This window comes from Tachysurus fulvidraco, chromosome 2 (genome assembly GCF_022655615.1).
Source record: "Tachysurus fulvidraco isolate hzauxx_2018 chromosome 2, HZAU_PFXX_2.0, whole genome shotgun sequence".
Taxonomy (NCBI): Eukaryota; Metazoa; Chordata; class Actinopteri; order Siluriformes; family Bagridae; genus Tachysurus; species Tachysurus fulvidraco.
Window position 1 is genome coordinate 24,288,080 of NC_062519.1, and position 123,228 is coordinate 24,411,307.

The 123,228-nt window shown below is 38.5% G+C and overlaps 9 protein-coding genes and 2 long non-coding RNA genes across 25 annotated transcripts in view; 7 read left to right on the forward strand and 4 right to left on the reverse strand.

Moving 5' to 3' along the window:
* Positions 1-4,806, forward strand: part of zfyve9b (zinc finger, FYVE domain containing 9b) — a 19,223-nt gene extending 14,417 nt beyond the window's left edge. For all 3 annotated transcript variants that reach the window (XM_047804374.1, XM_027169925.2, XM_027169926.2), the window contains exons 13-16: positions 407-569; positions 705-810; positions 904-1,080; positions 2,510-4,806. In XM_047804374.1, coding sequence (XP_047660330.1) covers positions 407-569; positions 705-810; positions 904-1,080; positions 2,510-2,671 — 608 coding nt within the window. In that variant the 3' untranslated portion in view covers positions 2,672-4,806. The remainder of the gene's footprint in view (positions 1-406; positions 570-704; positions 811-903; positions 1,081-2,509) is intronic.
* elovl1b (ELOVL fatty acid elongase 1b) lies at positions 4,445-18,865 on the reverse strand. 2 transcript variants are annotated; one of them, XM_027169931.2, is made up of 9 exons: positions 18,616-18,752; positions 13,152-13,257; positions 9,921-10,014; positions 9,176-9,366; positions 7,575-7,655; positions 7,399-7,455; positions 7,203-7,308; positions 6,956-7,092; positions 4,445-5,352 (listed from the first exon to the last, which is right to left on the reverse strand). In XM_027169931.2, the coding sequence occupies exons 3-9, from the start codon at positions 9,979-9,981 to the stop codon at positions 4,987-4,989; spliced, it is 999 nt and encodes a 332-aa protein (XP_027025732.1). In that variant the 5' UTR covers positions 9,982-10,014; positions 13,152-13,257; positions 18,616-18,752; the 3' UTR covers positions 4,445-4,986. The 2 variants fall into 2 exon arrangements, with proteins under 2 accessions (XP_027025732.1, XP_027025733.1); XM_027169932.2 differs by lacking the exon at positions 13,152-13,257 and having other exon boundaries at positions 18,616-18,865.
* Positions 18,787-21,222, forward strand: LOC125139664. The gene is made up of 3 exons (XR_007138729.1): positions 18,787-18,920; positions 19,682-19,872; positions 20,337-21,222. It is a non-coding gene; the product is annotated as an uncharacterized LOC125139664 (long non-coding RNA).
* Positions 21,223-22,043: 821 nt separating this feature from the next.
* Positions 22,044-28,727, forward strand: mob3c (MOB kinase activator 3C). Of its 2 annotated transcripts, none has more exons than XM_027169929.2 (4): positions 22,044-22,333; positions 25,744-26,254; positions 27,325-27,527; positions 27,662-28,727. In XM_027169929.2, exons 2-4 carry the CDS (start codon positions 25,837-25,839, stop codon positions 27,689-27,691), a joined length of 651 nt encoding a protein of 216 aa, XP_027025730.1. In that variant the 5' UTR covers positions 22,044-22,333; positions 25,744-25,836; the 3' UTR covers positions 27,692-28,727. The 2 variants fall into 2 exon arrangements, with proteins under 2 accessions (XP_027025730.1, XP_027025729.2); XM_027169928.2 differs by having other exon boundaries at positions 22,046-22,382.
* An 841-nt stretch (positions 28,728-29,568) lies between these two features.
* On the reverse strand, positions 29,569-30,824 carry LOC125139806. The gene is made up of 2 exons (XR_007138920.1): positions 30,764-30,824; positions 29,569-29,753 (listed from the first exon to the last, which is right to left on the reverse strand). It is a non-coding gene; the product is annotated as an uncharacterized LOC125139806 (long non-coding RNA).
* A 586-nt stretch (positions 30,825-31,410) lies between these two features.
* mknk1 (MAPK interacting serine/threonine kinase 1) lies at positions 31,411-43,264 on the forward strand. Of its 3 annotated transcripts, none has more exons than XM_027169961.2 (14): positions 31,411-31,545; positions 33,801-33,863; positions 35,254-35,341; positions 35,438-35,536; positions 37,148-37,245; positions 37,627-37,706; positions 37,820-37,893; positions 38,001-38,105; positions 38,663-38,718; positions 39,288-39,383; positions 39,514-39,708; positions 41,600-41,764; positions 41,896-41,939; positions 42,270-43,264. In XM_027169961.2, the coding sequence occupies exons 2-14, from the start codon at positions 33,810-33,812 to the stop codon at positions 42,487-42,489; spliced, it is 1,374 nt and encodes a 457-aa protein (XP_027025762.2). In that variant the 5' UTR covers positions 31,411-31,545; positions 33,801-33,809; the 3' UTR covers positions 42,490-43,264. The 3 variants fall into 3 exon arrangements, with proteins under 3 accessions (XP_027025762.2, XP_047665968.1, XP_047665969.1); XM_047810012.1 differs by having other exon boundaries at positions 31,413-31,545; positions 33,778-33,863; XM_047810013.1 differs by having other exon boundaries at positions 31,413-31,545; positions 33,778-33,863; positions 42,273-43,264.
* Positions 43,265-46,470: 3,206 nt separating this feature from the next.
* Positions 46,471-47,025, forward strand: LOC125140091 (transmembrane protein 275-like). Its single transcript, XM_047807474.1, has one exon. The coding sequence runs from the start codon at positions 46,471-46,473 to the stop codon at positions 47,023-47,025; it is 555 nt and encodes a 184-aa protein (XP_047663430.1).
* A 5,179-nt stretch (positions 47,026-52,204) lies between these two features.
* On the forward strand, positions 52,205-55,895 carry atp5f1b (ATP synthase F1 subunit beta). The gene is made up of 10 exons (XM_027170061.2): positions 52,205-52,363; positions 52,991-53,164; positions 53,754-53,928; positions 54,016-54,137; positions 54,283-54,467; positions 54,565-54,723; positions 54,800-54,922; positions 55,008-55,220; positions 55,350-55,551; positions 55,642-55,895. Exons 1-10 carry the CDS (start codon positions 52,258-52,260, stop codon positions 55,737-55,739), a joined length of 1,557 nt encoding a protein of 518 aa, XP_027025862.1. The 5' UTR covers positions 52,205-52,257; the 3' UTR covers positions 55,740-55,895.
* A 2,872-nt stretch (positions 55,896-58,767) lies between these two features.
* On the reverse strand, positions 58,768-63,921 carry LOC113657761 (retinol dehydrogenase 7-like). The gene is made up of 5 exons (XM_027169789.2): positions 63,771-63,921; positions 61,794-62,108; positions 59,987-60,245; positions 59,723-59,886; positions 58,768-59,618 (listed from the first exon to the last, which is right to left on the reverse strand). Exons 2-5 carry the CDS (start codon positions 62,104-62,106, stop codon positions 59,395-59,397), a joined length of 960 nt encoding a protein of 319 aa, XP_027025590.1. The 5' UTR covers positions 62,107-62,108; positions 63,771-63,921; the 3' UTR covers positions 58,768-59,394.
* Positions 63,922-70,135: 6,214 nt separating this feature from the next.
* Positions 70,136-86,512, forward strand: abcb11b (ATP-binding cassette, sub-family B (MDR/TAP), member 11b). Its single transcript, XM_027169989.2, has 28 exons — positions 70,136-70,345; positions 70,450-70,468; positions 70,945-70,974; positions 71,491-71,548; positions 72,830-73,074; positions 73,178-73,265; positions 74,418-74,551; positions 74,633-74,804; positions 75,595-75,719; positions 76,202-76,376; positions 76,648-76,761; positions 76,998-77,108; positions 78,261-78,386; positions 78,604-78,807; positions 79,547-79,717; positions 79,822-80,023; positions 80,130-80,208; positions 81,176-81,305; positions 81,558-81,728; positions 81,841-81,945; positions 82,175-82,336; positions 82,425-82,628; positions 82,930-83,171; positions 83,336-83,492; positions 83,601-83,798; positions 83,912-84,118; positions 85,815-85,961; positions 86,061-86,512. The coding sequence occupies exons 1-28, from the start codon at positions 70,270-70,272 to the stop codon at positions 86,259-86,261; spliced, it is 4,053 nt and encodes a 1,350-aa protein (XP_027025790.2). The 5' UTR covers positions 70,136-70,269; the 3' UTR covers positions 86,262-86,512.
* A 6,191-nt stretch (positions 86,513-92,703) lies between these two features.
* Positions 92,704-118,490, reverse strand: mast3b (microtubule associated serine/threonine kinase 3b). Of its 9 annotated transcripts, none has more exons than XM_027169823.2 (28): positions 118,246-118,490; positions 112,536-112,622; positions 109,495-109,574; positions 106,988-107,060; positions 106,812-106,832; positions 106,361-106,439; positions 105,901-106,058; positions 105,485-105,560; positions 105,088-105,297; positions 103,310-103,411; positions 103,082-103,214; positions 102,930-102,997; positions 102,755-102,843; positions 102,317-102,525; positions 101,849-101,987; positions 101,623-101,755; positions 101,191-101,356; positions 100,991-101,092; positions 100,614-100,736; positions 100,120-100,232; positions 99,782-99,963; positions 99,407-99,528; positions 97,999-98,199; positions 97,611-97,837; positions 97,094-97,216; positions 96,609-96,745; positions 96,131-96,309; positions 92,704-95,936 (listed from the first exon to the last, which is right to left on the reverse strand). In XM_027169823.2, exons 1-28 carry the CDS (start codon positions 118,287-118,289, stop codon positions 94,942-94,944), a joined length of 4,371 nt encoding a protein of 1,456 aa, XP_027025624.2. In that variant the 5' UTR covers positions 118,290-118,490; the 3' UTR covers positions 92,704-94,941. The 9 variants fall into 9 exon arrangements, with proteins under 9 accessions (XP_027025624.2, XP_027025626.2, XP_047665517.1 ...); XM_027169825.2 differs by having other exon boundaries at positions 96,131-96,312; positions 118,246-118,487; XM_047809561.1 differs by lacking the exon at positions 106,812-106,832 and having other exon boundaries at positions 96,131-96,312; positions 118,246-118,487.
* Positions 118,491-123,228: the final 4,738 nt, after the last annotated feature.

Genomic DNA, 123,228 nt, shown 5'->3' on the forward strand with positions numbered 1-123,228 from the left:
ATGCATGTGAATTCAATAGGTCTTTGGCTGAATGCATGTTGTAGAGATGTGACGTGGCATGTTTCAGCTCAATCACCAAAATCTTTGGTTTTATTTAGAAATTCTAGTAATTCATGTCGTGTATTTGTTTTGCACAAAGTTTGGTAAGTATTGTCTTCTTCTAGAAAACAGAGCCTAGTCATTAGTAAAGAAGGAAAAAGATTTAGCTTTTGATGTGGTCTTGTATTTACTTGGCCCCCTATTGACTCAGTCTTTACTCTATCTTTCTAACACTAACTCATAGTGATTATTTAACTTCATATCAGTTCGGCTGAGCTGCAGGTCCACTGTCCAGATATTTACAGCAGTAAGTGTAAACAGTATGAGTTCTTCTTGCCAGTCAATGACTGACTCTTTATCTTTTCAGATGGATTGTTAGTCCAAGTGACCATGGAAACCATGCTGGACCTACGGCGAGCTCTTCGAGACATGAGAGACTTCACTTTGACCTGTGGAAAACTCCACCAATCCGAACGACAGGAATACGTACACATTCGGTGGCAGGATGAAGAGCCACATTTCAATAAGGGGTGAGACACAGGATTTGTTTAACTGGATAGTTGTTAGTTGTGTATCTTTATTACGATGAAGGTTTCAACTGATAAATAACTAAATGACCACAGCGGTGTTTACTTCTAAACACTCTTTATCTGTCTGACTCACAGCATAATCAGTCCTATTGATGGCAAATCTATGGAATCCATCACTTGTATAAAAGCGCACCAGAGATTAGAGTATCGAGCGAGTGGGAAGGTCATACGGTGGACAGAGGTACACACAGACACTATTGTTACCATTCAAATACTTTTCTTTTTGACTCATTGGTTTTACAGTGTGGTGGATTGACCATTTTTGACTCCACAGGTATTCTTCCTTCAGAGGGAGGAGCCGTATAACGGCCCCAACAGTTACGCCCATCATAACCGTCTGACGGAGCGACTGGCACGAGCGTTCTGCTTGGCACTGTGCAATTCTCTGAGCCTGTTAAAAGAGGATGGTATGACCAAATTAGCACTGCGGGTCACCCTGGATGGACAGAAGGTGAGATAAGTGCTAAAATAAATGACACAGCCATCCTGTGCAAAAATCAATGTATTTAATGGATATTATGTAGAGAATAAAACACGACGCTTGAGTTATAGCAACCGAGGCAATGAATGTGTGGTACGATGCGGTAGGATGTGGTGCGACACAAAACGTACATCCCAGTGTAAAACCTGACTGTAAAGCCCACAATGCAAAAAAAGTTTTCTTCTACATTTAAATCTCTGATACTGGAAACTCATTTAACACATACTACATAAACATCTCACTGAAATCTTCTTCAGGTCAACAATTAGACATGTTTATATGGAGCATCTGTCAATCACTGTATAGATCATCATACTGGCCCTCAGTTATCAGCAAAGTTGCGTGTAAATATTTGGCTTTATTAATGCATTTGTAAATGATTTTTATAAAAAAAAGAAATAATAATAATTATCACGTTTCATGTTTAAATATGGCAATGAATGTGTACAACACAGCTGATTTGTGTTTAATTGCAGCTACCAAACTATAAAGGGGCAGAGAGTTGAAAAAACAAAATGGGAAAAAAATGTGTTTTGATTCATGTCTTAAAGAAAAGTGATTAAAAAGTTCAGCAGCGTATCCAGCTGAGTTCAAAATACCGAGATGAAATCTGTATGATCCATCCAGTGCTCTGCTACTAGAGAAGACCAAACTATGACCAGATGCCATAGCAAAAAGAAGCTGGTCTCTAGATATCTGTTAGCTGCTAAGTCCATCATGAGCTCTTCCACTAATATCAGTTCTCCCTTTTGCACTGAATTAACAAATGAAAAAACTGAATCAGATGACAGTTCCGAATCTCTGATATTTACATCTAGATATGTTAAAAGATTTGCCACATTTTGGCACAAGATCACTTATTTTTTCAGTAAGCAAATGCGTTGTATTGAAACAGATAAAGATTATAGAATAATTCAGTGACCCAGTAAATAAGATCTCAAGCGGAACAATTTTTTGTGTGTATCGTACAAACACAAACATATTAGTACTAGTGAATTATTTATCAACCTGCCATCTATCTTGTTATAGAAAATTAATCCATCCTGTCTGACATTTCTATGTATTTGTTGTTTTATAGATTTGATTTAATAGAATATATTTTAGGAAAGAAATATTAATGTGAAAACAAGAATAAAAGACAATGTACTGAAAACAACTACAGTAGATTATTTTTAACTCTTTAATTAAGCCTCATTGACGTTCAAAATGTTTAATTCTACTATATATACACACTGTATATTAGCTAAAGATTAGCTGTCTATCATAAAATAGAGAAAAAAAAATCGACTAAGTTTTGATACATATATTTCACATCCACGCTACACTTTCAATCTCAAGAGAGCTGGATGTTTTTCGTCTGTTTGGTTGATGTCTTTCTGTTTTTGTTTGTTTGTTTCAGATGGAGTTCCTGGCAGGCAGTAACGGTCAGCCGCTGCCACCGCATTACCAGGACAGTCTGAACCAGTCCCTAAGTGCAGTTGTCCAAAGTGTGTGCCAGCGTCACGGACACACAGCCCTCCAGCTAGAGCTCATTTTTTACATCCTGGAGGACATCGCGTAGACGTCATCTTCTAAAACCCAGATCATAAAGCAACATGCTGCTCCTGGGTGTCACGGACCCAGTCTAACCCGCCTTTCACGTACATTTTCAAAGACTGGAAAGAATAAATGACAATGCGTATATGACCTGTGTTTGTAGAAAATAACCCAGATTCCTCTGATTCAGCTCTTTGTAACGGTTCCATAGACCCGAGCAGATAGATTCGGTCCTGACTGAGCCACGTTGAAAATTTCCGCTGGTCGCTGTGCAGCTGCTTTGTAGAAAAATGGTGTTGTTGAGCATGCGATTCAGCCTACGCCAAACCCACCCTACAGTCCACTAGTCAGAAATCAGGACTGTAGGGTGGGTTTGGTGTAGGATGGGTCCATGATCAGAGGAAACAACCACTTTTACTGAATGGATAGAATTCATTCGCATGACTTCCTTTTGCTTTCAGTCTTCCTTAGATCAAAGTACAATAGAAGTATTTTACTATATATCTCTTTTGGTGATCCAGATGCTAATTTGCAGATATACAGATTCCTTCCTTCAGTACGTCACAGTATAAATTCCATTATCTCCCGCAGCTATACAAACAACAGGTTTTACTTCCTCCCAAGTGGTGACCTTTGTTCTACATTGTCTTGCACTGGAACACTGATCGTACAAAGAGCCATGGAGGAACTCTTTTACAGCCATTCTGTAGACTTTTCTCTTCCACTGAATGTACCGTCAACTGTTTCCTTCTTTTTCTCTCTCTCAATCTTACTATCGAACTCTGTCTATCCCAAAAACATTCTCTCTCTGTCACAGACACACTCACACTCTCGCTCACACACACTATCCCTCATACAGTACACCTTCTCTGTCACATACACACTCACTGTATCTACACTCTCATACACACACTTTCCTTATCTCTCGCTCACACACACTGTCCCTCATACACCCTGTCTGTCTCACACACTCACTTTCTCCACTGTCTCATACACACACTCTCTCTTTCCTTCTCTCTCGCTCACACACCCTCGCTCTGTCACCTCCACTCTCTCACACAATCACACACACTCACTCTCTCTACTCTGTCTCATACGCATTCTCTCTCACACACACACTCACACTATACATCTCATACACCCTCTATTACCTCCACTCACTCTCATATACACACACACACTGTTTCCTTCTCTCTCAATCACACACACTATCAACTCTCTTTACTCGCCGTTTCACACACACACACACACACACACTCTCTCCATACTCTGTCTCACACACACTATCGATCTCATCCTCTCTCTCATACTCTATACACTCCATACTCTTTACACACACACTCACTAATCTCATACACGCACACACTTACTCTCTAACTCGTACTCCGTCTCACACACATTCTCACTTTCTCACACACGCACAGACCCGCCTGCTGAAATATCAGCCACGCGCCCGAGTCTCCGCTAATCCTTTCAGTGAATGAGAAGAGAATGGAGATCTTGTTGTCATCCTACATGTTTAGCATAACTGAGATTACTGAAGCATCTGAAAGCATGTGGTGGTGACACTCTGAAACAATGAGATGTTTCTCAACCAACTAATTTGAAAGCACCAGCCATTATACCATACCAGCTCGGTCTGCTCTTAACAAGTGCAACTAACGCTACCCTTCAACACCGTGTCAAATTAATTGTGAAAATATGTACATAATGTTTGAGGACATGTAAAGAAAGTCTTGTAAGATGTTATGCAAAATAATAATAATAATAATAATAATAATAAAGAAGAATCCTGAAACACCATTTTAAAATGGAATTTATTTTCTTGTTTTCAAGTCATTATACTTCAGTAACAAAAATTTAGCGCCCTATCAATCTCATTAGTACTGACAGTAAATCTAAAATATTTACATCTGGAACTCAAGTTGTCTTAAGAGAAATGTACAGTGCTGTTGGTCACTGGAGAGTCTGAGAAAAGAAGGGAGGAAGGGAAAGGAATGGAAGGGAAGAGAGGAATGGAGTGAAGGAGGAGTGCATTCACTCATGACAAGGTGAGCACCATCAGTGAAGAACACAGCCAGTCATTAAATTATCTCTTCTCTTCATATAATGTGCTCATTATTTATTCTCTATAGATTAACAATTAAAATTAATAACAAACAAACAAAAAAAAATACAAACAGGGATCCCAGACTCAATCATCTCCCCATGTATTTGTGCATCTTAAAACTACAAAATATCAGGCTGAGGGGGAAAACTGTCCCAAAACACTCTTTGGAATCCATGGCATCTTATGCAGGCACTCGTGGTCATACGTTTTGGACGTTCTTCTCTCGGCTGTTAGGCTTTCTTCATCTTTCCGTTGTGAGTGCTTCCGTTCTCGTAGTGCTTCTTCCCGTTGGCCAGGCCGTTCTTATGATGTACGCCATTGCTATTCGCCACAAGAGCGGCTCCGTTAGTGACGGTCGTGGCTCCGTTGGACAGAGATGCAGAAGAAGTGCCGGCTTTGCCTTTCTTAATCGGCTGTTCAGTGCTCTTGGGCAGCCTCTTGCCCTTGACGTAGGCCTGGTACCAGAAGTTGGAGAAGAGGATGAAGAAGAAGGTGCCATACACCCAGATAAGGTGGATGACCACAGGCACTTGGTAATCACAGCTAGACATGAAGTAATACTGTGTAGCATGAAGGGACACCAGCACAAACTGAACCTGGAAAAAGACAGAACGTGGTCAAAACAAATTAAAGGTGACGAACGGAGACACTAATGACAAAATGTCCTCTCAATAAATTACTCGTCAGTTACCTTTCTACAAACCCAAACATATCAAATATGTAAATTTTTAAAATTTTAGTAAATGCGTTAGTTTAATCACACAGGCTTCAGTCAGGGTAATTTTTTTTTTTATATCATTAAACGTTTACAAGTCGAAAGACTCAAATGAACCATATACAGTCTATCAAATAAAAAATAAAAAAATCTCAATCATTTGAGAACCACAACGACGATCACCACCTATTTGTAGACAAAAGTTCTTCCACCATTTTCGGGTCTACGAAGCTTCGGAATACAGGACATAATTTCCAGTAAGGGAACTCATTGAGCATGGAAAATGGACAACTTTCCCAATCTGTGCCCTGCTTATTGACCTAGGGAGCTGATTAAGATGCATAATTCAAGGCTCTTGACTTAAGAGTATTTTTTACACAAAATCAAACCTTTGCATCATCTTGGAACAAAGTGAAGAACATGTACAGTATATAAAGACATACATCTGGTGTGTTACACCGAGCACATGTTTCTTCAACATTAATTAACAAAAAGTAAAACAAGGTACTTAGCAAGAAGTGCCTTCTACTTGGTGTCCTCCAAGTTGTAATTCTTGGTCAGAACAGATTGCATTTTATTGGTAGATTAAGCAACATATTTAGAACTAAACTACACTAGATACAATTTAAACTGGAATGAGATTCTTAATATCCAGAGGTTTATTCAGTTTGGCAAGTCAACCTCCAGTAGACAGGCGGTGGTGAGTGCCATTAGCATGATGACAACTGAATCCTGGACGTCATACATTGTAAAAAAAAATAAAATAAAAAATAAATCACAGAAGCTCGTTGTAAGCCATCGGACCAAACTGGATCGTGTGAAATATGTGTGTGTTGTTTATTTGTAAGATTGTATGGAGTCAAACGTGTATGTAAATGTGTAGCTTTATGATACGTTGAATCTGACACATACTGTATGCTTGATTCCAAAGTGTCATTTTGGTAAATACAGCCAGCTAGCAGTGTTCTTTTATAATAGTCACATTTTTCATGAGAGCACAAAACCATCTATATTGTTAAATACAAAAAAAATCCTTGTGTACACACACACATGCGACAATGTTGAGAAAATTATATTGTTAAATACAAAAAAACGCTTGTACACACACACACACGCGAGATCATTCCAGAGATCATTCATTTTCAACAAGTCCTTTGTGAACTTTGTGAGCAACTGTGAACACGGGCATATCCAGAGATGCGACAATGTTGAGAAAATTTTATGCAAATACGGAGCGACCAATAGGGGTGAAGTGAGTAGAGCACACGCTGCTGAATTTTATACACAAATGCCTGACTTGGAATGCTAGTTGCTTTACCCACTGATAAACGTTATTACCATGGCAACCAGAAGTAGAATAGAAACGTCTACTGATGTCTTTTTAGTACAGCAAGCTGTAGATTTGTATATAAAGTCACCATATATGTGAACGTTACTTTCTTAAACTTCGTATGTGAAAGCTGAGCCTTAAAGAATAAATTTACCAGCTGGATGGCGGTCATGTATTTCTTCCACCAGAGGTATTTCTGGAAGCGAGGTCCTGCAGCAGAGAGGCCATAGTAGAAGTACATGATCACATGGACCACCGAGTTGACCATGGCATGAAATGAGCCCATTCCACCTGCACGGATATTCAGAAGGTGGTCACTGGTACGGTTACTGAGTTTAAGATAAAAATAAAGATTAAATATCATAATAAATAGCTAAACTGTACAGTGCTGAAGGACTCACCAGGAGCGAAGCTAACGCCCCACCACCAGGTCCAGGGCATGAAAGAATGGTGGAAGATGTGGAGGAAAGTAATCTGACTGTGTTTCTTACGTAATACAAAAAACACCTAGACAAATGACAGTAGAGTGAATTAAAAATCAAACTGTATTGAAATACTGGATGTATTTAAAGTGCAAGTGGAAAACAGAGAGCCTACCGTATCTAACAGTTCAATGAACTTTGAGAAGAGGAACAGCCAGGCCACTCGGACCATCTACGGATTAAAAAAAAAAAAAACTTTCTTAATACAATACATTATATAAACAAGATCCTTGTTGGATCTTCTATTTCTGGGGAAAAATACCAGATTTGATTACAGACACCAGATCTTACCCTAAGTCCTTGGGGGCTGTCGGAGTAATCACACAGGTCACATCTCCACGTATATCCTGTAGCCCATCCTGACATTAAGAACTGGAAGAAGAAAAACAGGAGAAGAATGAATTAAAGAACAAAAAATTAAAAATAATTTAGCAGGATTCTTTTGTGTTTGAAAAAGGCTGTAAGCAGAGCTGCAGGGTTTATCTCAGTGGCCTCTAAAATGCAAATAAGCATTTTATCCAATCACAAATATTTGTTTCTTTTCTCTTCTTTTTTTTTTACATTGTGTCATGTGAGCATTCTGACCAGGTAGGATGTTCCAGATGTTTATAGGTGTAATGATCAGTGCTTAGAAAAAAAAACAAAGATTACAAAAAATTTAACAACAAACCTAAATAATAATAATAATTATTCATCCTACTCAGAAAATTTGACTAAGAAATACGAAAAAAAAAAAATTTGCAAATGTATGCTAATGCTTTGTAGGTGAAAGAGAATGTTACTGTACTGCTGAATTGTTTGGTAACATTAACAACCAAAACAGTGCCAGTATAGTTGAGTTGAGGAGGAGGAGGAGAAGAAGAAGAAGGAGGAGAAAAAAAAACCAGCCAGAGTCGACCGTGGCAAAGAAAAACTCCCCGGGACGATGTTAGAGTCTTGCTCGTGTGTTACTTCTGATCAGAAACCCAAACCCTTAGTAACCTTAGCTGTAAAATTCCATCACCACCGAGCTCCAGACCCTTAACCCTCTCTGCTCCAGGGGCATCACATCATCTGTGCTGACCCCAACTTTCTCTCAGTTCATGAAGAAAGAACAGTGTGCTATAAAGTATATGTGACACATAAAAGGCTTATTCCGTTTCAACTATTCTGGCATTCAGTTGTTGTGATAAAATACTTCACCCCATGTGGGGGAAATAAATGCTTTTTGTCATATCTTGTCCTGACTATGATACAAGCTAACATATCTGAAAGGCGCAGAAATTAACTTTTAATTATAAACAGTTTCATCCTGCCTCCTAAAAACATGGCACAGGTGCCTTTGGTTAAAATAAAACGCCCCTAGATTTGTATGAGTATATATACACGGACTGGTGTCCCATCTAGACTGTATTCCCATCTTGGGCCCAGTGTTACAGGATCCACTGCGATGTTGCCCAGGATAAAGCAATTACTGAAAATGAGGGAGAGTGAGAGTGAGAGGAAGTAAACGTATGGTCATTTCAGCTACTTCAGTGCTATTTGGTTAGCCATTGCACAACAAAGGAAAAGGGGAAAGCTTTAGTAAGCTTATCACAGCAATGTGCAGTAGTAACGCTTCATTTGAAAAGGAAACTAAAACCTAGTAAACATCTCGCATTTGCATTTTGATGACGCAAAGCCCTGGGTAAACATCACGCAACACAAACGGAAATCTTTTAGACTGCATTGATAAAAACAAATTCTAACCCTTATGGTATAAAACAGTAAAATATGACTAGTTCGATTTTCTTAAGAAAGCTAAAACCGAGTTTGTTGTGTCAAACTATTCAGCCACTTATTTAGTGGTTGACTGCAGTAGGATTAAAAAGAGTATCAGCTTGTGGATGCAGTGGTCAAGCTCTTGGTCTCACCTCATATACAATGAAGATAGACAGAAAAACCAAACAAAAGTTGTAGAAAATCATCGGGCCTTTCAGATCGAAGGGTTTGCGATTGGCCATTAACCGAGGGCCTGCGTACAGTACAAAGAAGAGATAGCCGAGCAGAATCGCAGTCATGTTGACCGGACTCTCCATCAGCGGGTATCCACTCAGTCGTGGGTCTGAATGGGAAACACAAACCAACCAGAGAAGACATTTAGACTTTGTTCACATAACACAGCAAATCTTATTTGGCTCTTAAATTTAGCCCGAGTGCCAACGTTGCAAATTTCAAGCAACAAAATCAGATTTCTTTGTTCGGCCCCGTAATCGGATTTGCTTGGGTATGGGTTAGGTGCCAAGATTACCAACAACATGGAGATTGTTGTCCAACATGGTGGAGTGTGCTTTGCAGTCAGAAACTGAGCAGTGAAGCATATGGCACGTTTTAACATTTTGCTTTAATCATGAAGTTTCCCAAAATTTACAATAAAATACAAAATATTTTCAGTAGACGTTTACATGTACAGCATTTGGCAGACGCCCTCGTCTTACATTTAATCACATGTACATGAAAATCCAACTGAGCAACTGAGGGTTAAGGGCCTTGCTCAGCAGTGGCTTGGCGGACGTGGGATTTGATCTCACAACTTTCCGATCAGTAGTCCAACACTGTAACCACCAAGCTACCACATAATTTAATATTTGAGGGTGTAATCCGTAATTGCGCACGTACCTCTCCCCGCTACGAGTTTGTCGTACACCTCCAGCATTCTGGTTCTGACCGTCTCCAGCATTTTCCCCAACTTCTAAAGTAGCTAGTACAGAATCTGCGGAAATAAACAAACATAAAAACACAAACGTTCAGTCCATCTTACAAGTTTGTTTCGACTGCATTACGACAACGCTTTTATCCCAAGAACACATTATATAGTAACACACACTAAATTTACCCGGTAATGAAGAGTAAATGATGATCATAATGACTTGCATGTTACAGACCTGTGACATGACCTATGTGGAAAAACAAATGTGCAAGAGGTTTAACTAGTGCCTCTCTTATGATCTCGCACATATCCCTCCTCTGTGTAAACATCCCTTTCTTCCTTCCTCTCGGCAGACATGGTCTGATGACGGCGGGGAGGAGCTACAGATAGGGAAGGAGGAGGGAGGTGCACAGCTTGCGTGTTGAGAATTGAGGACAAATATGGCAAGCCTTTCATGCGCACACAAAAGAAAGTCAGGCATGATCTTACAGGAGGCAGTACGCTCTATTTTCTTTTTCAATATCTGAAAATACACAAAGAAGTTAAGGCTGTATAAAAGGTTGTCCTTATCACACTGGCTGAGTCACTATGGCTGTGTTTAAGGTAAACAGAGGAGGGAAGCAGGTGTGGCTTTAAGGAAAGTCCAACATGGAGTGATGGGTGGAAAAAAATGCGTGTTCCAAAATATGTAGTGCAACAAACAGCCGATGCCAGCAGATGTGTGCTACAGAGTCCACCCTTGCAAAGCCACATACCACAAACTCCTACACCAGCACTAGCTCCCGACTAGCCAACCATTACTCCTTTCTGCATCCAACTCGTAATGTTTAGAGCCAGTCTCCATCTGCTTCCATTTTTGAGTCATTCATTCAGTGTTTTCCGTCGACTTGTAGGACTTAAGGTCCGCCTTCGTTACACAAAAACGTGTGTTCGATTGCAAGACCGAACACATGATAGTGCTTCTTCTGAATGTTAAAGTCCTGTATGTTAGCCATTAGCTGATCCCATAAAAGTCAAGCTCAAGGTGCATTCATGTCATTTTCATTCAATCTTTATGGTTCTTAATTTTATGACCTTGAGCAGAAACGAGGTCAGGTGAATGCAGGGAAAATTTTGGACACAGAGTGGCTTGTGCTGCGATTTCAGAAACGTAATACGATAATCCTGTATCATCTGTTGTGTGGTAATAATAGTGATTACATAGTAACTCTGTGATTTTTGAAAAATAACCTGAAGTCAGTTGGGATAATGTTTTTTTTTTTCTTTTTTTTAACTGAGCTCACAGCGGTTTCATGGATAGTTTCACTGGATTGTCATCCGGATTGATGCTGGAATCTCTGACACAGGCCCACATCTGTGTTATCACACCTTTACCTGTATGTCTAACTAGCTCGAGATGTAAATCTACAGTGTTCAGGTGTTCCTATTTAAAATATACTCTTTAAACCTTGTCTATGAATTCAAGAACAGTGGCATTCCTCTATGTTATGAGTAACTTAGTGTCCTGGTTTCACAAGAGGACCATATTGACTTTACAAACCCCAGGACAAGATTAAATTTATAACATCAGGCAAACAAAAGAAATCTAAATGATATCGGGGTGTGAGTGCTTATTAGCTCTTGTTGAGCAATATTTAGCAGCTTTATGACTTAGCCAAATTTCAGGAGAACTGAGTGGAGTCTTAAAGATATAAGGCTCAGGGTTCAACTTCCAACACCGCCAAGATGTCTCTGTAGTAAGGCCCTTAACCCTAACTGCTGAACTTAAACATATCTAGCTGGAATATGTGAAGAAAAGTATTTCCTCGTGCTTTAAAGTAACGCGTACGTGCATCAAGCGGCCTGATCTCACACACATTGAACACGATCAGATATGAAACGCATCATGGTGTCATCTTGTTCTGAAAGAAATGATCACAGAAAGATTTTAAAGTCACGCAGGAACACAAGAGGCACAAACCTGGGGACAATTCACACTCTCACCACATCAGTTGTGTAACGTACACACATGACGTCTCGGACGAGATAAAAATCGTTATTACGTTTGTTATATTATCCAAATCTGCTTGAGCAAATGTTCTGACAAGACCTTAATCGAAGGTTTTATGAGGCCAAAGTGATCTACATTTTTAAGAAACAAAGATTCTTGTGATACTCTTCAAACGATTCAAAGCATCGAGCAGGCATTGAAGCCACTGTAGTAAACTAATGGATGTAAAGCTTTTGAGATGAGTGGTTGCCACAATTTCCGACGAAATCACACCCAGCATCTACAGCCACAAAAAAAGGCTTGATTGCAGCTTTAACATCTGGTGAACTGATCCACACTAAAGCTCTAGGTAGCTGCTGGAACATTTCTAAAACCACAGTGTTTACAGAATGACTCAGAAGTAAAGTCTCTCATATAACATGCACTTAATTTACCGCTTTAACAGAATGGCAGACATGGTGACTTTAGTTCCATTCAAAGTTTTACCAGATGACTGGATGGTTTCAGTAAACATAATGTCCCAACACCAGCTAATACGCAGTACGTATACTTGTAACTTCTTGCTTGGCCCTTTTAATTGAGGCTGTTTGAGTTCACCAGCAGGCGTGAAATGACAGTGCTAGTGACAGAAGAGCCTCCCTCGCTCGCATGCACGTCATGTGATTACAGTCCATTAGGGCACAGCACAAACAGAATCCTAAAACGAATCAGCAGTTCCCTAAATCAGACAAGTCTGATCATAAAAAAATTCAGTGAAGTATTTCCTTAAGACCAATTCAAGTACAAACCAAAGCCTTTAAGTGTGATTGCTACAGCCAAAGCCCAAAATAAGGGGCGAGGCTGAGAGTAAGTTGCCGTAACAAGCATCCTGTCAATGAATCATACGGTGGAAAAAAGAAAAAGAAAAAAAAATGGCAGATGGTTTGGAGTTAATGATGAACAGAGGGAGGGGGTGGATATCCCAGAGAGCCGAGGAACGAAAGCAAACACACACACCGGCATCTGTTAATGGGGCGTGCCGGTGTTAAAACAGTGTGATCGTCTTTCTAGAGAAACACGGCATCGGCGATAAAAGTAGCCAGCTAAAATCGAGCGGGACTGTTCAGAATACCGTTCTCCGTAAAGTTTGGCTGAGATCTGAAGATCAGGGAATGTTATAAGCTTCTCGCAGGTCTGCAACATGTTTCTTAACGTAAAAAGTTCTACTCACCTTAAACTTGAAACTTCTTTCTAAGAGGCTGCTGATGAGTGTCGACAGGCCAAAACACCGTTTCCTGTCAAGTTATTGCGTTCCCGTTTCAGACAGAAAACACGGCCTGGACAGTAACAGAGTGTTTGAAGAGAGAGAGAGAGAGACAGACAGAAAGGGTGAGCGAGAGAAAAAGGAGAAGTTGAGAGAGAGAGACGGAGATGGGGGGGGAGAGAGAGAGAAAAAAAGTGAGATTCAGCAGGGTGACTGGTACTGCTGGCCTCTGAGACTCCTCCCACCCTGACTCACCCAGTGAATGAATAACTGGCTTAGAGTGTAAGAGAGAGAGAGAGCGAGCGAGAGAGAGAGAGCGAGAGAGAGAGAGAGAGAGAGAGAGAGAAGCAGCTCTGTGTGCACATGCGCAAGAGTAAATAAGGAGCAAAAAAAATCACCATACTTTGGCAGAGGAGGCTTCATTTTTACAAAATAGAGAGAACTTCTTGGCCTAAATAGACATTCCCTACTGCCCTAAACCGCCCACCTTGGTATCCTTCCTCTCTTCAGTAAGCTGAGGACTGTGGCCTGACCTGCCGCATTCACCCCAGCCTGTGTCCATAGGCTTATTCGCCAGCGCAGGGCAAGAAATCAGTAGCCACTCTGTTATCATGAAGGGGCCTATTGTTCTGCACCGGCAGCAACAGGCAATGCAGAAACACACCCTCAAACACAAAGCAACATCCAGAGCCACACACAGCTCTCGAAATACACAAAGCCGCCCTCAAAACATGACACTGTTCAAGCGTTGGTTAGTTAGTAGCGATTAACCAGTCACACACTAGACCGGCATTCATCAAAGCATGAGAAACTTCATAGAAATCAACAAAGGCTAAATTAGAAAAAAAAAAAAAAAAAAAAGACACACAAGACAATCCTAACAATGTAATAATGCACCAGAGTGGGCAGGACACTATGGTGACTTCAGCAAACGCAATGTGTACACACCGACTTTCCCAAAATAACCATTTAAAAACGGAAGTCACCAGCTGACAGTTACTCAGAAACAGCAGAGGAAACACATGTACACCGTTCAGGGACAATCACGCACAGAGACGACTGAATTTAATCACACGTTTACAAATTTGCCAGAATTACACCCTTAACATCAATCATTTTATTCTCTCATTCATTCAACAAAGGAAAAAGGTTCCATAGAAAGCAGAAACATGACTAACAACTCGTAGGCTATCAGAAGGGGTGAGTAGTAGCTCCGAATAAATGTTTAGCAATAAAATTTTAATGTAAATTAAGCTATTGTTGGACAAGCCTGGTCCAAATCTTACTTAGAAAGCAGTAGGAAATGTCAGAGTTCAAGAGGCTTAAACGGATGAAGAACGAGATGAAGGTTGATGCTTCACTTCTCATCTGACGGACAATCGGTTCTCCTCTACAATTATAACAAGTCCCGTCGTCTTTTGAATTCAAAACAGCCCATCCCTCAGCACCGAGGGTATCGAGTGTTCCGTTTCCACCGAGAAACTTTTACCTTTATAATAAAAACAGCTCGGTTTCTCATATAGCCAGAGCCTGTTGGACCAGTCTCTCTACCCCTAGTGGATAAACAAGTCTTAGACAGATAGAGAATAAAAAAGCAAGACAGCTGCTCCCTTCTCTCAAATCTCCAACTTGGCCACAAGAAAATCGAGCAGGCCTTGGCAGAAAACTAATTTTCTCTGCCCCTTTATAAAAAATATGAACCCCTTTAGCATTGATGAAGGAAAAAAAAACCTCAGTGTCACAAATCAGATCCTGAAATATTCTGTTTTTTTCATCTCACCTTGACAGCTAACGTGCCTTTGAACGAGGCTCTCAGTTGTGGTGAAACATGAGATAACAGCAAGATTAACAAGCTTCGTATTACGCCAAAAACAATAGTACTTCCACTGTAGACAAATGGAATAACAGTTGAGAATCAGCAAAGTGGACAATTTGGTATTTAGTTCGCACAGGTCTACATTACACCGAGCAATAAATATTGGCTAGAGTGTGCATGGGAAGGGATTTCAATGTGCTTCCCAGATTTTTAATACAGTAGCAAAAAAGTTAAAATTGCCATGTGATAATTTTAGTTATCACATGGCAATTTGTGCATTTATCTAATCAGGTTAGTTGGTTGATTAGTGTTCACATCAAATATCAGAATGAACAAACAAAAAAATGGCTGCTTTGAGTACTACGGAAAATTCTGATTCGGGAATTTCATGCACAACAGTCTCTGAGGTTTACACAGAAAAACATCTCCGAACACATGAAATGTGACATAATGAAGCCTATATGCTACAAGGTTCACTCCTTCCAGCCATGAGCAGGAATCTGAGGTGATGTTGGAATGTGCTGCAGACGTCAACCTCAAGGTTACACATTTTGAGACGCTTTGATGCACAACAGTTGTACTGGGTGATTATCTGACATCATTTACCTTACTCTGCGCATTCTCCCATCATCAGGAAGGTCTTTCTGCTAGATGTTTTATGCATTTTTACCAACTTTAGAGACATGTAAAAAAAATCCCAGATCCCTGGAATCGAAGCAGCCATGGTCCAAGTCACCCTGAACACATTATCTGAAGCTCTTGACCAGTACCTGCCAGTACCTTATGAACCATGATTGGTTGATTGGATATTTGCATGAATATTCAGGGGTACCTATGAAAGGGGTATGTATGAACATGTATACATCAAAAGGTAATTTGAATATCTGCAAATTTATTCATACAAAGCGATATTAAACATCTGTACATGACCGTATACAGTATGCTCATGTGGAGCTCAACAACATTTTAATAATAGTTTGTGTTTTACGATACTCAACATATAATGTACGAGTCATGCCAAGTAGCTGTTACCATAGTGCTAGCATATTGTAAGCTTAACAATATGCAAACCACAATTATTGAACTCGCTCTATAAGCTTCCTCTGCATCTCAAACTTTTTTTTTTGAATGTTACACTGAACTGGAATGAATAGGGGAACATATTTTGGCTAATTGAATAGTGTGTAACATAAATGTTATTATTCATTTATGGTGTCGATTATTTTAGCTAATATCATACAGTCCCACATTATCGCACAACTGTCGACTGGGATATCAACGTTCCTTCCAGGGTACCAGAAATATATGAAACCCTGCCTTTAAATCTCCAACCAGTCAAGTTCCACATGGCAGATTTTTGTTATCCTATCTCTTTAATATGCTGTAAAAGGCATTACATAAGTCAACTTTCTACATTGCAGCGGGTGAAGAAAAACTTGCTTGACCGAGAGCTGTCGCTCAACACACCGATCAAGATCTTGGGTTCAGAAAATACAATTATACTGTACTATTGAGGGTTTAAACATTGATGGTATTTTCCCTTAAGCTACCGTGCCATTCATGTTTATGCATAAAAGAGGAGGTAAAAAATATGACTTTCCGGAAGTTTCATTTGATTCGTCACAGTTCACTGTGAATGGGAAAAAAATTTATGATCTTCTTACATAATTTTTTACATTTTGTGTTATCTGATCTTCGGATAACAAAAACAGGGAAGCAAAAATATGTTACTGATTAAGTTTTGAAAGATAAATGAATAGGCAGAGAGTTGCCAGTGATACACAGTATTAATCTAGCTGCCTAGCTACCGCTTTGCAGCTCCTTACTCTGATTAGATTGTACAGCTTACTGTATATCTAGTATTTTTTTCCTATATGAAACACTATTCTGAACTAGAAACAGGTTGGACACACATACCTAATGTGACCTTGGTCTACCTTCTAGGATTTCAAATAAAGCACCTTTGTGTGCTGAAAAGAATCTTCTCACTCTTTTTTTGAACACATGGTAAAGATATGCATGTTTAACAGAACAGGAAATAAATGATAGTCAATATGTCTATGTAAAGTTAGCAAAAACCTTTGGAATTTCTCCATTTCTGTCTTGGGTAAAAAAGGCATAAAGTCACCTATGCTGACATCATTTGTAGTAAATGCATGCACATCATTCTTGCAGTTCATTTTCTACATTTTTCTAATCCAGTGTATGAGGTGCAAGGCATCATCTGTCCAATGTCTTGAAAATGATGATCCCTAAAAAGTACAGTCGCTAAAAATTGAGTACTAAAGGTGTGCGAGAATGCAGGGGAACAAAGTGCGTCTCCATGGCACCCTTGTTTAGGGAAGGATCGGCTTCTCCAATCTGATAAAAACGATACTCCTGTGTAATTTAAAAACAAAACAAAAACAGAAGTCGTAACAAGATCATGGCCTCGACACAACTTGCGGATAGTCTTAGTCATTCTTTAGATATTTGCTGAACGTGTCTGGATGAGTCAGGATACTATTAGTCTGTGGTATGATTGGAATTGACTACAAGAATATTATAAATAAATAAACAAGATTTATGGACTGAAACAAACTGATGATCGGTTATACTCAGAGACATGAGTGCTGATGACCCGAGAGTGGACAAAGCATCAGAGATGGTCAGAAAGTGTGTGGCTGAATTGTAAAAATCAATCCAAAGCATGAATATCATAAGGATCAAAGTAGGCTGAATAAAGACGTTGTTAAACCAGCATTGAGTTGCCTTATATCGTTCTAATGTCAGAGGAAACAAATCATTAACCTTTACCCTAGATAGAAAGATTTGGTGCAGTATGTATTTGCTTATTCTGGGAGAAATTTGAATATCCTGGATTCTCTTATCACTACACTCAATTTAGTTAGTAATTATAAGGACAGGAAAAACTAACCACTCATAATATTAAAAATAACAAAACAACAACCTTGTCTTCATCCATGAAACATATTCATTGAAAACTCAATGAATGTTAAAGCTTACAAAAATGTATCTCAATATCGTTTAAAAGAGCGTAAGCAAAGCACACTTCCAACCACAAGAATATGATTTTCTTATTCACAAATCTACAGTTCATATGTATATGCATATGAATACGTGTAATCCTGAAACGCTTAACCGTTATGGGGTTAGTTAACCATCATCTTCATCCCAACACCAAAAGACACTATATTGCTTATCTCGGTGAAGAAACAAATTGCCAGAGGTCAGAAGAAGATCAGAATGAAGTCCTGATGTCTGTACGGTTGTTTAGATGTCATCTCCCCAAAAAGACGTAAGATTCAAGAGTAATATGAAGACCTGTATTTCTGGAGGTCATAGAGTTGGAGCTCAGGTGCTACAGTATGTAAAGCATTACACCCACCTCTGTATCATCATCCACTACTAAGCTTAACCATAAGAAGTCTCTAGTTCTTTAGTCCACTTTAATGACAATTTAAAGTAAAATGAAGGTTCATATAAAAACTACAGTGATATACGTTCAATGTATTGTATTATATTGTATTGTTTCAAACAATAGAAATAAAATACCAATGTCCCTCCGTATTTAGAAAACAAAAACATGATATTAAGCCGGCCATATTGACTCACCTATACCTGTCCCACTTCTCAGGTGTGTACAGACACCAAACACCAGCTGAACGAGTCAAGCGAAGAGTGACGACGAAAGTCGAAAAGTCACGATGCTAAGTGACGACCCCGAGCAGCCAATCGGCGCTCTTCAGAGGCGTGGTCAAGGAAACGCTCGGCTTGATTCAATGTCACGGTTTTCGCGTCAAAGTCAAACGTGATGCAACGACTTTAAGACCAACGCTGGTGAAACTGCTCAACCTAGACGACTTTACGTACAGGAAATAGTAGGGCATTGTGTCTCTATCCGCAGACTACACCACAAAGTAATATATATTTATAAATACATACAAGTACCACGTTGTCTCTGTAAAATATCATACAATTCAAAAATCTAGTATTCAGTGTATTCGATGTATTAAATAACAATTTTACTGTTTTGTCCTTTAAGAATGACCAAATAAGGAATAACATAAAAGCCGACAAGCCAATCAGGTTGCAGCAAGGTTGCTACGTCATTTATTTGGCAACTGTAATATAATCTGCAAGGAAACACTAGATGGGAACACCTATTTTGTTTTGTCTTAGTTTGTATTGAAGAATTTATTTTTGGCAGGGTCTCCTGTGACCACTTTTCACACAATTGTTTCAGAAACAATTGTCACGTTTTATTTGAAAACGAATCTTAAAATTATAAAAGTAAGAATGTTAATAATGTACTATTATGTAATGTAATAATCAGATTCAGAATCAGAATCAGGTATATTGGGCAAGTGTGTTGATGTTCACACACACACACACACACACACACACACACACACACACACACACACACACACACAAGGAATTTGGTTTTGGTTTGTGACTCTCAAAAGCACAGACATAAATAACATTAATAAAGGTGTATGGTAAGATTCTCTCAAACATCACTGTTTTGTGTCATTTATATTGTAGCACCGTGTTAATGCACAGGATACAAACTGGGATATTATTAAAGACTTCTCATTAAAGAATGTGATCCAGGAATTCTTGTCCATCCCAAGATGTTGTTTATTTATGTATCCTTTCATCTACCCATTTTCTGTAGTATGTATCCTACATAGGGGTGCAGGGAGCCTGGAGGCTCGAGGTAGGACGAGGTGCCAATCTATCTCAGACACACTCAGACATTATGGACAATTTAGAGATGCCAATCAGCCAGACGTCTTTGGACTCCAGGAGGAAACCCCTGACTCCACACACAGGGTGAAATCAAACCCCCAACCCTGGAGTTCCAAAGTAAATTGAATAATTTATTTGTATGATTGTTTATATATTGGGGGGCACGGTGGCTTAGTGGGTAGCACGTTCGCCTCACACCTCCAGGGTCGGGGTTCGATTCCCGCCTCCGCCTTGTGTGTGCGGAGTTTGCATGTTCTCCCCGTGCCTCGGGGGTTTCTTCCGGGTACTCCGGTTTCCTCCCCTGGTCCAAAGACATGCATGGTAGGTTGATTGGCATCTCTGGAAAATTGTCCGTAGCGTGTGAGTGAATGAGAGTGTGTGTGTGTGCCCTGCGATGGGTTGGCACTCCGTCCAGGGTGTATCCTGCCTTGATGCCCAATGACGCCTGAGATAGGCACAGGCTCCCCGTGACCCGAGAAGTTCGGATAAAGCGGTAGAGAATGAATGAATGTTTATATATTTGCTAATGCAAGAAAAAAAATTGTCATTCATTTCATTTGCATGCATTGGGAATTTCTCAGCAAATTAAAACTGGATTTCAAAAACCAGTTTTGAGGGACTATTAATCATCCACCTACATCCCATCTCTGGTTTCTGGCAGTGCTTCAGGAGAAACACTAAACAGTACACACAAGCAGAGAATAAAGGTTTGTATATCTGCTTATTTAAAAATTTGCATTACAAAATGCACTCATTTGGCTTATGCTTTTATGCAAAGCAACTACCAGCTTAGTCAGTGGTTAGTGGAGGTTTATAGAGCTAAAAATTAATTAGGAATTTGATACAATACATTCCATAACAATGTTTTGGCAGATGTGATTACTCTCTATACAGGTTTTCTCACTTAACTTACCAATATTCAGTTCATTTGCTAAGTAGGTTTAAGGTCAAATGAAAAAGTTACATGACGCAACATGTTAAATTTAGGGTTTGGCTTCCTGTGATGCAATAAAATGGTAAGCTCTGCTGTTTGTAGCCCTAACAAAACAAGTTACGTAGATTTGAGTGAATCTATTCAAGTCTTTGTAGGTTATCTGCTTTCTTTTTTCGTTTCTTTTCAATTAATTCTGTAGTTTTTGCCATTTTCTATTTTCTTTGTTGAACAAAATGCCTGCGTGAAGCTCAGTTAATTGTAATAGGCAATTTTTGTGTTCACTTTTATGAAATGTCTCCATCTGTTGTATACAAGTGGTACATTTCATTTACAGAAAAAAATACCACAATGCAAGCTAATAAAGTAAATTACAACACTTTGACACTTTGTAAATTAATCAGTTTGCTATTTTCCTGGATTTAGATTCAAATGTGAATTGTTTAGTACCAGGACACTTAAACCGGACGGTCTAAGACTTTTTATTGAGTGTGTGTGTGTGTGTGTGTGTGTGTGTGTGTGTGTGTGTGTGTGCATGTGTGTGGGTGTATATGCATGTACGTACGCGTGCAAGCATGTGTGGGGGTGCATATGTGTGTGTCTCAGTGTGCATATGTATGTGTGCATGTGTGTGTGCCTCATTGTGCATACACGTGTGTGTGTGTGTGCGTGTGTGTGGGTGTATATGCATGTACGTACACGTGCAAGCATGTGTGGGGGTGCATATGTATGTGTGCATGTGTGTGTGCCTCATTGTGCATACGTGTATGTATGTGCACATGTGTTTGTGTACATGTTTTGCAACAAATCAAGTAAAAGTGACAAGAAATGTCAATTTTTCACTAAAATGTTTGTTTAGTTTAAGTTTAGTTTTTACATTTATTGTTTTGCAAAAGAAATGTACATTTATACATAAAAAAATAGAATGATGTGTTCAGTAAAAAAAAAGGATACAACTGACTCATACTTGTAGTGTATCACACACTTGCTTTACGTCAGATATTTTCTTAAGACAGTCAGATGTCTGTGTGTGTGTGTGTGTGTGTGTGTGTGTGTGTGTGTGTGTGTGTGTGTGTGTGTGTGTGTGTGTGTGAGAGAGAGAGAGAGAGAGAGAGAGCGAGAGAGATTCACATGACATGCCTGACTGAACCCAAGTGGGCAGTTTCACATAGGGAGTAGTGGTTGTAGGCTGTGCTGAGGACAGAAGAGGAGGGAATAAAATTGTAGAACTAGCTGCTCCTCCTACAGCCAACAAGATCCTCCTTTAGCACCAAGCTGCTTCACACACACTCACACACACTCACACACACACACACACACACACACACACACACACACACACACACACACACACACACACACACACACACACACACACACACACACATCTATACACACAAAGTTAGACAGTAGGGGCTGGCTGACAAAATCAGGATATGACATCATGCCCAGGAAGAAAAGCCAAACAACTTTTCTCTCTGCTTTTTGGGTCTTATTTGTTTTTTAGCTCAGTCAGGTTTTTTGATCCATTCCTGAGACAAAACTCTTTAGACAACAGTGTAATCCAAGTACTGCTAACTAGAGCTGTCCTGAGCTTTCCCATAGATCCCACAGCATTCCAAGCATTCAAGACGGGACTTAAGCCAGGTATTGTGGGAAAGATCAGTTTTTTCTTTTTGTCCTACATATTCTCTCTGTAAGTATTCTTTTCCCTTTTTTGAACTTTGAGATGTCTTTGCAGTTTGTTTTCTTGCATTTAAAAGCCTGTTTTCCATTAGACTCTATAAGACTATAAGATTGCTGGAATATGGAAAGATATACGAGTTCCTGAGAATGAGTTCAATACGGTTCACTCCTCCACATCTACACATTAGACAAACTACAGATGTGAATGTAAAAGCTTTAAATCTCTTTATTAGTGCTTTGACATTGACATCACAGACTCATCTATATCTTCCTTGTGTGATTGTGTACCGAAATACGAGTAAGACACTGTATACAGTAAGATAAGAAACTCTGCAGTAGTTATATGGTTCAGATTACACTAGGCTTGTTGATGATGTAACAGTTTTCCACAGCAATACTTAAGGAAAAGTGAGTGCTCTGATTTTTTTTTAAATAATGTTTCACCCTATAATCAAGTAAAACCAAATCATAAAGTTCCTCAAGGACTGTTTATGACTTTTGAACTGATTTGTTGTAAGAGTTAGAGAGAAAGATTTTCAGTTGTGGTAGATTCTTTCAATTGATTATTTAGTTTGTAGTTATTTAGATGTGGGATCAAAAACAGAGCCACATAGTGTAGGTGTGGTTACGACATAAATCTCTCATTGTAAGTCATCGGCTCGTTTTGATGTGAAGCCTGCTCACTATTCTGCCAAATAGGAAGGTTAATTTCAGGTCTTAACTGAATGAATACAGCTGATACCGCCAGCCAGGACCACAGAGAGTCAGGAGTCAATAAGACAGGAAAAGAGAGGCTGTGAATTGATAGGATAAGCCTGAGAGAGGCACAATGCTCGATCTTTTATGTTATCATATACGGTCAGACTGCATAGAAACTGTTGTAGCGGAAGTGTTGGGGGAAAACATTGTGATCATACTGTTACATAGGCTCAAAATGATTACCACATCAATAAATAAAATTAAAATGTGATGGCAGCAGGTACAGATGGAAAAAAATCATATGACTAAAAGGATCATACCATGTATGATCTTGTTTAACATATATTTTCTGTTATGCTCTGTTTATTTTCTGTCTTTCCAATATCAGATGTTAATTTGACTGTTGTAACCTTTATTAGGTCACAAAACTACTACTAGAGGCTTAGTGGCTTAGAGTCATACTGAGAACACCTGATCTTGTCTGGAAGCTAAGTAGAGTTGGGCCTGGTTTGTACTTGGACACGAGACTGCCTGGGAATACCAGGAGCTGTAAGCTACTTAAAAAAAACAACAACTGCAGGCCAGTGGTGGCTTGACCACTGGGTTGTTGATAGGTGGATTGGGATTCAAGCCCCAAGCCACCACTGTTGGGCTCTTGAGCAAGGCTCTTATCCATCACCGACCCAGGGGCGCTGTATCATCACTGACCCTGAGTTTTGACCCCAAATTCCAGTTGTGATATCCGAAGAAGGAATGCTGTAATATATATGTGACAGAATAAAGGCTGCTTCTTCTAGTGGTTGGAACATTTGCCTCGTAGTTCCAGGGTTTGGGGTTTGATTTGAGCCTCCACCCTTTGTGTATGTGGAGTACGCATGTTCTCCATGTGATTCGGGGGTTTCCTCTGAGTACTCCAGTTTCCTCCTTTAGCACAATGACATGCACTCTAGGCTGATTGAAATCTCTAAATCATCCATAGTGTGTGAATGTATGTGAGATTATGTCATGTGATGGGGTTGCACCTCGTCCAGTGTGTCCTCCACCTTGTGCCCAAAGCCCTCTAGGATAGTTTCCCTTTGACCCTGTTAGGTCATGGTACATGGCTATAATTATTCCCCAGTTCATGGTAGCTTGCAACTTGTTCTGATCCCTATTCTTGTCAATCATTTGTTTATTTACTTTCATTTTCTGTAATAAACCCGTAATAAAAATTCAGTCAGTGTTGCTTCAGAGGCATCAGGACAAAAAAAAAAAAAGCCAGCTCAGATACGATAAATATCATAATGCACCTAACTTTAGACACAAAAGAAGTTTGGTTTCAAAGTGACAGCCAAAAGAAGGCAGCCTGTCACATGAGAGACAATGCTAGACAGCATGAGAGAGTAAATCAACCATATCAGGGTCACAGAGGAAAATGTTTTTTTTCTGGCTGAACATATATTTGTTCTATAATCTTATGCTTATTTGTCTTGCTGACAGAGGAGCCACTTGATTATGTAATTTGATGATGATTACTCAGCTGTGACTTTGTTTTTGCTAGAGAATTTACTTGTCGTAGCTTGCCAGTGACCAGTAGGAGGTGTTTTTGTTTAGTTTATTACTTGTTTATTTTGTTTATTACTATAAGCTTAGTAATATTAGGTGGGGATCAGTCATCTAATGTGTCTGTTCACTCCAGTGTGAATACTTATTGTTCTGTTTTATTGTTGTATCAAAAAAAAAAACCTGGAAGTGACCAAATTTGATCGTTTTGACCTCTACACTGTATTTTAGCTAGTTTGAGTTAGCAGGAGATACAGTTTGTGACACTGATGTGCACAAGAAAGATTTTATTCCTGTCATGCTTAATCTGTCAGCAAATAATCATAACTATAGAGTTCTTAAGCTCAGTAGCAGAGTTAATGCTACAACATGACAGTACACCAGTTGTATCAATACCACACAAAGACACATACCACAGATCAGATTTCTCTCTCATTGTTTGTTAACTTGGCACTCACAGCTATGAAATAAATCATCAGTAGTGTAGCGAAGAAGGCCTATTGGTTAGGGTTAGCAGTACCAGTCTACTGTTTTTCTGTCAGAAATCTGAAAGCTGCTACTTTTATTTTGTCAGATGTCACTTAAAACCCTTTTGTGGGGTTCGGGTCAAATTGATCCGTTTTATAATTTTACTGAAAGCATTTGTTTGTGTTTGTTGTTAATCAGCCGTGTTTGCAGATTACTTTAGAGAGCTGTAATTCATAGCCAGTGACCACAATAATCTTTTGTTTCTTGTGTTTTTATTGTTGTTCATCACCTGCAACCAATACATCGGTTCAAAATAATAAACATTAATTTAATTTCAATTTTATTCTTGATTTATGTCACCAAGGTCTTTATTATAGTCTATTATGTTACACGAATTTGAACTTTTTTGCAAAAATGAACATTTTTCATTGTTAAAATTCTGATTGTAATTGCAAACATTAATTTCAAATGTTATCTATATTGTTTGGGATTGAGATAAAGATAGTATTTATTTTTAGTAGTTTTTAAAAGTACAATAATGCCCCAGGTCAATTTGACTCGAACAGTACCGAAGGATCAAAAGAGTGAACATAACATAAACACAAGGGAAAAATTGTAAACATTTAAGACTTACTTTTTTTTAATATTATTATTTTCAAAAGCATAATTTCATCAGTTGATGAAACAGGAGACTTCATCTCATCCATCCTGACATTTCTGCTGGAGATTCTACTACTAACTCAAGCTTTGGAAGCATGGCTCTGTGCCTTGGCCAAGTGTTCAGCAAAGACAAGACATTCAGGCCTCGGAAGCGCTTCGAGCCTGGAACGCAGAGGTTTGAGCTGTATAAGAGAGCTCAGGCATCACTAAAATCAGGGCTGGACCTCAGGAAGGTTGTCCAGCTACCTGAGGGAGAAAACATTAATGACTGGATTGCTGTGCATGTTGTAGATTTCTTTAACCGCATCAACCTTATCTATGGAACAGTCAGTGAATTTTGCACAGAGAGAACCTGCCCGGTCATGTCCGGAGGCCCTCGCTATGAGTACAGATGGCAAGATGGAGACCATTACAAGAAACCCACAAAACTCCCAGCCCTTCAGTATATGAACCTGATGATGGACTGGATTGAGTCGCTCATCAACAATGAGAACATCTTCCCTACACGCATAGGTGTGTCCGCAATCATCTTTTGCATGATCTCTTAAATACTTTGTATACAACAACGATATTCAGCATTGCTCCTAACTACAATGATGTGCAGCTGAAAAGCTGTTTTATTATAGTGGGTCATTTATAATTCTCTCAATGCTCTGTTAGTAATAAAGTGAGGACCTACAACCATTGGTGACTCCTCTATACACACAGTCCCTCCAGGATTTTTTATGATTGTTGCAGTCACAAAGGAGAGTATTTTGCAGTTTATTGTAAAATTTGCAATACAACTAGCTGTGTTTTTGTGGGGTTTTATTTTGAAGAAAACTGCTTGAATTGGAAAAGCACAGATTTTTTCTTTTAAACTCCTACCAGTGAAGACACATAATGAAATCACTTTCTATTATAGCTCTACTCATGTTCATGTTTGTCCTGAGCAGAATCCTCCAGACTGCTTATACAGAGTATATCTTCTGCATATTTCACCCCTTTCCAACAGCAGCGATATGATGTTCAGATCAACCTTTTCACACTGAGGATGTCCAAGGGACAGTTGAACATCCTGTCTATAAGGGCTGTTAATGTCTTGTGTTACCTTCTTGAGCATCAGAGGTTGCAGAGTCCTTTAGAAGATGCTGGAAAAGTGCAGTGTGTAATGTGCAGGAGCTGGAGGTTTCATTCTGCTCAGGAAAAACGAAGGACTCAACTACGGTATTATTATTACAAAGTATCAACACAGTCGCAGATCATACGAGTAACAACATCCAGGATTAGTAATCAATCAGTAAATTCTAATTTTATTGTATTTTGTGGACTAAATGTGATCATCTCTTATGTGATATAGATTATTCATTGCAAAAACAATGCTATTTTTCCAATCAATTTTATTATATTTTTTAATATTATTACCATTTTGCAAATTCTGCAAAGCGTATGTAAACATCTGACCTAAACTGCAGGTCTGCCATTCTGTTAATATCTGACGAATCATTGGAACATTGTATATGCTTCATATCCTTGGACCGTCCCTAATACACATTTAATTAAGAACTTGGCACAAGGTTTTAAAGATTGTTCTCCTTTTTCAGGGGTTCCTTTTCCAAAGAACTTCCAGCAGGTCTGCAAAAAGATCCTAAGTCGGCTTTTCCGTGTGTTCGTGCATGTTTACATCCATCACTTTGACAGCATTTGCAACATGGGAGCTGAGGCTCATGTCAACACCTGCTACAAACACTACTACTTCTTCATCTCTGAGTTTAGTCTCATCGAACACTCTGAGCTGGAGCCACTGGTGAGAAAGATATGTTTATAAAAACTTTTGTATGGTCAGTGGAGCTGTTTGACATCAATTGAATATCAGACTAAATTCCAAATGCAAACAAAATTCCATACACACAAAATTCACGTTATTTTATTTTCCCACAGAGACCCATGACAGAACGGATCTGTAACTGAAGCAAGAGGACACTGATGTACTGTCCGTTACTGTACGTTCATCATTCAATGATGCAAGCTTGTCATATTTTTAATATATTTACTATGAGGTTTTCCTTAGTAGGATGTCATCCTACTCATTGAGCCTAAGTGTAGAGCTGTGTAGCTGACTCGATATTCCAAAACTGTGTTTTATTTTAATGGTTAAAATATGCTATATGAGCCAATATCAGTATATTTCTGTTCTGTTTTCTTTCTGTTCATTTTTCTGATCATAACACTTGCCTTTTTTTTCAATTTGATTGCTTTGTATTGCTTTTTATGTGAAAGGTTTTTATGCAGCATTTGGATGTGCTTTAAAAATCTGACTCAAAATGTGTAGAATTTTTTTCCCTTGAGGTGAAAACTGATTTGTCCTTTGTGTTTTCTGGAACCATGCAGAGATATGTTAAACACCTGGGTACTCAGCTTGAAACACCACATTCTTGTTAGTGCAAAAACCACTGCCAAAGAGCCGACTGGGGCATTTATTTCTCTTGCATGTGTCATTGATATTATGTGAATGCATACTGTTTTTGTATTTTATTTATACATTGTTTCAGAACCATATATAAATTAAATCATTATCCTAAGAATTTATTTTTAAAAACACCTGAACAACTAAGCAAACTGTTTTACTTAATCTTTCTGCTCTTAGTGTTAAAAAGAGCTTTACTGTAGCACAACCAAGTCTTACCACTCTTTTATATCATAATTTATTGTCTGCCTATTAGATTTGTAAACTTTGCTGTAAATATAAAAAGACTATGTGAGTGTCAAATAGATAGAATTAGCCATGTAAAAGAAAGACAGGCGATAATTTGTTGCCTCACGTGTACTCTAGTCTTTGGCCCCCTGGTTTCCAAAGCTGAAATTGGAGCTGTTGTATCTTTACTGTGTACATAGAGCTTTTCAAGCTCTTGCATGAATTCATTTTTATTTGTGCTTTTTGACAATTTTTGTATTATACTTTTTTATGTTCAATATATGTTCAATAAAGAGAAAGATTTGATCATCATTCATTCATTCATTCATTCATTCATCTTTAACTAACATTTGATCAGTCTGAGGAACACTGACTACAATGAAAACATTTGTAGAAATAAAATTATTTAACCACACTCTACCATATTATTTAACTTCAACCTACCAGATGAGGATGTGTTTCCTTTCAAATCTGGTTTCTCTCAATGCTTCTTCCTCGTTTCAGGGAGACTTTTCTCAAAGCCTCAAATCACATCTGGCTTGTTCATTAAGGATAAATATACATTTAAATTTTCTCACTCACTCATTTTCTACCGCTTTTATCCGAACTACCTCGGGTCGCCTGTGCCTATCTCGCCTGTGCCTGCCCCCCCCCCCCCATTTAAATTTTAAACTTTGTAATTTTTATATTCCTATAAAACTGCTTTGGGACAGTGTCCCTTGTTAAAAGCACTGTACAAGATAAAATTTAATACATTAACATTTAGCAGATGCCCTTACCCAGAGCAACTTACACATTGTCTCATTTTTATACAAAAAAAATTATAATTGATTGTTAAGTGCCTTGTTTAGGGGCCCAGCAGTGGCAGCTTGGACTCGTGGGAATCGAACTCACAACCTTCTGCTTGGTAGCCCAGCAACTAATCACTAAGCTACCACATCCCCCTGAATATCCAATGAGTCCACCACAAGGTATCATGAATACACATTCATACACTCAGGGAAGCATCTAGTCATGTCTGAATTGAAAGTTTGTATGTGGCCTTGTGAAGTTCCTTTATCTGACCAAATTTCTGAAGACAGCAGGTATCTTTCACTGTATTTCATATCCCAGTTCACTTTGCTTTAAAATTGCAAAGGATTACAAAAGAAGAGAGGATTCAAAACAGAATTTATTTATGTTCTTGTTAAAACACATAGATATCTATACATAGATGTCGCCTTGGGGTCCTAAAAATGCGCCAAAACCGCCGGCATCTTTGTACAGGGGTTTTGTACTTCAAATGCATGCACGATGCCGGACTTCTGTGCTGTGTTTAGATGTTGAAACGAAATAAATCTAAAAAACAAACAAAAAGGGATTACATTTCACAAGTGAGAATGTGTTTTATGATATTGAATGTTAGGAAATTATATTTCTGGTTACGTTGGTTTGTTTCAGTCCTTGGTTAACGGCCGCAGCTAATCCATGCTACAGTAGTTACCCATTAGTTTTTAACGAAAACCAACAATGTTTGTAAATTTCGAAGCTCTTAATAAGTACATTAAAATTGCCAAATGCTTTTTTCCTTAAAGGTGAAAAGACCCTTCTTTATGTTTTGCAAGATTCCCTGACCTCAAACATATTTTATTAGATTGTCCTGGACTTAACACAGGCAGAATGCTCTTTGATCAACTTCACTTAAGGACATATTTAATCAGATTATGCCTGAAAAGGAATTGGATTTTTTTTAATTGTATGATGAATGAGAGAGTGTGTGTGCCCTGCGATGGGTTGGCACTCCGTCCAGGGTGTATCCTGCCTTGATGCCCGATGACGCCTGAGATAGGCACAGGCTCCCCGTCACCCGAGAAGTTCGGATAAAGCGGTAGAAAGTGAGTGAGTGAGTGAGTGAGTGAGTGGTCTTCGTGATCACATTGTTGAGACTCAAGATGGTATAGACAACCATCACTTTAGCTTAATTTCACTGGTTGTCTGTACCTTTCTTAAGTTGAGACAACACCATGTCACAAAGATTCATACACTGGTTAACAAATGGTTAACTCAGGTTATTCCTGTTTTTTTTTGTTTATGTGACTTTAGTACATACTTATTTAATGTGGCAAAGTATTGCGGGACAGGAGTAAAGACAAGATTGAACGGTCTTTGGCATCTCAACTATCTAACATTCACATTATTCATTCATTCATTTTCTACCGCCTGTCCGAACTACCTCGGGTCACGGGGAGCCTGTGCCTATCTCAGGCGTCATCGGGCATCAAGGCAGGATACACCCTGGACGGAGTGCCAACGCAGGGCGCACACACACACACACACACACAATTTTCCAGAGATGCCAATCAACCTACCATGCATGTCTTTGGACCGGGGGAGAAAACCGGAGTACCCGGATGAAACCCCCGAGGCACGGAACACACAAGGCGGAGGCGGGAATCGAATCCCCAACCCTGGAGGTGTGAGGCGAACGTGCTAACCACTAAGCCATCGTGCCCCCCTATTTAGAAAACCAATACAATTTAAATGTTTAAATTAACATGTATAGTCAAACCATTGTAGCAGTGTTGCATGCAGTAGGCTAAGGTAAGTAGTGATTGTTCATTTGAAGTTTACTCAAGTGGAAGAATGTAAATAATAAACTTATCTACTAGCACTATGCATTATATTTAAAAAAAAGTAGATTATCTTGATATCAAAACCTTAGATTTTCTCTGGACTCAATGATAAACACATGTCTGACCTTTGGAACGAACCAAAAAAAAAATAGAAAATCGCATTCATGGCGATTTTATTTCTTTGCCTACATTGACGCTGATGCATTAAGAGGAGGGGGTCCCCTGTACCAAGATGGCGGCTCTATTGACGCATTCGGTCCAATGTACTGCCGTAGCCAAGGCGACATCTAGTGTATATATCTATGGTTAAAACAGAACTGAGTCACTGAGTGAAACCTCCGTTTGTTTACGTCATCACGCTCCTGCCGCGATAGACCAATAAAAATAGCCTACATGTATGATGGGCGGGGCCCCATGTGTGCTGTGTTTCCTCCTAGTTTATCTTTCTCTCGCGCGCTTACAGGACACAGACGGTGGCAGCGAAGACGCAAATAGAGCGATTTGGGTGCAGTTTCCAGGTTTGGATGATGTTCTGTTTAATAGTTTTTGGTTGTGGTACGCGGTATTAACTCGTTACTACGGTATGATGTGCAGTATCCTGAAGTGAAGCTGTAATGTCAGCTGATTTGTAACTAAAGGCACTTTTAAAGTCTGCTGTGTTGATATAATTGCAACGCTGATGTGTTTATTTAGGAGACTACATAACCGTATTCACTAGCTTGTGGTTTTAGTGTGTTTATAATGAATGCGTTTATAGTCTCACTGATAAACCGGCTTTATTTTCAAAAAATTAGACGTGTAAACCGGCCCCTATTTCGTTTACGACGTCAAATATTAACCACCTGTGATGTCGTGGCGAGAGTTTCCCTGAATGACATTAACCCAAAGCCTCTTTCTGAAATGTCCAAACATGTTAGCTATGTAGCTAACGCTTCTGTTAACTGTCGGCTCACGTGACCAATCTGCCCACGAGCGCTTTATTAAACTGCCAATCGTCACGCTTAAGTCAAGAAGATGGAGGTAATCACAAACCTATCGGAACGTTGAACTCCAGAAATAATGACTAAAATATCCGCTCTTTAGGTTTCCTAACTTCGCCCCTTTTGATAGGAATAGAGATGTACAAAAATATCAGTGCATTGGCACAATGAAAACAATCAGACCTCATAGACAAATGTGTTCTTTATTAAAAATGGGTTTCTAATTGAGTTATAAGTTTTAGTTATGTTTACAGACTGGTTAAGCTTTATTTGTTTTGCCTAGGAAATCCATAATTTCTTCCTGCAAGCCAGCAGACTCCTCAACAACTGTCCTGAACACACACACACACACACACACACACACACACACACACACACACACACACACACACACACACACACACAGAGCTGTGTGAACTGCACCTAATCAGAAAAACACAAGATGTATATACATATACATGTCTACAGCACCTCCAATATTAAAGTGTTTTGCACACCACATTTTAATACCTCATCTATCTGCTGCTATTATATAAGTGTAGATATGTCTACCAGAACTCTCTTATTCAGATTTCTATATTTTTGTACTGCGTTAGCTATATATGGTTGAAATGACAGTAAAAGCTTCCTGACTCGACTTGAATTTAACCTAGGACTAAGCCGCTACGTCCGCTCAAAAAAAATATGAGAAACGATTTCCCTTCAATAAATGACACGGATGTGGAGTGAGTGACCGCTGTGCATTGAGACAACAAACGCTATCAGTGTACACTATATGGACAGTAGTACATGGACACCCGAACATCACACCTGTATGATCTTGTCGGACATCCCATTCCGAAATTATGGTCATAAATATGGTTTCTCTTCAGTAATGTAGGGTGTCCACATACTTTTTTTCCATATAGTGTTAGGCTTTAATGTCTTCATTTAGTTGATATCAGCTGACTGTATTTATTAGGAATTGTACTGAAATGCCTAAAAATATGTAACTATAAACTTCTGCTGTAATCATTAAACACTGCTGCTCATACTGACCATCCTTTCAACACACTCCTTACTGTTTGACCAAATGCTGTAAATATAATGTACAATTTTCTAATTGTATCGATTTAGAATCTTTTTCCTTTGTCACCTGGAAGAGGATTACTTCCCTTTTAAGTTCAGTTCTTCTCAGGGTTACTTCCTCTTGTCATATCAGGGTGTTTATTCACCAGGATCACTTCTCACTATAAAGCTGCTTTGTGGCAATGACTGAGTGGTGAAATATTCTCTAGACTAATGATCAATCCATGAATGTGTTCTGGCACAGTTCCTTGCAACCAAATGTTATTTTATTATTTTCAATTTCAAAATTGAAAGGAATATTAGCTGTAGGTGGTACCATTGTTCTATTTGTGTTATCTACAAAGTTTCGAACAGTTACCAAGGACAAAGACCGCACCAGAGCAGTGTGGGTAAATGGTGATATCCTGTGGGTGCAGATGTGCTGAAGTCACTCAAAGCAAGTGCTTCTACACTTCCTACTAATTTGTGACAGCTATAACCCTCAAAAATTTTAAGTTGTAAACTTCTTTCATGCTACAGTGGTTGCTGTTCTCTGATTTTGATAGGTGTATGTAGAATATGTAGAACAGTGCGATAACTGACAGCTAATACTCCTTCAACTTTTGATCGATGAAGATTAATGATATTTCAGAAAAGAATTGTGCTTATAAATTGTTCTCTAAGGTCAATATCTGCTGTATACTTTCATATTCTATTTAATAGAAAGCCACTGCTTTTCCTTCCAGCTCGCAGACATGGTGAGGAAGAGCGAGCACTCGGACCTGCCGGAGCTAAACTGCACGCGGCAGGTAATTTAACCTGACAGCATTGCAGAGACAGAATCACATGACGCAGTTCTTTGTAAAATTTAAAAGCAGTAATGTTCCTATTATCAGAGTCCTCCAATTCAAACACTTTTCCTTGACAATTAGGACCTATATAATATAAATAGAACACAATACAGCTCAAGAACTATATACTGCATTTGGAAATGAACAAGAGAATTTGATTTGCTCGACTTGGTTGTCTAATTTAAAAATGTTCATGTATTAATCGCAATGCACTACTCAAAATGGCCCATAATGTGAAAACATTAACAGCTGATTGCATAGCTAGAATAATTTTTTATATCACAAATATACAAGTGGAAAAGTATTATTGAATCCATTTTGTAAGGCTGCAATGTAACAAAATAAGAAAAAGCAAAGCGGTTCAGAATATTCTCTACATGCACCATATGGCAGAATACTTTACTGTATGATCACTATAATTGAGCCTGCCTTTGGTTAGTAGTTCTGACAGTACGAAGTTTCATAATTTCATGTGTGATCTCATACAAGTTATGGACTTGGTCTGTTTATAGTAAGAGGTCAGATATGTATGTCTGTCACTATTTATATTCACGATGTTTTGTTTTTTTCTGCAGTAAGATAATAAGTTCCAGTCATTCTAGGTCACCGTATGGATTTCCTGTAAATGTCACTCACTTCGTGTGCACTTCCCTGGCAAGCTGCCTTTGTGGAAGCACACAACGCTGACCCTGTAATTACACAACCCTCAGTTTATATTTATCCACAAGTGAGCCAAACTCTCACTGGAACCTTTGAGCTTGATCAGGATAATACACTCATAACACTCCGTGGTAAACAAAGGCAAGGGTGGACAAATCATGAATGCTATTATGTCGCCCAACAGGCAGGTGATTATTATAATGTGGTTGTCTAAAAATTGACAAAGGTATGACACTGTGTAACCCTAATCCTGTTATTCTCCTGACTAAAGAAGTGGCATGTGCATGTCAGTCTTTAAATAATCTGAACCAACTGGACAATACTGATTTTAAATGTAGATAGTTTTTGTTTCTGGTGAGCGGAAACATTTGTTTGATTTATAGCAGCCTGCTACCTATTATCTCTTGTGTTCGTGTATGCATCCTCACCTATTTGTTTGCATTGCTTATACATGATATTGTACTTGTGTTTGTATATTTTACAGGTTTAGTAGATGTTAATTTTCAGAAATTAATAGAGCCAACATAAAAATGTGTCTTCCACCTATCAGGTGTGGAAATGTCTAATAAAAGACGTGTCTTTTTTTTGTTTTGTTTTTTTGTTTTGTTTACAAATGCATAGCTGGAGCATTTCTGTCATTATCGTAAGGCTTTTCAGTCTGATTTACATGTGATTCTCTGTTTCTCAGGTGACCAGTAACTCTTTGGTGTCTGGAGCATCAGATAATGTTGTGGAGCTTCCTGCTCCTTCTTACTGTGCTGCGCAGAACTCTTCAGGTACAGGGAGTGTAATACAGTTTAATTAAATGCAGAGATTAGACTCGGTTGTGAAAACAGATTAGTGCAAAAGAAATGTGTGTTTTAAATGTGTAGTAGCAACGGAGAGCAGTCAGCCAGTGGACATTAATGATGCAGGGATGCGAAGGAAGAAGAAACGCAGGACTCGGGCAGTCGCCGTAGGAACATTCAAAGGTAATTCCTCTAAACCTGTTTTTTCATTGTTCTGAAATGTACATGGATTGCATTTCCACCACAGTGGCTTTCTGTCATATAAGGTACTTTCATTCCAGGAACAACTTAAAATATCTAATATGCATGGAAAGGACTATCACTGAGGAATCCGAAACATGATGTATTGTATAGGCCAGGGATCGACAACCCGCGGTTCATCCCTCTGCTGCGGCTCCCTGTAGATTTGGAAAATAAATATTTAATTTAATTTTTTTTATTTTTGTTAGTTAGTTTTTAAAAAAAATCTAAATTCTAAGATCATGATGCTCTTGTAACATTAAAAGAAACCGTGTTTAAATTTTTTTTTTTTTGGTCGCTCAAAATATGCGTAATAACTGCCGACTTGCGAAATCTGACACACAGAAGCAGACGCATTTTTGGTTTGCTGCAGCCAGCAAGTAAATTTTTTATGTCATGCAGGGCGTTCAAGTGTCACGCATTGAGAGTGACAGTCACGCATTTGGGTCTTTTCTCACGCTCTCCCGCCGCGCATCATATTCTCACGCAGAAAAACTTTTTGACTATCATATATTTAATAAGCCACAGCGCCCAAAATGTATCAGTCCGCACCGCTGTCTCTTCTGTGGAACCGGGCAGGAATCAAACGCGTCTCAGTTCTTTGTCGGGCCTGACACTTATCATCCAATCAAAAAAGAGGCTAGACAATAGACAATCAGGAAATAGCACTATCGGGGAAAGATTTAACGCAACATCCAATGAAAGCGAGGGGTTGGAGAGGTCATGCTTGCCTGTCTTCAAAACTTGAGAGCCCTGGTCATGAAATTATAAATTATATATTAAACTAAATTATATATTAAACATTTTATTTGAAAGTAACCTTCAACCCAGCATATTTTTTCTTAAGGTTAGTTCAAACTGTTTAAAATATTTTTGTTTGCCTGCAGAAATAAAATTGCGTTTAATCGGTAGCAGTTAATTTATTTCATAAATACAACACACTACAGTTTTTTCTATAGTTTCCATAAAGGTAAAAAACGATATATGCAGTGTTGTCTTCATTTTAGATGTCAAAAGGGTTTTGTGGCTCCCTGTGGTATTTTTTCTGTGGGAAATGGGTCCAAATGGCTCTTTGAGTGTTTAAGGTTGCCGACCCCTGGTATAGGCAGTGAAAATAAGGAAATCATGATTTCCAAACTTTGTTATAAAACTTGTGTAATCTTATTCCTTAGATTTCATAGCTGTGTAAGTTGAGAAATCTTGAAATTGCCACTATATTCCCGTTATCTACTAGTCCAGATATCACAAGAGACCAACAGGATGTGTTTGCACAATGCTGTGCCGCATGTTCTGTGCCAGTTCAGTGAGGTTAAACCAAAGGTGTCCAATCTTATCCGGAAAGGGCCGGTATGGGTGCAGGTTTTCATTCTAACCAAGCAGAAGCTACACCAGAGTCTACTAAATGCCAAGAACAACTGATTAAACAGGTGGAATCAGGTGTGGCTTTTGCTTGGTTGGAATGAAAACCTGAGCCCACACCAGCCTTTTGTGGATAAGATCGGACACCGCTGGGTTAAGCTGATACTATGAAATGAACTGATTCATGTTTTGCAGATCTGTACAGGCTCACTGACGAGGTGCTGGGCCAGGGAGCATATGCAAAAGTTCAAGGATGTGTGAGTCTGCAAAATGGCAAGGAGTATGCTGTAAAGGTGAGACATTAGTGTCAGGGGTCAAGACAAGCATTTTCCATCCTCTAAATTCCTACCTGTGAAAACATGTAATTAATTTCTGTGATCACAGTACTCGTATTCAGTGCAGGCTGAATGTGTGTTGTGATGACCTCATACGAATGGATGCGATGCGTCTTGGCCCAAATCTGAAAGAAATCTGCATTCATTTAAAAAAAATAATAAAATGAATTAATTGTTTATAAAAATTAAACAAAGCCTCTCTGAATGTTACCGATTTTGCTTGGTATTGCATTTATTATCTGCAGTTGGATAATTCTGGAGGGACTGCTTAAATGCTTGAGATAAACTAATGTGTCATGTCACATAATAATAATAATCTGTTACTGTGTATGGAAACAGATCATTGAGAAGATTGCCGGCCACAGCAGAAGCAGAGTATTCAGAGAGGTGGAGACATTATATCAGTGTCAAGGCAATAAGTAAGCATTTATCTATTATCCTATATTCCTTACAGATGCAGCAAAACTGCTAATCATTTTTTCAGGATTGTGAATTGACATGCTCTGTAAAGCCTCTTTGCATTTCATGACAGGAACATTCTCGAGCTCACTGAGTTTTTCGAGGACGACAACTGCTTTTATTTGGTGTTTGAGAAGCTCTGTGGAGGTAAAACTACAATTAGATCATAAAACCTACTGGTAAGATTTGATTCAGTAATTGTTACTCGATTTATGTTTCTCACTTCTTCTCATCTTGATCTGCGCACTGTTTAGGCTCCATTTTAACACACATCCAAAGGAGGAAGCACTTTGATGAAAGGGAAGCCAGTCGTGTCGTAAGAGATATAGCACAAGCGCTGCACTTCTTACACACTAAAGGTGGTATTTCCTCATTCCTCAGAAGTCAAACAAACCGTCTGTTTAACCATATACTGTACACTAGGGCTGTAAGTGTCCTCTAAAGTTTGCTTGTAATAATTTACAAAATTTAGTAGTGAAATAAGTAGAATATTCACTCAGCCTATACGTTTTATAGGTTAAGATTAGTGGTGCACTACAAGTGCTTGTAAACAAGCAACCGAATTGTTTTTGTTTTACAGTTGTTTTATAATTTTATTTTAACAAAAAATCGTATCGCAAAGTATATCCAATATGGGTGAATACAGTACATGCTCTCTTCATAGGGTTTGTTGTGATGGTCTCGTAGTACCTACTGTACCTAGTGCTAAGAATATATAGTTTTTCTATTTAACTGATACATAAGATGAAAGAAATAAAAATAAATACTTCTTTCTTCGAAATATAACAGAGCTCCATTGGTTAAAATGGATTTTTAGTGTTGTGTTAAGTGTGTAGACTTGGATCATATTTGCTTTTAACGACATAAAAATGAAGAATTATAATCTCATGAAATCTTACTTTAATACGTCTTACAGGGATTGCACACCGGGACCTGAAACCTGAAAATATCCTGTGCGAATATGTTGATAAGGTATCTTTAATTATTCAACTGATTCGTCACACTAGTGAGGAATGTTTTTGACGTAGGAGTTACCAAGGAAAAAAGATTTGAATAAATAAACGTGTTTAAACATTTGTATTTCCTTTTGCAACCTATAGTGTCAAATACAGAGGGATTCTTGCTGAGAGTCTGATCATGAGTCACTATGATATAAGCGAAAATGGTCATTGTTTGATTTGACTGCATTAACGATAATGATCATCCCTCTATCACACAAGTGAATGCTTATTCAATCGCAGTTCTTATGATTTTTTACCTGTCAGCAATTCCGTATTTCAAGATAATACTGGTTTTTTTTGTTTTGTTTTGTTTTTTTAATGTAGATTCATTATGTACAAGTCAAATTTATTTATTTTTTTTAGGTGCAACATTAATAGTGGGTAGGGTTGTGGTTGCTTTGAAGACCTGTACCTTTGCAAATCCCTGTAAAAGTCAGAGATAAAATTCACGTCATGACAAGTGTAAAAACACCAGAGTTTTTACTGTGCTTGAGGCCAAGTGGTGTGCTGTTGTAGTAAAATTTGTACTTGTGTTTGTAGGTGTCTCCTGTGAAGATCTGTGATTTCGACTTGGGAAGTGGTGTGAAGTTGAACAGTGCCTGTACCCCCATAACTACACCTGAGCTTACTACACCAGTAAGTTTACAGACATTTCAAACGTATTGCTGTCTAGTACTATGAAAACGATCAAATTCATTTAAAGTGCTTTTCAAAAATGACACTGTTCCCTTTTTTTTTCTTCTTCTATTTTCTTTTCCCTCTGTAGTGTGGTTCAGCTGAGTACATGGCTCCGGAGGTGGTGGAAGTATTTACAGATGAAGCCTCATTCTACGATAAGCGCTGTGATCTTTGGAGCCTGGGGGTGATTCTGTACATTCTGCTTAGTGGCAGTCCACCTTTTACTGGTCACTGTGGAACTAACTGTGGCTGGGAACAAGGGGAAACTTGCCGTGCATGTCAGGTAAAGTCGAGTATGTAAGAGTATCCGCTATCAACATTAAACATTAATCAACATTCTGCTAGTTATCAGCTACGCTCTTCCAAGTGGTTGCTTTTTAATGTACCCAGGGTTTGGACAGATTTGGGGAAAACTGCATTTTCATCCTATGCACCATGGGCATGGAATAATTTGAAACGTGTATATCGATAAATACATTTAAGACATCATAAGAAATGTGGTAAAGGAGACATGTAGTTGTTTTTCTTGGAGAAGTTCTTGTATTGTATGATTGTATGTATGTATGTATGTATGTTTTTACTATGTTGTGTTTATGTATGGCTGTTACCTTGGCCAGGTCTCTCTTGTAAAGAGATTTTTGATCTTAATGAGACTTCCTGGTAAAATAAAGGTAAAAAAAAAAAAAAATCATGTAAATACATACATACACATGCCAAGAAGGATATCATACTTGCAATACTGCATACTGTTGGCAGAATTGACTCTTGGGTCAAAAAATGTGCTTGTGAACTTTCAACTTTGAACTGATCATGGCCTGCTCAGCTAGGAAAAATTACCCAGATCAGCCATAACATTCAAACTACTTGCCTAATATAGTGTAGGCCTCCCTTGTGTCAGCAAAACTGGTCTAACCCATCATGGTATGGATTCCATATGATTTCTGAAGGCACCAAGCTTTTAGCAACAGATCCCTTCAGTCCAGTAATTTGCAAGGTGGAGCCTCCATGGACCCATTCCTGAACAATTTGAAATGTGGGTTAGCATTTACTATTCCTCAGTAAACCCCCAGTGCTTCATGACCCTGTCATAGGTTCACCAGTTGTCCTTTTTTCTGAACACTTCTGGTAGGTACTAACCACTGCATACTGTAAACACCCCACAATAGCTACTGTTGGAGATGCTTTAACCCAGTTGTCTAGACATCACAGTTTTCCCCGTGTCAGAATTGGATGCTAACACTTGACGCTAACATTTTTCCTGCTTCCCACACATCAGTGTTAAGAACTGACTGTTCACTTGCTGTCTAATAAATCCCACTGCTTAACAGATGCCACTGTAGTGATACAATCAGTGTTCTTTACATCACCTGTCAGTGATTTTAATGATCTGGATGATCTGTGTATATAAGCATAAGAATAATCTGCAGTCAGATTGATCAAGATAGTCATAATTTTTCCCCCTCTTCTAGATTACTTCAGGGAACTGCAGTAAAACACTTTTAAATGTAATTATAATGATTAAAAAGCCAATGTTACACTATGGGTATTTGATTTCTAATCATTATGAGGATGTCACTGTGCCATACTGCATAAATAAATTTATTATAATGGGTAATGACTAGAGTATACTTCACTTGATATCGCAACGGTAGACTTACACACCTTGTGAAACAATTTTTCTACACATCAAGCATCAGAATGGTTAAAATTTGTTTAGAGAAAGCATGATATACTTTGCCTTAAATGTGTAATGCTAAGAAACTGTGTTCATTCTGTAACTGCACGAAATATTGTTTGAACATGCAGTATTCACATACAGTATTTACACTGGTCGGTCAGCGATGTTTCTGTTTCCTGTTTATTGTCCTTTGTGTATTGTATTTTTTGTACTTTTTGTATTGTCTTGTAACTTTTTGTTTGCACTGTCTTTTGTCCTGCACTGTTTGCACCAGGTTGCACAGTTGCACTTTATATGGCTAAGTCTACTTACAAGTCCTTAGCCCTGTCTTTGTTTTATATAGCACCATGATCCTGGAGAAACGTTGTCTCATTTTGCTATGTACTGCAACAGCTATATATGGTTGAAATGACAATAAAAAGCTTCTTGACTCTTGGAGTATATGAAAATTTCAGTAATATTCACACATTGCAGTGCTTGCGTGTCCTGTGTGCAGAACAGCCTGTTTGAGCGGATCCAGGAGGGGAAGTACGAGTTTGCAGACCGGGACTGGGCTCACATCTCAGATGGTGCCAAAGACTTAATCTCCCGGTTGCTGGTGCGAGATGCCACGCTGAGGCTAAGTGCTGCTCAGGTCTTGCAACACCAGTGGGTTCAGGGGGTAAGGCTGCTTCTTCTCAGCTTTCTCCATTTTACTTTTAAGATCAGGTAACACTTTATTCCCTTATCCCAAGGGGAAATTCAATTCTTCCCATGTCTTCATGTTCAACATTTATGCATTTTCCTTAACAGAATGCTCCTGAAAGAGGTCTTCCAACTCCACATGTCTTACAAAGGTATTCAATTTAATTATCTTTAAAAAGCTTCTTATGGATTTGTGGGAAGACTTTTATTAACCTTTGATTCATTAGCTATTAGGGTTGGTTCATGTGTTATTTGCTAATACTTATCTTTATACTCGACCTGATATTGCAGAAATGTGGAAATGAACAGTTTGACAAATCAATAATGGATTGTGAGAATCTCAATAGTGCTAGTGTTGCCAGATATATGGATATTACCTATGTAATGTACCTAATATGCTGTTTTGTTTATATAGTATCTGGATTTGTCTTGTCTATATAGCACATGTCTAGTGTGTTACTGGCTGTCTGTGTTTTTACTAGAAGGCTCAGCACTAAGGACCTGACTCAGTTTGCGGCGGAGGCTATAGCCTTTAACAGGCAGCTGTCGCAGCAGGACGAAGAACAGGAGGATAGCAGCACCATCTTGTGCTCCATGAGACTTTCGCCCCCCTCCAACTCCAGACTGGCAAGACGCAGGGCACAGGCTCACTCTCTTCGCAGCACAAGCCAATACCTGAACACTACTCAGGTTCCAGAGTGACCTCGCACACAACACAAACAAGTAGCATGTCAGAACTATGCTCAGTACCACCTGTGATCTCATAAGAAGAAGACATCATCTTAAGACATGTAACATGTGTTAACACAGATAAAATGTACTGTAGTGTTTTCCCTGAATGCAACAGAGCTACAAGCTACATCCTAGTTCATGATGGACCACATACCCAGTGTTTAACATACAGTATGAAGCTGCAAGATATTTTATGGGTATTTAAATATTTATTGCTGATTTCTTTTATTTAAGGGTACTTAGAAATAAGTTGGGAGTATCAACATTAAGCATTATAACCGTTCTCAGCTTGCTTGTTTTTTTAATCTCCTAACGTTATATAATTTAATTATATGTTTATGCACTTGCCATGTTTACATATTTGTACATTTTGTGTTTTTTTTTTTCTTCTTTTCAGTGAGGTGTTGCAAGGCATTTGGTATTTAATGACAATATTAATTAATAGAAATACTGTTCAGAAGTAATAGATGGGCCTATATTCACATATCATATACATTTTTTTATTTATCTTTTTAAAAAAAATCCTCAGATCATTTTTGCACAGGTCTCAACTCAATGTTACAGACTATTCCAGCAGGTATCATGTATTTTGTACAAAAACTTTTTTCAACACTTATATTGTCAATAGATCATGTACATCTATAATATCAGGGTTGGGTTTTTTTTTCGCTCTCATCTTTGTGCAGTTCTGTACATTTTGCCTCTTTCCCTGTTTTTATATTACAGTATTTTATTCATATTTGTACTTTGTTCTGTAATAGAGAATTGTTTTTTTTTTTTAATGAGAGGAACAATATTTGTGTCCTGATATCACTCAGCAGTTCCACAGCATGGCTTCAGAAATGGCAGAATTCTGACCGTCATCACTAATCAACACAATAATTTATATCCATCACTCTCAGATTTGTGTACACTGCTTCTCAGAGGAAGAGTAGCATCCCTCATTTTAAACAGTACTTATTTTTCCAGATAACACTTTACACTTAACTGAAATTTGATTAATGTGGGAAAATCTATTTAATATACATTAATAATGATATAAGTAATAATTTAAGGGAAGGATCATTTGCAGCATGTAATACGCACCCCCTGGGTTAAATTTTGGGTTTCCTGTCTTCTCTGCTTTCCTTCCACTGTCTTAAAATATGCAGGTAAGTGACCTTGCCAAAAGGTGTAAGTGGAGAGCTTGAGTGAGTGGAGTAAGCGTGAACTGTTGACCCATCCAAGTGCCTCTAGGGTGCGCTGTGGTCCAGGACTAGGATGGAACAGTTGATGTTTGTAACACTTCACCTTTTTAGAATCCTTATAGTCATTTTTTTGTCCCTTCTACAGTGTCTGTTTTTGTAAATAGCCACGTTGTGACTATTTGCCCCTCTGGCCATTCTTGTCAGTCTGAGTGACCCAGGGGACCTGATTTTCCCCACATGTAGACATGGTTACATAAGTAACCTTCTGTTCTACTTGTGTCTAAGGAGGTTTTCTTGGGAACCAGGAGAGACTATATCTAAATTGTCATGAAGGTTTATTACAAACCCGATGGAGCACCCTTCAAATGATCATGGACAGCACTTCCACATACTACTGATACCATGCATTACTGAGGATCCCATATTCATTCCTTTTTTCAGTGCAAAGATCTGCAAATGACCGAAAGTGTGGACACATGAGCATGACACTCGGATATTTTTGTTGAATACGATACTCATAAGGCATTGCATTAATATGTTCTAACCGCTTCCGTGAAGGTTTTCCACTAAATTTTGGAATGTCACTTGGTGATTTGTGCCATTTAGCCTCAAAGCATTAATGATGTTTTAAAAAGAAGGTTCATTGGGGTTGAGCTCCGTGCTCTTGTGGACTCTCAAGGTTTTTCATGCAAACCATGTCTTTATGGACCTCACTTGTACAGGAGTGCGGTCATGCTGGAACAGGTTTGGGCCATTTAGGTCCAGTGAAGGGAGATTGCAATGCTACAGCATGCAAAGACATTTTAGATAATCATGTCCCTTGAGGCAAAAGTTTGGGGAGGAACTGCATATGAGGTCATGGTCAGGTGTCCACATAGTTTTGGCCATATAGTTGGGGTTCAAGGTTAGGGTTCAAGACTTTGAACTGCCTAACTAAAATTGTTGGGCCCTTGAGCAGGTACGTTCTAGAACTCGTGGAACCATGGATTGTTTAGCCAGAATGGGGCTCAACAACACAAAATTAACAACCCCAGTTACATCAAGTCATACATAGTATTGATCATCCTGCTGGGTTCTTTTCAGAAATACAGACATGTTCTAATTTCTAAGGGGAAATAACACAATGCTTCTGTTGGAACCAAACGCCACCATAACAAACTCCTTGGCATACATTCTACATGCATCTGGAATTGGACTGTACTCCACCTTCCAAAAAGATATTCCCTCAGTTGATGTGACAATGGATCTTGGAGAGTGCTATCTAACACAAAATCTCCTGTAGATAATAAATTGGGATCAGATGTGATCAGTCAGAATGTCTATTGATTTGAAGCGGACCCAAGCCATCAAATCATAACACAGCTGTTAGTTTGTTCACTTCTTATAATAGTCTACAGTCCAGTTTTCCTATCGTAAATGGTTAAAGAGGTTTAAAGATAGATCCACGATTGTTTACACTCAGTTTCCAGTTTACATGGTTTACTTTATGTCAACTCTGCTCTACCTTAGATAATCCAAAAGATGCATGGACAAAGGCAATAAGAAAGAAAGATACCATTAAATGAAAAAAGATATTCATTTTTTCATACAAAACAATCAATGCTATTTTTTCTACTTATGATAACCAAGAAGTTTGTGACATGAGAGATCTTACTTTTTTCTGATTTTTTTTTTTTTTACACATACTCTTTCACAGATAAATAAAATATGAACTATGAAAACTGTAGCAAAGACGGAGTATTAAAGTCAATGAAATATAATGGAAAAGGGCATAGTGCTTCTTTGGTCTGGAGTGCAGATGGTGGTGGGCGTGGAATGAGGTGTTTTCAGCCGGATCTTAATCTATAAATCATCTTGAAGAGACCTCGGTGATCAGTTTGTTGAACACAGCTGGCTGGATGACTGGATAAATGGTGCTGTTGTACATTTCAAAGGCACTCAATGCACGTTTATGAGTAAAAACATTACCATATTACACAGAGCATCTACATCTTACTTTTTAAAGCTGGAAATATAAACTCTTTGGTAAGTGTGAATTTTTTACATCTGTATATACTGTATATACAAAATGTGTAGCATAATCAATATGCTGTTAAATGTTCTAGTCTAATCGGCACGTGATTTTATTTGTGAGTTGCAATGAATTGTGTGGACTTTAATTGAACTGAATTGCAAAATTGCAACATGTGGAAATAGAAAACATACAATGACTGATATTCTTAAGTTGACCTGTTTGAAGTTATTTTAGCTTTAGATATCTTACATTTCTAACACAGTCCCATTTTCCGTTTCCAAGACTGTTGTTGTGCCTTCTGTTTATTTTTATTCTACTTTACTCTGGTATGTTTTAATAAGAGAATCAGGAACCAGCAGTTCTGATTCTGAATAAACTCTATCGAGTCCATAGAGAAACAAAAGCCATATTCCTGGTTAATATCAAACACAGACATTTACATCACCAAAACCTATCCAAGAGATCCTTTCACAGACATACCATGTAATAATGTTATATGGCACAGTAATTTGAGCCATTTACAAAGCGACTCATCATTGCAGTCATCTGGACTTGGCTGCACTAATTGAATTGCCCCTCCCGAGAGTTCCCTCTGAAATGACACAGCCGGACGGATATTAGCACAGCAGTAAATGTTATTCCACTCCTTCTGCTGCATTCATTAATCATCACTGTCTGTCCCACTCCCTTTCTCTGTCTTACCGGATACCTAGGAAAGTGCTGAGAAAGTGACGAGACTCCAGAGGGAGGATGATTTGCTTTAAACGAGACCCACATCCGTCTGTGGTGAAGAACAAGCGATCCCTGCGTCCGCACAGCCACCCGTCTCCGGCTCTGTGCTGCGCCTGTGGACTTTGCCTCATGCTGGCTGGGATCAACATCACCCTTGTGGGTGCTTTCGGCTTTGGTAAAATTCTTCCAGCCAACAATCCACCCATCATCATCGGGCCCCTCCTCCTTCTGGTGGCACTTTCATTTTTTGCCGTGTGTTGCATGTTTAGCCGCCCGCCTTCCACTCAATTTTCTCATGCCAACGCAAGGCCGAACCACTGGGGCTTAATGGGTGGAACCTCATTCGAGATGGAGACCAGTGAGAACACACTTCAGGACACCACGGCCATTCAGCTCAGCCCGACTAACTCTCAATGCTCCTCGCACCAATCTAGTCCCAACCACTTACCTGCTGTCATGCCCCATCCATCAGATACTGCTAACCTTGGGAATAGAAGTCATTCATTAGGTCAGTTGTCACCAAGAGAAGATGATATGGTTCCGCTTAGCTCATATGATGAGAGATATACATAACCTTAGCCTTATCTATGCTATATTAAACCCTCTAGTTTGCAAGAAGCAACACTTCCTACACCATCCTTTAGAAGCATGTCAGCTTAACACGATTAAAGGAAAGCTCTACAACACAAAGACCTGCTCTCACCTGGCTTCCCTCTCACTGTAGACACGTAATGGCAGAAGCTCATGCATTCATCTGACACAGTGGAAAGGAAGACAAGACTTCTACCTCATCCTGGTGATTTGTATTTAAATGTCTGTCTGTCTGTCTGTCTGTCTGTCTGTCTGTCTGTCTGTCTATCTATCTATCTATCTATCTATCTATCTATCTATCTATCTATCTATCTATCTATCTATCTATCTATCTATCTAAATTTGAAGATTAGAGGCTGCTTTGTATAGAAAATTGTCTTATTCTGTCACTATTTCATTTGTTTTAACAAAAGGCTTTGCCTTTTCTGTGCTGCTCCTTGGCTATGGAACAACTTGCCCCTGTACATCAGACTGGCACCCACTATTTCCTTATATAAAAACTGGTTGAAAATGTATTTCTATTCCCTGGCTTTTGTTTAATTCTGAATTATTGCTGTTATTATTTTATGTTGTTACTATTTATTTATTTTATTATCTGCATTTTGTGATGTACAGCACTTTGTGTTTAGCTTTGGCTGTTTTAAAAGTGCTTTATAAATAAAGAAGTATTATTATAGGCAAATGGTGGGTAAACGTGTTATTCATCACAAGTTATGTAAACTTTCTTCTTCTCCACTATAACTCCACCTGTTGAGGCAAGATTTGGAGATTGAACTTAGGGGCATAGAAACTTTTATCACAACCACATATACATAACATCACAGTGAAATACTTCTTTGCATATCCCAACTGAGGAGGTTGGACTCAGAGGGTAGTGGCAACTACAATACAGCACCCCTGAAGTAAAGAGGGCTAAGGGCTTTGCTCAACTGCCCACCAGTGGCAACTTGGCAGTGCTGGGGCTTGAACCCTGACCTTCCAATCAGCAACCTGGAGGATTAACTATTATCTAGATAATCTGCTTCACACCAGGTCCTACGGTGAAAAACTATTTCAAATTTATTAGATTTATTTGATTAAGTTTAGATCTTTTGTAAAGCTTCATGGTGAGTTCATACGAGGGAATGTGTGAATACATATTTGCAAACTGAATTAAAATTGAGGCGTAATACAGATAAACAATAAGAACTCAACAGTGGCATTTTGGTGTTCCTGGGATTTGAACGCACAACCTTCTTAATTGCTATTATTAAGTCTTAACTACTTAAACCACCACTGCAAGTTGACTGAGAAGACATAACAAAGGGGAAGTTGTGGCTCAAGTAAGGTGGCTCTGAGCTACCAAGCTGCCACTGTTGGCCTCTTGAACAACGCCCTTAACCCTCTTTGTTCCAGGGATGCTGTATCATTCCTGATCCTGTGCTCTGAGCCCAACATACAAAGTTGGGATATGCGAAGAAAAAATTACACTGTGCTGTAATGTATATGTGACAAATAAAGGCTTCTCTTCTAATATACAATTTACTCTCTAAGCACCGCTGATGCTGCAGACATACAGTATATATAAAGAATAAACTAATTAAGTCTCGTAGTCTTGTGTTGAACTTATTTATGGCATTTGGCTGGTGGCCTTCTCCACAGTGACTTACAGAATACTCATAAGACGAGCTCACCAGGTCACAGGCTAAGAATACTCATAAGACTCAAATACAGCATTGTCCTTCGGCTGCAAACCTTTCGGGGTCGGCATGCATATTTGAGTTTTGGCACAGGATTTATGTCTGATGCCCTTCCTGATACAACCCTCCCATTTTATTCCCTGGTTCCTGGATCCTGTGTTTGGTCCACCAGAGAATATAATCAGTATTAAATAAATGGATATGTTGAGTTATATAAGTAATATGCAAACTGGGTTGTAAGACATTGTACAGGAATTACAGTGCTTCTGTAGAGATCAGGAAAAACCCTCCTGTCTTAATCCTTCATCTGCTCTAATAAGGGATCTCAGGTAGCAGTAGTCTATGCTTATTTATGGATGGAAAATCTACTAAATATAAATCATCTTTACACACGTATGATAGATTCTGCACTAGCACTTTAGTAAACCCAACTAGGGAATAAATGCATCTAAAATAAACACAGTGTATTTCAAAAGACATGAGCGATAAGGTGGTTATCAGTAGAACTAAACTTTTATTACACAAAATGCTAAATGCTGTCTTATCATGCAGGTGCCAGTGCATCCAGGGCAAACATCCAAACACTGCAGTTAATGTCGTTACTGCTACAATCATGTTTGAACAGGGTCACAGCAGCAGCACCATCTGTGCATTACAGCTCAGTTGCAGCAGCCTCAAAGCAGAGCAAATCAGTCTCTAATGTCTGAAAACACATCAGGACTGGCAAACAGAGGTCCATCTCCTAATTAAAACCATTACTCTGTATAACTACTGTAATTATTATAAGAAAGGTATAACACTGTTCTACTGTAGGGTTTTGGACAATGCTCTTAGACATTGATAAGGAAAGTATAATGTAAAGTAAGGAGTGTTATGAAGCGATAAATGGATTTCTTTAAATTGATCCAGTAATTTATTTGTGCTGGATGCTGCTAAATTTTGCATATGGACTTGGTTGTGAGCTTGTGTGATCTACAATAGAGTTTTCTTTATAATTATTACATGCAAAAAAGCATGCAAAAGTTATGTTACACTATTTACACACCATACTGCACCTGGACACTTTAAGGACAATCTTCAAATACCATACACATTTATGTATATGTATATACATTATTTCTTCATCTATATTTTTTATACTTTTTATATATCTTTTTTATTCTTATACCAGACAGTTGCATAAAGCATTTCACTGCATATCGTACCCTGTATGTATGTGTATGTGACAAATAAAATTTGATTTGATTTGATGTTGCTGTATGTACAAAATATAATAATTGAGACATGCATAATATTGCCTTACTTATACAGTATGTGTATGGGCCATACAGTGTGAACTGTACCACTTGCATAATCCATGGTTTTTATGCAGTTGTTATTAATGTCCCACTAGAAAGTGTTGGTTCAGATGTTGACATACGCATGTCGATTCAAAAAAGACCAATTTGCCACTGCTGGAACTTTGAGTAAGACCCTTAAACCTCAACTGCTCACTTGTACAAATGACATGAATGCATATTGCTCTGGATTAAATTGTTATAATGACGTATAAAAAACAAACGTTGTGGAATGTAGTTACTCTCATTTACATTTACATTTTATAGCCTCAATGCAAAGCCTCATCTTGAATGATCTGGCCTCGTTGAAGGACGATGCCTAGGTAAAGCAAGCACATTTTCAATGACAGACGAAATCATTTTCTTGAAAGCTCTGAGTGGAGTATCAGACATGCGCACCAACAATTGGAGAAGGAAAACAGGATGCACAACTGTGACATGTTTTAGTGCTTTTAAACATAAATGCATTTAGAATTATTATAAATATTATTTAAACCATTTAATTGAAAATCGGAGAATGTAACTGGGATAGGGATAAACTTGAAAGACCTATTAAAGCAACACAATTTGTACAGCTAATACCATCAGCCATCTAAAAAGTTTTACATGCTATGTAGGTCGACATCTTTGACCACTAGCGCCCTCTAGTGGACACTCGAGGACAGAACCATTTTTCAACACGGTTGGTTAGAAAGTTAAAATGTTTTATTAAGCTTAATCTCGCCAACTCTAATCAATAAGATATCAAGGCTCAGAGCTTTAAAAAAACTGCAGTGCTGAAAAAGTCTTTATAATGTTCTTGGTGTGTTTATGTACTCATAGATATTCATGTATATATCTATGTTATGTACTTAGGAATCATAGATGTATAGATATCTATGCTTAGGAATCAGGACATGACCCGGAAATGTTTGGCAGACCAAGCCCTCTGCTGGTGGGAAGTGGTAATTTTATGAGCAGAAGTTAAATGTAGTATTAATAATAATAGTAATAATAATAATAACATCTGCTCCTGGTGGTTTTTTTTTTTTTTTTGGCTAGTCGCATTATTCTTCATTGGAAAAACTAAATAAAGAAATGTTGGACACCAAACAGATGCTCTTGAACACATTTAGAGTAAACAGGAAAATGTAAAACATGTACTCCTTAGTTATGGATTGTACACAGTTTTATTCTGTATTTATTAGTATTGATAAACATATTTATTTAATTAGAGTACATGTTCTCTAAAGATTCCATTTAATTCACAAGTAACTATTCTGGTAGTTAAAGAACTATTACTGGTACAATATTACAAAACATTTAGTTATATGGGTTTAAATAGTTCAGTCACCAGGCATATAACCCATCTCATAGTTATATATTCTGACACCTTAAGAACATATGAAAAGAAATAAAATGTCAGAAGAGAAACAGCTAAAAACATTACAAATAGTGGACATGTCATAACATTTTATTAGTGTTATTTTTTACTTCCTAGCACGCAACATATACAAGGTTATATATCTGTATGTCTAGGATTTGTCCTGTGTCCACTTACATTAGTGCCATGTTCTTTATAAATTTTTTTTGTCACATTTCAAAGGTTATTATTATAAACCATGTAGAAAAACCCAACATGGTCTGACCACCTACCAGTTTCTAAAACGCATACTGAAAATATCATGTTATTGTCCAGGTTCCTTTATTAATTATCAGTAAATGTTGTATTGTTATATCTAGTATCTAAGATTATTATACATTGTGTATTATTATATCTAAGCTTGATGCATGATGTATCATTCATCTTCAGTAACCTGCTTCAGTTATCGTGGTCAGGGTTGCAGTGGATCAAGGTCTAACCCAGGAACACTAGGACATTTTCTGTTCAAGGGAATTAATCAACATGGTATTAATAAGGTGATGCTTCTTTTTTATTCTATGTGCAAAATAGGTCATTCAGTTTAAAAGTGATTTAAATGATCTGGTAGAACTATTGTACACGAAACCACAAAGAAGTCAAGAGCACTAAGATTAAAATAGACACCAAGAATACAAGTTTCCCCATTGACTCCTGTCTATGAAGCTGTCCTTCAGAAAGGCACGCATGCGCATTGTAGACGCCGCCATGCTCGGCGCATGCGCACTCTGGACACGCCCTGGCTGTATATAAACCGTAACAAGCCGCCTGCCCTGTTCCACCTTCAGCCATTTTGAGGATGTTGGGAGCTGTTGGACGCTGCTGTACGGGGGCTTTGCAGGCTCTCAGGCCCGGGGTTACCCCCCTGAAGGCTTTTACCGGAGCTCCAGCGGCACTGTATACTCGTAAGATACACACTCATTAGTCTTCTGTGTTGCTTTACGAGGTTTTGCACTTAAATGAATGACGCGTCCTGAACGAGGGCCGCATGCTCAGGCCTCAAACTGTTAGTGCAGATGTTTCACACTAGAGCTGTTTAATATCAGCTGTGTGCACGAATTAACTGGTTAAGAATGACGCTTCTGCTCAGTACGAAACATGCCGGAAAGTAGCGTTAACGGTGATCGCTTTAAAACCGTAATGACCTTTATGTGTCACGGCAACACGAAGTGACACGGATGCTAAGTCAGATTAGCCGGTAAGCTAACAAGGTGCTAACGTAGCAGTTAGCTAAGTAACGCTGTGTATATTAACGTTGTTTGTAAAACTTACGGCTTCATACTTATTTACTTGACGTTAATGTGGTGTAACACAGCGCTTTTTATTTGTTTTTATCTAGCTAACCTGTGTGTTGTGACCGGCACCGACAGCTAGCTATTGTAGCTAATGTTTTGACCTCGAGCCGCCGACATGCAGCATTAAAGCAGCATCAGAAGTTTTAAGAAAATGAAACGTTTCCTTTGCGTCTTCGTGAATGTTTTTCCCCCCATCGTCTCACTGTGTGTTTGCCCCCCCCCCCCCATTCTTTACAGGCAGGGATTATGTTGCTCCCGCTGCTGCTGCCGCCGTCGCCAGCGGTCGCATCGTGGCGGTCATCGGTGCCGTCGTGGACGTCCAGTTCGACGAAGAACTCCCGCCGATCCTGAACGCCTTGGAGGTCGCCGGTCGTGACAGTCGGCTCGTCTTGGAGGTGGCTCAGCATCTGGGTAAATGCTCTGAAACAGCTTTTACTTGTACAGTGCCTTATATTAGGGTGGCTTGATGGACAGTGATGCAGGATTCACACCAGTGACCAGATGCACTAAATACTTTAAGCAAATACATCATCTAAAGAAGAATCTTATGTTCTTAAAGAAGTGACATGTAAATCTGTACAACCCAAGATGAATGGTTTGTATCTCTTTGTTTATTTAACATTTTCTGTTATGTGGTTATTTGAGTTAGAAGTTTTAGATACTTTGCTGTTATTCACCGGGAGTGTTGATAGCCGACATTCTGTTCACCTTAAAGCAAATCTAGTACAGTAGGTGTGTAGTTAAAACCGTCTGAACCCGCAGGTGAGCCCGGAGTTGTTGTTAAGCCCTACCAAAAGATGGGCAAGATCCTGGTCGCTGTTTACGTTAGTTAGAATTCTTCATATCAATTAGGTTGTCTGTCTGGTAAAATATCAACAAAGCATTAGTTTACTTCTGTGAGTAAGTATTTTCTTTTTACAGATTCTACATATAGAATATAGAATTAGGGATTTGGTAGAGTATAATTTTTATTTATTTATTTTTTGTCTGTGTCCAAAAGGGGAGAGCACTGTTCGCACTATTGCTATGGACGGTACTGAGGGTCTGGTGCGTGGCCAGAAGGTTTTGGATACTGGTGCCCCCATCAGAATCCCTGTGGGACCCGAGACGCTTGGCAGGATCATGAACGTCATTGGCGAGCCTATCGATGAGCGAGGACCAATCACCACAAAAACGTAAGACCAAATGTGTATCGTTGTGTAACATGGTAGTTTTGTCCCACAGATTTAATTCTTGAAAGTAAAGTGTTTTTTTGTCTTTAGGACTGCTCCCATCCATGCTGAGGCCCCAGAGTTTACAGACATGAGTGTGGAACAGGAGATTCTGGTAACAGGGATCAAGGTGGTCGACCTTCTGGCCCCTTATGCCAAGGGTGGAAAGATTGGTACGTTTTAGACTTTTGGCAGAAAGCCATTATGCCATATTTGAACTGTTGATTCTCTTTTTAAGTTGGGATTGTGTAAATTGGCCTTTGTAAATTGATGAATTGACTTGATTTTTTTTTTCTTCTCTCTACAATATTTCTGTAGGTCTGTTTGGTGGTGCTGGTGTAGGAAAGACTGTGTTAATTATGGAGCTGATCAACAACGTGGCTAAAGCCCATGGTGGTTATTCTGTGTTTGCTGGTGTGGGTGAGAGGACCCGTGAAGGAAATGATCTGTACCACGAGATGATTGAGTCTGGTGTCATTAACCTGAAGGACACCACCTCTAAGGTAATTCAAGTTTATTGCATTTTTGTCTAGATTAAGTGTCTCTTTTTCTGATGCGTTGAATTAGCTGGCTAGACATTAACATGTTTTCTGTCTTCAGGTCGCGCTAGTGTATGGACAGATGAATGAGCCCCCAGGTGCTCGTGCCCGTGTGGCTCTGACTGGTCTTACTGTTGCTGAATATTTCCGTGATCAAGAGGGACAGGATGTGCTGCTTTTCATCGACAACATCTTCCGTTTCACCCAGGCTGGATCAGAGGTAATTATTGACCGATATCTGACTCTTCATAAAGTGTGACTTTGGCAGGCAAATTTCACACCTTGTCCTCCTTCAGGTGTCTGCCTTGCTGGGTCGTATCCCCTCTGCTGTGGGTTATCAGCCAACTCTGGCTACTGACATGGGTACCATGCAGGAAAGAATCACCACCACAAAGAAAGGCTCAATCACATCTGTACAGGTTTGTACCTGCTTTTAATGGCAACTGTTTATTGACTGGTTTTGAGTACTATTTTGATTGGGTTTGAATTCTTGATGTTTTTCAGGCCATCTATGTGCCTGCTGATGACTTGACTGACCCTGCCCCTGCCACCACCTTTGCCCACTTGGATGCCACCACTGTGCTGTCCCGTGCCATTGCTGAGCTGGGTATCTACCCTGCTGTGGACCCTCTGGATTCTACCTCCCGTATCATGGACCCCAACATTGTGGGAGCTGAGCACTACGATGTGGCCCGTGGTGTACAGAAGATCCTTCAGGTATGTAGCATGTAATGGAACTCAAGGCAGTTTGAATGCCTGGTGTTTACAGTGAATTTCTGATGGATTTTTTTTTTTTTAACCCTAATATTGTTGGTTTTGCATTAATGATTATGCATGTCTTTGCAGGACTACAAGTCTCTGCAGGATATTATTGCTATCCTGGGTATGGATGAGTTGTCTGAAGAGGATAAACTGACTGTAGCTCGTGCTCGTAAGATCCAGAGGTTCCTGTCCCAGCCCTTCCAGGTGGCTGAGGTCTTCACTGGACACATGGGCAAGTTGGTGCCTCTGAAGGACACCATCAAAGGATTCAAGAGCATTCTTGCAGGTCTGAAATTTCCTCCATTAATTCAGTTTTGTTTCTATAGGTAACGGGTTTATAGTTCAATCTTACTGAAGCTCGTTTTATCTTAAACAGGAGAGTATGATGCATTGCCTGAGCAGGCATTCTACATGGTGGGTCCCATTGAGGAGGTTGTCCAGAAGGCAGAGAAACTGGCTGAGGAACATTCATAAAAGTGTTTGAACAAGATTTAAAAAACTGCAATGGAATGAGAGGAGCACTTGGTTTGTAAAGCAACATTCAACAATTGTAACTGTTTGTCAGTCATTCTGAAGTTATATTTAATGTTTCCAATAACAAAGATGGAAATAAATCTGTCTTGCCGTGAATTGTGCAGTTTCTTTTGTCTCAGATATGGGCATTAAGCTAAAAGCTTGGTCACTGGGCCTACTGTAATTGTTCCAGGTAGAAATGCACTGATCATGCTAATGCAGCACATTGACTTAGAATCTGATTTAATAATTCACTGGATCTAATGAACGTGTGGCTGTTAACACAAGGTTAAAATCGTTGGAACATAATTTGTCTCAATTTTTATAACAATGAAATCAAGTGTGGAAAAGATGAATTACATAAAATAAAATTACATGGGTCTAGGGTGATGTGATGGTCGTGATCAAGACAAAGCAACTTGTATCAAGATAAATGTCATGACTAAACAAAAAATAGAAAATCATGCATGGTATTTTAACTTCATAGGCCTGTACACCAGAGCCCACTACAAGAAGCAAAACAAGCCCATAAGTTTTTAGTCAGGGTTTGAAAATCATTTGGTGATTTTAATAAATTTAATTTTAGAATTAATAGGTTTAAATAGGGCAATAAATATAAAATCTCATTAGCAATTTTTAAAGGGGGACACAAATATTGCAGTCTAATTGTACTTATAAAGAACACCCCCCCACACACACACACACTCTCTGAAAATCTTTGCTTTTATCATTATTGTAGCATGGAGACTGCGTCATTATGGTTATTTTCAAAGTTTTTCTCAGGTTCAATGACAGATTTTTCTTCAAAACTATTTATTGCGTTGTTATTTACAGTTAAGCCACCACACAAAATATAAACAAGACTGTTATTGTGAAAAATATAAAATGAGTAATGTTTTGTAACAATTATCAAATAACCAATTTACAGTAACTGCTCTATGTATAAAAACAACAAAACGGCTTTGGCGTGTTAGTTGCAGTGCACTATGCAGCAAGCTACTGTAAACAAGCTAATGTTAACTAGATAAGTAATATTTAAATCGCTAATATAGCAGATTCATGGAAAATTACATTGGTAGTCAGAATTTTTGCCGCAACTAATTTTTGAATGAGTCTGCATCAACTACATTTAAGATAATCGCTTTATTATAGTGGATAAAATCTTAATGGAGTTGAACATTAATTGATCCGCAGCCACACACCTGACTCGTGTGTGCAACAGTAGGTGAGATGAACTGGGAAAGCAGGCAGTGGGTCAAACCACTGTGAGGAAGAGGAGGGGGACCTGTTTCTAAATGCATTTTTTGCGTTTGTTTTTTTTCTACTTAATTATTTAGGTATACATACATATATTTTTTACAATAGAGAGTGCGATATTTTTTTTTTTACATTTTTTGGGGGGACAATCCTCGAAGGGGGGGGGATGTCCCCTCCGTGTCTCTCACCCCCCCCCCGGCATTTACGCCCATGTACAGATATACACTACTGATGCAGACATCCCAGAGAAGACTTTAAATCTTAAGTTATTGTGTTGTTAAAATGGCAATGAAGTTAATTTCTGCTCCAGGTTGTGACACCACAAAATATGGAAATGTTTAAGGGAGTGAATACTTTGCTTGTCCACAAAGTGGTGCTCTTGTGTCAGGACTTCCTGCTGTCTGTATATCTTGTTAGTTTATATAAGTAGGAGGCCAGCAGTAGAGATTTCATAATGCCCATGAAGTTTAGTGCTCTGACACGTGTTAGGTTTTTTACTGCAGAGTGATATCCTGCATTTTTCTGGTATTACTGTGGAAACTTTGTGTCAACATTATAATACAGATGTATTAAAAGAGCCCTCATTATGAACCTAAAGGCACATTTTGAGTGGTACAAAAAAAAATGACAGTAGATGTAAAGTAACACGATCAGACGAATTATTCCGACTGATCACCTTTATCCTATGATCAAACACAAAGGGTTAACTGAACAAGTACAAAAAAGATAACGGAAGGCCATAACATAATTTAACAGATTTCAGTGTAAGTGAAGACTTATGCAAAGGTATTGTATACAAGACTCTTCTCTGTTCTGGATGAACTTCCCCCAGGGGTCCGTACAGCTGAGTCACTGGCTATTTTCCAACGGTGATTGTGGACCTACTTATTCACTTTAACTTCAACTAGCACTTCTTTCCCTATCTTTTGCATTTATATATATATATATATGCATTTATAAACCTTTAACACATTGTAACTTTGAACAATGTTTTAAACTCATGGTATCTTAAGCATGTAACCCAGTGAACCAGCATTAATGTATCCAATGATGGAGATTTCAGCACTTATGTACGTCACTCTGGATAAGGGTGTCTGCCAAATGCTGTAAATGTGTGAACCAGTTGAGGGAATATTATTTAATAATGTTTCAGTTCTCCAGCTATTCTAGCTGCACACACATTATATAACACTGCCGCTTTTCCACATCTGGATGTGATACAGAGCAGTTACTTCATTCTTCAGACTGAATCAAAAGACTAAAGTAGAACATGGAAGAATTCCAGATGTAAAGTGTGTAAAAAGTTAGAAAAATGTGCTATTATCATTGTAGATCTTAGTGCCAAAGCACTATTGTTAATCTTTTGTGAACAGTATTACACAATCCGAAAGCCTGTAAAACTACGTTCTAATGATCCCTAATAAACTTCTTTCTCTTTTAGATAAAGGATAAAAAGAAGCAGTGTACACACTTCGACACGTTGGCTTTATGTATCATGTCAACAGGTCAAAGTTATTTGTAAGTGAAACCTGATCTTACTGGATAACTGTGAAAGAACTAAAGTAAAAAGGTTCAGTTTTGTTTCTGCTCTTGTGCTATTATAAAATATACTTTTCTAAGTTTGAACTTCAATCCAAAAGTAGGCTTAAAGATCAGAATGTTATAGGCAGATCTTAGATTAGATGAAATTGTCCTTGTTTTTATTGATACCAAACAAATAATTACAGAAATGTACACATGCGTATTTTTTATTTTCCATCTTAAATTCCAGAAAACACTGTTTCAGAGCCCAAAGTAGATTTTATCAGGGAGGATAATCAAACACTTGGAAGTTTACAAAGGATTATATTAATTTGTGATGGGTCATATAATGTTTCATTAAGTGCCCTGAAATAGTGGAAATACAGACAGGGCTTGATAACTGATATCATAAAAAAAATAATAAACAAACTAGGCTAAAACTAGGCTAGGCTAAAATGTAACATTAACTCGAGCTAGTTAGCAATTGCAGTGCATTACTACAAACACGTATATTATTATTAGGCTCATTTTCCTGCTTGGGTTTGTCAGTATTATCTCATTCCTTTCTGTTACACCTAGTAAAATTCGGTATTGAGGTAATGCATAATGTCAAACATATCAAGAGAAACCTCAATTGAATGAAGGAATTATATTTATTAGAACACTGTTTATTCATCCGTTTATTTTTTCCGCTTGTTAAATCTACTCTCCCCCATCTAATGACAGAAACTAACAAATAGATACATGTTTCTTGGATGTCTAGGTTACTGGTTTTTCCATCCTTGCTAGAGAACAAAACTGTCCAAATATAGACTTTACTGTAATTGACAGCCTTAGTCTAATTCACTGCTTTGGCAGGATTGACCCTGTCTTTAAGTAGCAGGTAATCAGAAATACAAGTGGGAGCATAAGAAAGTGGTAGCCAGAAAAATTTTGCATCCCAGCCAGGGGAATACCGGGTACGAGGGCGTACGGCTGAGACGGCATGCTCCATACAGTTCACAACCTTCATCAAGTCACTGTCTGGCATCTTGGAGAACTTCTGTTCCAGCATTAATTCCACTGGACAGACAGGAAAAAAGAAACATACGGTTAACATGAATGTATAATTACACAGTGTAATACCTCATTATTAAACGCTGAACTGGTCATCTATCCAAATATACCTTTGCTTAAGTAGTCGAGTCCGTAGTCATCTTTGGTCTCCTTCGGCAATCGTTCCCAGAGCATTTTAATGTTTCTGAGTATCGTGTCGGTGTCCGTCACAGTGGTCTTAAAGAAACCTGGCTCAATACATAGGACCTTTACTCCAAATGGGTACATAGACATCCTAAATCACAGAAACATGTCATTCAAATCTTGTCACAATATATCAACACATACTGTACCTGAAAAGTCTGAGAAAAATACCAGTGCCACATTATCACTACCTGAGGGTGTCATTAAATGATTCCACACCATATTTGGACACACAATAGGGTCCTGAAACTGGACTGATCCTGCCAAAAACACTGGCCACGTTAACTACACGTCCCCTGGCTTTCTTAATGAGAGGAAGAACACTCAGGGTCACACCGATGACTCCATCCAGGTTGACAGAGAGCATGGACCGGTAGTCTTCCAGGGTCAACCAGTCAACGGGAGCCGATGGAATGGAGACCCCTGCGTTATTAACCACGGCCCACAGACCTGCCAAACACAGTAAAGATTTAGCGCTTTTGTGGATGTTTACCTCATTTCATTGCAGGACATGATCTTCAGAACACAGAACCTGTCTGAGAACACACACACACATTAAAACATTCTATTATCTTTCATACATTTTCTGTACCGATTATCCAATACAGGAGAACACGGGGAACCTGAAGATTATCCCAATGCAGGGGAGACACCTACTCCAACCCAAGACAAAGCACAATCACCCACCTATTAACACACTATAATCAATTTAGAGATTCCAATCAGCCTACAACACATGTCCTTGGGCTGGACAAAGAAATCAGAGTAACTGGAGGAAACCATCAAAGTATGGGGAGAGCATGCAAACCCCCAAACACACAGAGTGGAGGTAGGAATTGAACCCTCAACCCTTTGGAGATGTGAGACAAACATACACACAACCACATAAACAAAAGGGTGACAAAGTCCTACAGTGATTCTACAACTGTCTGGAACTATACTTGTGTGATGACCAGTGATCAGAGCCCTGTCTGAACTATCCGTCCAAAACCCCAATAGCTGTTCAACTGGCTTTAGATCTGTTGAATTTGATAGCCATAGCATAAAAAAAAAAATCCTCCCGTCAGGATATTAACGTTTCTTCCTAGGATAAAAATAAAACTTTATTGGACCCAACACTTGAGTACAAATATGTCCCCATAGCAACACAGAGCCATGTCTTGTCATACGTCACCCATCTGTATGGACACTGATTGTCCAATTTAAAATGAACACCTGTACACTTGCTCATTTCCTCAGTCATCTAATCAGCATTTGGCAGCAGCACAATAAAAAACACCATGCAGATTAAGAGCTTCAGTTGGTGTTTACATAAATCCTAACTTTTTTTTTTTTTTTTTAACCATTCTGTGTAAACGCTATAGACTCCCAGGGGATCAGCAGTTTCTGAAATACTCCCATCTGGTAGCAACAACCATGCCATGTTTAAAGCCACCGAAAGCTTTCATTTTTCTCCTTTCTGATGTTTGTCGTGAGCATTAACTGAACCTCTCCACTGAACACCGCATCTGCACGGTGTTTTACATTGTGCTGCTACCAAATGACTGGCTGATTAGATCCATACATAAAATCAGCAGTTGTTTCCATTAAAGCAGATGGTAAGCGTGGACTGCCAAAGGCTTTCTAAACATTTTGTTTAAACATCTGTGAACTGGTTCAATTTAAAGGCTCTAGAAAATATAAGTGGAAATAGGTTCAAATAAACCCTCCATCTTTACCCCAACCTCCATATATTATATATCCAAAGAGAAGAATCTCACTGACATTTATGATTCATGTAGGAGTTACAAAAATAATTAATATGTAACACAAAGCTAGGCAAGGAGTAAATTGAAAAAACAGTAACAAAACTTTGACTGCATGTGTACATATATATCTAGCCCTAAAATTAAATTTAAACTGATTATGAAACGATACACGTTTACAGTTTTATGCCATGTTAACTTCAGTAGTAATGAAATGCTCATAATAATGAAGAGCTCCATAGGTTTTCCTCACCTTTCTGACCCACTAGCTCCTTGATAGAGGCTGCGGCCTTGTCAATGCTTTCCGGCTTTCTGACATCCAGGTGGACGGTTGATAATCGGCTTGAGCAGGACTTTTTCAGCTCCTCTTCACCTTTCTCTGTAAAACATGCTGCCACCACGCAGAATCCGCACTTGTCCAGATGGCATGCTAGCAGTTTCCCGAAGCCGGAGTCACAGCCAGTGATGTAAACATACTTACTCCCTCGGTCTGGAACTCTCTCCAGCTCACGGAACCAGCGCACCACATAGTACAGGATCACCAAAGCTAATATATACATCCACATTGCTGCACAGAAAGGAGCAGTTTGGGTGTGTCATTTGTGTTCACATAACATCCTGCTACAGTTTCCTAACATTGAGTGCAACTCTGTAAACTTCCAGCCAGCATTGCATTGTCCTGCAGATCGCACTCAGGTCAATCACATTTGCAAGATCTGTAGGTCACTCATCAGAAATAATTATGAATTTTGACTTACAGCCGAATTATCTTTACTGTTGAATTTGTCTCCAAATCCAATTATGAACCACATATAGGCAAACCTAAGAGTTTACAAAACAATATTATGCTACAGCAAAATGTATGTCTAAATTAATGTATAGGTAAACCAAGCCAGAGGTCAAATCCAAAGCCACAGTCTTCTACTGCCTGTTAGTAATTGTGGGGGGTTTGTATTTGCCACATGTTCTGCTTGACTGATTACATATTTTCAATCAGGCAAAAATCTGTCATCACAATCACTAATTACTTACGAAATAGTAAATGTTCATTACTAGCCATATTATTTTATTATGGAGCAAATCCTTGTTTCTTTGTATTGCAGAGCTGATCTTCAGAGCCCTAAATCATAAGTGACTGAACTGTTGAATTTAAGTTAAAGTGTCAAAACAAAACACACACACACACACACACACACACACACACACACAAAAACCCCACAGGGCTCAAGCTCAAAAGATATGAACTCCCAAACCTTGTTTAAAAAAAATTATAAAAAACACCCAAAAGCTACAATTCAAATGAGTGTTTTCAGAAGCTGCTCTTTAATCCACAGTTTAAAAGTTTCAATTATTGCACAATGTCTTTTTTTTCCACTCCACTGAATTGTTTGTTTTGTGGTGCACTTGATTAATACAGTATATGACTACTGTACATGTTTTATTTATAGTACTTTAGCAAGCACACAATTAATATTTAACATTATTAATGGAACAACTAATAACAGATTAGGCCATTGAGTACTTTGAATGGAGGCCACAGTGCAGAAAAGGATTAGGGAGGGGAACGATATGCACAGTGCTATCTCTGGATGGTTATTACAGGGCACAGTGCAGTGCAGTGCAGTTTGCTTAGAGTAACAGACATTATAGACTCCAGAGTGCACTTTGAGGAAACAAATCATTTGCATCTTGAGTAAAACTAATGCTGAAGAACTGCATTAATGACTTTTCCAGTCTCGTTTCTTAATAATATTATTATTAATAATAATAACAATAATAATAATAATAATAATAATAATGACACCAACGATTATTTTAGTACATTCACGATTATTATTGTGTAGACACTGGAACCTGGAGGTCAATGATAATAAATCAAATTGCATAGAAATGAAATAGAAATAAATGACAAGGACTTGGTTACAATTTTAACGGCACGTGGTCAGATTGGAATAGAATCTACACAGTTTACACACCTCGGTTAAAAAGACTCTCTCTCTCTCTCTCTCTCTCTCTCTCTCTCTCTCACACACACACACACACACACACACACACTTTACAACAACAACAACTGATCATTAATAATACATGCAATTTTACTGCATTAGTTTTAAGTCACGCGCAGGATAGAACTGATTAAAATAAATGCATGCGTAGTCAGTTTAATGCTTTCTATTTAAATAAATAGTGAATACATATGGATTCATTTCGCTCCAATACAAACACGTACCTGCGGTGTCTTGGGATGAGAAGTAAAACCCTTCACAGGAGGAAGTAACTAAGCACTAAACAATTTATCTATACAAAAGGCAGAGTCGAACTTCCACAGCCAATCAGCGCAGAGCTGCGTGCCACGTGATCAACACTCGCACGCATGTAAGCAATATCTAAGGTTAACGCTATAAAGTAAAGTAAGAGGCCAATATCCATGTGACTCCAGAAGAAATCTCTGTCATCATATATACACTATTCCTTTTGAGACACACTAATTTACCATCTGCTCAGATGTGCAAGAGTTTATGGAGAACTTGAATGGGTATAAATGACAGTATATACACAGGTGCTGGTCATATAATTAAAATATCAAATTTTTAAATTTATTTCACTAATTCCATTCAAAAAGTGAAACTTGTATATTATATTCATTCATTACACACAGACTGATATAATTCAAATGTTTATTTCTTTTCATTTTGATGACAATAAATGACAACTTAGGAAAATCCCAAATTTAGTATCTCAGCAAATTAGAATATTACTTAAGACCGATACAAAGAAAGAATTTTTAGAAATCTGGTCCAACTGAAAAGTATGAACATGAAAAGTATGAGCATGTACAGCACTCAATACTTAGTTGGGGCTCATTTTGAATTAATTACTGCAGCAATGCAGTGTGGCATGGAGTCGATCAGTCTGTGGCACTGCTCAGGTGTTATGAGAGCCCAGGTTGCTCTGGTAGTGGCCTTCAGCTCTTCTGCATTGTTGGGTCTGGCATATCGCATCTCCATAAAGTTGGTTAGCAGCAGGAAGCATGAAGTGCTCTAAAACTTCCTGGTATATGACTGCATTGACCTTGGACCTCAGAAAACACAGTGGACCAACACCAGCAGATGATATGGCACCCCAAACCATCACTAACTGTGGAAACTTTACACTGGATCTCAAGCAACATCAATTGTGTGCCTCTCCTCTCTTCCTCCAGACTCTGGGACCCTGATTTCCAAAGGAAACTTTCATCAGAGAACATAACTTTGGACCACTCAGCAGCAGTCCAGTCCTTTTTGTCTTTAGCACTGGCGAGTTGCTTCTGGCACTGTCTGTTGTTCAAGAGTGGCTTGACACAAGGAATGTGACAGCTGAAGCCCATGCGTAGTGGTTCTTGAAGCTGACTCCAGCTACAGTCCACTCTTTGTGAATCTCCCCCACATTTTTGAATGGGAGATGTTTCACAATCCACTCCAGGGTGCTGTTATCCCTATTGCTTGTACAGTTTTTTCTACCACATATTTTCCTTCCCTTCGCCTCTCTATCGTGCTTGGACACAGAGCTCTGTGAACAGACAGCCTCTTTTGCAATGACTTTTTGTGTCTTGTGCAATGGTCATGTTTTGGACAACTGTCAACTCAGCAGTCTTCCCCATGATTGTGTAACCTACAGAACTAGACTGAGAGACCATTTAATGGCCTTTGCAGGTGTTTTGAGTCAATTAGCTGATTAGAGTTTGGCACCAGGTGTCTTCAATATTAAACCTTTTCACAATATTCTAATTTTCTGAGATACTGAATTTGGGATTTTCCTTAGTTTTCAGTTATAATCGTCAAAATTAAAAGAAATAAACATTTAAAATATATCAGTCTGTGTGTTATGGATGAGTATAATATACAAGTTTCACTTTCTGAATGGAATTAGTGAAATAAATCAACTTTTTGATGATATTCTAATTATATGACCAGAACTTGTAAAATAATTTCAGTCTGGGGTGAAAATGTTGTTCTACAAAATACCGTCAGGCTCTTATTATAAAAATGCATCCTTGTGACCTGAGATGCATCTGTGATGCAGGTTCTACATTAAGTGGTTTTATGTGGCTCTAATATGATCATGATCAACAACAACAACTACAACAAAATGTCTGACCAGTTTTCCATCTGTATGAATGCTGGGATTTGGAAATACATCCTTTATTTGTTTTGTTTTCTTGTAATAAGGATTTTTTTTTTGTAATAAGGATACACTGATGGGGATTTTTTTCTTTAATGTGCTTTTGTAGTTTCCAGTCAGATGACAACAGTTTAACTTGTGAATATTAAAATGTATTGCACTGTTATGTGGATAACAGACATAATGTGTTGTTAAGTTGTATGAATCCCAAGCTGATAACCATATGTTTATAGCAAATTATTTAGTGATCATATCATTCTTCTCTAAAATAAATATTCTCATGACATGTGTCATGTACTGTACTGAAAACCCACTTTTTCTAAATCTAAATACATACCTCTTACTCTTCTGAGTACTTCCTGTGTATGTGGAGTTAAATTCCACAGCACCATTTGTTTACCCCTTGGGTATTGAAAATGGGAACCAAATGTGGAAAAGCAAGCTTCATGCTTGTAATCTGCATTTTAATTTCTTGAGCTGGTGGCTTAGTAGGTAGCACGTTCGCCTCACACCTCCAGGGTCGGGGTTTGATTCCCGCCTCCGCCTTGTGTGTGTGGAGTTTGCATGTTCTCCCCGTGCCTCGGGGGTTTCCTCCGAGTACTCCGGTTTCCTCCCCCAGTCCAAAGACATGCATGGTAGGTTGATTGGCATCTCTGGAAAAGTGTGTGTGCCCTGCAATGTTTTGGCACAAACTCACAAACTCAGTGAGTTTGAAATGTGACAAACTCAGGCATCATTCTTTGTTCTTTATGATCATATGCTAATCTGTGCATCATGTGAAGTCTGATTTGTGTCCTATTATTACACTTGGAGGACCTAAGTGATCATATTGATGATGCTAGTGTGGATTGCCAGACAGATGCATTTCTGGACAAGCCGGAAATCTTGCATGGATTCATGGATAATCATGAATAACACAGTCATATGCAAAAGTTTAGGAACCCCTGACAATTTCCATGATTTTCATTTATAAATATTTGTGTGTTTGATCAGCAATTTAATTTTGATCTATCAAAAAACTGAAGGACACAGTAATATTTCAGTAGTGAAATAAGGTTTATTGGTTTAACAGAAAATGCGCAATATGCATCAAAACGAATGCAAAATATAGCATTCCTTATTGGAAATATAGAATGAACTGGTACAGTGACTAACAGCTGAAGTGAAGAGAACAAATAGAGAATAAATGATTAGTGGCAAATAGCACCTGTGCTTTTCCTTGATCTCGTACAATACCATGTAAATATACACTGATGTTTTTTATTTAACAAAGCCAAATCACCCTCTAGAATGTTTCATTTTATGAAAATTCTTAACATCTTCTGAATAAAACTTCCTCACAACAAAGTCCTAGATAATGCAGCTGGGCACAGGAAAGATGTTGACCAAACAACACCAGATGAGCTGAATAGAGCTCTTCAACACCCAATGCATTAAAACCTAAATATTACCTATATATATGTATATATGTATATATATATATATATATATATATATATATATATATATATATATATATATATATATATATATATTCTGTTTTCTATGTTTTATTTTTTATATAACTTTATTTTTATGTAACTAAACATTTTAGTTTAGTTGTTAGTTTAGATGTAGTGTAAGAAACATGCAGATTTGAATGCACAACAGTCCACAATCAACAGTTATGCAACATGTGAGGAGGAGTTATAGATATATATATACAGACATCAGAGACTGAATGCGTTAAAGAGAAAATATGCAACAAGGTCAGGGATGAATATGGACAGACTGGCACAGAGTTTCCCATGATATAAATACTATTAAATGTAATGTCCTGCTACAGACTAGACCTGCAACATTATATAAATACAGTACGAATGCTTTTGAGCTCATTATGTGGTTCAATCATGTCTGATTACATTTCGAGCAGATGTATATAACTGTGCCTTAAACTTTTAAATAGACTTAAACACAAAGCATTGTAAGAAGGTCATGAGAAAAAAGGTGAACGAGTCAGTAATTATTGATTTTTTTTAATGATGGTCATAATAATGTAGTGGCATTTTTATTTTAGTTTTTTCATTTTTTTTCTACATATTTTTCTATATGAAACCAATGTTTGTTATTTACTCAATATTCCCTGTATTTAAAAACTGAAATAGAAACAATGTAGTTAATGCTTGAAATTCAATAATATACGTTAATCTTTTATGGTAAAAGGTATTTCATGCTGTGATTCATGTTAGGAACCCTACATTAGCTCACCATCCATTAGCTCACTTCTGAGCTGGAAAAAGGGCAATGTGTTGGTGTGCTCCAAACACTAACAGACACCACTAATCTGTCTCCAGTCTGACTTTCTGTCCATGTTATATAAACTTAAATTATATACAAAGCTTTGTGCTATACAGAAAGGACTGATCTGAGTTAAGATAAAGGTTCAACAGACCGATATTGTAGCAGCTAATACTTACATAGACAAACACAAAGAGCTGAAAAAATCTCAAATGCCAAAATCTCTACACTGGAAATGATTTGGATCGTACATGGAGAGAGTGGGAACATTTACTACAGGACAGGTGCTCGGGTCAATGGACATCAGGGAATTCAACTCTGTCTTCATGCTCACACAGCAAACCCACTGAGACCCAAAAATATTGTGAGGTACTATTTTAAAAAGAAGTAGGTGTAACACACCTGGGGTTTAACTCTGCAATCCAGATCTGACATCTTTTATTAGGAGACTGTGTGTGGTAATGAATAAATAAACACACCTGACTTGAGGCTCATATCGAAAACCATGTGAACTACGGTATAAGAATTTGGTGTAAATAAACAGTAGGTGATAAAATGAATGCAATACCGTTTTGTGCTGTTTTGTAGAAAAATACTTTCACTGTCTAACCGATAAATTGTGGAATGTTTTCTTCAGTGTTATACATTAGACAATTCAAGCTAAATGTATTTATTTAGTTAGTTATTTAGTTAGTTTTACACTAAAGGCTTTGCTCGGGTACTTACATTTTAGAACAGACATAATTTTCAAACATCAGGCCTTGCAAGCAAATTGTCATAGGTTAAGCCCTCAGGACAGAAACAGACACACACAAAAATGGTTTAAAGCACATTTCCATTATCACCCTCAGTTGTGTCACCCTCACATTCCTCATTATTATACCCTCAGGTGTGTACATTGAAATAAAATGTAAGGCACTCTGGATAAGGTTGTCTAGTAAATGTATTGTATATAAAATTTAGATTGAATAAAACTTGAGTGAGGAGGGCACGGTGGCTTAGTGGTTAGCACATTTGCCTCACACCTCCAGGGTTGGGGATTCGAGTCCCGCCTCCGCCTTGTGTGTGTGGAGTTTGCATGTTCTCCCCGTGCCTCGAGGGTTTCCTCCGGGTACTCCGGTTTCCTCCCCCGGTCCAAAGACATGCATGGTAGGTTGATTGTTATCTCTGAAAAATTGTCCGTAGTGTGTGAGTGTGTGAGTGAATGAGAGTGTGTGTGTGCCCTACGATGGGTTGGCACTCCGTCCAGGCTGTATCCTGCCTTGATGCCCGATGACACCTGAGATAAAAACTTGAGTGACAAGACACACCATTTGTATTGTTTTAATTTGTTTTTAAATTTGTCATAAATCCACCAATAATGATTGATAGAGACTATTTATTAACATTAAAGATTGTTGCATATTTAGGCCTGGAACTGGGCATTTTCAAGGGCAGCATGCACACATTTTGGTCCCCCAGTCCACAGGTTAATGCACTAGGGCTCCATGCCTGAGACTTACATTTCCCTGTAAAGACTTTGTTTGTTAAGGCCCCTTAGTCCCTTGGATATAAACCTCATCTTGCCTTCTGTTACAGTTAAATCCTCTGTAAACTCTTACACAGCAGAGCAGGGCAGTATTTTAAAAGCACACTGGCTTCTGTGCGAGGCCACAAAAACAGAGGTGGTGCATTGACCCAATGAACATTCACCTTATTTTAAAGTACAATCTGTAAGGGAAACAGTTCTCTGAACTTAATCTTATGAACAGATAAACGAGTTGAAATAAAGTATTATAAGATGACTAAAATAAATTTTTTTACTGAAAAATCTATATACGGTGTGATAGTGTTGACTGATTAAACTGATCATTCTTACAGATTTTTTTACTGAAAATTCTCATAAACTATGTGTGACTTGCTTATCTCCCACAAATATGTCCTGTATGCGATACACATATAGGGCATTTTTTTAACCATACAAATAACGTTATTAAATTCGCTCTATTCTCTTCACATTTACAACAGATATCTGACAGATTTAATCATCTGAATATACCTCTGAAAAAAGCCTATGGTGAAACCGATTTTTTCCTCAGCACTATTTACCTTTTTTCCCTCAGCTCTATTTACCTATGATGGTCATTCACCTCTTTAAATACAACCTGCTGAACTCTTAACTTTCGTCGTACAACCAAACACATGGTCCAGGACCACTAATATACACCTTTCATATCATCAAGAGATGATTCAACATTAGAGACATCAGAAGTTTTCTCAAATTTTCTGAAAGCAATTCGGAATAGGAAACAATGCCAGGATCTGTGAAGCTGCGCAGCATTAAGAGGATTGGACAGGAGAATAATAGCTATGAGTTTTCTGATGAAGGTGAGGAGTGTGATATGTTATGTATTAAGTATACAGTGATAAACATTTTATTAAGTCTACATGGTCAGTCTGTAATGATGTTAACATATTGATCCCAATTTTAGAGCGAGATGCAGAATACATGTAAGTATATGCTTTTAGCTGAACTTTTGTGGGCCGGTGGTAATCTATTAGGTCTGAACTTAAGCAGTAAATGATCAATTATTCATTAGACTTTGGCTTTTAATTAGAAATCAGACTTAAATCTCATTAGAATTCAATCTTAATTAGAATTTTGGGCTTAGACAAAACTTTCTTGAGACTGCGTATAAAAAATTAAGATGGCTTGCAGAAGGCTGTGGTAGGTTCTCTAAAATAGTGAGAACTAAGTAAAAAATGGCTAAAACAAGGAAAGGAAGTGGGAAAAAAACGTTAGTTATTTAAGAATGACCCAAGAAAATTTTTTACTTTAAAGTAAAATAACTTAATTCAATTTAAATTGACTGCACACTGATGTCTAATTCATAATTTTACCACTCAAAAAATTAAACAATAATAAATAAATACATCGATTTTTCTTTTCTTTTTTTTAATAATACTGACTTTTGATCTCATCACAGGACAGTTTCATCTTCCAAAAAGCATAACAAGTAAGTTTTCTATCTATCTATCTATCTATCTATCTATCTATCTATCTATCTATCTATCTATCTATCTATCTATCTATCTATCTATCTATCTATCTATCTATCTATCTATCTATCTATCTATCTATCTATCTATCTATCTATCTATCTATCTATCTATGGGAAGTCGTGGCCTAATGGTTAGAGAGTCTGACTCCTAACCCTAAGGTTGTGGGTACGAGTCTCGAGCTGGCCATGACTGAGGTGCCCTTGAGCAAGGCACCGAACTCCCCCCAACTGCTCCCTGGGCGCCGCAGCATAAATGGCTGCCCACTTCTCCGTGTGTGTGTGTGTTCACTGCTGTGTGTGTGCACTTTGTAAGGGTTAAATGCAGAGAACAAATTCTGAGTATGGGTCACCGTACTTAGCTGTACGTCACGTCACTTTATTATCTATATATCTAATTCAATTTATTTGTTTATTTGTTGGAAAAAATTTACTTGTCAATTTGATTTGGATATGAATCTTTTTTTTTAATAGGTTCAAACCAGGGCAGAAGAAGGAAGAAGCAGCCATCCGTGTTGGGTTCTTTCAACTGGTAATGTTAAGCATTTCAAGAGGAATGCTTTTAAATGTACTGTGGTTACACTGTGATATCTGCCATTCTATATCACTGCATTAATATGACATTTTTATTCAGTCTTTATTAAATTAAATACAAATTTCCCTGATTTTGATTAGTATGTTCTAGTTTAAATATGTCATACTGTAGCAGAATGCCGTGTCACAATACAATGCATCATCTGTAATAGAATATCATATAAAGTATACGGCCAAAACGTTCCTTTTTGGAGCCCTCTTTGCTGTTATAATAGTCTTCACTCTTGTAGGATGTCTTTCCACTAGATGTTGGTGGCATTACCGAGATGGAGGTTTGACATTGATGTTATAAGAATGAGGATGTCTGGAGTGCAGTCAGTGTTTCAGTTCATCCCAAAGATTAGATTGGATTAGATTAGATTAGATTAGATTAGATTCAACTTTATTGTCATTACAGATGTACAAGTACAAGGTACAAGTGCATGGTGTACAGTATTTACAGTACGAGTTCAGTATATACAGGATAATATACAGTTGAATATGCTATGGACAAGGTATACAGGTTGGGTGCTATAGACATACTACACAGGGTGTTATATATTAAATATTTTATTCAGATAATATACAGGGGTCGGAGGCGGGGGTTGTGGGGGTTGGGCAGTCACCGGGAGGTGGAGTAAGGAGACCACCCTTGGGAAAAATTTGTTCCTCAGTCTGCTGGGTTTTTTTCCAGAACCTCCCGAAGCACCTACTGGAGGGATGGCCAGGGTGAGAGGAGCCTTTATGAATGCTGCGAGGACAATTGTCATGCTGGAATGGTTTTGGGCCGCTTAGTTGAAGGGACAGGAAATTCTAGACATCCCAGAAAAAAACCTGGGTGTGATTTTCAGGTGCACACATACATACCCATATAGTGTATGTAGACCTCTGACTGTCACACCCAGATTTTGTCTAGATTGTCTTTGTATGCTAGAGCAGTAAGATTTTCTTTTACCCGGAACTAAAGGATAGATCGGTCAAAAACATATGGGTGTGATTAGTCTGACGTTCGGATACTTTTGGCCAGTATAGTGTATCTAGTTCTCTGGTATCTCTGATAGATTGTCCCACACCTATTTGAAACAAAACTAAAATGAATTAACAGGTGATAAGTTTACTAAAATGTGATTAAAGCACTTAAAAAAATCTTTCGATTACAAATCTCTGAGCCTATCACCTGAAATAAACAAAATTATTTGATTCTGAAAGCACATTGATAATCATATTTTCTTCATCCCAGTTTCGCTTTGCTACATTCTGGGAAATCTTGATGATGATTGTCGGGAGTTTGTGCGCTGTAATACACGGCTCTGCCCAACCGCTCATGCTGCTCGTGTTTGGGATGCTGACCGACACCTTCATTGACTATGACATTGAGCTGAATGAGCTACGGGATCCAACCAAACACTGTCTTAATAACACTATTCAGTGGAGGAACCTCACAGCTGAGGAAAACTTGGAGCTTAATATGACCAGATCCTGTGGGTGAGAAAGCACATTGTTTTCGTAAAGCATGAAAACAAATACTCATAGTACTTTCAATGAGATACATACTGTTCATTAATTATGCTCTTTCTATCTCTGTTAGGTTATTAGATATAGAGTACGAGATGACTATCTTTGCTTACTACTATGTTGGTATTGGGTGTGCTGTCTTCATGCTTGGATACTTTCAAGTAAGTCATGCATACGGTAATAGAGAATGATCCTAGTGATCAATGACTGAACGAAAGATATCCGTTACTGGGCCAGTCTGTCCTGAGTTAAACTGGTTTGTCCTGATCTGCCTATAGGTGTAACTCCTATCACTTTTATACTTTTATGTTTTTACTGACACTATGTATACTTCCAAGCTGTTTTTTTTGTTACTAGAAGCTTTTATTTTGTTTCAGTGTACTGTTGCAGCACAGTGAAATTCTTTTTTTGTATATCCTAACTTTGGAGGGTGGGGTCAGAGAGCAGGATTAGCCATGATACCCCTGCACTGAAACATTTGGAGCAGAAAGGGCTTTGCTTAAAATCCCAACAGTGGCAGTGCTGGGGCTTGAAACCCCAATCGTCCGATGAACAACCCAGAGCCTTAACCCTTTGAGCCACCAACGCCACACCATTGCATTACTAATGCTTGAATATTTTTAACTGTGTACTGTGTACTGAGTCATACGCAATTTACAAACAGGAAAGTTCAGATTTAGCCCTAGATTTTTTCACAGGTGTGCTTCCAAAGCCTGTTACTACACATCATACACAGTATGTTTGTGTGTGAGACCAATATATAAATAAATTAGATTTTCATTAGCCTGGTACACTGTCTTTACATACACTTATATTCAATCGGTTTAAATAAAAACACCTACTTTATCACCGTATGTCTGATCTAAAATGAATTGGCTTTCAGTGTAAGACGTGTGTTTTTCCTTCTGTTTAACCTTACACAGAATTTTAGTGGTTGAAGGTAAACACCTTAAATTTTTAGATGATTTTGGACAAGCACTTGAGGCGTCTCAGGTGGCAGAAATGGGTTTGATATCATTTACTTTGAAGATGTTATTTTCCTAGGATAGGTGAAAACAGAAATACATATGAAAACTTATTACAAATTCCTAAAGAGCTGACTTTCATATGAGCCAGTAACCATCAATGTGGAGTGTGACCTGACAAAGAAACCCCCAAATGACATCATGACCCCCAAAACAGGCAGAAATTTTTGGCCTCTGATAAAACACGTTAACGACCAAACAATTCTAATTGAACAATACTAAAGGAACATAATGTAAATAAATCAAAATTTTGAAGAAAGAACTGAAATTTTGCTATATCCTGGTCAGATCTCTCTGTGGGTGGCAAGTGCCGCTCGACAGATCCAGGTTGTCCGGAAGCTCTACTTCAGCAAAGTTATGAGGATGGAGATCGGGTGGTTTGACTGCAACTCTGTGGGTGAACTAAACACACGCATGTCCGAGTAAGATGAAACACGTGCCCACACTTACATATGCGTCAGTGTGTTGCGGTTCTCTTATAACTCTGTACAATCTATCTACAGTGATATAAATAAAATCAATGACGCTATAGCGGATCAGGTGGGAGTATTCATTCAGCGCTTCACCACCTTCGCCTGTGGCTTCCTCATGGGATTTGTAAAGGGCTGGAAGTTGACACTGGTCATCATCTCTGTGTCTCCGCTCATCGGAGTGGGAGCTGGGCTTATGGCTTTGGTGAGGATCATTGAGACCAGTAACAAGTTGTCTGACATTACTGTTACACTGTACTGTACTAAGGTCCACACATACAGTAAGCAAGCAGTATATTGATACTTTATTAATGCATTTATCAATAAATGAATTAACACTAGAGGTGGGAACAAGTCATTGCTTTGCAAGTCAGAAATAATTCTCAAATTTTGGAAATTGAGTCGCAAGTCCATGTACAAAGATTTACAAAAAAAAAAATTATAAAAATAAAGTCTGAGTTATAATAACTACAGTAAAATGACACAAATCACAATAAAAAAAACTCAATGGAAAATATGTGTACAAATATATGTCTACTTCAAAAGATGCATGACTTGATGCATATTTCAGTTCAGTATCAAATGCGATGAGGTTTAGACTATTTTCACTCATGTACCCATAGCACCCTGTCTAAGGATTGGGTTCGGCTTTGATTTGGCACTTTGTGTCTGATATTTGACTGTGTCGTTGTCTATCATTTGTCAGAGAAAAACAATATTTGATTTACTGCACACTCTTAAATCATTATTTTTAATCTTACGTTTTGAGAATGTATCAAGACTTTCCAAGTCAGTTAGCTGAAGTCACAAATCAAATTCATCATTATGAAAGAATTGGTAATAATAAAATTTTAATAGTGTATATTTTTATTTGTGGTACTTACGGTACATTTAGTCAGCAAATTGTTGTCTGTACAATTAGCCTACTAGTAAACATATTCAAATCCATTTTCTTTTTAAAAATGTGTCACAGAGTTGTTTGTCCTTTTTTTTAGTTTGTGGCTAAGCTAACTGGTTGGGAGCTGCAGGCCTATGCTAAAGCTGGCGCTGTGGCAGACGAGGTCCTGTCCTCCATCCGTACTGTGGCAGCCTTCGGTGGAGAGCAGAAAGAAGTGGAAAGGTTAGCTTTAGTCAACTTTAATGACAAAAACATTTACAGGCTGAATATAATTTAAACAATTATACTTTATTACTATATATACACTGTATGTTCTCAAAAAGAAAATTGTCCCAATTGGCTTTTACTTGGTACCCTTTCACCCTTTCTTAGATAAAAACTTTAAAGGTTGTGCAGAGGGATTTATAACACAGAATTTTCTCCTATAGTCTCCGTTTCAAGTATTAGCACTTTATCTTGTTATTGTTTAATTAATACTTCACTAAATCTTATCCAATTTAATTTCAATGAAAATAAAAACCAAAGAAAGAAATAATACTGTACATTAAAAAAAAGAATGAATTAAAACTATAAGCATGACTTTATGATGAAGTGATGAACACTAAATCTGGACATATTTATTACATTAATGTTAGACTTTGTTCATATTATAAACACTTCTCTTCTTTCTCTTCTTTTCCTTACTTTCCTTACTCTTCTTTAAGGTATGATCATAATCTAGTCTCAGCTCAGCACTGGGGAATTAGGAAAGGCCTCATCATGGGATTCTTCACTGGCTATATGTGGTTTATTATATTCCTCTGTTATGCACTGGCATTTTGGTATGGCTCCAGTTTAGTGGTCGTCACTGAAGAGTACAGCCCTGGAACCCTACTTCAGGTTTCTCTCTCTCTCTCTCTCTCTCTCTCTCTCTCTCTCTCTCTCTCTCTCTCTCTCTCTCTCTCTCTCTCTCTCTCTCTCTCTCTCTCTCTCTCTCTCTCTCTCGCACACACACACACACACACACACACACACACACACACACACACACACACACACACACACACACACACACACACACACTCACACACACACAAACACACACACAAACACAGTCATGCATATCCTTATTATAAATGTCCTCATAAACCCTGCTGTGTCCTAATTGCAGGTGTTTTTTGGGGTGCTTATTGCCGCATTAAACCTGGGACAGGCGTCCCCCTGTCTAGAGGCCTTTGCTTCGGGCAGAGGTGCTGCTACTATCATCTTTGAGACCATTGACCGTGTGAGAATCTCTTTTACAGAAGTGCTTAAGTGCTTAGTTTTTAAGTATTCAAAGATTTAAGTGTTGTTTCTAAGCACACTGAATTTAGAATGAAACACAGCGATTAACATCATAAATGCATCACTGTCTAAATATAAATTTGTAGGAACAATTATATAATATTTAGTTTGTGACTAATGAAACATGCAAAGCTAGCTGTTCAATACCATCTTATTCAAGATGTGTTTTATTTCCAGGAGCCAGAGATTGACTGCATGTCTGAGGCTGGCTACAAGCTGGACAAGGTGAAAGGAGAGCTGGAATTTCACAATGTTTCCTTCTACTATCCCTCTAGACCAGAAGTGAAGGTAAAAATGTAAAAAGATTGTGAGTCGTTTTGGTTATTGAACTGGCTAGTATTAGTGTGTTATGCAAATTGAACATATATTCCTATTTTGACATTTTGCCACTCGTCCAATAGGCTTATGAGGTCTAGAGAAGTGTGTACTGCAACAACATTTAAACATATTGTAAAATATACTATTGTAAATTAATATTATTGGTAAATGGTGGGGCAAATTGTGCTATGGATTATTATAGAAATGAACAGAATTCAGTCACTCAGCGATAAGACCCCTGCTAAACTAAACTTAAGATTCAAACCAATACATCTCCAATTCAATGATTCTTTCCAAAGCCACACCAAAAATCTGTCTAGAATACTTGAACATGTCAGGAGCTTGCTCGAACATGATGGTGGTAGACATCCTTGTTTCCCCCAGTTCACAAAGTCATGAGTTCTTTGTCTGATAAATATTTTATTAATGTAAAATAACAGACCCAAAGTTTGCCAAGGAAACACACTATTACAGCACCTCCATCTGCCTGAACTCTTGACACAAGGCGGGTTGGTTACACTGATTCATACTGTTGTTTGCCAGCTTCTGACCTTACCATCTGCGTGCCTTAGAAGCAGTTAAGATTCATCAGACCAGGCTTTATTGTTTCTGCCTTTAACAGTTGCATTTCTGTTGAAGCTGTTCCTGCTGTAGCCTCAGCTTTCTGTTCTTGGCCTTTTAGACATGAAACCTGATGTGGTCTTCTGCTGTTGTAGCTCATCCACCTTACGCTTATATATATATATATATATATATATATATATATATATATATATATATATATATATATATATATATATATATATATATAGTGTATTAGATGCTTTTCAGCTGGACACAACTGTACAGAGTTATCTGCGTTACTGTAGACTTTGTAGCAGTTTGAACCAGTTTGGCCGTTCTCTGTTGAACTATCTCATCAACAAGGCTTCAATCTTTAGAACTGCTGCTCAAACTGCCATTTTTTTTGTTATTGCACTATTATTATTATTGATTATGATTATTTCAGTAACCAGTGATTTCCACTGCACCCACAATTACATGACGGTCCTCATCGAGACTCTCAGCTACACTGTGGCTGAATGCCGTGAGTGAAGGTTTTCTGACTTATGAATCTTTCAGATCCTGGATCAGATGAATCTCCAGGTGAAGTCTGGGGAGACCACAGCTTTTGTAGGGCCAAGTGGAGCAGGAAAAAGCACAGCTGTACAGCTCATTCAGCGCTTTTATGATCCCAAAGAGGGCATGGTAAAAATCTTTACAGATTTATAGATCAGATTTGAGTTGTGTTGGAAAGCAACATGCACTGTTTCTACAGCTTGGTGTGTAAAAACTCTTTCTGAGCTACTAAAAATTTTTGTAACAATGATTATTTTTCATGGTATTGCAGTACAGTATTATCACACAAAAATTTTGTATTCTCTACTGATTTTTATTTAACCATATCACTCATATTTTTTTCCAGGTCACTCTGGATGGTCATGATATTCGCGGCCTGAATATCCAGTGGCTCCGTTCTCTCATCGGCATTGTGGAGCAGGAGCCAGTTTTATTCGCCACAACCATCGCTGAGAATATTCGCTACGGACGACCCAATGTATCTAACAACGATATCATCAAAGCCGCCAAAGATGCAAATGCCTACAACTTTATAATGGACTTGCCACAGGTTGTTGTCATGTGATTTAACTATAAATGTTCCCTCTCAGCATTAATAAACACTTTTAGAAATTTAATTCTACAATAACAATACTCTACAAAAAGCATTTGTTGCATAGATAGAAGACAAAAAAAATTAAATTAAACAAATTCAAAATGAAGATGCGTGACATTGTTAATGTGACCAAACGTCATTGAATCATTGAATAGCTGATGCTTTCTCTTTGATACAAGAAAATTAAAACTCTAATGCTTATACTCAAGTTCCAAAATAATCTATAATCACACTATCTGATGTCACCCAAATCTGGTGTCACCTCTCAAGGTTTCTTCCTTATATCGTCTCATTGAGTTTTTTTCCTCACCACCTCTTGTTTGCTCGTTAGGTATACATTTAAATCAACAACTAATATCCGGATTTCCACTGTTTACAGGGTTACATATAAAAACGTGAACTAAATATAGTGTACTAATAGATATTTAGGAGCCATTTTGGATCAGTAACAGTAGCTAGAGGACTTTTAAACCTTTTTATCCAATGACGTGTTACACCCATGTCACTGTAAATTATTACATCCTCTTTAATAATATTAATCTCTTGAGCTGTACGTCATCAATTTTTATAATTGATTTTGACTTAAAATTTCATTTCTGTTTGCAAATCTGATTATAAATTCTTAGCAAAAAACAAATTATGGATGTCACACAAAGTCCATCTGTAAGGAGATTTCTATCTTGCTTGGTTTCAGAAATTTGACACGTTGGTTGGTGAGGGTGGTGGACAGATGAGTGGTGGCCAGAAACAGCGAATTGCGATCGCTCGCGCCTTGGTGCGAAATCCCAAAATCCTTCTGCTAGATATGGCAACATCTGCACTTGACAATGAGAGTGAATCTATTGTGCAGGAGGCTCTTGACAAGGTCAGCAACAGCTTCAAGACACGACAAAACAAATAATAAACGAATAATAGATTCTCAAAAACATTTTGTAACTTTGCTATTTGTATTTACGTGTTTTTTTTAAGGTCCAAATGGGTCGTACCACCATTTCCATCGCCCACCGGTTGTCGACAATTAAGAACGCAGATGTAATTGTGGGATTTGAGCATGGGAGAGCTGTAGAGAGAGGCAAACATGACGAGCTGATGAACAGGAAAGGCATTTACTTCACTCTTGTCACTCTACAAAGCCAGGGAGACAAAGCTCTCAACCAGAAAGCCCAAGAGAGTAGGTCACATTTCACATGTGTACAAACAAAAAACACACAAATGCTTGTCTGTGCACACGTTAACATTCAGAACAAACAATATTCTTCTTGTTTTTATCTGTTTAGTGAAAGAGGAGGCTGCTGGAGAAGCTGAAATAGAGAAGATAAATCTTTCTCGGGCAGGAAGTTATCGGGAAAGCTTAAGGTGCTCTTGCGTGAAACTCTGGTTGAAATTTCAACGACATGACATTGTTAAGATTATAATACAAATCCAGATTCCTTGACTTACTACAGCTTGATCTGTATGACTGAACATTTGAAATTTAAGCATTTAGTATCCGGGGAAGTTACTTATGTATTAAATCGGGAAAAGTTGAGAAAAGTGTGAACTTAACTTTCGTTATTATTTGACTTGTACAAAATGTGTACAAAATAACTGTTTCCCACACTAAGTGAGCTATAAATAAATTCCATAAAGTCATAATTTTTGTTATTCCATGTTTAACAGCTGTAGGCATTGCACGAATGCATCCCTAATCACAACTTATTGGTTCCCAGATTCTACGGTGAGATTGTCCAGATTGTGCCATTTCCAGTGTCTGTTAAATAGCTTATATCCAGCCAGCTAGCGAGCTTAGATTTACAGCATTAGGCAGACACCCTTACATTTATTTCTTTTCTACAACTGAGCAGTTGAGAGTTAAGGGGCTTGTTCAGAGGCCCAGCAGTGGCAGCTTGGTGTTCCTGAGATTCAAACCTTACAACCTTTCAACCAATAGTTGAACACCTTTACCAGTAAGCTACCACATCCCAGCTTAGGGACATCAAGCTAGTGAAGCACTAGAGGTTTACTACAGGAGATGAAATTATAGTGTTGATTTGTTGTCATGCTATTTTCATCCTTTTCGCATGCTGTTTTATTTATTTCCTTTGAAACTATAAAAATTTACTGCACATATTAATGTCATCCATTCAACCAAACTGCATGAGAGTGTAATCATCAGTTTTACAGTACAAATCACTCATTTAATTGATTCAGCATATTTCTCACCCCTATGAAATAAATTAATTTCTACACCACTTGGTAGATGGTTGGAGTTTGTATGATCATTTGACATTGGAGTTAATAAGAATACTTTTCCCTTTTTGTTGGTGATTTATTGTCTCTGCAGGGCCTCCATTCGTCGTGGGACTAAATCACGTTTGTCCAACATTATTCCAGAATCCTCAGTACCAATTGCTGGGGAACTCGGTCCGCAGTCCTACTCTGCATCCTATGTCTCCCAAGGGTTCAATGAAAAGGTATCAGGAAAAAAAGAATGTGATTAAAAGGTCCGCAAAAAAAAAAATGTTTTTTTCCCTTTTATGATGCATCCAGTCCTACAGTGGGCCTATTGGAAGGATGCCTCTGTGAAAGGAAAACTGAAAGAAAACTCAATATGAATACTAACAATGTATTCTAAGACTCTAGAATGCCATTGGATTATAAGACTGTACTAATGGATTATAATACGTTTCTTTTCCTTTATGCATGAATGCGTGTGTCGTGTATAGGGTACCATTCCTAAAGATGATGATGATGAGGAAATAGAACCAGCTCCTGTAGCTCGAATTCTGAAGTACAACGCTCCAGAATGGCCTTATATGGTTTTTGGGTCTCTTGGAGCAGCTGTTAATGGAGGAGTCAATCCAGTGTACTCTTTGCTCTTCAGCCAGATCCTGGCGGTAAGGTTTCACTTAATCAATAGCTCCTGTCATACTGGGAACAGAAATTTGGATTTGGTCCTAAGATATTGTTGGATTTAGATAAATATCACTTCTGTCTCATTCCACACAGACATTTTCAATGCCTGATCCTGTTGCCCAGAGGAGAGAGATTGATGGAATCTGTTTGTTCTTTGTATTAGTTGGAGTGATCTCATTTTTCACACAAATGCTGCAGGTAGACTATCTGCACTGTACTATACAAACAACCTGCATTACAACTTGTGGTAATTTAACACAGCCTTTCTATTTAAATTGTGATACTAAGCTAGCTAGATTGTAGTCAGCAGGCCAGTGTAGTTTTTTTCAATACAACTCACAATTACTTAACGTTTATTGAAGAGGTATTCAGATTTGTAGTGATTTGAGTATTTTGAATCACTCTCAAATGCATCCTTATCTCTCAGGGTTATGCATTTTCAAAATCTGGGGAGTTGCTGACACGTAGATTGAGGCGCCTTGGTTTCCAAGCCATTTTAGGCCAGGAGATTGGCTGGTTTGATGACCACAGGAACAGTCCAGGTGCTTTGACCACCAGACTGGCCACTGATGCTTCACAAGTCCAGGGAGTAAGTGTACAACCTCTGTTAAACCCTGACCTTCTCAGAAAGTTAACCGCTTTTCCCATCAAGATAAATTGGTTGATATTTCTTGCAGGCAACTGGCTCACAGATTGGAATGATTTTGAACTCTCTGACAAACATTGGTGTGGCCATCATTATCTCCTTCTACTTCAGCTGGAAGCTCAGCTTGGTCATTATCTGCTTTCTGCCTTTCCTTGCACTTTCTGGAGGCTTCCAGGCCAAGATGCTTACTGGCTTTGCAAAGCAAGACAAGCAAGCCATGGAAGCAGCTGGTCAGGTATTCTAAATACTCAATTTCTACTACATACTCTACTCACTTCACACTTGGAAAAAGGTTCCTCAAGAGTTCCATGGACTCTAACTTTCGTAACAAATGCGGCTGGGAAAAGGGAAACCCTTTGTTTTATGGTTTTGGATAAAATGCTAAGCAATAAGGAAGGGACTGAGCGACAAGCTGACATGACCCCTGACAAGTACTTAGCAATAGATGCCACATTGACCAAGGCATTTTGTTTTTGGAAAAAAATAATTATATATTTAAAAAACTAACATTCATTTGCCCAAACATCTTTCTTTAGATATCTGGTGAGGCACTCAACAATATCCGCACCATCGCAGGTCTGGGTAAAGAGCACAAATTTGTGGAGATGTACGAAGCTCATCTTGAGGCACCATACCAGGCTGCGCTGAAGAAGGCTAATGTATATGGTGCCTGCTATGGATTTGCCCAGTGTACAGTCTTCCTGGCAAACTCAGCATCTTATCGGTTTGGTGGATACTTGGTGCACAATGAGGGCCTTCATTTCAGCTTGGTTTTTAGGTGAGAGTTTTACGGAATTCTATGTAAAAATATACAGTAATTTGATAAGCTTACATGAATATCTGTATACTGGTATCTATTAATAGTTCATGGCATTTGTAATACCCACATATAATAATAACACAGTAATGTAATGAGCAATTGACTCATTTCTTTCATGGTAGGGTCATCTCTGCCATCGTTACCAGTGGAACAGCTCTGGGCAGAGCCTCATCATACACACCTGATTACGCAAAAGCAAAGATTTCTGCAGCTCGCTTCTTCCAGCTGCTTGACCATGTTCCTAAGATCAGTGTCTACAGTGACAAAGGCCACAAATGGGTGATTGAACTAAACAACTAAACTGTAATCAAGATAAGGAAAACATCAAAAGAAAATGAAATATTATGTTTAGTATTTTATCCTAAAATCTTTGCTTCTTAAATTTAGCCTGATTTCAGAGGGGACATCGAGTTTATAGATTGTAAGTTCACCTATCCAAGCCGGCCAGATATCCAGGTTTTGAACGGTCTTAATGTAAGTGTGAAGCCTGGTCAGACACTTGCTTTTGTGGGCAGCAGCGGTTGTGGTAAGAGTACAAGCGTCCAGCTGCTCGAGAGATTTTACGACCCAGACTTAGGACGAGTGGTAAGAATACATTAACGTACACTAAACACACACTAACTACTACTGAATTCTTGTTTTTGTTTGAGACTTGAGAGGGAATTGCTAAGAAATGACATCTGTGTTTTTTTATCCAGCTAATTGATGGACATGATTCTAATGACATCAATGTTCCTTTCCTGCGATCTAAAATCGGGATTGTTTCCCAAGAGCCGATTCTGTTCGATTGCAGCATTGCAGAGAACATTCGCTATGGGGATAACCAGAGGGAGCTCAGCATGGATGATGTCATCTCTGCAGCCAAGAAGGCCCAGCTCCATGACTTTGTCATGTCTCTTCCTGAGGTAATGATAAAACCATTCTTGTTTTCAAGTTGACTACTTCCTTTTAATAGGATTTAAAAGCTACATTCAATAGAGTTTGAAACATTTAACATTTATTTCCTGGAAGCTTAGAGTATTGCTAAATGTATGCATGTGTTTGTGTTAAACACCTAGCTCCTAGTTTTCTGTTGTAGTAACTGGAAAGTTGTGAGTTTCCTGACCTCCTGAATTTGTGGCTCTTAACAAGGCTCTTAATCTTTAACTCATAATCTTTAGCTCAATTACTGTATGTGTTGAAGTAGTATTCTGCCTCCGTAATACATGGATTGTTATATTTGTAATGGGGCTCCTGGGTGGGACAACAGAAAGAGCTTGACCCTAACATTGGGAGATCACATGTTTTAACCCCAACAATTTCATAGCCATCTGAATATGGGAGCCAAGATGTTTTTTGAAAGTATAGGTATTTACAATCTCTACACTGTCAATCACAGCAGCATTACCCAATCATGTGCGCCTGTGAGATAACATATGTAAGGACAGACAGCGTTTTTCTTTGCTTTGAGTGTGTTATGCTGCCCTGAGATATAGCATGAGGCATGAGTAGTGGCTTGAAATGAAGTCTACTTATGGCTGGCTTCAATTCAGCAAGTACAGGCTTTACTTTATTCAATAAAACCTTTCTTGGAGTCTTGGAAAAAAACAATAATGGCTGAATGAGCATTCAGCAAAGAAACATAAGAATGACAAAAACAACAGACGGGGGAAACAGAACTCATACTAGGAGACTAATCAGAAGGAATACAAAACATGAAATGAGTGAAACAACAAAAGAAGAAGTTTGAAATATGTGGTAGGTTGCACTCTGGTGGTTCGGAAGGTAATTGTATATGGTAATACTTTAGCATCATAGGTACAATTTCAGTGTCTAAAGCTTAAATTGATTACATTGCTAGATGCATAGTACTTCTTGCAAAATAACATCGTACAATACATTTTCTAATGAATCTATTTAAATCTACACACGAGGCACAGCAAGCACATTCAAACAATACAATTAGCTTTAAAGAACTTTCTATATGTACACTACCTTCTGTCAAGTGATACACCATTTGACCTGTTAATTTACTTCCTGTTAATCCTAACCACATACCAAATTCATGTATAATACTGTGGACTGCGAGTCTTTAGGAAAGTGAGAGGAAACCTGGAGGTGAGAAGGTGCAAAGCTCTACACAGGATCAACAAACCAACAGCATGAGCCACTGCACTGCTCCGTTATCACCATATGAAATGTCTGCTGTAATTAAAAGTGACAGTTTTCAGCATTACTTCTTTATGACAGCTGTTGGTCACACATAATACAATAAAATATACATAAATACATAATACATTACTCCCACCTCAGGTTTTTTGAAGTGTAACTGAGCTACATTGCACAATACACACAGTATTAACATGAACAGAATTCAGAAGGTTGTTAGTTTTCAGCAAAAAAAACAACAACCTCGACAGCTCAGTTGTGTCCTGTCATTAAATCTGGTAATGATATTCCAAATAATGGTTTGCAAATAATACAGTCTGCAAACAATTGAAAGATCTTTAAATTTATGATTATATTTGATTTTGCTCTCTGCTGCCAGCTATCCTTCTGCTCTGTGTACATGATATTTTTCAAGATAGTAGCCACTCTCTTCTCTTGTTATTGTCCCTATAGAAATATGACACTAATGTGGGCTCACAAGGCTCACAACTCTCACGTGGTCAAAAGCAGCGCATTGCCATCGCCAGGGCAATCGTACGAGACCCGAAAATCCTACTGTTGGATGAGGCTACGTCAGCCCTGGACACTGAAAGTGAGAAGGTAAAAAACAAGAGCAAGTTAACCGGGGTACGAGTGATATGGTACAGCTAAATTCTCCAAATAATCCTGCATTGTGTTTATCTGTCTTTTATTGAGCAGACAGTACAAGAGGCTTTGGATAAAGCGAGGGAGGGTCGCACGTGCATCGTCATTGCCCACCGACTGTCCACCATCCAGAACTCTGACATCATAGCGGTGATGTCACGAGGCATTGTGATTGAGAAGGGCACACACAATCAGCTCATGGCCTTGAACGGAGCTTATTACAAGCTGGTCACGACTGGAGCACCAATCAGCTAGTTGCTATGATGTTTAATTAATCCCATAAAAATTTGTATAAAGAAAGTGTATTATTTATATTTGTGAAATTAAGGAAATAGATTTGAGGCTTTATGACCTGTTCTTTCACAAAGGTTTCAGTAATCCAAAGGCTACGCAAAATTTGAAAGAAATTAATTTCATTTAAGATAGAATTATGAATTATATAGAGAATGTGCCTTATTTAATCACTGTTGCTATGTTTGTACAGAATTAAAGATTTGTAACATTTATTTAATCATTATTGAGTATTAATACTGAATAATAGGTAGTAATTTCTTCATTTTATTTACACATTAATACACCAATCAGCCATAACACTGAAACCCCCGTGCACTTCAGTGCCCATGACCCTGTCTCTGGTTAACAAGTTGTCCTTACTTGGAGTACTTTTGGTATGTACTATCAAATAAATACCAGCATTTGTCAGAATAGTGGACTTTCAGTAAATATTATCGTATCATCGTGCCAATCATTATATGATCCTGAATCCAGAAGCTATGATTGGGATCCCACGGATTGATGGAAGAAAAAGATACTACATTTATGATCCTGTGGTTATATTTATATCCAGCAGAGGAATATAGTCAAATTTTGATTTGTGATTGTTAACAGAAGGTCAAGGTAATGAAGTAGATTTTCATTTAATATATTTAATAGAATATCTGAACTCTGACCAAACAGAATGCACATAGGAGAATCATAATATTTGAGTAACACTGGTAAAACAGCAGTTTTGCTTGAACATCAGTTTGAACATTTTTAACCGAAAAGTTATAGATCTACATAACCTGTATGCACTATGTTTACAACTCGTTGCCATTGCTAATGTATAACACATTTTTGTATAAAAAAATTGTCTACTTTTACTTAATACTTGATGAAACTCTAATCATTTAGGCATAAAAGAAGCAGTAAGGAAAATGTATTCATTGTTTCTTTTTATTAGGGTCAGTGTTGTAATGTAACGGAGTACAAATACTTCGTTATTGTACTTAAGTAGAAATTTCACGTATCTGTACTTTACTTCGCTAATTTAGGTCAACTTTCACTTTTACTCCACTACATTTCCTAGATAAAATGTATACTTTTACTCTGTTATATTTCCACTTAGCATCGTCGTTACTCGTTACTACAAAACAAACTCAGAAGAAATGTGTGCGACTGCAATAAGAGAGGTTTGGCGAATCACTGCTCCTAGATTGCATTACGCACGTCCGCGCGCTCTAAGGAGAAGCACAGGTACGCGCAGCGTGCACGCGCAGTCAGAGCTTGAGGCATTTATCTGTAACGTTAATCGGCTGAAAGCCGCAAAGACGGCAACCAAAAGCAGTGAAATGTCACTATTCTTATTACCAGAGCTGTAGCACAAACAGAATATTAATGCAAACAATCCATTCAGTACTAAATAAAAATAACATTTATTGATTTGTTCTTTGTCTTGTGAATATCTGTTTATTAATGACTGCCTTCATTGGATACACCGTTTGTAGAAAATGCACACATACATGACCTGATTTGATTCAAGACTGTCATCATTACATCATGCATAACATTTTGGTGTCCACTTTTGCCATTTAATAATACCATAACTTTTGGCTTACTATGTAGTCATATAATATATAATATAAAACTCTTCTTGTTTTAAATTCTCACTGAGGGCTAAAACCCCTAAAGATGAAACCCTAGAACCGCCCCTGCTCTTATGCCCACCGAAAATCACTGAAATTTTACCTTTTACTTTTACTTCAAATACTTAAGTACATTAAATATCAGAAAATTACTTTTCATACTTAAGTACAGTAAATATCAGATACTTTAAGACTTTTATATTCTAAAAGGTGACTTTCACTTCTACCAAAGTCTTTTTCTAGTACTATACTTGTACTTTTACTCAAGTATTGCTTTCTAGTACTTTATACAACACTGCTTAGGGTGTCAGTAACAATTTTTAAACTACTACAAATGCCACAATTTTTTTTCTTCAAAATATTGTTATAGCAACTATTGTGGCAAAAAATAAAAATGACTTACAAAAATTATAAAAATGACAAAAATATATTCTTTGGAAAGTGTTTGTAGTAAAAATATTAAAAGAATAAGAAGAAGATTAATATGATTATAAGGAAGGGGAAGAGAAGGAAGAAGAGGGAGAAATGGTGAAGGTTATGAGGAAAGGGAAGGGGAGGAGGAGGAAGATGAAGAAAAAATAATGTAGAAGGGGAAGGGGGCAAATAAGAAGATATGGAAGGTGTAAAAGATATAGCTGAAGAAATCAAAGAAGAAGAAGAAGAAGAAGAAGAAGAAGAAGAAGAAGAAGAAGAAGAAGAAGAAGAAAAGTGAAGAAGGAATTGGCGGAAGAAGCAGAAGAAGATGAATATGAATAAGTGTAGAGAAGGGGAAGAGTGGGAAGTAGAGAACAAAGATAAGTAAGAGGGGATAGAAGTAGACAAACAACAATTTGCATAAGCGAGTAGGACCAAAAGGGACTGAATCTCGAAAGACATTCAAGACTATTATAATTGTTCTGTTACAGAGAGCCTTGTATACAAATGAACCTGATCAGCAGTCAGATTAGTAAAAATAAGTCTGATTTCCATTCCATTTATGTAAAATATCTCATATTTCCAGTGGGCAGTTCAAAATGTTCCTTTTGTTGGATCAGTTCGTCTATGTTTCTACCTGCTTCCCAGAAAAATGTTTCGGTCAATCTAATATTCTGGACTTCTAAGATCCGTGATACAATTGCATCAATGATGCCTTGCGACTGGCAGGGGATGTGGCTCACCCGGTGTCTGACTTTTCTGTTTGGTTCTGTGATTAAAAACCCAGCTTTAAATGGCGGGTCCTGGGTAGGGCCCCTCTCCTTTACATTACGTCGTACGTATGAGGCATAAAGCTTGACAAGTCGCACCAGTCCTGTTCTATAGGAGAGGCGGAGAGATTCAGCGGAACCTCTGGGAAACGATAACAAACGGATCCCGTGGATTCTTATGTGCAGGTGAATGGCTGCCCCATTGATCCAATGTTTAAGTGCAGCTGTGCTCATATGCTGCTCAATTGTCATGTTCTCATAGAGTTTTATAAGTGCATGCTTCAGCTTCTGGTCATAAATATCAGTCATTTCTGCCATCATGTCACTGTTATTGACCATATAAGGAACAAGTCTCAGATATTCACGGGTGATGCTAGAGATTTCCGAAGAGTTATCAGGTCCAAAAATCCTCTGGTATGGGTCCATCAACTCCTCATCCGTTTGTCCAAGCACACTTTTAACAAGAGTATCCAAAAGCAAGGACATTGCAAGAGCCACAACACCAACACCTCCATAAGATACCTTATTCCTCTTGCTGAAAATGGAGGTCAGGTTGCTATCCAGTACAGCAAGCTGATCCTTTGAAAGGCGCTCTTGTATAGTGCCATACTGATGGTTGAGTGCGTAGCTAGAGTTCAGAGAGAGGTAGTTAGACACCACTCTATTAAGGGTAATGTCAGGAATAATTCCACCAGCCTGGCCAACCAAGAAAATATCTTCAATGATTTCAGGAGTTGGACTGCAAGCGTTGTTCCCCATGCCTAAAATGCGAAAAAACTTCCACTTCAGTCTAGCTCTATGTGCTTCAGTGAAATTGACATCAGCTGTCAAAGTGTGTTTCTCAACCCATCCCATCGAAAAACAAACAACAGACCAAAGTTCATGTTAAATATTAGCCTTTATTTAAGTGATGCAGCTTTGAAAAGTTGGGAAATTGATCATTTTCACTGGCAAATAATGTGCACTGTATACCAAATAATATGCTATTATTTAACATTATTAGTTAACATTAGCGACTGAGATATTAACTAGATTTGTAAAGTTTGTCGCAACAAACTTTGATGTTGGCTTTGACAGAGTATTTGCAAAGGCCGGTGCTTTTTGGAGACGAATGGACGTAAGGGTTAGTGTTACTTTTGGATGCAAGTTGACAGAAAGCTAGGGTGAAAAAACATTTAGAGGTAATTGGAGACAGGCATGTGATGTCATCCGAAAACTCTTGGGGAAGTTCCCCACATTGGGCTGAGTGTTTTCATATGTCACATTTCTATGTTGTGCTAATTTTATTTATTTTTTTTCACGTGACATCACGTGACGTGACCAGAATACATGTGAGGCAGTTCTCCTCATTGTGCTGAGTGTTTTGATATAACACCTGCCCATGTTGTGCTAATTTTTTATTTTATCAACCGAAAGGCCAGTCGGTACACCAAAAAAGGCCACTTTGAGACACAGTACTGGAAGTACCGGAACTCGGATTACTTAGAAAAGCAACAAACTTCAGACCAGGGTCTACAACATATCCGAATTTGGCGCATGTGGCTCTAAAGCTCTAGGAGGAGTAGCAATTAATAAAAAGTTGGCTAAGAAAGATAACTCCAGTAGCATAACAGAATGTTGGCTTCTACAAAGCCAACATAAGAAAGTACTGTTCATTCCTGCTGAGACCCTACAGAGTTATGACTCTGAGTTTTAGAACAGTATTGTAAAGTGTTATAGAAAAACTTAAATGTTTACTCATCAGTTTGGGCAAGCGATTTAGTTGCTAAAAAAATAACGTACCAGCTGGCAAAAATGGCCTACCAGCTTGATCAGCTTAGCCTGTGTAGCTGTTCAGACCAATTTCCCAATGGGGTCATGGATGATTCATTTGATATATTTAGTTATTGGCTTCGCTTCAGAAGTGATACTTCTGATGTTGTCTGGATATGAACTGCAACATGAATACTCGATATTTCATGAGCAATTAGTGAGTGGTAAGTGGTGAGTCCAAGGTAGTGAGTAACAGCAGTGCGTTTATCCATGTAAAAGACGCACCAAAAAGACGCACCAAAAACCATGGATTGAATGGATCTGCAACTTTTAGGAATATTCACCCATTAAAGTATGAATAGTTCCTTCCAGAACTAAGTATTGCTGGACCTACCTAAAGGTACTCAAACTTTGTCCTAACAAACAACTCTGAACCATCGTAGCATGGACTCCACAAGATGTCTGAAAGTGTGCTGTGGTATCTTTCACGAAAATGTTAGCAGCAAATCCTCTAAGTCCTCTAAATGGTGAGTCGAGGCCTCCATGGATCATATTTTTGTCTGGCACATCCCAAAGATCCTTGATCAGATTGATATCTGGGGTATTTGAAGGCCAAGTCAACATCCTGAATTCTTTGTGATGTTCCTTCCTGAACATTTTTTTTGGCAGTGTAGCAGGGAGAATTATTCTGCTATTAGGGAATATGTCTGCCATGAAGTACTTGGTCTTCAACAATGTTTACGTAGGTGGTACGTGTCAAATTAACATGCACATGAATGCCAGGATCTGAGGTTTCCCAGCAGGACATTGCCCAGAGCATCACACTGCCTCCTCCAGCTTGCCTTCGTCTCATATTGCATCCTATGGGAACTTGATTCATCAGACTAGGTCACCTTCTTCAGGTCCATGGTAGGCTTGTTCATGGTGTAAAGGTCAGCATTGGGCAGTCTGACTGGTCTGCAGCTACAAAACCCAATACACAGCAGACTTTGTTGCACTGCTTGTTCTGACAACTTTTTTTTATAACCAGTATTAACCTTTTTCAGAAATTTGGGCTACAGGAGCTCATCAGACCACACAGGCTAGCCTTCACTCCTTGTCACCGGTTCAACGATTGTCCTTTGATGGACCACTTTCAGTCAGTTTGGTCCTAGACAGTGTCACTCACATCCTTACTCTTGCCCATTTTTCTTGCTTCGAACTCTTGCCTAATAAACCCAACCCCTTGACAGGTACCATTGTAATGTAATAATGTTATTCACTTCACCCATCAGTAGTTTTTAATGTTATGGCTGATCCATGCATGTAGCCTACTTTAATTTCCAGCACTCAAGGAATGAAATGCTAAAAACATATTGTTTTTTAAAGCTTCCCTTGGACATTAATTTTCAGTTTTGGATTCATAGAAGCACACACACACACACACACACACACACACACACACACACACACACACACACACACACACACACACACACACACACACACACACACACACACACACACACACACACACACACACACACACACACACACACACACACACACACACACACACACACACACACACACACACACACACACACACACACACACACACACACACACACACACACACTTACTTCTAGGAAAATAATTCGTTGCTGGACTTTGAGTATTTCAGGTAAGTACAAGTAAATCCCTGTGCTCCGACAACAACCCTGTTTTGTGTGTTTACTTTTTCTGCATACTTTTGTGTTAAATGTATAATTTCGGTCAAGTTCATACAGATGTTTACACATACAAACACACAAGACTTATATGTGTGACACTTAGGAAACCTGGTTAATTGGGTAAGAAAAAAAAAGTCAAGAGTGCTTAGAGCCAACACATGATGATTTATTACAAAGCATTGACTGGGCTGGCCAACAAGTATAACAACATTACAAAAAATAGATATAAAAGTATTTTTACAAACCAGAACAGACCAAAAACCAATGATCCTCACATATGTGAAGAAATGGAGGAAGAAGAACATCACTATTGCATATAAATATACAAAACTGGATTTTTTTTTTTTTTTTTGCTGGTCGTCGGCATATCTTCCAGTTGTTTTAAACTGGATCTGGACAGGATCAAATAAAGCAGAATCAACCGATCTTACCACTGGATAATTAGGGAATTTCAGGTGCTACACCACTAGTTAAGAAAGAACCAATTTATAATCACAATATATAGTGAGCAGTAATATTAAAATGAACATAGATTAGAACCACTGCAAACTTTACAGAAAGTCTTAGGCTTGTAGGATGTACTGTACCAGGAGACACATATTGCACTGAATGCCATGCGAGCATTTGTTGTGTACTCACTATAAAGTACATGCAGCATGCAATAATTTTAAGGATCTCAAAATTAGCCCGTATTAACTACATTAACATTAAACTACCATCAAACATGAAATGCATTACAGATTCAAGTAGCACCAAAAGATAGTAGCAGGTTGCAGTTACACACTGTCAGAGACTACAAAGTACCCAGAGAGTTTATTATAATTTTTTTTAAATCATTTAAACCAAAAAGAGAGATTTGTTCGTTTTGAAAAGAAAAAGAAAAAAAAATCAAAAAAATTTTTCCTGCTAATTAAGCTAAACATTTCTGAACCTCTTCCAATAGATGGCGAAATTATTAACATTTGTTAACCTGTAGTACTATACAGAAAAATGCTGTAACTTGTTTTATATATTTTTTGGGGGGGAGGGGGAAACCTTACACTGTAAGGAGATTTTAGGGAGATGAGATTGTTTAACAGATCATTGTTAACAGGAAGCTATTTGCATGTCACATATTTAGAAAATTCAGTTGCTAAGGGCAAGCTAAGACACTGATTTACACACAAAAAAAATACATCAAGTAAATGGAAAAAAAAAATGTAAACATTCTCCCTATACAATAGGTAGTTAGATAAACAAGCTACAGAATACATATGGAAAACAATATGGTTTAGAAACCACATTATAATCACATGCATATCAAGCACAAAGTTCATTTGAAAAACAAAAACGAAAGGGAAGTCCTGTAAAACTGATTTTAAGGGAATTCGACAGGATGTCTTAAATAAGGTTTAATAAATATACATTGCAAGTATGTCTGAAAGATTTATACTCACTGAAAGCTTTTCTTTTTAAAAACCCTTTTAAGGGATGAGATGTCTACAGAAATAAAACATTGTTTTTTATGAAACGGAGAAAAGCTTTGAGAGCCCTACTGGAAGTGCAGTTTGAAGCAGAGAACCTGTTCAAGTTTGCCTTTTAAATTGCTCTGCAGTTTTCCAGCTAGCATAGAATATTCAGTAGAAATCAAGTCTACTCAACATAAAAACGAAGTCAAACGATTAAAAATCGTCACTACTATCTATATGTTAACTTTGAGGCACCACAATATCTAGCAATCGAATTTGTACGAACATAAAAAACTACATCTGCTGCTAATGAACAACAAGTGAACTGTGAAACTTCTATAACCAAAAGCCCTGAGCCAAAATACCCTTTGCCTACGGAACCAAAATGGGGATGGATGGTGCGATATACAGTGGATCACCAAGAAAACCTACACTGAACCTAACAAGATTTGTGTATGAATCTGTGAGAACTGGACTAGACAGAGGCGTTCAATAAGCCAAAAATACTGAAAGCTAAAAATCGTATGACCAACTAAATGCATGTTTGTATGTTTAGCCCTCACTTAAAGCACATGATACTTCGCCTCACACCTAGTCTTTTGTGTTAAATTCACCATGTTAGCTACACTTGATGTACAAACAATCTGCCTGAAAATACATTTTTCATAAAAATGTCAAGTCATACCCCATTTGATGGTTCAAAACCCCAGCTGGTTACCATCAGGTTTCTTTTCCACCATCGTTAGAATTCCAATGCGTTAAAAAATATATAAATATTCCCCTGTAAAAATCTAGCTTAATTCATTTTAAATTTAATTTACAAGAAATTAAGTGGCATTCCGACCCAATCGCTCGTTCAGCAGGAGCGCTGAGAGAGAAGTACAGATAAATTCCTAGTCGACTCGCGTATGGAATATTAAAATGGCATCAACATTTCATTTTCCTCTGAGTTTTCCCTTCCTTGGACTCATGCTTGAGATTTCTTCCGTGTCAGAATTATGGCCTTTGCTCTTAGACACCGCTGATGAACCATCTGATGAAATGCTGGAAGAACTTGCACTCTCTGGTCTTCCCTTGTCTTCTGGGTGCGAGTCCAAACTCCCACTTGTGTTTTTCCCGTCTGCCTCCTCGTCAGAACATGGCTGCCAGTCCTCGAGTTCCTCACTCTCTGAGCCCTGTACAGCGATCTGGGGAACCAGAGGGACCCTCCTGACCACACACTCCTCCCTGGGCTGTGCATTTGGCATGACCCACTCAGCTTTGTGCTTGGACCGAGCATCAACTGGCATGCTTGGTGTGGCTGGAGTCTGCCCGGCTCTTTCGTCTGGCTCATCGAAACTTACTTCCTGTACCGCCTCCTGCTTTTTGAAGGAGTCACGGCGCTCAGACAAATTCAACTTCCGCATCACTACAATCTGGCCGGCAGCAAATCCCCCAAGTCTGCCGTGGTCTGAACCATACTGAGACTCTATCTCTGTATCCCCACCCAAGTCCAACTCACAGTGAGGAACCTCTAGTGTGTGCCGCCGTGGACCATGGGTTTTTTTTTCTCCGTGGAAGACACCAGAGAGCTTTTCAGCTGACTGGACTCTCTTCAGCAGGGGTGAGACAGGAATCTCTGTGCTACGAGGACGAACTCCATGACGAACAATAGTGGGAGGAGACAGTGTTTTACCATGGTAGGAATGCAGGGTCTTGGTGATGCTGGGTAAGGGAGAAGAGGAGTGCTGTGGAGACAGGGCCTGGGGGGAGGAAGTGCAGGCCAACGGTGATGGGGGGATGCTGCTAGTTGACTTGCGCCGGCCGACCTTTGCGTAACGCTGGGCACCAAGTTTGGAACCAAGGCCATGTAAGGAGCTGGGCCGCATTTGAACAGCTGGAGAACTTGGTGAGCTGGAGCACGGAGAGCCACTTTGGGAAAAGTTTATGTCTAAAAACAAGCACGCACACACACACATATCAGACAAACAAAAAAATCTTTGCAATTTTATAACTAAACCTGCAAGTTTAACATAAGCCTCCTGGACTAGCTATCAATTTATAGTTTGTGCATTCCTGACAAATACAGATACACACCATACAAATATATACCAGATAAAACATCATGTAAGCAAGCATATGTACCAGCAGTGTGGTCTGGAACTGGGCTGCGACATGGTGTGGAGGGTCCTGGTGACAGGCTGTGTGTGGGGGAGCCAGGCAAACTCTCACTGGAGGAAACAGAGTGATGGAGGCCAGAGGAGAAGCTGCGACTGCTGTGCATTACCGTGCTCTGCTTAGAAAGTTTCTTCAGGACGCTACGCCTTCTGAGGGAAGAAGGTACCACAGTTTTATTAAATTTAGATCTCACATGTGCTATAAATGATTCCAGTAATAGTCTGTGTACAGTACAATGGGTTTGCAAACACAGGATACTTAATGACTTTCACAAGCCTGAAACAAGTAAGAAATTTATCGGTAGAATATTTTTGCTTATTTTTTTTTTCCTCTTCTATTCTTTCCTTTCTGTCTTTATTGTGTGATAAAAGTAGATCAATATTTCATGTACCCCATTAGAAAACCATGCAAGATTAATGAGACATATTAATCAGAACCATCATACCGATCCTGGTTGTCCTTCCTCCTGCTCCTCTTGCTGCGCCGGGCCATCTTTCCCTTGTAGCTTGTTTTCCGTGCAGGTCCGATTTTTATTGTTGTGTCCTCTAAGGCAATGGTCTGCAAGGCCACCTTGTTACCGCTCTATAGACAACAACAGAAATATAAATAAGCATTCACAAGAATGTGCTAATGGAAGCTTCAGTCTTGGATAGTGGAGAATCAGTCTTTGTATCAGTATCAGTCTAGCGACTGTTAGCTGTTTATATGCGGGTGCAGATGTTAATAGTGAGGTGATTGTCACTAGTCAGCTGGGAAATATGGATGCCAAACATGTATCTGGATAACATGTGGCTGCTACAGTGGAGCTAAAATAAACCCTATGACAAATATAAATTACTAAGAAATGACTGTATGAATAAAACCACTATAATTACATTTAGCATCAAGTAAAACAACTTCTGCAATATCACAACACTGCATATGTCGTACCTTAAGGAGCAGCTCAATCATCTCTGTGTGCACCAATCCTTGCACTGACTCTCCATTCACGTGTGTGATCAGATCTCCTGCTCTTAGACCAGCCTCATGTGCAGGACTGCCTTCTTCGACACTCTGGGGGAAAAAAAAACGTGAGCAAAATACAATTTATGATGTCATCCATGCATCCTTGTTCAAATTGTAGTTAAATGGAAATATATATATAAAATACTTGTAATAACAGAACATCTTTCAATTGTGACAAAAACTGAACACGACAATGGAATTAGTGACAAATTGCTGAATCATGGGTTATTTGCTGGTAACCATGCTCTGGTAAAGCACTAGAATTTCCCCTCATAATCACTTGCTTTCTAATCCAAATTGTTCTTTTATTATGCAAATGCAGGCTCTTTTAGTTCCAGTGTACGACTATAAAACTAGACAAAACTATTCATTTGATGAAATAAAGGCATTGAACTCAAACTTTCTGAGGCTGTTTAAGTGCCAGTTTCTGTGAGCTGCTCACCGAGACCATGTGATGGATGGTGTATACGTCACTATTTCCGATGTAGACGCGGATGGTCTGTAGGGTGAAACCGTACTTCTTGCCTGAGCTATGAATAAAGATGGGAGGCCGCAGGCAGCTGATGCTGAGGGACAAATCACGATTTGGGGAGGAATCTCGGGATGAGGGATTGGATGAAATGGAGTGTGGGGAAATGGGGCTGGCTTGAAGACCTCCACTCATGTCATCTGAATAGATAGGAAATTAAGGGAAGGTTAAAGGCCAGTCTTTACTAATACATGCAAGTTTGTTAAGCATGCAAAATGTGTTGCAAAAAATACTTCATTTAAATGGTCAATGTTTATTTATAAAACGGTACAGTTCCACTAGTTCGTACACAGTTTCTCACCTGGAGTTATGATAAGGGACAGTGTTGACACAGAGGCAGATTTCGGCACTTTGCCCCCTGGACAGAGATGCTGTCTGTCAGGGGTTTCAAGCTGGTTGCCAAAACATCGTGGACTGCTATGTTCCCTTGGAGATGAGTGCTTTGTTCCTGTGCTGTTGCTACGCAGCCTGATTCGTCGCAGGTTGGATACAACCGCCTCAGCTGCAAAGTGAGCAGGAATATAAATTCATGTTCGCCAGGATAAAGAGGACTAAGCACAGAAGGTCCACATCACAAAATTTGCATCGTCATCCTCATCAGCTGTATTTAAACAACACTTTACCACTTACTAATAAAACTAATTCTACTTCAGTAAGTAAACTTCTCTCTAGTCCAGGGGTCGGCAACCTTAAACACTCAAAGAGCCATTTGGACCTGTTTCCCCACAGAAAAAAAAAAAAAAAAAAAACACAGGGAGCCACAAAACCCATTTGACATCTAAAATAAAGAGAACACTGCATATATCGTTTTTTACCTTTATGGAAAGTATGGAAAAAACTGTAGTGTGTTGCATTTATGAAATCAATGAACTGCTACAGAGTAAACAAAATTTTATGTCTGCAGGCAAACAAAAATATTTTGAGCTAACCTTAATAAAAAAGACGCTGGGCTGAAGGTTACTTTTAAACCAAATGTTCAATGTCTAATTTTTTATTGGTTGTTGCGTTAAATCTTACCCAGATAGTTCTATTTTCTGATTGGCTATTGTGTAGCCTCTTTTTTTGATTGGCTGATAAGTGTCAGGCTCGACTAAGAACTGAGACGCGTTTGATTCCTGCCCAGTTCCATAGAAACAGCTGTGCAGACTGATGCATTTTGGGCACTGCGGCTTATTAAATACATGATAGTCAGTTTTTCTGAGTGAGAAATACGATGTGTGGCGCGAGAGCGTGACAAAAGACCCAAATGCGTGACTGTCACTCTCAATGCGTGACACTTGACAACCCTGCATGACATCAAAATTTTAACTTACCGGCTGCAGCAACCCAAAACTGTGTCTGCCTTTGTGTGTCGGATTTCGCAAGTCGGCAGTTATGATGCGTATTTTGAGCGACAAAAAAACTAAACACGGTTTATTTTAATGTTACATGAGCATTATAATCTTAGAATTTAGAATTACATTTTTTAAAAAACTAACTAAAATAAATTTAAATTAAATATTTATTTTCCAAATCTACAGGGAGCCGCAGCAGAGGGATGAAAGAGCCATGTGCGGCTCCAGAGCCGCGGGTTGCTGACCCCTGCTCTAGTCTAATATTAGGATGCTGTCGAAAACCCCTTTATTTAAAGCAGAATGTAACGTAATAAACTTTTTACTGCATTCCCAAGCACGTTTTTTCATTTTAAACATTTCTCATGAAGTCCCGACCTTCATCATCAGTGGAGAGAGCAACACGTGGCATGGCTTCCAGGCTGTGTGTACTGCTTGCCACCAGAGGGCTTATACATCTGTCTGGCTGGGAGGAGCTGGATGAGGCTCTCGGTCGCAGGCTATAACAAAATGAGAAATGTTAATCCCTCAGCATACCCACATAGAGAATCACAATAAGTGATTTAGCAAATTTACAGTTACTATAGAAATTCTGGAATCCTTCATATAACAAATGCCTTTGTGGTTAATTAGTTTTATCTATCCATCGATGGGTAGAAGAACCACATTATGTATTTTATATATATGATTCAAAAAACATTTTTCGAATGAACAGTCTTTAGGAATACTGTAGGAATAACAGTTGTAACAGACCATGGTCGCTGTCCTGAGAGTCTCCTGTTATCCGGGGCTCCTGTGCTGCTCTGTCTGTGCATCTCTCCAGGCGAGTGGCTCTCTCTGCCTTCTGAACGGTCCTCATGCTCTTCACTGTGACTTCGATCAGATGAGAAGCTCAGATTGGACGGAGTGGCCAGATACTCTGTGCTGCTATAGACCTACAAAGTAGGGAGTAAGAAGTCCTTGAGGTAACATCTGCAGAAGTGCTTTTACATTAACCAATGCGTTCTCAGATTTTTAAATAAAAAGGTGTTATAGAATGCTTTCTTAATTAAACCGAGTATTTATGACCTTTCGAATTCACTAACACTAACCTTGCTGAAACGATTGGACCATGAGGAAAACCGGCGAATTTCCAAAGACGACTCGTCGTCGTTTGTTTCATCGTCTTCGTCAGAAACCAAATGATGATAGCGATCTGATCGAGCTGAATTCATGAGGACAAAAAAAAAAACAATTAAATTTCTGAAAGTCTGAAACTACTGTCAGGAAAGACATTTCAGGTGGATAGGCTTATTGACTAAAATGACATAAAATAAAAATATGTTGAGTATTTCTTTACAACATTTTTGTACACAAGATTGTAAGTAATAGCTAACAAACATGTAGAGAAATAAATATAGAAATAAAGGTGGTTTATTTAAGCAAATAAAAATTTTAAATTGCCAAAAATATACAAAGGCAATAATGAAAAATGGGAGTGGATTTTAGCAGACAAAAACTCCAAATCAATATTTTAATCTGCATTTACACTTCAACCTCAAAATGAATCTAAAAAATAAACCAAATCCAAGCACATAATACTCACTGTCAAAATAACTGGTGTCATCATCTCCTTCCAACTGGGGGATAAATTCAGCTTTCTGGCGAAGCATACCGTTCCAGTCCAAGCCAGTGAAGAACGTGTGCTGTTTAACCTCGGTTGCTCCACCTGTATATATTTCAAAACAGACATTCAACAGTTCAGTACTAATCTGCTAAGAGAACACACTGATTGTATTTATAGAGTGATTTTATCCCCTCTAGGAACTTCGACTTTTGCTTCTCTTTTTACGTTGTAGTCAGATTCTGATTTGATTATCTGAGGAAGCGAAATTAGGAAGGAGATACTTCATGAAATATGGTATAATTGTATAGAATCTGCTGCTAATAGCTAAATGCCACAAGGGCAATAAGCTAACTTACCTGTCCCAAGTCTTTCAATAGGACTCTGTCTCAGTAACCGTGTTATCAAGTCCTGGGCATCCACTGGCAAAGCCTCATCCCCGTCTGGCCAGATTATATCATCTAATATAATACATTGAGGTCAGTTATTTGGCAAGTGAATATAAACAACATTCACGATCTATTTAAATAATGCCCCATTTTTCTCAAATTAAACTTACCGCTAACGACTTGACCAAAAAGTTCTTCTGGCGTATCACCAAAAAAGGGCACACAGCCCACGAGAAACTCATAAAGGATGACTCCCATAGCCCACCAGTCTACAGGCTTGCCGTAACCCTGCCGGAGAATAACCTCTGGTGCAATGTACTCAGGTGTGCCACAAACCTAGAGTGGGAATCCATAATCATCCAAAAAAATCTGATACACTCTTCAAAACATCAATACCACCAGAGTCAAATAAACAATTCAGTAGATTAAATCAACGTGTGGTGTGTATTAGAACCATTTTAAAAACGAGTGAATTTTAAATTTTTAACTAAACTTCACGTCGTGATCTAGCTGAATTACCATAAACTGAATAATGGTAAAATAAATACCTCAAAACTGGAAAAAGTACCAACACAAACCTGTACAAGTATATGCCCCGTTACCTGCTTGTCGATGAATTCTCTAGTGTCCTTCTCAATATGGCCTTCGTAGAGATTTGTCGTCATGTTCATCAGACCGATCTTGGAGAGGCCAAAATCTGTCAGCTTAATGTGCCCCATTGAGGTTATCAACAAGCTGCACGCAAGATTTAAAAGCCACCGTTGTATTAAACCATTTCATTACACGTTTATACTTTTTTTTTCTTTCTACATTCATTAAGATTCATACTTGTCAGGTTTGAGGTCTCTGTGTACTATGCCATAGCTGTGCAGGTATTCCAAAGCTAGGACGGTCTCAGCAAAGTACAATCTGGTCATATCGACAGGCAGTGGGCCCATGTTTTTGAGCAGATTTGCACAATCACCACCTGTTTATAACACAAAAAGAATTACAGGTGCATTTTCTGATGGTAAAATTTCTGGCCTGCAAATTAAATGAAATCCAACGAAGTCCCACCACGTACAATTATTAATTGTGAAATAACAGGGAGACGACAGGAAATTTAATTTAAAGGAAGTTTTAATTTAAATTCCTTTTAATGTTATTTTTTTAACATCATTTATACGCAGAAAACAAATAACCAAAAAAAAAAAAAAAAGACATTCCGCCCACAAACTCAATCAAAGTACTTTGTAATTTTTTTCTATTGTTAATTTTGTAAAGAATTTTTAATTAACCATTCTGCTTGAGCTTTACCTTCCACATACTCCATGACCATGCAAAGGTGCCTGCGGGTCTCAAATGAGCAGAACATACTGACGACAAAAGGGTTCTCTGCAAACGTCAGGATGTCCCGCTCTACAAACACCTGCTGGATCTGGTTCCTTAGGATCAGGTTCTGCCGGTTGATCTTTTTCATTGCAAACCGTTGGCGAGTTTCTTTGTGCCTCACCAGGTACACAGCTCTGAAAGAAGGTAACAGTGCAGTGGCTATGAAATGAATGCTATTTGCTATAAGTGGGCAGCATCTATAGCTTTTTCCCACCAAACTGACCATTATTATCCAATGATTAAACAAAACAAAATTCAATTAATCCTTTAATTTCGATATCGTACAGCCTTATATGAAAGCAGTTTTATATAAATAGTGCATTAACTGTGATACGTATAATGATATGGCATTGATCTGCTTACCCATATGCTCCATTACTGATCAGCTTTATAGTTTCAAAGTCACTCTCCAGTGGTTTTCTTCGGGGTGGCGTGAGCACAGACTTATTCTGCTGTGGGCAGGAAAAAAAAAACAGGCTAGAACAGGATCTTTCAAGATTTAGGGTTCAATTGTCCAGTTCAGCTGAATATAACCTACATCAGACTCCTCGGTGTCCACGTTAAGGGAGGGCCCAGAATCATAGTGTTCTTCTAGCTGACTGACTTCTGCAGAAGGTAAAAACCAAATATATAATTGAGAACAGTATGTGCTTATTTACTGACTATCACATACAGTACTAGATCTTATACCATCCAAGGGATCTCGATTCAGGCCCAGCTGACTGATGATGTAACGGGGAATGTCTGTTTTGATGCCTTGGCCAACTTTAGCATGACCCTCTGCTGCCTCCAGCAAGTGATAGAATTCTTCAGGGTTGAACTCCTTTTAATTCAAGACATAAGAGTATATAGAGTATAAGGGGTGTTATATATCCCAGAGATTTCGTTGAGAATTGTTAGTGCTTCTTGTGGTTTTACCAGACATTCCAACAGTCTTGCGGGGCGCGATATGATGATGTAAATCTTCTTTACCAGCTGGGTGATGACTGTGACCTCCTCACTCTCAGAACGTTCCAGAGCCTGAGAGCACAAATTTTTTTTCACTAAAATTAGTTTGGTGACACACACACAGACGACAAAAGAGCAGGAAAGTCCTAACAGAATGTAAAGTTTGCAACAGATTGCACACATAACCTCCTTAAAAGAGTGTACAGAATCAAAATAACAAGCAATTTCCTCCAAGCACATTGCAGTGTGATTCATATTTGTTCTTTCCTCTATCCTACACAAATGGAAGCTATAGTCTGTATAGCATCATATGTTTGCTCATTAATGACGTCAGACACTAATTACTTTTGTTACCATTGTTATACCAACAATTCTCTCATGTTCATAAGGAAACACACACAGATAGGCACAGACTTAACACAATAATAATCATAACAATAAAAATACTAATAATAATGTTTAATTTCGATTGCTCCAATGCTATTTAAAGATAATTTAAATTAAGTGAGTCAACACTATGTGTCAAGGTTGTAAAGAAAAAAACCATCTCTTTGCAATACACTTCATAAGACGGTCATATTATTTAACAGATTGGAACACAAATGTGTACAGCTGGAAGAAATGAGCTGTGAAGAAAAAAAAAGCTTATATACTTGAGGCAGTGAGTGCAGGATATGGGAAACACTTTAATAAGCTTATCTTTGTGCATAATGTCCACAGCAGCCCTGCAATCTGACAGCAAGCGATGAGTCCTGCCTGGGGCTGTCTACACACTACACAGAAGGTGGGGGTTGCCATGGAAACTAAGGCTCACTAGGAGCATGGAAGATTCTCTAGCCCAGAGAGGGGGGATCTGCATTTTTAACCCTAAGACACAAAAGTAGGATGACACAGAGGGAAATTCCCTCCCAGATCCCAATGATCCCTCAGCCTTGTAATTAACGTCTTCGTTTTGAGTGATGATAATGTTTGTTAGAGCAAGCATTAAGGCGTCTCTTTTTTCCTTTTCTTTTTATTTTATTGAACCTGTTTGCACTTTTTTGAGAAACGTGTAGGATGTGAAGCAGGGTAGAAAGAGTAAAAGGAGAGGGATATGAGATAATGGCACATGTACTTTTGTCACACTGGTGACAGGCACAGTGTGGCTCAGTTCTCCTCTCTGAGACAGCAGGGGGTTTGTTCTGCCTGGTACCGACAGAAACTGCGCAGAAGCAAGCTTCAGAGATCAATGTGAGCTCAGCTAGCAGCTTGAGCCACAGATGAGCAATAAACAGCTTGTTCTAGCCAAAGATCCGATAAACACAAAAAAGAATAAAATTAAATTAAAAGCCTTAGTGTAGCTGCTGAGTCCGTTGTCCATCAACAATTATGCAAAACCACACAAAACTCTTGTGCAAATATGTCTTTACGTCTTCAGCCAAATGTGTGTTAATTATGCTTAAAATCTCTAGAACTGGCTTTTCAAAGACAGGACTTGAGGACAGAATATTCAGTATTACACCTAGTTGTGCATGTATACCTATAGGGAAATGCAGGGAACGCATATGTAGCTGAACTGGCGTTTAACTATATTGCATAAAGCAAAATGTATTATATTAAGTTCTCCCATGCCTCATGTAATGGTTTTAAATTACTGTTGGATAAATTCTTGACAGAATTCAATGACTGTTATTCAACAACTGGCCAACGTTATAGCCGGTATTTGCAATTCACTCTGAAAGAAACATGTAGTTGGTTTCACGTCACACCTCATGCAGCAGCTTGTCAAGATTCTCCTGCAGCTCTAGAAAGTAGAGGGAAGTGATCAGGCCTTTCTGGGACTTGTCCAGACAGTCCCTGGCAAGTTCCACCAGCTGGTGCTGGATAAAACCCAGCACCCCATCTCCTAGAGGTAAAGTGCTGTCGGCAGAACAGTGTGTGATGATGTCCAGCAAGCGCTCCTCCATCTGCGCCGTCGCCTAGACACGAGAGCTTATCGTTAGACTACCTGAAGCACACATTCTTTTTCAAATGAAAAGCAAATGGTTAAATGAAGAATTTGTGGAACTTATGAGCACAGAATATAAGAGAAGCATTTTTCAGCAAGGAGCATGAAAGAGGAACTTAAAATGTTAAATAATTGATGACGTCACTCAGACTTGATACCTTAGGAAACCTTTCCTTGTAAACATGGTTCATCATCACAGTTTCATTGTCAAAGGACCCACTTGTTCGTCCAGGACTGTAACAAGAAACATAAAATAAATTTAAAAAATATACAGCCGATCAATATTTTAGTTCCCACAGCCTAAATCCTTTAGGATCTAACTGTAGTCTATGCTACCATTACCACGAGTAGGCTGTGTTGGGAAGGTGTATATTATGAGCAGTAAGCTGTGTGTGGGAGGCAACCTACTCTACAGAGAGAGACCAACTAATCCTTTAACACACAAGCTAAGAGTGGAGAAGTAACAATATTGCAAAACAAAACAAGCAAGGCTAATGGGTTCGATAAAAAATCCAAACAGATTAAAGTTATAATAAACACTATAAATAATCAGGTGACAGGTTGGAGGGATTACCTAAGACTACGGGAACGAGGGCGCATGAGAGATGAGCTTCGGCCATCCTCATCCGTCATGCTCTCTGAGCTACGGAAGTGTCTGAACAGGAAGTGGAGCTCGTCTTGCGTGGGCTGGTATGGAAGCTGGTGCAAGCGTTCTTGGGAAGAGGAGGAGGACTGCAACAGAATTTAGCAGAACCAAGTGTTTTGATACAGAAGAAAACACTATCCATAGCACATTTTGTGTTTATTTGTACCCACAGCACAGCTCACACACAAAACACACACTGCAACCATAAACAAAGCATCTCCCACCAACTACCATGTTGTACTAGCTTTAAAGATTAGTTTTGTTCTAAAGGATTAGACGTATTACTCAACATCCTACCTAACTACTGGGATGTGAAGGCTGTTTTCCTTGACTTTAAGAACAGGAAATCATTTTGTCTTATAACTAAACAAACACTAAAGACACTTACAGAGACCGTGGAGCTGGGTGGATTAGTGCCATACCCAGATGATGGAAGTGAAGCCAGTGACCACCTCCTACCTTCCGCCCTGACAGAATAATAAATAAATAATAATAAATAAATGATAAAACAGTATTTGGCAATAATTACATTTGACACATGAGCCAAGACATGCAAGCAAGCTTTGTGTTAATGACAGGGCTATAACTATTTATAAAATTTTATATATCCTCTTCTCTCAGTGTTTTAACCATATCAGGCAGAATTCCACAAAAATGCTTGTGCTTTCAATAACAGGAAGGATGCCTGATGCAAATGACATTTACCATAATTAAAACCTAAATCTGTGCTTAAGAAGCTGGAGAGCCAAGGTCTAAATTCTAAGGAAGTCGTGCAAAGTGGGAACTTAATTGTTCTTTCAGAAATCTCAAGTAAACCAACAGAGTGAAGGATTTGCTACCTGTCAGTTCGTGCCAGGTGGCTGAGAGGACATAAGAGAGGTGAAGAAAGATAGAATCAGAATTACATGTGATGCACAGAGCAGACACAGATCATTGTTTGCAACAACAGAGGAAAAAAGAAAAAAAAAAGTTTGTCTACAAGCTCCATAAATAAGACAGTTGAGAAATTACTCACCTGCGAGCAAAAGGGAAGTTGAGGGAGGCGATGGCCGACACATTTCTTGGGCTATCTAAAGGACTGCTGGCAGCTGCAAAGAGACCAATCACCACATATTAAGAAAACACAGGGATACAAATTTAGTAAAGAATTAATTATATTATATTAATTAAAAATAGTAAAGAATTTAATTTATTAGAAATAAAAGCCACTTGTTTCAATTGCTATTACATGAACAAAGCATAAGGCTGTGAACAAGAAAATAATGATAGAAGACATCAGGATAAGTAAAGAGCAAACGTAAAGAAGTTAACAAAATGTGGTGTGCTGATAGTCAGCTTTTCACAGTCAAATTCACTGTCTGGATGCACAGAGGAGCTTGTGCTCTCTTATTTCCACACACTGGGCAAAGCACATGACCATGAGTAACAATCACCTACAAAGAGGACAAGTCAGGGATTGTCCAGTGTTGTTTATAAAAAAAAAGTAACAGGCTCCGTTCTACTTTAAAAGTGTTCTGGGTTTGTCCTATATCCAACAATTGCAGATGGAAATTCTGATGCAGAAACAGGGTTTTACTTTAAATGAAACAATCTTTGTTACTTCTAAAATTGCTCATATGCATCAGATACATAAGAAGTTGTTTAATTTTTAACTGCAGGAGCAACAATGAATACTAATACAATACATAAACACACAAATGACAGACACACACACACACACAAATGTTCCATATAAGCAAGTTAAGAATCTGTACATGTTATTTCAAATGACTTTGGAAATTTTTTTTTATAGCATTTACATTTATGGCAGATTGGTGGCCCTGGGATTGGGATATCTGTGGCTTAACAATAATGTCACTGGCATGGCCGCCAAGATTTCAATCAGGTTCAAGGGTGTGTCTGAAATCTACTGCACAACAAACAACATGCCTAAATAGTACTTATGGCACTGGTGGCGTCACATACTTGAGGAAGTATAACAAAAATGTTGGCATAAACCAGACAGGGTTAGCACAATCACACCAGTGTTGGCAAGACAGCCCAAGCAGAAACTTGCTCGGTACACACAAAAATACCAAGTACTAGTTACCATCTAGCAATACTGTGTTTTTTAGGTCCAAAATTTCTCAACCGAGTAACAATGATAATGATACAACGATAAAACATCTGACTATCATCGGTCACTCACTAAATGAATTGGAGAATAAATAAATTCCTTATCTGTTCACCAGGAAAAAAGCTCAAACTGCGACAGTTAGGAATCCTTCTTGCTCTCATGGTGTAGTATCGTACTCTCACTCTCTCACTCCTATTCGTATTGTTTACACTCACTCTCTCTCACACACGCGCACAAACTCTTAACTCTTGATTTGCTGTGGCTAGTGTCGCTGTGTAACCCTCACAAAGCACCGACAGCAAATTAGTATTAAAAGGTTATAATCAGTATATCATATAACTATATATTATATATATATAAAATACATACATGTCAATTATTTTCTTCCCCTTACTAAATAATCATGTTTTTGTTTTATTTTAACGAAGAAATCTGCATACACTAAGTGAATACAGGAATACAAATTTTTGTTTTTTTAATGCTCCAAATGCTGCTTTGGAGAACTCCCGTGTTTGTTAATGATCATTTTCATATAGCCCATCATCCAGTGAAAGCTCATTTAAATCGACCCCAGTGCTTCTAAACCTTCATTAAAGACAACACCAAGAGCACACAGCAAATTCCTGCTGTCACACCTCCCTTTGTAGAACTATGGGTGGATTACTGGCCAAGTGGACAGTGTGAAGCAACCTTGGGTGGGACAACCACATAACATCCCTTGTTTGCTTGTAGACAAGGTAGCAAGCACTGATTATGTGCACAAAATAATCTGATAACTGCATACAGGTCCAATTTTGACAGCAAGATCATGTTAATGTGCACTGAGGTAATCCAATAACAGAAAAGCTCCAGGATTGGAAAAAAAAAATCTGTACCAGAATTATACTGTAAATATGAACTTTTATAAACAACGTGCAAACTGTGTCCTAAAGACTTGTGTATGTTTTTAATTCAGCATGATGCATTTCTTGAGAGTTTGAAAACATTCCCAGTAATTATTAACCTGGGTTTTTTGTTTGTTTGTTTTAAAAACAAACAGACATAACCCTTTTTCCTGAATCTGGCTAATTGCACAATTATGATCATAAAGACATTGTTAATACTGTAGCTCACCATTTTATTAAGCAGTGCCATAAGTTTGTGACATCAAAGCACGTGTAACAGCGAAACTACTTTCTTCGTGCATTTTTATATAATATTACTGTGCCCTATGAAAGTTGAGACATGGTTCTAAAAAACTGCTCTTGCTCTGTTAGTATAAAAAGACATAACATCGCAGACACGATCCAGGACTACAGCTTTTTTTTTTTTTTTTTAACATTTTGTAAATCCCATTAAAATAAAAAGGGACCTCAATGCTTTATTCCATCTCTATGGCTCAATACCATCTCTAGGAGGATTCTCACCTGTGTGGACTGACATGGGTGAGAGTGGGCGCGTCGGTGAAGGCGTACCAACCCCAAGGTTCTTCCTGCTGCTGCGGCAACTGTGACAAAAACACACAAGGGGGAATAAAAGGTTGGGTGACTCAAGACTAATCATCAGTACATCTCAGACAAACAACTCAGAGCTTTTACACTAGTAGCAGAAGTGGACAAAAGAGACATTATTGAGAATGCTATTTTGCAAATGGGAGCTGGGGACAGATCGTTCGATCAACAGACAAATAGATACCAAAGGGTGCATTTTTTTCAATTAGCAACATCATTCAGAAAAGTGCACTTTTGCCTGCTTTCAATGCACAGTACAAATTACACGTGCTCTCCCGTCTCTATTTACACACCATCCAATTCGATATAAACCACATGATTCATCTGCATAGGATCCACTGTATGAATTAACCTGATTTGGTCACACTGGTGATGCCAAACAAGCTCGTGCAACACAAATCACATTAAAATCGATTCGTCGAGTTTGTGATGAACAACCAGCACTTTAGTCGCCTTACCTTTTGGATCGCTTAAGCATCACTCCAGTCACAAAATGAGCTTTGCTGTTCGCAGCTGCACCCCAGCAACTTGGGTCAGACATGGCATTTACTGATTTATTTATTTAGCTAGCTAGCTAGCCTGCGCGTGATGTTTGTGGTCTCGTTGTGTGCAGTTTAAACGACGTTAAACTCGCTAGCCGAGTCTCACCCAGAAGTCTTCCTCTTGTTTCAGGCTCTCAGTTTGCATAACTTAACGAGGGACAGACAATAGTCAGAGAGAAGAGAAGAACGGTGACCTCATTCCTGTGCTTTGTTTTGGTTAGCTAACGAGCTACGTAGTTAGTTAGTTGCTTAGCTTAGCTTAGCTAGCTGGTTGGTACATTGGCAACTTTTAACTTTTCTCATTTGGTCTGAGACGTGCCCCATCACCGCCGAGTCCAGCATTCAGTCGCTCTAACAATCTTTTCTAACTTCTTTTCGAGTTTCTCTCATCCTTTTCGACATCCCTGCCCATTCTCTCAAACTTCGGTGCACCTTTTGTGTTGTTTGCCTGCGCGCTGTTGTGATGATTACCGGGCGATGACGTTGGAACGTACCATCTCCTACTCGGTTAGGGGTGAAATACGAGCCAAAATACAATTCCACACCTACCCGCTGTATTTTTGTAATAATTCCCTCACTTAGCTGGACACATTTCTTGTTACTTTTATTGTCACATTTTGTGTCTCAGACCTATACCTAATATTTTCTCCTTCATGATTACATGGTTACGACTGCCAGCGGTGAACTTAAGATCAATGACGTCATTTCCTCACGTGTTAACGCACCTAGTCAAAATAGAGTCTTGTATAAAGCAAGACCTAAAGTTTAGAAATGACGTCCAGGAAATAGTAAAGCGATTACAGATAGACAAAGAAGGCGAATAATTATGTCCTGAGATGTACACTCGCGCACACACACACACACACACACACACACACACACACACACACACACACACACACACACACACACACACACTCTCTCTCTCTCTCTCTCTCTCTCTTTATATATATATATATATATATATATATATCCAGCATTAAAAGAAAAGTCCACCTTGAAACCCAGATGTTTGATATTGAAATATTTGTAATGTGTTTAGCGATTGTGGTGCCAGTTCGTTTTTAGGTGCTGCGTTTTTGTTTTTCTTGTAAGGATTTAGCTGTTGGGTTTCTCTCCCTTGAGTCATACAGTAGTGATTAGTGATGTAGTGAAGTCATTTTATTTGTTCTTGGCATGTTGACATGCCATATGCTGAACCCAGGGGTTGAGGGGACCTTCTGGAATTTCTGACCGGAAACCCCAAGTTGATGGGGCATTTTCTTTGGTTTTTCCCAGTCGTGAAGCTTGCAATTTGTAATTCACAGCTTTCAATTGATAAAAGAAAATGAAAGGGAAAAAATAAACTAAACATGAACTCATCAACTTGGTTTAGTCTAATTAACTACCAGTTCCTTCCCAGTTTAATAGAGTGATGTCAAATCAGTATGGCCACTCTTACGATGCACAGTGTGAAATCTCTTTGTTTATAAATAAGTTTAGAAAATCGCTGGTTTGTGAAGGTGATCGACATTTAGGATCATCACTAACATTATAAAGCTTGCTTGTTGATAACGCTCCTTCGATGTTCTCTGCTGTTCAATTTCATTTCAAAATATCACAGGAATATTTGTAGTTTACTATATTCTGTAGTCCACCATACTAGTAGCCACTTAGTTGCGTTAAAGACTAAAAATTGTTGTTAAAATGAATGCTTAGAATGCTTCAAATGAGCTTTACATGCTCTCACCAAGCGTATTTAAGACACTCTTTTGTTGAGGCAATTGTGGAAAGGTGGCAAGGTGCAAAATGACATTATTATATCTTTCAAATAAGCACTTAGAAGGCACCACACACTCCCCATAATTCCCCTGGTGCCAGTGTTAGCATGCAGTGGAAAAGAATTGTGGGTAATGTAGGAAACTAGAAGGAAAAATCTTACATTTAAGTGAAAGAAGTTATCTCAGTATTTCGTTACAGACTAAATCTTTAAAGCCATTGAGGATCACAAGTTAATTATAGTTATTAATATTCATGTCATTCAGGGTGGAGTTTTCCTGTAAGACCTAGGGCGTAAAAACTGCTATAGTCTTAATGACTCTAATGGGCCAGTAGCCTAAAAGCTTGTATAATGACTTATTCATTTATATTATAATGACATAGGATTTATTTATTTATTTAAACAAATCTATCTATCTATCTATCTATCTATCTATCTATCTATCTATCTATCTATCTATCTATCTATCTATCTATCTATATATATATATATACATACATATATATATAAACAAATAAATATAAAAAAATAAACCTTCTATTTAGCTGGTAAAGCTACTGTGTAAAACATTTGTCAAAAAGTAAACTCTTGCTTTGAAGTTAATTCTAATTATAACTGATGTGGTAATCATTTAGCATGTAAGACGACTGGCTTACCTCCACGGATGAAGGGTTTGTAAAGGGCTGCAGGGACTGCATGGGCTGCAGGGGCTCGGAGTGATTGGGCTCTGGTTGGGTGACAAACTGAAAGTCAAGACATGTTTACATGTATTAGTGCTCTGACTATGCGTATCTGTGCTGTGTTTAGTTTCCGTCAAACTCCTTTTTTTTAATCTTATCTGCCAACAAAAAGCAGCCCACATTTGTAACTTCATTAGATTATAATTTCAGATTATAATAATCATGGTGCCTTAACACTTTGATTTCCTCAGGAGGAATTAATAAAATCGAGTCTTTTCTTATAACTTAGCTGAACATGAGACTGAAGTGTAAAGCAGTATGGAAAAGTTTGGTGCCTATAAATCTACCTCACTGCACAGACTATTCCCATGACATACTGTAATTTTATGGTTCCAGATCATTTTTTATTTAAAAGAGATTTGTTTGACAGTGAGCATGTATTGACAAACTAAAAGTCTGATTATAGTGTAACTATGAATGTATAATGTATATTGTAAATGCCTGTGTATTTAGATACTTACATGCAATGCACACAGATTTACACTATTTCGGTTCTCAGACATTTATTACAGAATGCAAATGCTAATGCATATATATAAAAACACTTTTTATTGCAGAGATGTATAGAATTTATTTATGTCTATGTTGGATATGTATTTAGCTACATATGCTTAGATTGTTGCATGCAATATATTATATTCCAGATCCAATGAGCATTGGGTTTGTCCAAAAGAAATGGCTGGTGGGGTGCGAAATCCTGGTTTAGTAGCTTGCCCTGTAAGTTTCATAAAAGTGAAAGCGCATACAGTACCTGCTGTCATTCTCATCCCATTAATACATAGAAGTGCTACCACACTAACGATTGCAGTGCAAAGTGCTGATGATGACAAAGCAAGAGGTAGGTGTCAGACAGGAGGACAGGAAGAAGTGTCAGGCTTCGTCATGGTTCACATGGAATATGGACAAAGGAAAAGAGATGGGATCTGAATATTATTAGACCAATCTAAATAAGGTCAGTACAGGCTGAACATTACAGCTTCAGCTGATCAAATCTTCTGTGGCCCGAATAATACACATTTCCAGAAATGAAAAAGAGGATGTGAAAGAGTAGGAAGAAGGCTCTCTCACAAAAGACAAACAATCTCAATTGAAATTCAATTTGCACTTGCTGACCTTTTCACACTTCCATGGTGCTGAGGAACTGTGTCAGAAGTACGTTTTGTCTTTAGTGGCTATACACAAATACGTTTTCCCCCTGTGCAACTTTAACAGCTCTGAACCGTTGGACTCCACACGTGGTATCTGGTACCAAGACATTGACAGTAGTGGTGGACTGGTTTTGGTAGCTACTAGCCACTGCATTACAAGAACACTCCACAAGAGCTGTTATTTTGGAGATGCTCCTATCCATTCGGCCCTTACAAATTTCCAATTTGTCCTGCTTCCAACACATTAACTTCCAGAACCGAGTTCACTTGCTGTCTAGCATATCCCATCGTTTGATAGGTGCCACTTTAATGAGATAATCAATGTTATTCACATCACCTGTCATTGGTTTTATAGTTATGCTATAGCCGATTGTGTATATAGAGGCAGGTGTGATGTTGACAAATTGTTATTATTTTAGCTGGGATATGAACATTATGTAATGAATATGAGGTCCCTTTTGTAACTAGACAATTGGCTGCTCAGTTTGTTATTCCATCATTATTTCACATACAGGTTAAATAGCAGATATAATGGCCAGACTGAAACATTTGCATTTGGAATCTGTGGCAGTTTACTCTTGATATAAAGAATAATATGAAGAAACTATTCAGAGAGAGAAAGAGAGAGCTGTGCCAAAATAAACTGTTTAGTATAAAAAGAAAGAAAGCTTTGGAAAGCCCAGGAACACCTAAAGGAAGACCAGATAAGTGTTTGCTGAAAACACAATCTTGTAGAGTTTTACAGCAACACCTTATGAAGTGATGAAATAAAGATTAACTTGTAGCAGAATGATGGGAAAAGAAGAATATGGAAAAGTGAAGGAACTGCTCTTGATCTGAAACACCTCATCACGTGGCAAGGTTCTTCGGTCTTGTTTGTAAAAGGCCCAGTGTACAGTAGCTGCAGGCTTTCATTCCATACAAACAGCAGGCAAACTTAGTACTTGATTGGAGCCCTAGATGAACTGCTTAAACAAGTGGAAACAGGTGTAACTCCTGCCTGGTTGGAATGAAAGCCTGCAGGAAAACTGGGCCTTTGGGGATAAGATTGAAATCTTGTGACCTGCATGTGTGTGGCTGCCAATGGCACTGTTTCCCTTGTGTTTATTGATGATGTGACCGCTGACAAAAGCAGCAGGATGAATTATTAAGTGTATCCGCTGAGATTCAGCCAAATGCTTCAAAACGTTTTGGATGGCTCTTCAAACTGCACACAGTGATACAAAGCATACTTCGAAAGCAACCCAGTACAACTAAAGTCTTTTTTTTCAAGAAGTGGAATGTTCTGCATTGGCTTAGTCAAACACTTGACCACAATTAAGTTGAGCATGCATTTCACTTGCTGAAGGCAAAACTGAAAGGAGGAAGTGAAGACAGCTGCAGTAAAAGCCTGGCAGAGAGTTCAGGCAGTCATTGCCTTCAAAGGATTTTTAACCAAATGTTAAAAAAGACAATTTAATTAATGATTGATGGTTTGTCCAAATATTTATAAACCTGGCAATGGAGAAATGTGTTATATAAATTGAGCAAAACATTTAAGCAAATAAAATCCAGTCTGTATGGATACCATAACCAATCATCTTGCCCAGCTAGCCTTCCCTACTATATTTAAATTTACACTGAAAAAAGTACCTGATGAAAAAAAAAATAACAGAAAAAAAGAAAGAAAACATGCAACCACTAAAAACACCCTAGCTTAACACTAACCTTTCATAAGCACTGGCTTCTGTGTGTAGATTTGAATTTTAAATTAGTATGAGACCATTCATTAAGAAAAGTATGTTCATCCATTCATTTTTTGTAGTACTTATTATACACAGGTTTACGGGAACCCGGGGGCCTATCCCAGGGGGCTTGGGGGCACAAGGCAGGGGACACCCTTTCATTATTCTAATTGTTATGCTACGGACAATTAAGAGATGTCAATCAGCCTACAGCATGCGTATTGGAACTGGGGGAGGAAACCTGAGTACCCAGAGGAAACCCCAAAGCACATGCAAACTCTTTGTACACAGGGTGGAGGCGAGAAAATAACCACTAAGCCATCGTGCTACGAAAAAACATGCCCTGATGTCTAATTTCATTTAAACTCATGAATTCACTTTTAGATACTTGAGTAAATGGAAATGTGGAGAAAAATAGTTTTTTTATCAACAACAGCAGACACTAAAAATCTTAAATCAAGGATCTTTAAGTCTATTCAATGATAACGTACTGTATGACTGCCATTTCTGTAAATATCTTCCGTGTGCAACAGCTCACTTATGAAACTGTGTGCAGCTCTGCAGCTCTCTTTGTAAAAAGCATAAAGCTATCAGGTGTTCCAGCAGCAATTAATTTTTCAACATACACCAAAGTCCCATCAGCTATTGTAATAACTCTCATTAGTGTCCAAAGTCCAACCAAACTCAACTGAAGCAAAACATGGAAACACCTGAACACCACTGAACAAGTGATTTTTTTTTTCTTTATTGAGAGCTTTATCCAGTGTTGACACTAACAACAAAAGCATCATCTCTCTTCATAGTTGTGATATTCACAATTTCAGAAATTTGAACCTGACTGGAACTTCACGAGATGAGAAAAAAAACAACTGATTAGATCAGACCTGCACAAATGGTCCTCAGCCTGGCAAGTGAGGAGCACCTAACAGTGCAATAGATAGCAACATGTGCTGCAAAAACATGAGGGTGTTGTCATAGTGATGCGAGAGAACTGGAGGAGAACCAACTGTGCAGAAAAACCCTCAGTGCTCTGCAGTGCCATCAGTTCGTTTGTTTGATCATTCTCTATTCTCGCTTGCAAACGGCCCAATAGCAATCGCACAACGCCATATAGTAGCATATGCATATGTGATACTTTTCTTTTAAGTAAAGCAGAAACAGTGATTGTGTACATCATATCGTTCAGCTTAATGACACAGGAAACTGACAACGAGATGCAGATATAAGCCTGTAATATGGACCAGCATCCAGCGGGCAGAGGAGGGCAGCTATATTTACATAGTGCTTGGAGTGGGAGGACAGAACACGAGTACCGCAGTGATCGTCTCTTAAAGCAGGCTGGGAAAAGGGGTCGGGAAAACAAGCAAACATTTCTTGTCACAGCGTAAAACATAGAGCCAGAACATTCACTGTTTGTTGTATGACTTACTAATTTCATCTGTCTACGAAAACTTCCGATTTGCTGTTATATGCTATATTATTAATGCCTTCAGATATAGTTTTCATGTCGGAAATATATACTGAAATCTGTCTGCATTGCTTTCCACGATTCGGAGCAGTATTTATACTATTCCTCATCATAGAGCACATTTAAGATACTCATGCAAGCTGCATAATGTTTGTTTTAGTTATTAAACAGATCCTTACGTCGCTCAAAATAACCTGTAGCCATGACTCAGGACTCTACTTTGTGTTCATTAAGGCACTGAAGCAGAAGGTTACACATTGTGTGTAGGCTGTAGGGTGTATCTCTGTTGTACTCCCGAGTACTTAAGCCTTGTTATCTAACTGATATGTGATCCAGGCTGTGAGTAAGAATGCAAATTCTGGTATGCTGCCTAGACACAGTGAGATCATAAAATAAATATGAAAGGAAATCACTGCATGATGTTGCCTTGTATTTTCTAACCTTTATTTTATATTTCAGTTATTGAATCCATAATGTTTGTTAAGTGAACCCTTTAAGTGTTTTGGGTGTATGTTATATCACAAAACCAAACAGTGAAAACTTTTAAACACACGATTTTAATGATCACACATAGCGCCAAGGGTGAGGGAAGAAAGACACACAGGATGTTTCCCTATAAACTACTCTTGATTTTTAATACCTTACCTATGCTTAATTAGATCCACCTCACACATTGTCTTAATGTGCATTCAATGTGCATTCTGTGTGTTGACAGAAAAACTAAATTATATAAATTATGTAACACGCTAGCTTTCCCAAAGCTGCAGATATAAGCCGGGTTATAAATTAGGAGCCTTACGGATTGAACAGGGCTTTACATGCTGCTGCAGAGCAAAGTGAACAACCTCAGATCAGTCTCAGTGCTGTGTTTGTCACAAACAAAAGAGGTGCAAAATCAATCTGAGGATATGCCAAGCAGCTCAGCATCTCTGAGCTGTTATAAATAAACCAACAGAATAGCTTTATAGCCTAGAGAAGAAATACAAATGTTTCTCTTCAAGTGTTTTATTTGAAATTCAACTGTTATATAGACAGATCAATTTCAAAATGGAAGCAATTTCATTTTGTGTGCTAATAACAAACAGATCAACAATAGAAACGCTGATCAAATCTGAGTGGGTGCTTCCAAGTCGCAGCTCAAATCCCCCCCCCCCCTTCTTACAGTCTACTCACCAGCAGTAAGGGATTTCCCCTGATCGTCCAGCAGCTACTCCTAAATTATTCATCATGATAGATAATGTATGTATTTATTTATTTTTATTTAGAAAAAAAAAAAGATAACTTACTCCAAAGTGAGGGAGGGGATTTTCAGCTTGTCTCTCCTCTTCATGTCTCCCACTGATCAGCAACAACTGAAGTGCTGAAAGCTGGTTCAGATGTCAGGCATAAATCACCCACATCAGCCTGTCTTGAACGCCCAGAACCAGCGTCGTATTTTGTTTCAGGAGATCTGATCCAAACGGAACCGACAGGATCTCCACGAGCTCCCAAGTGAAAGATGCGCTCATGTCTCGCGACTAACTAGTGAACAGGTTTAAAGGGAAGGGAGGAGGTAGAGGAGGAGGAGGAGGAGGACGTTGCTGATGGATATTGTAGCATAATTTACTATAGTAACCCGAACAAAATCAATTAAGGTTCGGACACAGAAACAAAAGCGACACATAAGGATGCATAATGATTTGACCTGCAGAGGTCAGCAGAGGGTCAGAGAAAGTGTCTAATAAAACAGTTCAATCTTAGTTGATTAATAATAATAATAATAATAATAATAATAATAATAATAATAATAATAATTATAATTATTATTCTTATTCTTATTATTGCTATTATTAATAATATTGTTATTATTGTTATTATTATTATTATAATTCTCTGCAGAATTCTCTGCAGTTATTTTAACTTTTAAGTTGTTCCTAAATGCACGCTGTAGACAGTGCAAATATTCATTTTGACGCATAAGAATAGAAAATTGACGCATAATAATAATAATAGTAATAATAAATAGTATCACATTCCAGCAATGTGGAGGAAAGACTCATTCTTCCCTCCATCATTTCATGTAGCACTGCAAAAACAGAGAGAGAGAGAGAGAGAGAGAGAGAGAGAGAGAGAGAGAGAGAGAGAGAGAGAGAGAGAGAGAGAGATTCTTAGTTGCCATGGTGATGGAAATAATGAGGATTACCCCTACCGTGGCTATCATTGTTACCTGTTCCCTTCATAGGGGGAAAAGAAGATCCATTTCCAAACATTAGGGTAAAGTAAACCAGTGTTAAACCACCCACACAACCCCTTCTTCTGAGGTATCACATAATTGCTAATGCACCGAATGGTATGCAATGTTTATACATATATCTAAAACTAACCTTAACCTTTTAGAAACATTTTAGTTATTTGCTTTTGTCTGTTTATTTGTTTAAATATAATCTGCACCTTCCTTGTGGAGACCAGCCAAATGTCCCCAAAAGGTCAAATGTGTCAGATATGTGTCATATCCTTTTGGGGACATTTGGTAACAGATATAAAAACACACATGCAAGCTCTCACATGGATGTTTAATGACTCTATGAATGACAACTATGAAAATTAGGTAGAAAAACATGCATCAAAACTTGCCTCTAAATTCCTGCAGTCTTTCATTGTACCATAAAAGTGTTGCTTGCTTGTTTGCCTGCCTATTGTTCCATATACAGTAAGAAACCCCCTCCCCCTTTTCAGCATTTGCAGTTTTGCCCTGAGAATGACATAGATATCATTATCCTGTAGGAAAGAGACTTGGACTATTGTTAAAACATACTCTACTCCACTGCTGAACCATTATATGTTTTGTATGTTCAATGTTTAGATTATTTAGCACATTGATATGGCGCTAGGGGTTCAAGACACACTGTTACTGCAAACCTAAAATATAGCTATAAAACTATACTTAAAAGTTTTTATGGCAAAGATTTATTGCATCGTAAAAATCTGAAAGGTTTTCACGTACCTGCTGTTTTAACAAACAGGTGCACAGATAGAGACAATAGAGGTGTAGCACCAATTTGCAAGCATTTTCCATATTGCAAATTGTACGAATGACTCATATTGATGTGCAGTTTGACTGGCTCCTATGTCTGCTGCCACCACGTAGCAGGCTAGCCAAGATTCATCTATTTGATTTGCTCAAGCTAGGATTGATGATGCTGGTCACTGCGGGTATGCTTAAGCGTGCAGAAGTGGGTATGTCTCAATCAGCAGGACCTCAAATGCCTTGATGTCCTTGTTACAGCAAAAGGATCCTAAACCCTGGCTTAACAGAGATGCATGCCTTTTGAACCAAATAAGTCCTGTTGGAAGAAAAAGAGAACTTTTTCAGAGAGATATTTACCACGGACAATTATAGCCAGGGGTGTGGTGTGGTACCACAGAGATTCTGAGATATTACCATATGTTCGGCTGCTCAGAAAGTGTCTTGAAGGTTAACTTTATCAACCACCGGGTCAGCTTGACATTACTGTATGCAGTTCTTTCTACCATCTGATAATCTCATTTCTGACTACCCTCAGTAAAGGTAACTCATTTGCCAGGGCTGTATAGTAGGGTGATAATGTACATTTAAAACCAGACATGATAACCCTGGCAAGGTAAGATCTGGCAAGGCACAAGTGGACTTCTTCGCCAGTCACCATTTGCAGATTATGGTACATCCTTTCAGGGACTTTGGCTGGACTTCTTACCAATCAGTCATGTCAAGTCAAGTCAAGAACCTTTTATTGTCATTTCAACCATATGTAGCTGTTGCAGTACACAGTGAAATGAGACAACGTGTCTCTAGGACCATGGTGCTACATAAAAGCAGACTTAGTAAGTAAGTCTTAACCACATAAAGTGCAACTGTGCCACCTGGTGCAAACAGTGCAGGACAAGAAAAGACACTTAAAAGAATTACAGTTACAATTTATATGGTATGGACACATATGTGGTTCTTCTGCAAACTGTTGCCAGGAAGTTGGACACACAATTGTCAAGAATGTCTTTGGATGCTGTGGCATTATGATTTGCCTTCACTAGATCTAAGGATCTTAGCCCAAACATGTTCCAGCATGACAATGCTGTTGTACTCTAAGTGAGGTACATGAAGAAAAGGTTTGCCAAGGTTGGTGTAAAGGAACTAGAGTGACCCGCACAGATCCCTGATCTCAAGCTCAATCATCTTCAGGGTGAACTTGTGAATGAGCGTAAATCCACATATCCCCCCCTAAAATCCCATCTAGTTGGAAATCTCACAGTGAATTAATTGGTGTGGGTTTGGAAAATTATGTACAACAAGCAGAAATGGGTGTGATGGTAATCTGTCTACATACTGTTGCTATAGAGTGTACATGGTCTAGGGATAATGTTGCGTTTCCTATAATGTTGGTGATCAAATGTGTCTTGAAGTCGGGAAAAGCTGGGATTTCTGCATAAATTCATCTCGTCCAACTTAATGTATCAGTCGACTGACCTTGCACCGTTCAATGACAGTGAGCATGCAGAGCGTTTCATGCACTGCCAGGTATGCAGGCAGCCTCCATCCAATCACACCAAGTGTTCATCTACCACAAAGGAAAGACTTGTGGGGGCTCAGTGTGGAGTAGCATAAAATACTTCATTCATTCATTTTGTACTGCTTATCCGAACTACCTCGGGTCACGGGGAGCCTGTGCCTATCTCAGGCGTCATTGGGCATCAAGGCAGGATACACCCTGGACGGAGTGCCAACCCATCGCAGGGCACACACATACACACTCTCATTCACTCACACACTCACACACTATGGACAATTTTCAAGAGATGTCAATCAACCTACCATGCATGTCTTTGGACTGGGGGAGAAAACCGGAGAACATGCAAACCCACGAGGTACGGGGAGAACATGCAAACTTCACACACACGAGGCAGAGGCAGGAATCGAACCCCCAACCCTGGAGGTGTGAGGCAAACGTGCTAACCACTAAGCCACCATGCCCCCTCGCATAAAATACTTATCTTACCAAAGGAAGTGATGAATAAAATCAAGTCTTTAAGTACACTTAACTGTGGGGTGTTTTCTCAGCAGCCTTTACTAAATATATTGAATGAAATGTGTATCTGATTTATTTTTAAAGATATATCACAGTGGCTGCTGCAAAATATGTATGTTGAAATGTGCTTGTGAGAGATAAAATGTATTTATCCTCAGGGTGGTTCATAATCCAACGGTGTGGTTGTGGTTGTGCCTCATTCTGCTCTGTATTGTCTTAAGGAATAGTTTCCTCTGTGTGCATTAAACAGGTGTGTGTGTGTGTGTGTGTGTGTGTGTGTGTGTGTGTGTGTGTGTGTGTGTGTGTGTGTGTGAGAGAGAGAGAGAGAGAGAGAGACACACACACAGAGAGAAACAGAGAGAGAGAGAGAGACAAAAAAGTTTTATATTTAATATTCCAACATATGCAATCTTTGAATGGGTCAATTAAATCAAATGGATTTTACACACTGTGTACAGACTTTGTATAGAGTTGTAGGTTAATACCAAGTAAGATAAGATAATGTAAGTGAAGTATGGCTAAGTATGGTGAATCATACTCAGAATTCGTTCTCTGCATTTGACCCATCCAAAGTGCACACACACAGCAGTGAACACACACACACCGTGAACACACACACACCGTGAACACACACCCGGAGCAGTGGGCAGCCATTTATGCCGCGGCGCCCGGGGAGCAGTTGGGAGGCTCGGTGCCTTGCTCAAGGGCACCTCAGTCGTAGCCGGCCCAAGACTCGAACCCACAACCTTAGGATTACGAGTCAGACTCTCTAACCATTAGGCCACGACTTGCCAAGATAAAAGATAAGATAAGATAAATCTTTATTGATCCAACAGTGGGGAAATTCACTTATCACAGCAGCTTACAGACAGTGCAGGTATTAAAGACTTACAATAGGAAGAAAGAAAAGTTTAATACATAACAATATTTAAAAAAGTATATAAAACATCCTCCTCTCACCCACCTCCTCCACAGAGACCAATGGGCAGCCCAGGACAGAGCTGGCTCTACTAACCAACTTGTTCAATCTCTTCCTATCTCACTCTGTACTTCCTCCCACCCAGCAGACTCCAGAGTAAATAATTGTTGAGGCCACCACAGTATCGAAAAATGTCCTTAATAATGTACTGCACAAAAGGACCCTAGTCTCCGCAGCAGGTGGAGGCTGCTCTGGCCCTTCTTGTACAGAACATCAGTATTATCCAGCCAGTCCAGTCTATTGTTCAACTA

What these genes read in the sequence shown, in the direction of transcription:
- elovl1b (XM_027169932.2), bottom strand. Translation starts at nt 9,981, where the DNA reads ATGCTGGAGACGGTCAGAACCAGAATGCTGGAGGTGTACGACAAACTC. An exon ending in CAAACTCGTAGCGGGGAGAG is followed by an intron (nt 9,367 to 9,920) that starts GTACGTGCGCAA and finishes TTTCCCATTCAG; the next exon opens with ACCCACGACTGAGTGGATAC. An exon ending in ACAGCCCCCAAGGACTTAGG is followed by an intron (nt 7,456 to 7,574) that starts GTAAGATCTGGT and finishes TTTAATCCGTAG; the next exon opens with ATGGTCCGAGTGGCCTGGCT.
- mob3c (XM_027169929.2), top strand. Translation starts at nt 25,837, where the DNA reads ATGGCTCTGTGCCTTGGCCAAGTGTTCAGCAAAGACAAGACATTCAGG. An exon ending in CATCTTCCCTACACGCATAG is followed by an intron (nt 26,255 to 27,324) that starts GTGTGTCCGCAA and finishes CTCCTTTTTCAG; the next exon opens with GGGTTCCTTTTCCAAAGAAC. An exon ending in ACTCTGAGCTGGAGCCACTG is followed by an intron (nt 27,528 to 27,661) that starts GTGAGAAAGATA and finishes ATTTTCCCACAG; the next exon opens with AGACCCATGACAGAACGGAT.
- mknk1 (XM_047810012.1), top strand. Translation starts at nt 31,425, where the DNA reads ATGATGGGCGGGGCCCCATGTGTGCTGTGTTTCCTCCTAGTTTATCTT. An exon ending in TGCTGCGCAGAACTCTTCAG is followed by an intron (nt 35,342 to 35,437) that starts GTACAGGGAGTG and finishes TTAAATGTGTAG; the next exon opens with TAGCAACGGAGAGCAGTCAG. An exon ending in TATCAGTGTCAAGGCAATAA is followed by an intron (nt 37,707 to 37,819) that starts GTAAGCATTTAT and finishes ATTTCATGACAG; the next exon opens with GAACATTCTCGAGCTCACTG.
- LOC125140091 (XM_047807474.1), top strand. Translation starts at nt 46,471, where the DNA reads ATGATTTGCTTTAAACGAGACCCACATCCGTCTGTGGTGAAGAACAAG.
- atp5f1b (XM_027170061.2), top strand. Translation starts at nt 52,258, where the DNA reads ATGTTGGGAGCTGTTGGACGCTGCTGTACGGGGGCTTTGCAGGCTCTC. An exon ending in GGAGGTGGCTCAGCATCTGG is followed by an intron (nt 53,165 to 53,753) that starts GTAAATGCTCTG and finishes TGTGTCCAAAAG; the next exon opens with GGGAGAGCACTGTTCGCACT. An exon ending in TGAAGGACACCACCTCTAAG is followed by an intron (nt 54,468 to 54,564) that starts GTAATTCAAGTT and finishes TTCTGTCTTCAG; the next exon opens with GTCGCGCTAGTGTATGGACA.
- LOC113657761 (XM_027169789.2), bottom strand. Translation starts at nt 62,106, where the DNA reads ATGTGGATGTATATATTAGCTTTGGTGATCCTGTACTATGTGGTGCGC. An exon ending in TCATTTAATGACACCCTCAG is followed by an intron (nt 59,887 to 59,986) that starts GTAGTGATAATG and finishes TCTGTGATTTAG; the next exon opens with GATGTCTATGTACCCATTTG. An exon ending in ACTCGACTACTTAAGCAAAG is followed by an intron (nt 59,619 to 59,722) that starts GTATATTTGGAT and finishes CTGTCTGTCCAG; the next exon opens with TGGAATTAATGCTGGAACAG.
- abcb11b (XM_027169989.2), top strand. Translation starts at nt 70,270, where the DNA reads ATGCCAGGATCTGTGAAGCTGCGCAGCATTAAGAGGATTGGACAGGAG. An exon ending in GTGTTGGGTTCTTTCAACTG is followed by an intron (nt 71,549 to 72,829) that starts GTAATGTTAAGC and finishes TCTTCATCCCAG; the next exon opens with TTTCGCTTTGCTACATTCTG. An exon ending in AATATGACCAGATCCTGTGG is followed by an intron (nt 73,075 to 73,177) that starts GTGAGAAAGCAC and finishes TATCTCTGTTAG; the next exon opens with GTTATTAGATATAGAGTACG.
- mast3b (XM_027169825.2), bottom strand. Translation starts at nt 118,289, where the DNA reads ATGAAGAGGAGAGACAAGCTGAAAATCCCCTCCCTCACTTTGGA. An exon ending in ACCCATGTCAGTCCACACAG is followed by an intron (nt 107,061 to 109,494) that starts GTGAGAATCCTC and finishes GTCTCTTTGCAG; the next exon opens with CTGCCAGCAGTCCTTTAGAT. An exon ending in TATTGAAAGACTTGGGACAG is followed by an intron (nt 100,737 to 100,990) that starts GTAAGTTAGCTT and finishes AAATATATACAG; the next exon opens with GTGGAGCAACCGAGGTTAAA.